Below are 144,179 nucleotides of genomic sequence, written 5' to 3'. Positions count from 1 at the left end.
CAGCAGAAAAAAATAAAATAACAAAACGCGTCTGGAAAAATCCCAAGGGAGTCTGGAGCCAGATTCGTGACGTCACCTGTGGAAGCGCCAGCAGGCTGCGCAGTTTCAGTGCACAGCCTGTGTAGACCAAGCGCTCCCGTTTCTCTCTTTGTCCGGTCTTTTGGAAAACGATGAGTACTAATCCCATCAAGATTGGTGTTGCTACTAGGGATGGCGAAAACTTTAAAAAAAAAATCTTGACCGACCACCGAGCCTCATTAGCCGGTTAAAGTCGGTTAACCTATGAGTTTAAACAGGGATGCAAACAGCGCGCCTTTTTCACGGCTCGTGCAGATCCGATTTTTTTTTGGGGGGGGGGGGACGTTGGAGTGTCTGAATAATTTAGAGTAAATTCTGTATTAAAATTACTACATAAGCAAATGCCGTTACAGTCCATGAAAAAGCCGTGAAAAAGTCGGCATCTGCGCCTTTAGTTTGTGTGGAGAGATATGATCTGTAATAATATGCATTGTTGGCTATAGACCGAAACATGCTTTCAGAATGCACTGGCCAAGGCAGGACTAAACTCCATGTGCCTTCTAATAATAATTAAAAAAAAAAACATAGAATAGTAATTTGTAAGCTAAAAAGCCTGTGTCTACACTTTTTTTCTTTCGCTGAGTGGCAGCTGTGTTCAACTGGGGCGGGACATGACTGAATGGGTGTTTCTGATTTGTCGGCTGTCTATAACTGGGGCGGGAGGGCGGGACATGACTGAATGGGTGTTTCTGATTTGTCAGCTGTCTTTAACTGGGGCGGGACATAACTGAATGGGTGTTTCTGATTTGTCAGCGGTCTTTAACTGGGGCGGGACATAACTGAATGGGTGTTTCTGATTTGTCAGCGGTCTTTAACTGGGGCGGGACATGACTGAATGGGTGTTTCTGATTTGTCAGCTGTCGTCCTTACACCGCATGGCATGCCCCAAGCGTTTACAACACAGAATTCCAAGTCCTCTGCTCCAAAATCGGCAGCTTCAAAACGATTGATTTTTTTTTTTTTTTTTCCACCGACAACCAAAAAAAATTAACCGGTTGACGTTGATTCGGTCAACCACTGGTCAAACGGTCATCGGTTAACATCCCTAGTTGCTACACCCTCCTACGATACATCTGTTAACCATTTTAATAATTACGTTGAAGAAATTTGCAGAAAACCACCAGGTCGTTTTCTCATAAACAAACCAGCGCTGACGTAGGATTCAGAGGGAGGCGTCCCGCACGCGACGTCACGAAAATCAGTGTTTGCCGGGAAATCCAAATGCCAAGTTTTTTCAGAGGCGGACCAATTCGCCTCAAATGGCTTGATTTCAACTGAATGTTTCTGGTATTGTGCAAGGTTAAAAAAAAAAAAAAATTGCACAAAATGCAGAATGTGACAGATATTTGACCAAAGTTTAATATAAAATAGGAGAATTACACTGATCTTACTCCTGAATTTACCCGTGATATGCACTTTAAGGTATTTTAGTTATACAATACCAAAATAAATGAAAGGTAAAATTGTTAGGATAATTTGCTTTTTAAAAAGATAACACAACAAATATTGTTTTGATCATAATACTGGTTGTCATGATGCATGCTGAACACAGTGCAGTTCTTCATACTGTGCTGTTGTTGTTGTTATTATTATTATTATTATTATTATTAATTTTTTCCTGCTTTGCATTTGGTCAGTTTGTGTGTGGAATTTAACAGAATGGGAAAGTTAAGATTTTCTCTGATTTAAAAATTGGTCTTTCTTAATGTCAAAAGCAACACAATTCTCTCATACCCCTTTCAACCAATAGGGAACCGGTTCTTGTAACGGTTCCGTTCAGGATTCTTTGAACCCTGGTGCCAGCTTGCAAACCAGCCCACGTTTTCACCGCTTTTGAGTGGGAATGTTGTAATCAGAGATGCATCATGAATGGAGGATGTTGCACAATTCATGACAGGAGTAAACAGTAGTAGCCCGACAGCAGAGCGCATTGATTGATTACCTGTGAGCTTTTGTTCTGTTATCGTAGGTGTGTGTGTGTGGGGTCCTTTTTGGCTGAAGGTGTCTCTTTTTCCATTGCGTTCTCCATTGCTGCGCGCCGCTTCCTCTCCAAGTTAATGACTCCGTCACAGTTCGTGCTGGAAAAAACCTCTATAGTTTGGTTCCAGCTGGGAACCTACTTTTCAGGTTCCGAACCTATTTATTCTTCGTAGAAATGCTCTGAACGGTTCAAAATCTGGATTGGAACAGAACCCGTTCCCTGTTGGTCGAAAAGGGGTCTCGGTAATGCTAAGTGCCAGAAAGTTGAATTGTGTGTCTGTGCGTGTACAGATGACCTTGCCATGGGGCAGCCTGTCCAGTCTGAGGATGGACTGCCGCTCTCAGAGTGACGACGGACCCATCATGTGGGTTAGACCGGGAGAGCAGATGGTTCCCACAGCCGACATGCCCAAATCTCCGTTTAAGAGGCGCAGGTAGGTCTATACAAGTTTGTAGCTGTGTTTGTAGCTCTTACTCTTAGTACAAGGGTTCTCAATCTCGATTTTTGTAGTTGGTGACTGTAAAATTCCACAGATCCCTTCAGGACAGATTTCTATCAATATTTAATGTATGCAAGAATATTTAAACTGTTTATTAGATCCTTCTATTTGTTTGTTTTTTAAATAAATAATTCCTGAACTTTTCCCGACTATGGTCCTAGTTGTTTGGTGGAGTGTGTGTTGAGGTACTGAAGTTTGGAATAAACCAATTCAATTCAAGTGACCCATCAACCAGGCTAATAACTATCAGGGCCTCCGATTTTCCGTGATCGCGGAAAACTGACGGAAATCGCGGAAATTGGGGTCAGAAACGGAATTAGTGCTCAGAAACGGAATCTATGGAGCCCCTCTGGTGACATGGGTGAAAAAAAATATTCCATGGTCACGAGTTAATAACGCGTGGGAACGAAATCCTATTCCGTGGCCACGACTTGCTTAATGCGTGGGGACGAGATGATTATTGGGTGGCCACGAATTAATAACGCGTGGCCACGAGATGATTCAAGTTCCAGCCTGATGGGATGATGTCCAGTTTTTGAGCGGCCGTCAATTGTGCAATAAATACAGGATTTATCCTGTATGATGAAATCTATAACTTCCCCGAGGTCAGCATATTGTCTACGTTTGAGCCCGTGCTTTTTGAGCAGCCGAATTAAGTGTCTCTTGCTCAGAATTACTCCATGTCTAACTGCAAGTGATTTAAGGATATCATTATAATTCATTCCTAGATTAAAATAAAATGAAATCAGATCAAACTTGTCCATATTTGCGGCTGAAACTACTGATGCCAGAAAGTCAACAGTCTCAGTGATGAAATGACTAACACTTCTCGTGGCCACGCGTTATTAATTCGTGGCCACCTAATAATCATCATCTCATTCCCACACATTAAACAAGTCGTGGCCACGGAATAGGATCTCGTTCCCATGCGTTATTAACGCGTGGCCACGGAATATTTTCAAGCACAAAGGAACTCCTAATGCTGTATTATAACGGTGATCTTGAAGGCAGATTTTGAACAGTCGGATTTCCATTAGTAGTTTGCACCAAGGCTTTTCAGTTTAACATTATATAATAGCAACTGATTATTTTTATGATTTAATGGTTTATGTTCTTAAATAAGAAGTTATGTTCCAAAGAATGATTTTCTATATAAAGAGTTTGAAGACTTGTGCATTATTAAATTAATAATTTACAGGCAAAATGTAAATTAACCTAATAATAGAGTTAACTGTTAAATAACTTGAATCATTTAAAGTATATATTAAACGGACGCTGTCACACACTTTGTTAGACCTGTCGTTGCACTGAAAACATTGTAAGCATAACAACGAATAGAAGTTTGAAAGACATGGATAAAATGATAACTGAGATTGTTTTATTTAAATGTACATGTATAAAGAGTAAGGATAACCATAAAAGTATTAATATACAATATAAAGTTTTAAAGAAAATAGCAGGAGCCAGTCAACAATCAAGTTAACAGCACTAATTAATTACAGTCTTAAACAAATGAAAGAAACACATTTTCAGTGAAGTGAAATTTCGTGTTGATTCTAAGGTGCATTAAGATATTAGACTGTGTACAGAAAGTTTAAAGCTTTATATGAAGTTGTACTACAGCAGGCCAGTAAAGCAGGATTACAGGGATAGCTGCACAAGGACAACAAACATGCAGATGCCTCCCAACACCAGTTACCTGAAACATAACATTTCATGCATTTATTACATGTACTTAAGAATTCTGAATTATGTATTTTATATGTTGAAAATCTAAAAATGCCAATTTAGTTGTCATTTGAGCATATAACACTACGTTCACACTGCAGGCTGAAGTGACTCAAATCCGATTTTTTCACCCATATGTGACCTGTATCCGATCTTTTATTGACAATATGAACGACACAGATCCGATTTTTTTCAAATCCGACCCAGGCCGTTTGGATATGTGGTCCTAATTCCGATTCCTATCCGATCTTTTCATATGCGACTTCAGTCTGAACCGCCAGGTCGCATTCATCCGACTTACACGTCATCAACAAGCCACAAACGTCACTATTCTGCGCTGACGTAGGCGGCGGGTCTCTCAAAAAAAAGTTACAACAACATGGCGCATGACATCAATGCGATTCCGCACCCACACGTTCCTTTGAACGGAGGTTGCAGTCACTACCCCGCAGAACGCCTGAGCCAAAACCCTTGCCCTCTTCCTTCTCAACCTCCTCCTTAACATCAGGCTATTGTGCATGTTCTGGCTCCGTCGCAACAACTGCATCATTTCGTTCATACTGAGGATCACATACAAGTCGCATATATTTGTTAATGTGAACGACCTCACAAAAAAATCGGATTTCACAAAAAAATCGGAATTGAGCATTAAGCCTTGCAGTGTGAACGTAGTGTATCTGAAACAGAATTAGCCATTCTCTGAAACGGAATTTAATGTTTTTTGAAACGGAAAATAGGAGGCTAAACTATGAGAACTTGAAGTATAGACCCCTTTCACTGACGTCACCCAAAACCGGAAGTAAACAGACCCTGCGTCATTTTGGAAGACCAACAAACTCGTGATTAGGGGGAAAATAACGGCAGCGGCATGTGAACCCACGAGAATAAAGTGGAGTGGCAAACGACTTATACAAATCTGAGCTGTTTTATTTATGATTTATTGGCCCAACAGTAGACTTGAAAGAAACCTGTGTGAGACTTGGCAAAAAACTGTGGATATAATGGATAAGTCTGTGCATGATCTGCGGACACTTGGAGGTAAGCAAACGCAAGAAATTCAGATTTAAAACATGCTAAAGTGGCCCCAAGTTGATAACTGTATGAGGAGCAAGCCTCCCAGACTTCTACAATTTATTAATAATAATAATAATTTAGGATGGTTTGGGGCTTGCTCTCCCTCCTATTATATAAATAAAGCATAGTTGTTGTGTAGGCATATATCATAAATACATATGTATAATTTGGATAAATTAACCTAAATTATGGATACCTTAATAGTAACAAAAAGTATTAATTTTTCAACTGAAAAGATATATTATTAAAAGATAAATATCAACAAGATTACCTTGGCCATAACTATGTGTAGGTTATTCTTAACAACAGCTGTAACTTATCACGAACCAAGCCACTAACAACATAATTGTAAGCCTGTAGCCCTTTGTAGGCTTTCAAGTCATCAGCAGTGGAGGCACTGGGTGTAAACAACAAATAGTTTACAATGTCTGGGTAGCAAACAGATGGCAGAATTGGTGTCCGGTCCTCCTTATGTATCTGACACGGAAAAATAATACAAATCGTGCTGCCTACCAGATTACAGTCGTCTGTTTTATTGCATCAGTACTAGTATCACTTACTATACTCATCAGTCATAGATTAGTCCAGTACAACATGACCAGCTTGCTTTTTTTCCATTTGACTGTCGCAAGTTTTTTCAGGCTGGTACAGTCAAAAATTGAAAAAAGTTTTGGCCTACTAAACTAGTCATCGATTCTACTAGTGTATTAATTGGAGTCGACATGAAAACGTTCGGTAAAAACTTTAAACCAGTACAATCTCTTCTTCAAAGTTTCACCAAATGGTTTTATTTATGCAATTTAAAGCTCATAATACTGTATAACTTTGGTCGAGTAAAAACACGGAGCAAAAACATGGCTGAATCCTGAATGACTCATATTTGTTTAAATAGGGGACTACAGGGGGCGTCGTGGCTCAGGTGGTTAAGGCGCCATACCATGAATGCGGGCGACCCGGGTTCGATTCCGGCCCGAGGTCATTTCCCGATCCCTTCCCGTCTCTCTCCCGCTCATTTCCTGTCTCTACACTGTCCTATCCAATAAAGGTGCAAAAAGCCCAAAAAAATATCTTTAAAAAAAAAAAAATAGGGGACTACATAGGCGGCAGAATGTAGTTTCTTTTTCCCTGCCATGGAAGCGCACTTATATACCGAGGAGGAAAGCAATTTGCATTACAGCCGTGAGGCGGCTCGGCTCGGTTTTCCCTTTCGGGCGCTCTCGTTTTCTGTTAGTTTTTTTTTTTAGTTTATTTGGCAGGGACAATGCAGTGCACATAATTACAAACATGACGTGGCAAAGCCATGACAAAACTTGTAGATGTGAATACATAGGAGGTTTGTAGCCAAATGGCTAGTTTGCAACCCCTGTCCCTGATCAGGCTACCTATTATAATAAAATATCACATTAAACAAAAATTATACAGATATATGCTATTTTAAAACATGCTTGCTATAGCATAAAAACCTTATACCAAAAAATAAACAACACAGATAAACAAAAAAGATAAACAACACCACTTGTGTATACAGACAATATATGGTGTGTGTGTGTGTGTGTGTGTGTATATTATCTATTGCCTGTCCTGATGGCTGCATTTTTGGTTTGCCTTAAGAAATTTTTACTTTTTTGTTAAATATTTTAGGCTCAGTCTGTGTTTTTATTTGGTAAAGAAAATAAATAAATAAAAATTATTTACCAGCTTACCGGGTCCATTGACATAAATCTGACAGCTGAGAAGGTCGGGATATAAACGAACTTTTGCGTTAAACTGTGTGCTTGGATTCACATAATTTTTTCTGAGTCTTATCGTATGGGTCAAACCCATCAATCATAGCCAGTTTCTCCACATACCGTGCCCTTTCTGCAGCTGGTAATGTACTCACATAACCAGAATTATCATCCATCGTGTCACTTTACTCTCGCTCGTACTTTGTTTTATATTGTGAGTGCATGTACTTGGTCTTCCAATATGGCACCTAACAAAATCTCGCGGCGTGGTGACGTCATGCGGTAGCCCTCTATATGGAAACCTGACCATTACTACCAGAAGTGCTTGCTGAACATCTCTTTATCATGCTGGAACAGGTTTTGGTCTCCAAGTTCCACTGAAGGGAAATCATAATGCTACAAAGACATTCTATACAACTGTGTGCTTCCAACTTCGATTTGCATAACTTTACTATATATATATATATATATATATATATATATATATATATATATATATATATATATATGTGTGTGTGTGTGTGTGTGTGTGTGTGTATATATATATATATATATATATATATATATATATATATATGAATATGAGTGATTCCACGCTTATGGGTACTGAAATGGGGACATGAACTTATTTTTAAAAATTCACCTAAAACCATTTCTTTTTTTACCATCAGGTCACAAAACATGTAATCTTTAATGAATGATGTGTTAAAAGATAACTTTAATTTTCTGAGATGTAATAAAAACATATTTATATGCCAAAGTCAAGCCTATGAGTTCCAAAATGATGTCTGTTCCATTACTTCTGTTACGATTGTCCATCTCGCGTCTGTTACAAATTAATTACAATCTAGCTATATACCATGTTAATCTTATTGAAAGAATGTGTATGTTTATTCTACTACACATGTTTATTAATTATATTTGCTAAAACATCACCTTCCTATGTTTCAAAAAGTAATTCTACATTGTTAAAATTGAGAATATATATGTCCACAACACTTCTGTTACGTTCTGACTTTGGCATATAAATATGTGTTATTACATCTCAGAAAATTAAAGTTATCTTTTAACATATCATTCATTAAAGATTACATGTTTTGTGACCTGATGGTAAAAAAAGAAATGGTTTTAGGTGAATTTTTAAAAATAAGTTCATGTCCCCATTTCAGTACCCATAAGCGTGGAATCACTCATATATATTAGTGCTGTCAAAGTTAACGCGATCTCAATTTAACGCGATTAAAAAAAATAGTGCCATTAATGCAAATTCTAATTTGGCCCTGCGAGTCACCCGTAGTTCCTGCTGAGGCTTGTCGCGCGCTGCGTTTAACTGTACCAACAGGTTTACCGTCCAAACGAGATCACATGGGATTACCTTTCACAGGGGAGACTGGAAAAATACTTTTCAATACTTTTCCTTCAGTTTCCCAGCTCATCTCCACCGGGGAGGTGTAGAGTTATAAGCAGTGAGAATTAGATAATACAGTGCCACACTATGATGAACGTTTTTGAATGTATGATGAATGTTTTTATTTTTGTTATCTGTTTTTTTCTTCTTTTATGGCAAATACTTCTCTTCAAAAGAAACTAATGAAGAGTAAAATAAAACTTTTTTTTTTTTATTTTCACAGTGATATGCACTTTATTTTTCATCCCTTGGTTTTCTCATCTAATATGGAAGTTATGGATGTCAGTGGCTGTGACAAGACATGTTATGCTCTGCAATAAAAAAAAAAAAATTGGTACAAAGCAAGCCCATTCACTTTTTTATGCTGATAAGAGAATTACAATGGTTTTTCATGTGACAAAAATGTGCGATTAAATTGCGATTAATCGCGAGTTAACTATGACAGTCGTGACATTAATCGCGATTAAATATTTTAATCACTTGACAGCACTAAGATAGATAGATAGATAGATAGATAGATAGATAGATAGATAGATAGATAGATAGATAGATAGATTTTTTTTTTTTTTTAAATCATGGCTTCCCTAGCTAGGCTTCACAGATCCCTGGAGGACCTCAGACCCCATTTAGAGAAACACTGCTCTAGTAAATGTTTGTTATAACTTGGCCCATGAAGGTACGATTTCAGAGCGAGACAGAAGCAATTGCATTTACGTAAGGTCGGATTACTCGACAGGTTTCCTAATTCAACCCCTCTCGTTTTCAAGCCTTTGGTCCGTTCAGCCTTGTGTTACTGCAGGGTTAAACTTCAAAGCAGGGCATTTGTAGATCAGTGGTTAAGGTTAAATTCTGTACAAAGTAAGTGAGGTGAATAAAAAAACCTGTATAGCAGTCAACTGTCTCCATGAACTGTACAGTGTCTTGCAAAAGTATTCATCCCCCTTGGTGTTTGTCCTGTTTTGTCGTGTTACAGGCTGGAATTAAAATTTGATTTCTGGAGGGTTAGTACCGTTTGATTTACACAACGTGCCTCCAACTTTAAAGGTACAAATTGTTTTTATTGTGACACAAACAGTAATTAAGATGAAAAAATAGAAATCTGGAGTGTGCATTGGTATTCACCCCTTAAAGTCAATACTTTGTAGAGCCACCTTTTGCTGCACTTACCAGCTGCAAGTCTCTTGGGGTGTGTCTCTATTAGCTTAGCACATCTAGCCACTGGGATTGTTGCCCATTCCTCAAGGCAAAACTGCTCCAACTCCTTCAAGTTAGATGGGTTGCGTTGGTGTACAGCAATCTTCAAGTTATGCCACAGAGTCTCAATTGGATTGAGGTCTGGGCTTTGATTAGGCCATTCCAAGACATTTAAATGTTTCCCTTTAAACCACTCCAGTGTAGCTTTAGCAGTATGTTTTTAGGGTCATTGTCCTGCTGGAACGTGAACCTTTATCCCAGTCTCAAACCTCTGGCCGAATCAAACAGGTTTTTCTCCAGAACTGCCCTGTATTTAGTGCCATCCATCTTTCCTTCAGTCCTGACCAGCTTTCCTGTCCCTGCAGATGAAAAATATCCCCACAGCATGATGCTGCCACCACCATGCTTCACTGTAGGAATGGTGTTCTCAGGGTTTGTGACACAGATGGTATTTCCCATGATGACCAAAAAGATCAATTTTAGTCTCATTTGACTCTTCTTCCATGTGTTTGGGGAGTCTGCCACATGCTGTTGGGCAAACTCCAAACGTGTTTTCTTAAAGGTCCCATGGCATGGTGGTTTGTTGATGCTTTAAACGGGCTCGTGGAGGTTTCCGGATGTTATATCCGCAGCCTTTCTCGAAATGAACCCTCGGCACGTAGATATAGCCTCCTGGGAGAAAGTCCCATTTCAGCGCTTTTCCCAGTGCGTCGTTTTGCTAATGAGAAGCAGGAGGCGGGGAAGGGTAGAGGGTGGGGGCGGGTCTTATCATTAATATTCAAGACATGTAAACGTGTTACCTCTGATTGGCTAACAGCACTGTGACGCTACCTCCAGTGGGTCAGAACAAGCGGATGTGGGTGTCTTACTATGGCGAGAGAGAAGGAACAAACCGCGAAGGGAAAAATACCGCGCGCTGACGTCATTGAGGTGCGACGCGAGGAAATAAAATAAATTCAACAAATGTTTGGGTTTTTACTGAACAAACAAATAAAATGAACGAGTGACTTAAAAGAATGTGGGTGTCTTTGTAAAAACTGTTTTGATTGGCTATTATAACAGAGCATGCTGCATGCTTTTTGGTTTTGTAGCGCAGAGTACCTGGCTAACTGCAGGAAGCGGTTAGCTGCACAGCTAATGTAGCCATTGCAAGGCTAACGTGGCACCGATTTTAAAACACGGCCAAACGACTTAACAGTTATACACTTACTTGTTCGGTGTTTGTGGCTGATGCGTTAGGGATGCTTGGTACGGACCCAGGCTTCAGTGACAGTTGATGTGCAAAACCTGCCCTGTACTGTCCCAAGTTGTGGAAACATTCATCAGGAAAATGCTTCCGACAAACATACACCGTCTTAGGTAGACTCGACGGCGTATTATTGGAGTAAATAAAATTAAGCCACTGCGTCTTCAGGGGCTCTCCCGTCGGCAGTAAAAACAGACTCCTTTCTGTGTTGTCACATCCATGTACAGCGCAATTTCCATGTTTCGCTCGCTTAGGTGATGCCATGATGTTGTGTCCTCTATGGTCTCCTCACTACAACTGGGCAGGCAATCCATACAGTGGGTGGGAATCCAGAGGGGGAGCGTGGGGATCATCTCCCTTGCTGACGTAGTAAAGGGAAGAGTTTATCAACGCGCCGTTTTGACGCGCCATTCTCAAATGTTGGGCATAGTTTGGTTTACACATTATGAAATTTCTAGCCACTGGGGTGACTTAAGAAGGTCAGAGGAACTCATTTTAACGTTAAAAAACCTCAGAAAGTGAAAATTTCATGTCATGGGACCTTTTAAGCAATGACTCTCTTCTGGCCACTCTTCCATAAAGCCCACTTTGTGGAGTGTACGGCTTAAAGTGATCCTATGGACAGACACTCCCATCTCCGCTGTGGATCTTTGCAGCTCCTTCAGTGTTATCATTGGTGTTTTTGTTGCATCTCTGATTAATGCTGTCCTTGCCTGGTCTGTGAGTTTTGATGGACGGCCTTCTCTTGTCAGGTTTGTAGTGGTGCTATATTCTTTCTGTTCTGCTATAATGGAATTAATGGTGCTTTGTGGGATATTCAAAGTTTGGGACTTTTTTTTTTTTAAATATAACCCAACCCTGATCTATACTACTTCACAACTTTGTCTCTGACCTGTTTGGAGGCTCCTTGGTTCTCATGTTGCTTGCTTAGTAGTGTTGCAGAGTCATGGTCCTTCCAGAACAGGTTGATTTATACAGACATCATGTGACTGGTCATGTGACACTTTGGCTACGTTCACACTGCAGGTTGAAGTGACTCAAATCCGATCTTTTCGCCCATATGTGACCTGTATCCGATCTTTTATTGACAATATGAACGACACAGATCCGATTTTTTCAAATCCGACCCAGGCCGTTTGGATATGTGGTGCTAATTCCGATTCCTATCCGCTCTTTTCATATGCGACTTCAGTCTGAACCGCCAGGTCGCATTCATCCGACTTACACGTCATCAACAAGCCACAAACGTCACTATTCTGCGCTGACGTAGGCGGCGGGTCTCTCAAAAAAGTTACAACAACATGGCGCATAATCACGGGCGCAGATAGAGGGTGGGACGAGTCATTCACCTCGTTCGGTCCCCCCTACTTATAGGGAGGAAAAAACGCCTATGCTGTCTTTCTTTGCATAAGGCAAACCTCACGGAAAAATCAAAAGACTAATTACCATTCGGTTTATTGAGGTGCACAGCAGTGTATACATAGTTGCAACAACTCACATAAAACAAAGACTGATATTCGGTTGGTTGAGCTGCGCAGACTGCACAGGTTGCGAGCTCGAGCTTGGTTGCTATGGTTACTAACAACAAGTTTGACAGGCATATTGGGGTTGGGGTTGGTTTGCTGGCAGCTTTGTCCCCCCCAGTTCAAAAAATGTATCTGCGCCCCTGCGCATGACATCAGTGCGAGGGACGCTTCGGGCTGTGAAGGTTCTGAATCTTCTCAATGGAAGGACGCAGAGGTTAGGGAGCTGATTTCCATTTGGGGGGATACAGCTATTCAAGCTAGATTGGATGGGTCATACCGCAACCGGGCGGTTTTACTTCCGTAAACACTGGCCATGCTCACTGCGTGTGACGTCGTCGTATCCTGCAATGCGCATGCGGAACACTTTTAGGTCGCTTTTCGTTCATACTGAGGATCACATACAAGTCGCATATATTTGTTAATGTGAACGACCTCACAAAAAAAATCGGATTTCACAAAAAAATTGGAATTGAGCATTAAGCTTTGCAGTGTGAACGTAGTGTTTGATTGCACACGGGTGGATCTTCATCTCATCTCATTATCTCTAGCCGCTTTATCCTTCTACAGGGTCGCAGGCAAGCTGGAGCCTATCCCAGCTGACTATGGGCGAAAGGCGGGGTACACCCTGGACAAGTCGCCAGGTCATCACAGGACTGACACATAGACACAGACAACCATTCACACTCACATTCACACCTACGGTCAATTTAGAGTCACCAGTTAACCTAACCTGCATGTCTTTGGACTGTGGGGGAAACCGGAGCACCCGGAGGAAACCCACGCGGACACGGGGAGAACATGCAAACTCCACACAGAAAGGCCCTCGCCGGCCCCGGGGCTCGAACCCAGGACCTTCTTGCTGTGAGGCGACAGCGCTAACCACTACACCACCGTGCCGCCCCAGGTGGATCTTAATCAACTAGTTATGTGACTTATGAAGTGAATTGGTTGGACCAGCTCTTATTTAGGGGTTTCATACGAAAGGGGGTGAATACCTATGCACACTCTAGATTTCTGTTTTTTCAACTTGTTTGCATCACGATAAAAAAAGCCAACGTGCACCTTTAAAGTGGTCGGCATGTTGTGTAAATCAAATGGTGCCAACCCTCCAAAAATCCATTTTAATTCTAGCTTGTAATGCAACAAAACAGGACAAACACCAAGGGGGATGAATACTTTTGCAAGACACTGAACTTTTAGTGATTTTATATAGACTGCATTTCTGTTTATGAGCAGTTTATGTTCTTCCTACAGGTCCATGAATGAGATCAAGAACCTGCACTACCTCCCGAGGACGAGTGAGCCACGTGAGGTTCTGTTTGAGGACCGGACGAAAGCACACGCTGATCATGTGGGCCAGAGTTTTGACTGGCAGAGCACGGCTGCTGTGGGGGTCCTCAAAGCCGTGCAGTTTGGAGAGTGGTGAGTTTGAAAATAAATGTACGAGATATTTAAAAACCTGTTGGTTTCCACCCTGGTGTAGTGGAGAAGTAAAATGTTTGGTTGTCTTGATGTTACAGTAAATGGCAGTCAATTGATGGTGCTATGTGTTAGAATTTGTAAGAAGTTTAAACAATTCAAGAAAAATTAACCAAAATTATCCGCAGAACGTGAAGGAAGAACAGCTTTGACGTCATGTCAAAGATGTCGACACTTACCGGCCACTTTATTACGAACACCCATCCACCTGCTGTTTTATGCCGTTATCTAATCAGCCAATCCATTGCCAGCAGCACAATTCATAAAATCATGCAGATACAAATCAAGAGCTTCAGTTAATGTTCACTTCAAACATCAGAATGGGAAAAATTGTGATCTCAAAGTGTGAGTTTGACTGTGGCGGGGGTGTTGGTTTGAGCCAGATGGACTGGTTTGAGTATTTCAGAAACTGCTGGTCTCCTGGGGTTTTCACACATAACGGTCTCGAGAGTTTACACAGAATGGTGTGAAAAAACAAAAAACATCGAGTGAGTGAGTTCTGTGGGCGGAAGCGAATGCCATGTTGATAAGAGAGGTCAGAGGAAAATGGCCAGATTGGTTTGAGCTGCCAGGAAGGATATAGCAACTCCTATAATCACTCTTTACAACCATGGTGAGCAGAAAAGCACCTCAGCATGCAACAACAGAAGACCACATTGGGTTCCACTCCTGCAGCCAAGAACAGGAATCTTATGGCGTATTCACACCTACGTTGTTTGGTCCGGACCAAACGAACCAAATTTCCCTTGGTCCGGACCTTTTGGGTTGGTCTGAATACAAACCACCGAACTCTGGTCCGGACCAAACAAGCGGACCGAGACCGAGCTGCAAGGTCGGACTCGGTCCGGACCAAAGGAACCCTGGTGCGGATCTTTTGGAGGTGTGAAAGCAGACCGGACCTAATCCGACAGTTTTGCTTTTTTGTACCTCGGGAGCTTCCGTCGTTTGTCGAGCATTATGGGAAACAGAGTCTTGACACTCCACCGCAAAGTGCAAGCACTGTTTCGGTTGTCAAGGGAACCTTACAACAGTCGTTCAGTCATTCAGACCAGTGGTAGGCTAGACTACAGAGTACAAAAAATGAGTAGGGGGCAAACGTGGGCCGAGGAAGAAACGCCTACCCTTGTGGATATATGGGCAGATGTCCACATATCTGAGCTTTTGGAGAGAACACACAAAAATGGCAACGTGTTTGCTGTATTCAGTGAGAAAATGAAGAAGGGGTTCACGCGCTCCCCAGAACAATGTCGGCTAAAAGTGAAGAAACTCCGTCAGACCTACATTAAAATCAGGGACATTCTTTCAAAAAGTGGCGGTACTAGCGACACAAAAAAGAAATTCATCTATTGCGTGAAGAGCCAGAACTGTCACAACATGATGTGCGCTCATCAGCGCTGTCCTCCGTAGCCGCCTTGCCCTTTGTCGTCGTCGTCGATAAATTACTTGTACAACAGCATAGTAATCGCACAATTGTGAAAACAGTAAAAACTGGAAAAAACATATAGCTTTGATGACATTAAAAAGAATAACAGCACGGAAAGCCTCCATGACTACTTTTGAACTTAACGCTTTGTGCGCGTGTCGTCTCTGACCAATAGCTGAACGGCCTCAGGGCGCGTGGCTTTGTTGATAGATTTTGGTCCGAGGAAGAAACGCCTACCCTTGTGGATATATGGGCAGATGTCCACATATCTGAGCTTTTGGAGAGAACACACAAAAATGGCAACGTGTTTGCTGTATTCAGTGAGAAAATGAAGAAGGGGTTCACGCGCTCCCCAGAACAATGTCGGCTAAAAGTGAAGAAACTCCGTCAGACCTACATTAAAATCAGGGACATTCTTTCAAAAAGTGGCGGTACTAGCGACACAAAAAAGAAATTCATCTATTGCGTGAAGAGCCAGAACTGTCACAACATGATGTGCGCTCATCAGCGCTGTCCTCCGTAGCCGCCTTGCCCTTTGTCGTCGTCGTCGATAAATTACTTGTACAACAGCATAGTAATCGCACAATTGTGAAAACAGTAAAAACTGGAAAAAACATATAGCTTTGATGACATTAAAAAGAATAACAGCACGGAAAGCCTCCATGACTACTTTTGAACTTAACGCTTTGTGCGCGTGTCGTCTCTGACCAATAGCTGAACGGCCTCAGGGCGCGTGGCTTTGTTGATAGATTTTGGTCCGCTTACTAAAATGTACAGTGTGAAAGTGAACCGCACCAAAATGAAAAAAAACCCAAAACATTTAGTTCGGACCAAAGCAAGTGAACTATCGAACTATCCTGGTCTGAATACACTCTTAGAATCAAGAACAAGTTCCTGTTAAAGTGGCCGGTGAGTGTGTGTATGGTGTTGCAGAGATGTCTCCTGAAGTTAGCATGCTAACCAGATAGTCCTGAGAAAGGATGCACCATCCATCTCGTAATACCACTTTATACCTCTCGAGGCAATAGCGAGTCACTGGAGCATCCAGTCTCAAATGAGAGGATGAAGTTGCGTACGTGGAAATCACAATGGAGTTAGACCCACTGAGTAGCAGAGCTGGATTTCAGCCGCGAATGCACAAAAAAGTTGCAAAAAGCGCAGCTAAAATGGGAAAGAGCTGTTTTGCAATTTTACTGTACAAATAAATTCAGCAAGAAATCAGGGCTCCTCTTTTTACAGGCAACAGTTCTGCAATTTGCGGAAACACCTGGAATCCAGGCACCAAAGTGTGGATTTGTGGTTACCATTTTGTGTTTTGGATATGCTGGTTTTTGGAGAAGGGCGGGAAATCCAGGAGAAACTGAATTGCAATGCTATTTGGGCAAACTAACGGGACTCTACTGGAAATAAATGTCATTGTTAAACCTGATAAGGGTTGTTTTACAATCAGGGTACAAAGTGTGTGTCACAGGGGTCCAAAATTCAAATTGATTCAAACTGGTTCTTGTACCAGTTTTTAAGTGAAGGACAAGTTAAAGAACAGATTTCAGGTAATTTTTTGACGCGTGTATGGTAGTTTTGTGTAATCTGCTATAAGATAAAGGAGATTAAGTGTAGCTTTAAGCAGGGCTGGGAGAAACAAATGAAGTGATTCTCGGAGAGGACTTTTTTTTTTTTTGACAATTCAGAATCCACTACTTCCATAGTGCTTTTAAATATAAGGCTGTAAGCTTTGTGTTAGTTGTCTCTAATATTTATGTCCCAATATCTTGACCACATTTTAGGATGAAAATAATCATTTTAGATATGTTATTTTATATTGAAAAATTAGCTGTCTCAGAGAGGACATTTTTTTGACATTACTAATTTGATCAAAATAGTCTGAAAACTTACTGGCATTCAACATTAAAACTTAACTATGTTTCCAATGATATGGAACTAAATATTTGTTTTATGGTATAAAGAATGATTTAAGTGCATCCCTTTTGGAGCTACCTGTGGTCAAAAAAGCACTTTTTCTAAATGACACAAGTAATTTTGCTAAATATGTGAACATATTGCCATACATTCACCAAAAATAACGTTATCACCAAATTTTTTTTTGCATTGTAAATAGAGCTATCACAGGGCTACAATACACAACCAGTTTTATTTAGTCAAGCCTTTTGATATTGAAGATAATAAGTGTTAAATGTGATTTTTAGCTTGCGTACCCTGACTGTAAAACAACCCATATAGAAACGTAGCCTGGGAAATCCCATGCTGCTTTGCACAATCGTTCCGATCTGAAAAGACAGCATGGAAACTATGGTCTAAAGGCTCGCCTGAGTTAGGGAGCCAATCAGAGAGTGGGGAGGGGTGGAAAGACGGTGACGCGTACTACTCGACAAACGGAAGCTTGTAGTTTATTTGGGACTATTTACGGATCACATTTAACATGGCGGCGAGCGATACGAACCAAACTTTCGATCAAGCTTTAGACACTGTTCTGAATAGTTTAGAACGAAAGTTTGTTTTAAAAAAAGAACAGCGTTTGGCGTTACAGTCTTTCTTCGTCGCTCTAACTACGTCACCGGGTACAACTGCCATGATTGGCCATGGGCTACGTATACGCCAAATGATAGACATTCGCAACGTCCAATAAACGGCCGTTGACAATCGTAAACCACACCTCCCCTACGAGAAATTCAATAGGTGGATTCCAGACCGTATTTCACTTGTGATATGGTCTGGTGTTAACCAGACTAATAGAAACGGGTTCCGTCCGTCTGTCTGGTCACGTTTTCGTTTCTGGGCCATATCTTTAAAACTACTGAAGATATCTTCATGAAACTTTGTGTACATATCAAGCAACATGTCACCTGGTGCCTTTTGCTATTTTGGATTTTTGAAAAAAAAAAAGTAAAAAAATGTTTACATAAAAATAGATTTTGACTTGATTTCTAAGAGCAATGCTCGTTTCCGGAGCATGTATCCAAAACTATTCATGGTACGGATTTGAAACTTGGTCTACATGTTAACAAGGTGATGTCGATGTGCCTTTTCATACTAAGAAATTTGAGAAATCTAAATTTTTCATGTTTCCATGGAAACAATTTCATACTTGGTCTCTCAGGTTAGTCTTAGGGGTAGGTTTTTTTTTCCGGAGCAGGACTTGAAAACTGAGTGGTGCAGTCTTGAAAGTTGGTAAATGTGTTGATTTAAGTAATGTGCCTTTTGAGACTAAGAAATGTGAGAATTTTTAGCTCACCTGGACCAAAGTTCCAGCGGGTTTATGGCAGCGGCGGCTGGTAGTCTTTCAAACGGGAGGCTGGTCGGCTACAATATTTCCAGATTTTAAAAGAAAGAAAAAAAACATCAATTTTGCCCATACTCTTGCCTCTGATCTGGCTGATTGTTGGCAGGGTCACAAACTGTGAAATAACAGGTTCTTTTGGCCCATTAGCCTACTGTCCAATATACATGATGGTGGTGTTGGGGGGGTATATTTTAACATTTTATATTTTAAAATTGTGGCATGTTGTTTAAAAATTGATCATTATTGAAAGCAGCTCTTTGTCAGGAACCTCAGCAGTAACAGCAGAGTGTTCTGGAATAGGCACAAGCACTGACCTTGGGGAGCCAAACATAGAGCTGGGTGCCACACATTTCATTCAATGACACTTTCCCTATATTTTACTTATTTTGACTGAGAAATGTTTTATTGACAATTTTGATAACCCTTCACTTTTAATCCAGGTCTGTAGTGTGAAATGTTCTCGGCTGTGTTTTTGTTTAAAAATGTTTTCCAAATTGTAGCTGTGTTTAATTCATATCCAGAGAAATATATATTCCAATATAATCTACTCAGCATAAACATTTTAAATAGATTCTATATTTTTGGTCCATCCATGACGTGTTACTAAAGTAGCCTATTTACTGTTGTTGATGTGGGTCACTTGCTGTTAGCCAATTCACTTTCTCGTACCAGGAGAGCTGAAAGGAACGAGTATTATTCCCTACCTTTTTCACCAAGTCAATTTGAGGCGTTGGTCTACCCTGCTCTTTAATTTTAATTTTTTCCTCGAAAGGAAGACTGGCAAATGGCTTCGCCAAAATTAAATCAGCAATGCTTGGCATCCGTGCGCAGCTTTCTTGCTAGCTGACTAGCCCCCTCAAGTTCAGTCACTCAAATAAACAAAATTTCTGGAACTAAGATAGCAAACTTGACAACACTATATTTACACTTTATTTACAATGAAAATATATACAAACTAAAAAAGCTGGTAGAAACCGTATGTAATGAATGAAATCGAAATGTAAGCTGATCTCTTACAATACACCACAGCACTTGCGAATCCGCATGGGACTGAACTGAGATTCACCGCTGCCTGTCTATATTTGAAACGAGCTGTCAATCAAAGAAAATATCCGGCCACTTTCACCAATCACCAGTCTCCTCACGGAAACTGCCATGTCCCTCCCATGTGAGGCTGGGAGTCCGTAGGCGGGCGTTTTCGCAGTATTTGTCCAGTAACCGTCTTGCATTTTGATATTGAAAAGCGCAGAGCTCCCAAATGCCATTGAAGTCCACTGAGGCTGGGCTGCATCGCGCTGTCACGAGGAGGAAAAACCCACGCGCACATTAAAGTTATAAGGGAATCATTTCGCACTGTAGTGGGTTGAGCACATATATTTCTATGATTCTGGATCTGAAATAGCAATGTTATAAGGTCGGCTATAACATAAGCCTAGCGCAATTCATCCTACACGATGTTCGTCATTTTTAGAGGAGGCTGAGCCTCCCTCGTTGTCTTAGAGCAATCACCCGTGCAGGAGACCTACTGGAGCCTGCATGGATCCGAGATTCACCCAGAAAACAGTTAAGTTTGGTGGCGGAAAATCATGGTCTGGGGTTACATCCAGTATGGGGGTGTGCGAGAGATTTGCAGGGTGGAAGGCAATATCAATAGCCTAAAACATCAAGAAGTATTAACTACCTCTTACATTCCCAACCATAAAAGGGGTCAAATTTTGCAGCAGGATGGTGCTCCATCGCATACTTCCATCTCTACATCAAAGTTCCTCAAGGTGAAGATGATCAAGGTGCTCCAGGACTGGCCAGCCCAGTCACCAGACATGAACATCATTGAGCACGTCTGGGGTAGAATGAAAGAGGAAGCACGGAAGACGAAACCAAAGAATCTTGATGAACTCTGGGAGGCATGTAAGACTGCTTTCTTTGCTATTCCTGATGACTTCATCAATAAATTGTATGAATCATTGTCGAACCGCATGGATGCAGTCCTTCAAGCTCATGGAAGTCATACAAGATATTAAATATGGATCTCACAGCACCACGACTTAATTCACTGATGTTATGCAACATATTTTTGTATTTGAAGTAAATTATTTGTTCAGTTTTCACATTACTGTCTGTAGGCGACAAAACTTTTGTCTTGCCAAAATCTGACCTTTCTGTTTCATTAAATGATCAATCTTTCTTCAGTGAAGCAAATTTATTTTAGTATATTAAACATAATTTGGGAGGATTTTAGCTTTCATATGAGCCATTTCTAAAACCAATGGATTAATTAAAAGTCAGGTTATAAGCTGCTGTTTCTACAAAATGGATAAGCGACAAGACTTTTGTCAGGGACTGTATATCTACGGTATCAGTTTTGTCAGCAATTTTATGTGGGAACATGGTAAAGAGTTTTTGCATACAAGTATGTAAGTGCTCTCTGATGACCCTAACATCATACTCGACAGTACACGGGTCAATGCCGTGTAAAATACTGACAGTTTGCTGTGGCAAATACACCACAGGAATTAGTATCGGGTTGGGATTGAACATCTTCAAATTTCAAAACTAGTGACACTGATGACACTGGTCTTGCAAACCGAGCCACACTTGTTAAACATGTTAACCTGAGAGAGTCGCCTCCTCCACTGTCTAACACATCAACATCTCCATCATGACTGTTAAAAGTGGAGACAACTATCCAGTGAGAACCCGTCCCAACAGGATGGCGCTCGTTCCGCCACACGGGATTTCTTTGTGACGTCACGCCGAGGTATATTCCAGGCTTTTAGATCAATTTTGATTGAAAATATCGTGACTATAACACGGGCGATTTCTCAGAGACAACAAGGGAAGCCGAGCTTCCCCTAAAATTCTCTCCCCAAACTGCGGCGTCTACGACGTTGAATTCTCATTAAAACAATAACTTGCATAACATAATATATGCCCAAGATTGTATTTATGTTCATAACTATCCTGTAGCTTATTTGAGTGATGTCTGACGAACTTGCAGTTCGCTACGAGAATCACCTTTGCTGCCAGGCTGTAACCTTTTTCTTATTTCAATGGGCTCTATGGACTGGCAGCAGTGTTGCCAGATTGGGCGGTTTTAAGTGCATTTTGGCGGGTTTTGAACATATTTTGGGATGGAAAACGTCAGCAGTATCTGGCAGCACTGACTGGCAGCCGGGTATCCGCTGCAGTCTACGAGACGGCTCTGAACAGCCAATTTCGTCTAGTTGTTATTGGTTAAAATCAACAAAATCGTCACTTCCAGGGCAGCCGGGCTTCTCTGGGACTAAACGAGACAGTGGGAGGGACAAGAAGCCGGGCTGATAAAGGATTATTGGAGGTAGTGTTTGAAAGACATGAGGAGGGCGGTACTTCGGCAAGGAACACGGAAGTATGATCAGTCCCTAGTGGATGTCGAGAAAGTGCAGTCGTGTGCCAAAGCGCTGTCCGAATTTCTTTTCATATAAACGTTTCTTCTCATTGATGTTTCTGTACATTACTCTGTAAATAAATGTAAATATTACTCGTTGTGCTCCGTTAACTTTCATCCATTCTATCAGTTTGATCATTCGTGAATTCACTCGTTTATTTCATTTGTAGTTCAATCTGGTTGTAGGCTAGCTTGAGCCTTATTGGGATCTGCAGTGCTAGCTGCTAACAGAAATTGGTAAAGTCTCTGGAAAGCACAACCAGCTGGTATGACAGGGTCACAGACCATTTTCTGGAAAAGGAGCGGAGGGCAGAATTTGTGTATAAATAGTGTTCATGTTCATGAATCTGAAGTGTGTATGTTGTTCAGTAATGTTAAGAGAATGGTGGGCTCTGTGTTATAGGTTATACCTGGGTATAATATTCAAGGTTCTGTGTGTTGCATAGCCTACCTGGTTATGAATTTCCAGACTGTGTTGCAGAAGCTGTTCAAGGATGTGTTGCACAGCTGGGTGTTGTGTTAAAGACTCTGTGTTGCATATCAGGGTATGATGTTCAAGGATCTTCGTTGAATAGCCAGTGATTTTTGGATGTTTGATATTTTTGATTAAGGATATGAGGCACTAGCCTGGCAAGCCAGACTATAGAGATCTTGCATGTGATGTCACAGCCGATCCAGATTGTGACAGACGCTATCGTGTCGGTCAAACGCCATATTCCTACTTCTGGTTCTACTTCTGCTTTTACTTCTACCTTTTCTTCTGGAAAACCCTACTATATACAATTCTACTACAACAGCTGCGGCTACAAGCTCTCCCTACCTGTGCACGGTTTTTATGTTTTTGTGTGTATTTTTGCGTGTTGTTCGTCTGTACCGGACTTCAATATCCACTACAACCGTATGGACTTACTGGACATTGGTTTCCAGCAGAAAATTACGGTTTGTAGCGATTTCCATCGCATGCACAACATTCCGGACGAGAAAAAAAAAAACATTCCGGACGAGACGAGATTGCGAGACCAGCGGGGTCTCCGTGGATTGTTATCGGAAGCAAAGCGAAGGAGGCGGCGCCGGGAGCCGAAGCAAAAGCAAGGCTACAGGCAGAGCCGGCTTGTTGACTAAGCTCAGAAAACAGCTACTCAAACCTCCACTGCTAAGCCTCTAACTCTCCAACGCCAGATCCATGTAAACAACACGGACGATTTGGAATTACCTTATTCTATAATCGGCTGGTCAGTGCTATACTCAATACTTAAATGACTTACCCATCCAGTGAGGATCATTTTCTTGCTTACAAGATGCCACATCTGAGTCGCTGACAAATCCTGAATTTCTGTAAAGATAACTGTCCAGAGATTTATAAGCACGCAGTGCTTCACCACTGAACAGCGAGGGAAAGTTGATGAGGTAATGATACACGTCCGAGTATTCCGCTGGCAGTTCAAAATCCGGTCGTGAAAACTCCGTCCGGAAAGCCATAAGGGTCACAAATCTGTAGATCGTTTATTTTAGACATATATCTAGTTATCTGTTCATTAGAAAAATGAGCCGTGTAGTCCGTCGGTTGAAATTGATCCATTCTGTACACGAGTGCAGCAGTATTCAGCGGTGTTTTTGACCGACACGATGGCGGTTGTGTACTTTCCGGTCACGTGACTGCAAGATCTCTATAACATGAAATGTACAAGCAAAAATACTTTCTGCCACTAGGTGGGGTTGTCTAGTTCACTGTGCTAATGGGGCACACCTTTCTATGCTTTGATATCCGGCCTACAGGTTTTACGATGAATGCGTAAAATGGGCTTCCCCTGTTTTAAAAACCAGCAGCCGCCACTGCTATAACGTTAATGCAATGTGACGGGATATAATAATACTGGATAATCAAAGAATACATGACAGTGATGCGTGCGAGTACAAGATGTTAAGTATGAAACCCCTGAATATTTAGAAAACGTAACGTTATTGTAATGTCCCATTCCGGTTCATACTTTCCGTACCGGGTTATGGGAGACACCTGTTTCTGTGGCTGTGTTCTTGCTATAAACTGAGCCAAGCGAGCTAAAAAATAAACTATTGGCTGACGGCACATGTGACAATTATAAGGTAAGTGTTATATTACCGTTCAGCAGTTTAATTGAATTTTGCGTATTCTTGCCCTGCTATTAGTTAGAAGTTATTTTTAAATAACTGATGACTGTAAAGTTAGTGTATAAACCCAACGTTAACGCTATACCCAGTGAGGGATAATTCTGTGAGAGCGGTGGTGTGTTTGGGTGGATGGGGGAGGGACAGTTCATTACTTTTTTTTAAATTTTAAAATGATTGGGTGGAGACCGGGGCGGCACGGTGGCGTAGTGGTTAGCGCTGTCGCCTCACAGCAAGAAGGTCCGGGTTCGAGCCCCGTGGCCGGCGAGGGCCTTTCTGTGTGGAGTTTGCATGTTCTCCCCGTGTCCGCGTGGGTTTCCTCCGGGTGCTCCGGTTTCCCCCACAGTCCAAAGACATGCAGGTTAGGTTGACTGGTGACTCTAAATTGACCGTAGGTGTGAATGTGAGTGTGAATGGTTGTCTGTGTCTATGTGTCAGCCCTGTGATGACCTGGCGACTTGTCCAGGGTGTACCCCGCCTTTCGCCCGTAGTCAGCTGGGATAGGCTCCAGCTTGCCTGTGACCCTGTAGAACAGGATAAAGCGGCTAGAGATAATGAGATGGGTGGAGACCCCAAATTTCTGGCGATATACTGCTCCCTATTATTATTATTATTTTTTTTTTTTTGGAGTGTGGAGTATGAATTCAACAGGTGGCCAAATCTCTAACAAATCACACCTTCAAAAAAAAAAACCCCGAAATATATGCACAATAAATAGGTATAGGCAGATCCTTCATTATTAAGTTGCTTTGCTAATGCTTGCACTATAATCCTTATAACTCGCTAAAGACCCTTATACACAGTCAAACGCTGTGGTTAATCTTCTCACCCCCTGATGTTTCAATGTTTAAATATCTTCTGATTGTTGAAGAATCAGTCAGTAAAACCTGAAATACAAGTTACTCTGTTCATTTGATCCATTTTTACATTGTGTGTGTGTTTTAAACGTGTTAAGGACAGTATTCCGGTCACGGTGGTGCATCTGGTCAGGACTTTTGTGGAAATGTCCAGGAAAAAGTGGCATTACTCAAGCCAGTGGTGGAGACAAAAACATTTTCCACAATAAAGTGAATTCTGCTCTTTTTGATGGTTACTGAGCGGATTATTATTGGATGCCTTTTAATGGGACACTGTTTAAACCATAAAGTGATTATTATACCCCTGCTCCAAAGGAGGTGGGGTATACTGGTTTACCTCTGTCCGTCTGTCCGAAACACCCTATTTCTCAGCAACCACAAATCCTAGCCACTTGGTACCAAACTTCAGCTTGGGGTTCTATACAGTGTATACCATTTTCAGGTCTGTCGCACATCAACTTCCTGTTTACCGACTGAATGTGTTTACAAAACATATACAGTGGTGCTTGAAAGTTTGTGAACCCTTCAGAATTTTCTATATTTCTGCATAGATATGGCCTAAAACAACATCAGATTTTCACACAAGTCCTAAAAGTAGATCAAGAGAACCCAGTTAAACAAATGAGACAAAAATATTATACTTGGTCATTTATTTATTGAGGAAAATGATCCAATATTACATATCCGTGAGTGGCAAAAGTATGTGAGCCTTTGCTTTCAGTATCTGGTGTGACCCCCTTGTGCAGCAATAACTGCAACTAAACGTTTCCGGTAACTGTTGATCAGTCCTGCACACCGGCTTGGAGGAATTTTAGCCCATTCCTCCGTACAGAACAACTTCAACTCTGGGATGTTGGTGGGTTTCCTCACATGAACTGCTTGCTTCAGGTCCTTCCACAATATTTCCATTGGATTAAGGTCCAGACTTTGACTTGGCCATTCCAAACCATTCACTTTATTCTTCTTTAACCATTCTTTGGTAGAACGACTTGTGTGCTTAGGGTCGTTGTCTTGCTGCATGACCCACCTTCTCTTGAGATTCAGTTCATGGACAGATGTCCTGACATTTCCCTTTAGAATTCGCTGGTATAATTCAGAATTCATTGTTCCATCAATGATGGCAAGCCGTCCTGGCCCAGATGCAGCAAAACAGGCCCAAACCATGATACTACCACCACCATGTTTCACAGATGGGATAAGGTTCTTATGCTGGAATGCAGTGTTTTCCTTTCTCCAAACATAACACTTCTCATTTAAACCAAAAAGTTCTATTTTGGTCTCATCTGTCCACAAAACATTTTTCCAATAGCCTTCTGGCTTGTCCACGTGATCTTTAGCAAACTGCAGATGAGCAGCAATGTTTTTTTGGACAGCAGTGGCTTTCTCCTTGCAACCCTGCCATGCACACCATTGCTGTTCAGTGTTCCCCTGATGGTGGACTCATGAACATTAACATTAGCCAGTGTGAAAGAGGCCTTCAGTTGCTTAGAAGTTACCCTGAGGTCCTTGGTGACCTGGCCGACTATTACACGCCTTGCTCTTGGAGTCATCTTTGTTGGTCGACCACTCCTGGAGAGGGTAACAATGGTCTTGAATTTCCTCCATTTGTACACAATCTGTCTGACTGTGGATTGGTGGAGTCCAAACTCTTTAGAGATGGTTTTGTAACCTTTTCCAGCCTGATGAGCATCAACAATGCTTTTTCTGAGGTCCTCAGAAATCTCCTTTGTTCGTGCCATGATACACTTCCACAAACGTGTTGTGAAGATCAGACTTTGATAGATCCCTGTTCTTTAAATAAAACAGGGTGCCCACTCACACCTGATTGTCATCCCACTGATTGAAAACACCTGACTCTAATTTCACCTTCAAATTAACTGCTAATCCTAGAGGTTCACATACTTTTGCCACTCACAGATATGTAATATTGGATCATTTTCCTCAATAAATAAATGACCAAGTATAATATTTTTGTCTCATTTGTTTAACTGGGTTCTCTTTATCTACTTTTAGGACTTGTGTGAAAATATGATGTTGTTTTAGGCCATATCTATGCAGAAATATAGAAAATTCTGAAGGGTTCACAAACTTTCAAGCACCACTGTAGTGTGGATTTACAAAATGTTTGTTACACTTCTCCCAGCATCTACAAATCACACCTGCTTGATATTTGGTACCGAGCTTCAGCTTGGGGTTCTTTACCGTGTATACCATTTTTAGGTCTGTCACACATCGACTTCCTGTTTACCGACCGAATGTATTTATGAAACATATAGGGTGGATTTTGACACTATTTCAAGAAGCAAAACGCTATTTCAAAATGAGTTTACCAGGATGCTGTTTGAAATCCGTGGGGAGAGACACTGCTCTTTACTTACTTGTTTCAGGGTTAATTATTTGTTGAAGTCAACATTTCATAATAAGTGTCCTATTCCTTCAATCGCTTGCATTCTGATACAAGTGAGAGCGGGGGGATACGCAAGTGAGCAGTAGCTCATAGTTGATCTTGTTTTTCTGTCATTTTGACAGGGCTGACATAAATAATTTTTGCTGGACATTGTTGGTTATATGATTACAGTAAACTGAGATTGCTTGAGTGATCTTTTTCTTGCCTGGGGTGTCTGGTGTAAGGTGCTGCCAATGATGCAGGAGTTACCTTTAGCCTAGGTCACAACCGGCCGTACGTGCTCTTACAGCCGGTCTACGTGCAAAAAATGCAAGAAACGCACGGAGGGCGCGCGTGTGACGTGCTGATTTTTGAGCCGCAGACCGGCCGCGGAGGTTCTTTGTCATGTCAAACAAACTCTACGGGCGCTTACGTTTTTTTTCAGGTTGCAAGACAAACTTGTGGCCAACGTGCGTCTTTCTCCACGAACAAAAAAAAAAAAAACGCAGCGATTTGGGAAATGCCAAAAATCGTACGTCCGGTTGTGACCTAGGCTTTAATTAGGGTGCATCAGTTGCCCCCTAAAAATGAAAAGTTCCTCCGATCATGATGCATTGTTGTTTTTATGTTCCTTTTGGTAAGAGAAAACACACTGGGTGAAATATTTTGACAAAATTCAAAAGTTTAATGGTGGCACCAGGAGCTCAAAGTTATGGAAAAAGCTGCTATTTTATGACTTTTATGACAAAAATTGGATCACTTTTCATGAAGCATTATGGCACCTTATAGAGTATACCAAATATCTTAGATACACATTTTTAGTGCATATTCTAAATATATTATCAAGCACAGTTTGAGTTTTAGCTGTTCACTGAATCATTGTTCAACTACTTTTAAACAATACAAATGTATTATGAATCACATTAATGCTTCTCAATCCCTTGCAAAGGTTCTTAACATGATCTCTGGCTCACAAGAAATCAATAAATGAGTCCAACATTGTGATTCAAACCTTACGCCAAAACATAAAATAAGCGTTTTTTGGCAAAAAAAAAATGAACCTCATGGTGCCACCATTAGACTTTTGAATATGGTCAAAAAATTTTACAGGATGTCTTTATTGGTGAAAAGGAACACCCGAACAAAAACGCATCAGATTTTATGAAAGTGAGGGCAACTGATGCACCCTAACCTTTATGTGCTTTATTTTTTACTCGAGCTGCAAATCAAGTCCCTTATTATTCAATATCTGAAAAAACACAATCTTCAAAACTTCCCAAAAAAGCCTCGTGGTTAATTCACTGTGAAGCACTGACCCGAAACGAAGCATCCGTTTCTGTCTTACAGGAGTGACCGGCCGAGGATAACCAAAGATGTTGTGTGTTTTCATGCAGAGGACTTTAACGACGTCGTGCAGAGGCTTCAGCTCGACCTGTATGAACCTCCTGTATCTCAGGTAAAAGCGGTGTTTCTCTTCATCATATATGATCTCACAGTCCAGTAGTTAGTCGGGTAAACGGCTCAAAACATGATCGTCAGTATAGTTAGTTTTTTCTTTTTTTATCAGACATGTAGTTTTTAGGTTTGTTTACCTGACATGTTTCGACGTACGACTGTCGTCTTCCTCAGAGTGTCACCGGATGTTGTTGGTGACGCATCTTTTATCAGCTGATGTTTCTGAAGGCGTGGCCTTCCTGTCTGGTTTGACAGGTCGGTCACGCCTTCTACTGTCTGTTCGTCCCCTGCAAGATGGCACTCCAGGTATGGGAGAGCATGTATGCTCCTTCATCCCGGTTGATGGTCCTTGGGCTTCGCTTACGGATCTCCATGGCCTCCCTGATCCAGCGCTGATGTTTATTATCTTCTGTCCATAAGCGAAGCCCGAGGACCATCAACCGGGATGAGGGAGCATACATGCTCTCCCATACCTCGAGTGCCATCTTGCAGGGGACGAACAGACAGTAGAAGGCGTGACCGACCTGTCAAACCAGACAGGAAGGCCACGCCTTCGGAAACATCAGCTGATAAAAGATGCGTCACCAACAACATCCGGTGACACTCTGAGGAAGACGACAGTCGTACGTCGAAACATGTCAGGTAAACAAACCTAAAAACTACATGTCTGATGATAAAAAAAAGAAAAAACTAACTATATTTAATACATGACATAATGAACGTAATCGAAAGATGATCGTCAGTAGTCTGAGGGTGGCGAGAGAGCTGACCTGATGTTGAGTAAGTAAGAAGGAGACTTGTTTAGGACTTTGCAGTTGGCCTGAGGGCCTCGGAACGGTTTGTGGCTGGGTCATTGTGTCACAATTGCTAGACTTTGTGTGTGTGTCAGTCTGGGAAAACTCATTAGATGTTGCTCTGGCTGAATTCTGGAAACCAACCAAGGTGTCAAAAAAATTGGGTTTTTGGCCAAAACTAAGTTTTTCACCAATATTTTAATAGTACTTTGGTATTTTTATTTTAAAAGACCATAAATAGAGTATATTTAACCAAAATGGCATGGAAATGTTTTTTGTTTAGGCTATGCTGTAAGATGCCTTGGTGTCTATCTGCAAAGATCACTTTAGGTTAGAAGCCAGTTTAACAAACGGAGCAGTAAATGTCAGTGTACCTAAAGATGTCTTGCTAGCGAAGTGTCCTTTCCTCATGATTTGATGGATAGTTACAGATGCTACTATGCTGGAATCTGTTTTATGTCCAGTGTCCTCCACAATTATTAGCACACCTTAAAGTTTGGTTAGAAAAAAAAAAATCCACCTTTTGGTGAAGTCGATTCATCTCGTGCTGAAAAAATTAGAAAAATCCAACCTTTAATTGAAATAAATTTATTCAGAGAAAATAATTTCTTGATGAACGATTTGTTTATTTTCAACAAAAACACGTCACTATTGTTGGCACACCTTGAAATTATAGCAAACACAATGTAACTGAAGCATGTTTCCTATTTAAATTGTACGCTTGAGTTGATTGGAGTGTGTAGGAACTTTCAAGCTGTAATCCATGACTTCCTGATTAACTGGGGAACAAATGAGGTGACACACAGACCAAATTCCGTTAGTCATCCATCAACATGGGAAAGAAAAGAGAGACAAACCAAATGAGGGAGAAGTTTGTCGACCTTCATAAGTCATGGAATGGTTATTTAAAAAAAAAAAAAAAAAGCTACTCACCTGAAAATGTCTATTTCTACTGTTCTGGCAATAATAAATGTGGACACCAACTGGAACGGTTACAAACTTGTCTAGAAGAGGACCGAAGTTTATTTTGCCCCTATGTACAGTGAGGAGGAGGGTAAGAGAGGCAAAAAATCCCCGAGGATCACTGTTGGTGAATTACAAGAAAAAGTCAAATCTTGGGGTTTCCAAGTCTCCAAAACCACCATTGGATGCCACCTCCACGCTGACCGGTTATTTGGAAGGTTTGCCAGAAATGAGCCTTTTCTGTCAATTAACCACAAATGTAAGCGCCTGGAGTTTGGGAAATGCTACTGCAACTTTGACCGGAACAGTGTTCTCTGGTCTGATGGAACAAAAATGGAGCTTTTTGGCCATAAACAGTCAAGGTGGGTTTGTTGTAAAAAGAAGGACGGCTATGATGAAAAGAACCTGATCCCAACTGTAAAATATGGTGGAAGTTTTGTGATGTTTTGGGGCTGTTCTTCCTCCAGAGGCCCTGGAAACCTTGTTCAGGTACATGGCATCATGGACTCCATGAAATCCCAGGGCATTTTAAATCAAAATGTGTCTGCCTCTGCCAGGAAACTAAAACTGGCTGCTTGTTGGATCTTCCAGCAGGACAATGATCTGAAGCATATGGCCAAATCAACACTAAGATGGTTCACTGAGCACAGAATCAGGCTTCTGCCCTGGCCATCTCAGTCCCCTGACCCGAACCCCAGTGAAAACCTGTGAAAAGCTGAAGCGGAGAGAGAGTGCAAGTCAAGTTAATTTCTACAGCGCTTTTAACAATAGACATTGTCGCAAAGCAGGTTATCAGAATTTTAATGACTTGAGCTAATTTTATCCCTAATCTATCCCCAATGAGCAAGCCTGTGGCGACGGTGGCAAGGAAAAACTCCCTCAGACGACATGAGGAAGAAACCTCAAGAGGAACCAGAGTCAAAAGGGAACCCATCCTCATTTGGGTGATAACAGACAACGTGATGTCTGTTTTGAAGTTATAAACTCATTGATGGAAACTTGAGTGAAAACTGTTCATGACAACTGCAGCCCTCAAGTTAGCAAATCAGCTGTCGTCCTCACCCCCAAAAGCATTACTGTAAGTGTCCAGAGCGTCCTCCAAGTGCGACTTTCAACTGTCCATATGGGGCCGTCCTCCACAGGAGCGATGTGATGATGAGATTCCAACCAGACGTAGGGCATCAGGATGGATCAGGCAGGTCCGAGGAACAGAAGAGGTCAGCATCTCGATCTCAGGATCGATATGCAACTCGGGATTGAGTGCACAAGAGAGGGCCGAGGACCCTGGATTAGAGCCCTGCACTCCCGTGGGAGTCCCGCGGGACCCGACGCAAAGCAGTGCGGCACGGGACAAATTTTGAAAGCTCATTGCGGGCGGGAGGGGGAGTGCACAATGCGGGCGGGAGAGGTGATAAGCTGCAGTCCCGCTAACTAAAAACGTGTTTAAAATAAAATTTATAAATTATTAATTTATGTCTATCATATATAATTTGTGCTGGATATTTTATTTGGCATTAATAAAAACATATTTTAAGATGCCTAAATTTGCAGATGTGGTTGTGGCAGCGGGGGCGTGGCCAAGCAGCAGTCTGTGAATGGAGGTCGGGGAAGGTAAGTGGCTAGGTCATTACACCTGATGGTTGTTTGTTTGTTTGTTGCAGGGATGGAGTATAAAGGGAGGGGGAGAGGAGAGAAAAGGGATTCGCTCCCTGACCACAACACGTGTGAGTGAGTGAATGAAAGAAAGCTGAAAAGCTCAATAAAGTGAGTGGTGTGCGTCCCGGGTTTCGGCACCACTGTAGTAATCCCCGATGTGGGTGGAGCACAGAAGCACGGCAGGCGAGAGTTCGTGTTCACACTCACTTTATTGAGCTTTTCAGCTTGCTTTCTTTCACTCGTTCACTCACTCACACACACACACACACACACACACACCCGTGTTGTGGTTGGGGAGCGAATCCCTCTTCGCTCCTCTCCCCCTCCCTTTATACTCCATCCCTGCAACACACACATTGGCATCAAGTGTAATGACCTAGCCACTTACCTTCCCCGACCCCGCCCTCCATTCACAGACTGCTGCTTGGCCACGCCCCTGCTGCCACAGTGGTCTAATCTTGCGTACGTTTCCGATTCCTTTCCGCTGTTCCGTGTTTGAGATCTCCGATCATGGCAGAAGAGCAGAGCTCCTCTAGTGAAGCTCACAATGGGTATCTCTGTAAAGCCTCAGCTGCGCATGCTGCCTGGCAACGCACACCCTCGCTACGTGCGCTAGGTGAAGGATCGCTCAGTGGAGCTCAGCTAAGCGCAGCATGTTTAATTCCCCAAGCCAATGACAAGAACTTTCATGAGAAATAATGCAAACGTCTGCATCATGCGGGATTTGTGGGCGGGAGCGGGACAAAATATGGCAGGCACGGGTGGGAGCAGGACTGAAAATCATAATTCTTTGCGGGAGTGGGACTGCACAATGCGGGCGGGAGCGGGACTGAAAATTCTGTCCCGCGCAGACCTCTACCCTGGATGATCTGGAGAGCGTGTGTACAGAGGAATGGTCTCCGATGCCCTGCTGTGTATCTCCAACCTTATAAAATGTTATAGGAGAGACTCGGGGGCAGTTTTACTAACAAAAGGAGGTTGTACAAAGTATTAAATGCAGGTGTGCTAATAATAGTGGCACGTGTGTTTTTGCTAAAGTATTTCTTGATGAGGGATTTGTTTTTCTCTGAAGTTTATTTCAATTAAAGGTTGGGTTAAATTTTTCTCATTTTTTTTTTTCCAGTGTGAGATGAAGCGACTTTACCAAAAGGTGGAATTTTTTTTCCTAACTTTTTTTTTTTTAACCAATAATTGTGGAGGCCACTGTTGCACAAATTGTATTTTTCCCCCCCTTTTCATAGATATTAGACATGAGGCACAACAGGGTAACAATACTTCTAGTGCAGTTAAATAAGACGACTGCTCTCCTCTGAATTTGTTGAATAATGAGACCGTGGTCCCTCTAACGTGTAATGACCATGGATTCGGCCTTTAAAAGCGTTCAGAAAGTCGCAGCACCACAAACTGCTGCAGTAACTCAACTCATGATTCATATGACGCTACTGGAACACCCATAATGCCTCTGTGCCCTGCAGTGTGTGCAATGGGTGGACGATGCGAAGTTGAACCAGCTGCGGCGTGAGGGAATCCGGTATGCGCGCTTGCAGCTGTGCGACGACGACATCTACTTCATCCCACGCAACGTCATCCACCAGTTTAAGACGGTGTCGGCTGTGTGCAGCCTGGCGTGGCACATCCGCCTCCAGCAGTACCATCCCAAAAAAGAGGAGGAGGAAGAGGAAGTTCACAAACCCAGTTCGCCCGTGAAGGAAAAGCCTGTTAACCGGACGTCGGCCACGTTGCACCCGCCTCAAGCGGACACTTCGCGCCCAGAGAGCGCACCTTCACTTGACGCGACTCCTCAAGCTCCCACAGTTCCTCAGGCTTCCCTCCACCCAGCAGCTCCAGGTGACTCTCTCAGCAACAGCAGCAGAAGCCTTCACTGATTTCTCTCAGTGACCTGCAGGTGACTGCAGTCACTTTCACCTGTTAATCAGTTTAACAAACTTGACTGACATTCCAGGAAAGGATTTGGACTGACAAAAACAAGACTGAGATATAAAATAATATATTTTCTTTTTAAAAGAAAATCTAAAATGTTCAAGAAACAACCCCTGTAAGTACTTTTTTTTTTTTTTTTTTTTCACTCAGCCAAAGTATTTAATTTAATTTTTTTTTTCTGATTGTTCAGTATAGTTTTTTATATTCGTTTATATCTGAAATAGAGCTTCTTTCAAAAGGAAATCATTATTGTCTACCAAACTGTGCATCACGTGGATCAGTTAATTGGTTTTTGCAACAACAACAAAAAAGGTCCCAACAGCAATCATGTCGCACGTTCATTTCTGTGGTTGTTTGTTTCAAATTTCCGTGTATTTTATCCCAGCAGGAGAATCCGGTATCAGAGATTTTCCTTATCACAGAGCAGGATCGATTCCGACTTCGTGTTATGCTGTCTGGCATGGAAAGTAAATCTGTGTCCAAACGAGTAATAAAATACCAACTGTTCCCAAAGAGAAAGCTGTTCAAAGCTGGATCTTGAGATGTTTAATTGACTAATTTCCTCGCAATGTCGTCTCTCTCTCTGGACTTTTCTTTGATATGATGAATTTCTCAGGGTCCCTTTTTCATTTGAGGCTTTTTGTTTGTTTGTTTTTTTTGGAATTGGACATTATGGGTAAATTTGTTACAGTGCCACAACTGGATCAGGAATACATGTGTACTGCACAAGTTGTTCACTAAAGCTTCCTCTGAATTTACTTTCAGATACAGATCATAAGCTGAAATACATGTGAAGGAAAGAAAAGATGAGTTTGTTTTTCCTCAAAGTTTCGTACAGTTGACTGATTTATTTAACTTTATTTCACTTGGATTGTACTGATCAAACATCTCTCATCGTAAACCATTGAATCACGGGTGGCGGATCGATAGCCTGGGACAAACGGATTGATTTTAAAAAAAAAAATTTTATTTTGAGTTGGACAAAAATTTAAAAAGGCTGTAAATAATCCCTACACCTCTAAGTTTTTCTTCGGTATGTACAGTGGCTATAAAAAGTGTACACACCTTGTTAAAATGAGGTGGTTTGGTTTTTTTACATCAGGAAAAACCTGAGACCACAATAAATAATTTCAAAACTTTTCCCACCTGTGACCTATAACCTGTACAATTCAATTGAAAAACAAACAAATCTGTTAAGGGGGAAAAACATGAACAAAAAAAAAACGTACAGTAAGCTGGTTGTGTAAGTATGCACACCCTTAAAGTGCTGATGACACGTTTTTGACATCTTTGGCGATGTTTTATAACATAAAAAGTAATTCCCGATGATCCATATATTAATTCACGAAGGCGCCTATTTTACAAGTTATGATGATAAACGCGGCTATTTGGGCAAATTTGACGGGGCTGCAGCACCCAGGAGACGAAGGAGGAGGAGGAGCTATATGACGTCAGCGAAAGAACCTTCCTCCTAACTTACCAGTTTGTTGTTGATGCGGCAGGTGTTCAGTTTGTCATTATTAGTATTATTATTATACATCATTAGATATATATGCCTTCGCGTTGTGTTGCCGGCTTTTGCTCCAAAACCTACAAGGATGGGGTAAGTTTATTCAAGTTTCCCAGAGATCCCGAGCTGCATGCGAAGTGGGTGAAGCAAGTCAGGCGCACTCATGACAAGTGGGAGCCCTCACCAACATCCGTCCTGTGCTCTGAACACTTTGATTTGGATTGTTTTGACACCCTTCCCAGCTTAAAAGAATCTCTTGGGTGTTCAGTTCAGCACAAACGTGTGTTACTACCATCAGCAGTGCCTACACAGTGTTGCCAGATTGGGAGATTTCCTGCCCAGTTGAGCGGTTTCAAGTGCATTTTGGTGGGTTTTGAACATATTTTGGGCTGGAAAACTTCAGCAGTATCTGGCAACAGATACTGCTGAAGTTTTCCAGCCCAAAATATGTTCAAAACCCACCAAAATGCACTTGAAACCGCCCAACTGGGCGGGATTCGTCCCAATCTGGCAACACTGCCTGTATTCCGGAAGGGGTCTACTCGTAGCTATGCCAGATCCAAAGACAGTCTTCCTGTCAGAACGTGTTGTGAAACGACATAAGATAAAGGTACGTAGAGCTAAAGATTCTACATGATGATCATAAATGTAATCATAAAGTCGGCGTGATATCAGTCATGTATTTGCTTGTGAAAGCTTGCGGCTTTCATGTAACTGCCGCCTAGCAACGAGAGGCAAAGGGTAAAGAGGGTAGGCTATCATAGATTCTATTCGGAAGAGATCAGCACAATTCTAGACTCCCAGAAGAGGAAGAGCTAGCACTAGAGAGTTCACCGGCGTTTTCATGCGCCATTTCCCTTGAGTAGAACCAGAGTAGAACAGCCAGTGAACCGCAGCGTGTTCTCCCGCTGACGTCACAACATGGCCGCGAGCCACGGACCCAGTTTTCTTGCGCCGTGCAATTAAAAGTTGGATATTTGCGTAACAACAGCTTCTTTTCACGTAATTATAACAGAAATCTAACATGTTTGCCATGTTGTATAGTTTATTTAAGAAATTGCATAGAGTCATGTTCGTGTCATCAGCCCTTTAAACTAATACTTTGTTGAAGCACCTTTTGATTTAATTACAGCGTTCAGTCTTTTTGGGTCGGAGTCTATCAGCCTGCCACAGCTAGATTTGCCCACTCTTCCTTGCAAAAGTGTTCCAGATCTGTCAGATTGCGAGGGCATCTCTCGTGCACAGCCCTCTTCAGGTCACCCCACAGATTTTCAATTGGATTTAGGTCTGGCTCTGGCTGGGCTGTTCCAAAACTTTTAATTTTCTTCTGGTGAAGCCATTCTTTTGTTGATTTCGATGTATGCTTGGGGTCATTGTCGTGCTGAAAGATGAAATTCCTCTTCAGCTTTCTAGCAGACACCTGAAGGTTTTGGGCCAAAATTGACTGGGATTTAGAACTGTTGATAATTCCCTCCACCTTGACTAAAGCCCCTGTTCCAGCTGAAGACAAACAACCTCAAAACATGATGCTGCCACCACCATGCTTCACCGTGGGTATGGTGTTCTTTTGGTGATGCGCAGTGGTGTTTTTGCGCCAAACATACCTTTTGGAATTGTGGCCAAAAAGTTCAACCTTGGTTTCATCAGACCAGAACACATTTTCCCACATGCTTCTGGGAGGAGTTGATGTGCGTGTGTGTGTATATATTAATTTTTTTTTGCAAAATTTAGCCAGGCCTGGATGTTTTTCTTTGTAAGAAAAGGTTTCTATCTTGCGACCCTACCGCATAGTCCAGACGTATGGAGAATACGGGAGATTGTCACATGTAGTACACAACCAGCACTTGCCAGAAATTCCTGCAGCTCCTTCAGTGTTGCTGTCGGCCTCTCGGCAGCCTCCCTGACCAGTTTTCGTCTTGTCTTTTTTCATCAATTTTGGAGGGATGTCCAGTTCTCGGTAATGTCACTGTTGTCCCATATTTTCTCCACTTCTTGATGACGGTCTTCACTGTGCTCCATGGTATATCTAATGCCGTGGAAATGTTTCTGTACCCTTCTCCTGACTGATACCTTTCAACAGTGATGCTTTGTAAGCTCTCTGTGAACCCTGGCTTTTGCTGGAGGATGCAACTGAGTAAATGTCTGAACTTTATTTGGGGTTAATCAGTCATTTTAATTGATGGCTGGTGTGAATCCAAAAAGACTGAATGCTGTAATTAAATCAAAAGCTGCTTCAACAAAGTATTTTGTTTAAGGGTGTGCGCACACTTCTGCAACCAGCTTATTGTTTTTTGTTTTTTGTTTTTTTTTCCTCCGAACAGATTTGTGTTTCAATTGAATTGTACAGGTTATAGGTCACCTTTTAAAGGTGGGAAAAGTTTTGAAATTATTTATCGTGATCTCATTTTTTTACATCAGAAAAACCGATCATTTTAACGGGCTGTGTACACTTTTTATATCCACTGTAGGTTTCGTTAAAGCTGAGTGTGCTTCACAGTGGTACACCAGTATGCATCCGTACTACGCACATCACCCGAGACGTGATCTGGCTTTGGGGAGAACGTTTTTTATGGATGGCGGATGATCTTTTTGGAATCGGGAGCATTGTTAGACACTGACGCCAAATCATAGACACTAACCAGACTTAATATCTTTGTATTTTTAAAAAATATGTATATGATGAAAGGAGAAAGCTCAAACTCTGGCCAGCGACTTGATGACTTTTCTCTCTCTTCCCTTCTTCTGTATAAGAGGAGATTAACCTCAGGCTTCCACATAATATGGTACAATTGTGATTCTGTATGTGATGACATTTGATGATCTGATATGATTCGATTTATCCGCCTCTGACAATATGTGAACAACTTTGAGGTAATTCCCGAGCGATGATGTAGAGAAGGGCTATTTTAAATATTAGATTTACAGACAAATGACTTTGCGAGCAAATTATATGATTTACACATCAGTTTAAATTTTTTTTTTTTTTTGACACGCACTAGTTGTCCGTTTTCAAATGGATTTGTATTCAATTTATGATAGTCACCTTTTTAAAGTTGTGCATTGATCCAAATCGTCGGACTGTTCCATCCATAGCACTTATCAACGCACTTAACTAGCATTATTCATTGCATTTAGTTTAGCGATCACTTTTTTTATTTTATTTTATTTTATTTTATTTTTTGGGCAACCAGAACCCAGGACTGGGCAGCACACCAGGCTGGATAAGTGCGTGTTTTTTCCACACCTGCATACTACTGGATCCTCATTATTGTCAGAATTGGACTGGTTCTAGAGCAACAGCTCAAATTATATGAACTTTTTGAAACCGAGCTTCCTCACTGGCTGGTACGTTTGCCTTTTTAATCACGGGCCAGTTTCCTATTTCTCAGAAATGTTGGATTTCATGTTGGCGCTTTCTTTTCCCCCTCCCCAAATCATTTATTTGACATTTTACCTCTTTGGAAACTATTCTGGGTTTCTACAAAATGTCATATGATCAGGTGAAATTCATGAAGGAAATGCGTCTTTTTAAAGACCAAACATTTTGCTACGGTATGTACTGTTTTTTAAATCACAACTGCTTCTGTTCTAAATCCCCCAGTTTCCTTAAGTGTTTTATCTTATTTATGTACGTTAACGGGAGATACAGGGGGATTTATGTTTCTTCTGTGAATCTGAAAGCTAGGACTGAACTTTTTTTTTTACACAATATGTAGCTTTTGAGAGCTAATAGCCGGTGCTGTTTTTCCATTGGTGTGTTCCACTTGTCGTTTGCCTCCAAGCAGGTCTTTTTTTCACCCCCACACTGACTTTTATGACTGTACAGTAAGCCTTTTATTTTATTTTATTTTTTACTGTTTTAGGTTTAAAATAAAAATAACCAGTGGCGTGCACAGATAGACATGAGGTGGTGCTCAAGTACCTGCCCCTCTGCCCTCTGTCCAAAAAAGTGCCCTTTTTAATTTTTTTTTTTTTTTTTTACAGTTTACTGAGGCCAATGTCGACATGATCTTTTAGAAAAGCCGCGGCATTAAAAGCGTGTGTGAAAATAATGTCTCGATGTGTGCCCCCTCCGCGCACACACCGGACCTCTGTCTCTCTTGCTCTGTCACGTGAACAAGCGTGCAGTGCATTCAATGTGAGGTTGCAGCAGCATAGCGTCCTGGAAGCCACGGCCTTGTCGTAGCGCAGACAACACATCGGGCAGTCAGTCAGCTCTTCCCCTGCCCCACCAGCCAGGTAACACATGAATCGCGTGAAAATGTATTGTTTGCCCTCTAAGCCCAAGCTGTAATTATTTTGTCGTGAAGTAGCCCGTCGCATACAGAAACAACTGCACATAAGTATTATATTTTTTGCTAGACCATTTTCAGATTTAGGAAAACACAAATTTCTTTTTCTATTTTGTTCAACTAGAGATTCCTGGCAAAGTCAAAAAGCCTTGATGTAATAAATTAACATTAAGTGGTTGTTTTACACCTTTAAAAACTAAAACGGGTCAGTGGCGACCCGAACACAAGAGGAGGGTTAAATCTCAGACTTTTATAATAAGGTGTTCCACATGCACAAAAAGTGCCGTTTTTCCCCCCAGAGCACTCGCCCCCCAAAATGTCTGTGCACGCCACTGAAAATAACCATGTGTCATATGTTGACATTCAGATTGGAATGTAATTTATTTTTACACCAGCAAGACAAATTGTTAAAGCTCGCTGCATTGGTCAATACGAATTACACATTTTGTACGTTGATATAAATTTCTAACCTATTCTCGTAGTCTAGAAAATCAAAATGTAGGTTTTCCAAAAAAAAATAAAAAAAAATCATTCCTACACATGGTGTAAAATCTGTGCTTACAAATGCTAGCAAGTTCCATATGCAATATGCTAAGCAGGATATTTCGGAGTCCTGAACTGAATGGAGCGCAGGGGTAGTGACTGGTTTTAGTTTGCACAGTAATGTGCTTTTTGAGCATTGTGAGATGGTAGAACTGCTGATTTGGTTTAAACGCATGTCTTTCTCTGATGCAGTCAGTAATCGCCTCCTAGGTCCAAATGAGTGCCTTTTTAGATATCTAACACTCGCTGTGTTCTTACTCGGAGGCAGACCTGCACAGAGTCGAGTCTAGCAATAATTTATCTACTCGTGGTTGAGCTAGACTTAGTAAATGAGTACCAAGAGCAACTTATTTAATCGAAAAAACAACCAAGGCCATTTTGTACATTATTACAAAAAGGTTGCAGGTGAGAAATGTTTGGCTGTTTAAAATGTTTTTAGGTCTTTCTGGACTCTTGGTCTCGCATGAATTCAGCCGACGAGGCGAGTTTAATGGTGACTTTTTTAAAATTTTTATAAATGTTGCATTTTCTGGAAATAACTTCAAACCTGGCAATTTTAGCAGCTTGCATTTTTTCAGTGCACCCTTCCCCTGCAAATGAATTACATCACATGCACACAATGTGTTACTTCTGACTACTGGCAGCTAGCTCATTATATATAAAAAATATTTTGTCACTGTTGATCAAGGTGGTTGTTATTGTTATTATTTTTTAATCATTCTTTGCACTATAGGAAACTGCTACGGAATCCAAGCATGCTTTGTGTGAATTACATTTAGCATCGTTAATTGCTGTTGTTAATGTTTTTTGTTTTTTTTTATAAAGGTCTGTTTTTTTTCCATATTTGTTAAAGGACATAATGTAAATAATCAACGATGTTTTAATAGAACTGTTCTGTGTATATTCTTAATCCTGTGTATAAAGACATACAAATGGAATGCATAGACTTTTTTTCTGTATTTTTTTAAATAAATCATTTTATGAGTGCACCAAAGTTGTTGCTGTGGGTTTGTTTATTTTAAACATTGTAGACATCATAGTGGAGGGTTTAGCAGTCTGGCTGAAAACCAACCAACGGTCACTGAACACCCTGGACAAGTCGCCAGGTCATCACAGGGCTGACACGTAGACACAGACAACCATTCACATTCACACCTACGGTCAATTTGGAGTCACCAGTTAACCTAACCTGCATGTCTTTGGAAACCGGAGCATCCGGAGGAAACCCACGCGGACACGGGGAGAACATGCAAACTGCGCACAGAAAGGCCCTCGTCGGCCACGGGGCTCGAACCCGGACCTTCTTGCCGTGAGGTGACAGCGCTAACCACTACACCACCGTGCCGCCCTAATATATACTCATTACATGTAAATTAAATGTTTAAAATCTCAAAATATTCCCTTTTGAGTTTCAGTAAAACAGTATAAATACCATGTATATCTTGGTCCAGTTCAGTACATGTAACCATAATCATGGGGAAGACTGCTGACTTGACACTTGTCCAGAAGACAATCATCGACACCCTTTACAGAAGGTCATTGCTGAAAAAGCTGGCTGGAAGAGGTGCACAAGCAACAGGGATGACCACAGCCTTGAGCGGATTGTCAAAAAAAGTCGATTCAAGAACTCTGGAAAGTTTCACAAGGAGTTTCACAACTCGCGTTCCTAAGATCAAGCCACTCCTGAACTAGAGACAACATCAGAAGCATCTTCCCTGGGCTAAAGAGAGAAAGAATTGGACTGTTGCTCAGTGGTCCAAAGTCATCTTTTCAGGTGAAAGTAAATTTCCTATTTCATTTGGAAATCAAGGTCTTTGAGTCTGGAGGAAGAGTGGAGAGGCACAGAATCCAAAGGGTTTGAAGTCCAGTATGAAGTTTCCGCAATCTGTGATTTGGGGTGCCGTGCCATCTGCTGGTGTTGGTCCACTGTGTTTTTATCAAGTCCAAAGTCAACGCAGCTGTCTAACAAGATTTTTATAGCACTTCGTGCTTCCATCTGCTGATCAGCTTTATGGAAATGCCGATTTCCTTTTCCATCAGGACTTGGCATTTGCCCACAGTGCCAAAACTACTACCACATGGTTTGCTGACCATATTACTGTGCTTGGCTGGCCAGCCACCTTGCCTGACCTGAACCCCATAGAGAATCTCTGGGGTATTGTCAAGAGGAAGATGAGAAACACCCGACCCAAAAATACAGACGAGCTGAAGTCTGCTATCAAAGCAACCTGGGCTTCAATAACACCTCAGCAGTGCCACAGGCTGATTATCTCCATGCCATGCCACATTGATGCAATAATTCATGGTAAAGGAGCCCCAACCAAGTATTGTGTATAAATGAACGTACTTTTCAGAAGTTGGACACTTCTGTATATTGTAAATCCTTTAAGATCCTGGATTTCTGATTGTCATGAGCTATAAGCCATAATCATAAAAATAAAGATTTTTTTTTTATTTAACACTGGACAGAGACTCTCCAGTGTTTAAATAAACATTTAAAAAATTCACTATCAAGCATTCATGTGATGTGAAAACATTTATTCATCATTGCATCAAGCAAATCTGTTTTATATCTACAGCTTGTACAATATTATTGCACAAATCTAACAGAGACCAAAATGTGCTCAAAACCTTCATCCGTTATCTGTAGCCGCTTATCCTGTGCAGGGTTCTGGGCAAGCTGGAGCCTATCCCAGCTGACTATGGACGAGAGGCCAGATCCTCGCAGGGCTGACACATGGAGACAAACAACCATTCACACCTACAGTCAATTTAGCCTAACCTGCATGTCTCTCGACTGTGGGGGAAACCCACGGAGACAACATGCAAACTCCACACGGAAAGGCACCCGTTGGCTGCTGGGCTTGAACCCAGAACCTTCTTGCTGTGAGGCAACGGTGCTAACCACTACACCACCATGCTGCCTCAAAACCTTTATCTGAAATTTAAAACTCACTGAAGTCCAATTGCCTTGGTTAGGGATGCACTGATACTGGTATGGTGGTCCGATTCCCTGCTCATTTACTTAGATGTATGCAACATCTGATACTATATGTAATGGTCTTACTGAAATACAGTGATCTGGTTGTATTTCACATCAAGGCACTAAAGGCAACCCAGACTGCAAACTGTGCTTGTTGAAAATATAAAGATGAGGGACTACTGCATTTTTCTACAATACAATTAACATGATTAAACATCTTATGGCATTTAAACAGCATGTTTAACAGAGCGCGAGGGCGCAGAGCAGCGTATATATATACACACACACAGAGCTATTGGTGAATGTGGAGCAGAATGTAAACCAACTATTACTCATTTTTAAAGACCACACTCTGCTATGTGGACTCAGGTCAGCATCTGTACACACTCTGTTAAAAATACTATTGAAAATGAGGGGTTTGTTTACTAGCAGCACAGAACAGCAACCAACATAAACAGAGCTAAAAAAAAAAATGCTTCATGCTAAGTATATTTGCATGAAGCAAATATACTTAGCATGAAGCATTCAGTACTGAAGAGGACCAAAATATATATTTTAAAAAACAAATAGTCTGATGCTTCTTTAATCTTGATCAATAAAAAAGTTTGTACTGTAATTATCGGGCAAAGCTGACTTGGCAAAGTACTTCAACGTGATCAAGAATGACTAAATACTTTCCAGTGAAGATGTGTGGATTTGCCTGTATAAGAGAAGACGATGCTAATGTGCAATCACACCGTTATTGATCTACATACATTCACATGGAATAATTCCAGGCACATCTCATCTGGATATGGTTCTTAAAACAGTAGCATACTACTTAAAGGACAGACAAATTATTAAATTATTCATACCGTTCCACGTCTAATTTTCATATACATATCAAAACGAGAGCTCTATTATTTACATACAGAATGAATCAAATAAAGTGTATGCTTATAAAGACATCAGCTGGAAGTTTGTCTTTCCAGTGCGTACCAGTCTGGTTTTGCCCTACGGGCTAGTAGTCACTGAGAGAGTCCATACTGCTATCACTCTATCACATATTGAAAAGTTATAGTGCAAAACAGTAGCACACGTTCCAAAGCAATGCAGCAGTCCTTTCGTTGATTGTCTAATAGAAGAGGGTCAATCAGTAGTAAAGCTAAAAATCTTTCATTAATTTAACTTTTTTGACAAAGCAGTACCATCTAGTAGATATTTTTTTAAAAAGAGAGTGAGACAGAAAAAACTTATGATACAACTGCAATACGAAAATGCAGAAGAGTACAGATGACTGAATGGGTAACAAAGAGGGAATAAAAACCCAATACTCTATACAGCGTTACTCTGGTATGGAGCTGCTAAGGTAATGGTGGTTATTCTTTAAATAAGGTGTGGCAATGAATTCATATATTGAGGTTATAAGTTAAGATTCTCAATATTTATTTCATTTCCACAAAGTACTCGTGGCAACCATGGACCGTGGAACACATTTTGAATTGGTTGGGCCCTTCAGCCCCCCAGCCAACACGCAGACACACACAAATATCACCACTCTCTCCTTTGCCCCAAAATAATAATATTTTTCGGTGTTTCGTTATTCAGTAAAAGCTAAATAGTTAAGCTGACTAAATAGACTAACCAAAGAATGACGTGGTGGTTTAACGTTATGTTAAACGTCCAATCTCAGCTCAAGTGGGCAAGACACACTGTCCACATGGAAGACACGCGAATCCCAAGACTTCTCCTTTTGGTGAATTGAAGGAGGGTCAGAGAAACGGGGGCGGACAAAGGAAAAGATATACAGACATTTTAAAAGCAAGTTTGAAATCTTGTACCATAAATCCAGACACATAGGAGGCTTCAGCTGGAAACAGAAGTCAAGTCCCTTCCACACCAGGATCTGGTCTTTCCAGGCAGTCTCCTATCCCAGTTCTTTGAGGCACATGGGTGCGGTGCCAATCTCCGTTTCCATAGCCCTCGGCCTCTTGCCTATACAGCTAGGGTTACGGTGGGGGGCTAGTCCTCTGGTAACCGCGAGAGTTTGACTTCCCTACTTGCATCTGTACTGCAGTGTGCCTTGCTAGATGGCAGTAGGTATCATTTTTATGATGGTCTTTGGTATGACCCGATCACGAGTAGAACTCACGATCTCCTGGTTGAGACACGGACACGCTAACCACTAGGCCAGCTCACGGTATTGGAAACAGAAGTACATGGTGTAAACTCTGTGCTAAGGGACTGTCTGCCTTCAAGGAAAACCGCATCCAACAGAAGAAGGATAAACGTCAGCACCGAAAGGATCTCATCCAGTCACAACCTACTGGAACCATGGTGGTACAATGGAAGTGCGGTGACTGCAGGAGTATTTGGCTGTCTCACATTGGTCTGGTCAGTCACCGAAAAACACATAAGTAGCCAGTCACTTTTCCAGTGATGAGATCTGCCTTCAGAGACAGCTCAATCCACCACCACCAGCCAAGCAGAATTCACTGCTTTCTGATAGGCTATGTGGGGGCACACAGGGAGGCAGTGTATGATATGGAGCTGCACATGGATTCGAATTTTTGACATGTTTGATGTTCAAAAGAAAGTCGGGCTCGGGCACTACCGGTCCTGCGGTCCATGGTGGCAACTACTGAGGCACTGAGAATCTTCAAGTCTAAAATTTCACTTTTAAAAGATACACTAAAATACTACAACTTGCTTGAGAGACATTCCAAAGAGCAAAGTATTTCAGTTCATGGAAGCCTTTCGTTTAGCTTTCAGTACTATTTATAGTAGAAAATGTCAAACTTTACCACAATTTCACCTGAACCCAAAAAGGCCACTATATAATAAATACAGTGATTTTGAGACATTATTTTCTTTCAGCAAGCGCCTGAGTTATTGACACTTGTAGCGACTGAGCTCCATTCATTAAGGACTCTTCTTCCTTCATTTGTCTTCTTGGATATCAGTCTTTTTTTTTTATCAAATGGGAACCTGATGTGGGCAGGCAGTTCCTCCATCACTACACACTCTGACCGTGAGGCACTTCCTGTACTGTCTAAATTACACCCATGTTTCTGGGTGGTTCCTCGGTCCTTTGGGCTTCCCAAAACGTGTTCCAAAACCTGCAGAAACAGAAGGAAGGTTGGCATACTTTTATAGTAACATTCATCAGTTGCTTTAATAAATAAATAGTCATTTCTGAGGACCCAAGAGTAACCAATTTATGACCAGCTGACCAGAAACAGGAGCAAATAGTTATCGGAAGAACAAGAGATGTCAGGAACACATAAACAGAGGTTTATCATTGCTCTTTGACTTTTAAATGCAACTCAAAGTTTTATTTGTTTAGTACTTTTAACAGCTCTCTAAAGAGCAAACCAGTGGCAACAATGTTGAGCAAAACTTCCTGAGATGACATGAGGAAGAAACCTTGAGAAGAACCTGACCTCAAAAAGGAATTGCTTCTCAACAACACCAATAGAGAGATTACAAATCATTACACTTCCACAATTATACACCAGTCTTGGGTGCAGCTCTACAGTATCCAGGTGAGTTTAAACACTGAAGTAAGGGTGAGACTTGAGTATGAGCATAAACTGTTTTTGGGAGGTGTAATCTTCAGGCTGTCCACGTGGGACCATCCACAGCAGGTAAGCCTTTGAAGAGGTTAAGACAACCAAGTGCCAAGGAAATGACAGCTAAAACCACATAGACTACGTATCTGAAACTGAACTTTCAAAACAATTTAAAAAATGGCAGTTGAAAAATACACTTAATGGCCAAAAGTATGTGGACACCTGACCTTCACACCTAATATGGTTCTTCCCCAAACTGTTGACACAAAGTTGGAAGCACACAATTGTATAGAATGTCTTTGTATTCTGTAGCATTACTATTTCATTTCATGCAAATTAACAGGCATGAACCTGTTCCAGCATGACAGTGCCCTTGTGCACAAAATGAGGTCCTTGAAGGTATGGTTAGCTAAGTTTAGAGTGGAAGAACTCGAGTGTCCTGCATAAAGTCCTGACCTCAACCCCACTGAGCCCCTTTGAGATGAACTAGAACACCGACTACCCCACGTCAGTTGGGTTGAGGTGACGGCTTTATGCAGGACACTCAAGTTCTTCCACTCCAAGCTTAGCTAACCATGCCTTCAAGGACCTCACTTTGTGCACAAGGGCATTGTCATGCTGGAACACATTCAGGCCCGATAGTTTGTATGAAAGGAGTCAGTGAATGTGAGGTCCTTGAAGGCATGGTTAGCTAAGTTTGGAGTGGAAGAACTCGAGCGTCCTGCATAAAGCCCTGACCTCAATTCCACTGATTACCTTTGAGATGAACTGGAACACCGAGTACACCCCAGGACTCCTCACTCGACATCAGTGCCTGATTTCACTAATGCTCTTATGGCTAATTGGACACAAATCCCCACAGCCATGCCCCAAGATCTAGTGGAAAGCCTTCCCAGAAGAGTGGAGTTTAATATAACAGGAAAGTGGGACTATGGCCGAATCCCATTTCACCCCTTGGACCAACCCCTTGGCCCTTCCCCTCCATTTTGCGCGTTCACGTGAAGGGGTAGGGGTATCCCAATCCCAGTTAACGCGGAGGGGTAGGGGAAGGGGTAGGGCTTCTGTACCCCTCCAAACGGAGATTTTCCTGGAGCTGACTCCGAACGAAGGGGTTTGAGTGATTTCCCACAATGCCATGCGGATTTCAGCGAGATTTCATGCGGATTTCAGAAAGATGGCGGTTCCCGCGGCGAAAGATTGTCATAAATGTATTTTCTCCATTATTTACGTGTTTTAAGTTGTTATCCAGAGGAAACACGCCGCTTGATTCGCTTTCGAGCTGAGAATGAGCAGCGATTTCTGAAATCCAAGCTGCTGCTAAAAAGCTTTGGGAGTGAGTATTGTTTTTGGTTGCTTGACTGCGTACGTTTTGTTCTGTTATTCTCGCTTTTATTGTTTACATGAGTGTTCTGACACCTCATTCTGTCGGATGTGGTGCACGAAGCGCCAAAGATATCCCATTCAGTGGTGTTAGTTAACAAATCACACCCTGCCAGCAGAGATTTCTGGTTCTGCCTCTGGCTCTGACTGTAGCGGCTGGTCGCAGCCAATGACGCATTTGGTCGCGTTTTGCTAACGTAAACGCTGACGGAGGTACGCGATGACGTATGCGATCGTTGAAGGGCTATCCCAATACGTAGGGGTTGAATTTCAAGCCCTATCCCTTGTAGCTCAGTTTCAAGGGGAAGGGGGAGGGGGAGGGGTAGAAATTAGAATTGGGATTGGGCCTTTATCTGGAATGGGATGTTCAAAAAGCACAAATGGGTTTGATGGTCAGGTGTCTACAAACTTTTGGTCATGTAGTGTAGAGTCTAGTCCTCAAATCCAGACAAATGACAGACCTCTGTAGTTTTAATTAATGGCTTTGCATGCTTTAATGCTTAACTCTGAACCATCAAGTACCAAAGTGAGTCCCACAGACCTTAAAGTTATATAAATGGTTAGTGGTGTTTGGTAAGGTTCTGTACAAGCTGTGGGTAGTGACCAAAAGAATCAAATCAGGTTTCTCTCAGGGTTGCGGGGTTTACTCTCCATGACAGGATAAGGAGCTTGGCAATTCGGAAGACCTTACAAGGATGCCCCATTGAGATTCCACTAGAGAAGTATCAGATACATTCCACTAGATGGCGATCTCGAGCCAGATCTAGGACCCACTGGAGAGATTGTTTTTTTTTTTCAATGACAGGGAAGGGTCCTTAATGGCTGCATTTCAAGAATGCCATGTCATCAAGTCCTGCCAAAAAAACTGCCAATGTCTAGGATTCTTCAAATTTTATTAAGGAGCGAGTCCTTTTGTTCAGAGAATTTTCAAGGACGTATGTGTGTATCCTCAGTGTTCTTAAAGCACTCACAGTCCTATATACACACAAGGTGGAACCTTTTCAATGACACACACCTGTCTAGCCTCTGAAGGATCCAACTTGGAAGGACCTGTCCTACCAAGGAAGCATCCTTGACATCAAGAAACACCCTATATCTCTCACTTAGCTTGGGAACATCTGGGAATCCCCAGGAAGAGCTGGAATCTGTGGCTCAGGATAGAGACGTCTGGGTTGACGACCTCCAGTATGTTGCCACCGTGACTCAGACCAGGAAGCGGTAGGAAAATGAGGTGCCTGGGTAACTTTTGGCTCAAAACTGAAATGTTGCCTTTGTGTTGGTTGTCTCTGGGCCATTTTTGGATCAGATTCCCAATACCGTTAAAAAAACCAAAACAAAATAGAAATATAGCTAATTATAACTGAACAACTTTTGACCCACAAATACTTTTAATTCCCAAGACTGGCCCTCAGCTAAACCATATTTGGGTTGAACATTTGGATCAGAGAGCAAACGTCTCACCTCTCTGCTCAACTATATGCTTGTATTGTAACTTTTCAATTCAACGTGAATCAAACCATCTGCCAAAAATACCTATAATGCACGTTCTGGAATACATTCCAAGTCAACCTCCAAAATTCTGGGTTTTTAATGCGAAAGATCATTATATCACAAACATTCCAGTAGTGGAAGAGGTACATTTTTTCAGCACAAGTACATTGATTTTGGCAGTACAGACACAAGGAAAAAGTTCTTACTAAATAGGAATCCTGCAGTACCGCCATGGTTTGAAGGAACAGGAGCAGACACAGGAGCCTCTTTTGCTGCAAACAATAATGATTTTTTAAAATTAATTAATATACAAACATTATAGAATATTAGACCTGTAGATAAAATGCTCTTCGAAATACACATCAAAGTCGACCTTTTTAATAGTAGAATAGAAAGTTAATGATTTATTCTCACAATACTCACTTTTCTGTTTTCCTTTCCACAACTTCAAACTCTGTAAAGAACAGAGAATCATCACCATGCATGGTTTTGCTAATCTACAGCTTTTCATACACTAAAAAAATACATTTCTCAAACACACAACAAATAAAGGCTGCAACGAGAACCTTGGTCCTGGATTTTTTGGTTAGTGATGTCCTCTCAGGCTGCTCCACTGCAGGGTGTCTGCGGTCCACTGATGTCTGGTCTTCTGCTCTAGACAATACTTCAGGAAAAACAAGAAAACCAGAAAAGTATGGAGCTTTTAGAGGATCCAGGGAGAAAATATAACAGATTTTAGATTGAGAATTGAGGCTGGGATCAGTTACCAGGCTCTGCTGTCGCCCCACCATCTGGATCAGGCTGAGGAACCACAGATAAACGCTCTGCAGAAGGGAACAAAACACATACTTTAATGACGCAGGCACTAATAAAGAGGCAGAAAACATATAATCTTTTCTAATGTTAAGACAAGGTTATGTCTCAGGGAACCTCAACCACCCCAGCCCTATGATTGAGTTAATCCTCGACAGCTCCTTCTCTTTGACTGGAATCTGTCTCAGCTGTAAGTTATGTTAGATATATGTAATGTTGCTAGATGTAAATGTAACGAGTCTAAACGCAGCGTTGTTGGATTCTTGGTTCTGATTGGTCTGAAGTTGTTGATTAAATTTCCGACCATAGTTCCAGCTGTAAGTATCATCATAATACGCTCATTCTAATATGTTCTTGTTTCTATGGTAACAACTTACACGTGGACTGTATGGAGGACACTCCACATAAACGGATTTTTTTTTAAAAATCAACACTGATATGATGAAGTTTGAATTTGTGGAAGAAATCTCCAGCATCAGTGCTTTGGAACAGTCACAGATAAAGCTGTTCCTTTAAGTTTATTGACACGAGAACTTCTTCAGGACAGAGGGCTTTGCACTTTGCCTTTTTTTTTGGGGGGGGGGGGGGGGGGGTTTAACATGACAAGCTATATATTTGTGTTTTATTAATTTCAACAGAGAAGAAAACAGAGAGGCTGGTCAGGGAAATAATTGTTTTTATTCTATCCACATTCACTGGATATGAGCAATCGCATGTTCTGATTCTCTACTACTAGGATATCAGCTCATATACTATGAGTAGACAAAAACAAAATGGTGGAGTGTGTTGCTGAAGCAACCGAGGACAAAATAAAAACTCTACTCAAAAATAAAACCCTAAAAAGTACAAAAAAGGCAACCAAATTTGGAATGATGTATTTGATCGTAAGAACGTATCTTTTTTTTCAAGAATTATTATTATAGCATTTTTCACAAATTGCTACTGTCATTTCACCAGTTTGTTTACATTCTAAGCAGAAATGATTTTATTGGATGTTTTGTATAAAAATTTTATTTTTTGAGTTTGCAAAAAATATAAATAAAAATGCCCTGTCTCTCAAAATCAAGTGAATGTGGATAGAATAAAACAATTATTCCACTCAATCTTGTCATACATGGATTATAGCCGACTAGGTGCTATGCGCCTCGTCGGCTATCAGCTCATGTACGACTCGATTTTGTGGAATAACTGTTAAACAGATACTATAACATCAGTGATAACAGGAACTAACACAGTTTGTATGTGGGAATCATATTAAATCAATATGATTGGGGGAGGCGGCACGGTGGTGTAGTGGTTAGCGCTGTCGCCTCACAGCAAGAAGGTCCGGGTTCGATCCCCGTGGCCGGCGAGGGCCTTTCTGTGCAGAGTTTGCATGTTCTCCCCGTGTCTGCGTGGGTTTCCTCCGGGTGCTCCGGTTTCCCCCACAGTCCAAAGACATGCAGGTTAGGTTAACTGGTGACTCTAAATTGACCGTAGGTGTGAATGTGAGTGTGAATGGTTGTCTGTGTCTATGTGTCAGCCCTGTGATGACCTGGCGACTTGTCCAGGGTGTACCCCGCCTTTCGCCCGTAGTCAGCTGGGATAGGCTCTAGCTTGCCTGCGACCCTGTAGAACAGGATAAAGCGGCTAGAGGTAATGAGATGAGATGAGATGACTGGGGGATGATGAACAGACAATAAATGATGATGGACCGTTGGTCCAAAAGCTCAAATTAAAACGTTATACATTTATTTGGAAGACACGTTTTATTGATTTAGGAGCTAACTTGTTTGATGGATGTTCCACAACATTAAATGTGACTATAAATGGATAAATAGTATGATGTGTTACTCTTTAATAAATAAATTATGGTAGTTATTGCCAAATCTCTGGGATATTAGACAAATAAAACACTTTAGAACAAGCTGTTATAAGAAAATAATCAACTTCAAGATGGTAACAGTAACTCCACACCACCTCATCACTGATCATTTTTCCTAACAGCGCACTCTGTCATATTTTCTTTCTCATATCGCGATTCTGATCATGAAAACCGAGTATGTATATGAGTATTATGAAACCACATTACACATGTGAAGATCTCATCTCATCTCATCATCTCTAGCCGCTTTATCCTGTTCTACAGGGTCGCAGGCAAGCTGGAACCTATCCCAGCTGACTACGGGGTACACCCTGGACAAGTCGCCAGGTCATCACAGGGCTGACCGACAACCATTCACATTCACACCTACGGTCAATTTAGAGTCACCAGTTAACCTAACCTGCATGTCTTTGGACTGTGGGGGAAACCGGAGCACCCGGAGGAAACCCACGCGGACACGGGGAGAACATGCAAACTCCACACAGAAAGGCCCTCGCCAGCCACGGGGCTCGAACCCAGGACCTTCTTGCTGTGAGGCCACAGCACTAACCACTACACCACCGTGCCGCCCACATGAAGATATGACTCAATAATAGTGACTCGTATATCATCTTTATTTGAAGTAAATCTTGTGTTGTTTTGGCAGTTGTTTTACACTTAATATATTTTCTTTCTTATAAAGAATAAAAGTGGTGTCGCAATCAAAGTTTAAAGATTTTAGAGAGACTTGTTTGAATACATTCAGTCGTTTCGGTCATGAGGCATGTGCTGTTTGACTAATTTCATATTAAGGGAAATTGTGACTCAGTGGAAATGCCTACCTTGTTTTGAACTTTTCACTTTAACACTCTGTTGGAAAACAGAAGCACACGTGTATATATATACACACACACACAGAAAACATGAAGTAACAGACATGTGAATCATTCAGCACATTTAGAACAAGCTTGTTTTCTTCAAACTCCATTCACGGCTGTGTAGTTGGACATTCCATGAGCCAGTAATGCCAGTGGTTATAGCTTAGTGCTTCACTTCCCAAAAACAAGGAAGGGTTTATAGTAAAAGATCATACGAGAGAGAGAGAGAGAGAGAGAGAGAGAGTATTCAAAAAGAAGCTTTACTTGATGCTGCCGCAATGTTTTTTGACTTTTTGGATCAAAATATTGCATAGTATACCATATTATTTTAATTCTTGCCACCATCATTAGCAACTTTTAGGAAGTAAGTAGTCTTAAAGTTGCAGAGTGTGGAACATTTCTTTAGATTCAACATCTCTGTATCTGCTATTTTCTCCACACAGTTGAATGTCATGGTAAAAATCCCTACAAGACACATGAATCACCTTGCTTCTGGTTATCACCTCTAGAGATGTCCTGGGTTGGGAGTTTCCTGCCCACTCAGATGACAGTCCCAGTCTCTGACTTTGCTGGACTGTATCAGACTGAGAGGGGGCGCTGTTGCTCTGAGCTGTAATAAAGGGAAGATTCAGTCCATTAGGATCCTGCGAAAGCTTTTAAAATCCAAAAGTTGATCAGAATTACACCTCAGATATGTCTACTTCTGCTTAGTCATGTCTCTAATCTCTTTGGGTACAAGCAGTTGTGTGGCCATACTATACTAAATGTTATAAATAAATAACTTAAAACATTCATAAAATCCATCCACAGCACTGAGAAAACAATGTTGTTTTCTCAGTGCTGTGGATGGATTTTATGAATGTTTCCATGAGCCATCCATTAAAGGTTCTGAAAAATGTTCATTTTCATTCCACCAGACTTACTCAACCCTGTTACCTGAACAAATTCACCCCTTGGAAATATTTGGTCAAATGTTCAACAGGAAGTTGCATCATTCACATTTCTCGAGTATCATGAGAAGAAGAAAAATCTTCTACTTTTTTCTTTATTTTCAATCATATTAATGAGGTCACTTGTAAAGTACATCCCTGTTAATAATTATTTTATTATTATTAATTAAAAAGTAAATAAATCATTAGAATATTAACATTTTGTGTGTATTCAATGCTAAAGTCTCAACCATGTTTCCCATTTCAGAGCAGGTACTGTTAGCAAAGATACCTTGTAAAAAAAGAAGAAAAAGAAAATAGAACAAAGGCAGGCGGCACGGTGGTGTAGTGGTTAGCGCTGTCGCCTCACAGCAAGAAGGTCCGGGTTCGGGCCCCGTGGCCGGCGAAGGCCTTTCTGTGTGGAGTTTGCATGTTCTCCCCGTGTCCGCGTGGGTTTCCTCCGGGTGCTCCGGTTTCCCCCACAGTCCAAAGACATGCAGGTTAGGTTAACTGGTGACTCTAAATTGACCGTAGGTGTGAATGTGAGTGTGAATGGTTGTCTGTGTCTATGTGTCAGCCCTGTGATGACCTGGCGACTTGTCCAGGGTGTACCCTGCCTTTCGCCCGTAGTCAGCTGGGATAGGCTCCAGCTTGCCTGCGACCCTGTAGAACAGGATAAAGCGGCTAGAGATAATGAGATGAGATGAGATGAGATGAGAACAAAGGCAACATGGTTGTCTGACATAGGTTTATGTATTTTTTTAATGGTTCAACGTGTATATTCTTAGATTCAGTGTTGAAAAATGATTAAAGTTGTAATACTGCTAAACATGAAATCGCTCCTATGACCTCATCATACCTTCTCCTGTGACTACGATGTAAGATTCTGGGGTTCTTATAGGGAGTGGAGGAATGAGAGAAGCCCGTTTCTCTGAAGATGAAAATGCAAAGAAGAACAAGAGGTTGAAGAAGAAACATGGTTGCTGCATATGTGAAACATCTTTCAATTTTAAATACTGAAATGTGGATTGTGATGGAGGCAAATAAAAACACACTGTACCATTCATTAGAAAAGAATCAGGTGTGCGTTCAGGGAGAGGAGGAGTGAGACTCTTTGAAGGTTCTGGAGCCAAAAATGAACAAGACATAAATCAGTAGTTATTAAGAATCAATTCCATTTTATTTGTTTGTGTGTTTTTATCCAAAGACATTGTCACAAAGTCAATTCTGGATGTATACAGTATTTAGATGCCTAGGGACCTCAAAGGGAACCCACCATTTTCTGCATGACAGTGGATAGTAGGACTAGAAATCATTATTTTGTACGGGTGTAAAGAGAAAATGTGGTACTAAATGTTTTTGAAAGGATACTTTTTTATTGACTACATTACATTCCTGGGTGGTGGCGCGGTGGTGTAGTGGTTAGCGCTGTCGCCTTACAGCAAGAAGGTCTGGGTTCGAGCCCCGTGGCCGGCGAGGGCCTTTCTGTGCGGAGTTTGCATGTTCTCCCCGTGTCTGCGTGGGTTTCCTCCGGGTGCTCCGGTTTCCCCCACAGTCCAAAGACATGCAGGTTAGGTTAACTGGTGACTCTAAATTGAGCGTAGGTGTGAATGTGAATGGTTGTCTGTGTCTATGTGTCAGCCCTGTGATGACCTGGCGACTTGTCCAGGGTGTACCCCGCCTTTCACCCGTAGTCAGCTGGGATAGGCTCCAGCTTGCCTGCGACCCTGTAGGACAGGATAAAGCGGCTAGAGATAATGAGATGAGATGAGACATTCCTGGGTTTGCAAACTCCTAAAAAGCTTAAAACCACAAAAGCGAAAAATTCCTGAATTTCATCAAAAGACACATGTGAAGAATGTTGCTCATGCTTCAGTAGTTCTTGCATTTCTGTGCTTTGCAATTTCCCTTGGCCAAAATCTGACAGGTGAAGAAGGTAGAAAGAAAACTTACCACCTTCCCCCAACCCCCAACATCTAGGGATGTATATTTTACCTTGTGAAGGTACGTGAAGTGGAGCAAAAGACTGGATGTTAACTGGAACTGGATGGAAACAGCTTTGGTTAGGATTCTATGAATTCTTGTTACAAAATAAAGCACACTTCCAAATGAATGCATTCTTGTTGTATGTTTTGTAATAAGATAAGATGGACTCACCATTAAGTGACAGTCTAGCTCTTAAACTCTGTAAGGAGTAGAACGTAGATAAACGTGAATCTACTGTGTAAGACATTTACATGTAAGCATTTGTCTGGAACTGACTCACAAAACTAACAACTGACAAACCATAAATGAAAGAAAGTAGTTGTAGCCTACAGAGCTAGCAACAAACGTAGTCCGACATGCTAAAAACATTAGTCATCACTTGGATTAATACAATCTTACATGTTAAAAGAAGACTAACTTGCCCAGAAATAGACCTACACATATTTGTGAGCTGAGTAACATGATAATTTGCACCACACATAGACATACAGACTCGTGACAAATTGATATGGTGTCGGACAACCATAAGCCACCAGAACAGATTCGGTGCACCACTATTGGAGCAATGAATGCCATTCTTCTAAGATATTCCCTCAACTGATGTGTTGATGATGGTGGTGGAGAGTGCTATCTAACATGTCAGTCCAACATCAGAAAAACCTTGTATTGATTTGCAGTGACACTTCCTTCTAAGTGGACCACTGAACCCAAACAATGCTCAATAAATGCCACCCACGGCATTACAGTGCCATTGGGTTTTCCTATAATTTGTCACTGGTCTGCACACAAACATATACTCTCACAGTTGGACTGTATTTTATATGAATCCATGTTATTCTGCGTTACATAAATCCTACTGACCTTGCTCCTGGACCAGGATCTCTTAAAGTCTGGTGCATCTGGATTTGAATTCCCAGACCATTCAGAGGATTTCCCGACCCTGAGCACAGTTTCCTGGGGCTTTTCTTGTACTGCATTCCGTAATAAATCTATTAGGAAATACACAGTCCATCAGGTACCTTCAGCATATACATTTGGTTTACATTTCAGATCTGAATGCATGATTCCCACTTCTTTTGGAACAGCAGTTACACAATCAGCCAATTATGAAGTAGCAGCACAATGCATAAGATCATGTAGATACAGGTCAAGAGCTACAAACATCAAACATTAAATAACAGAATGGGGAGAAAATGCGATCTCAGTGTCTTTGACAATGGTATGGTTGTTGGTACTAAACAGGCTGGTCTGGTTGGCACTAAACCCTTGATCTCCTGGGATTTTTATGCACGACAGTCTCTAGAATTTACACAAAATAGTGTGGAAAAAAATTCTCTCAGTGACAATTTTGTCAGTGGAAACACTTTGTTGATGAGTGAGATCAGAGGCTAGACTGGTTCAAGATGACAGGAATGCTCCTATAACTCAAATAAACATTCTTTATAACCATGGTGAGCAGAAAAGCATCACATGTTGATTCTAGGTGGATGGGCTACAAAAGGAGAAGACCACAGTCAAGTTTCACTACTGTCAGTCACTACTACAGTGGGCACAAGATCACTGGAACTGAACAGTTTGAAGATAGAATAAATTCACCCAGTCTTGACATGTATTTGCATTATTTTCTCCATTGCACTGCTGTCACCTGATTGGCTGCTTAAATAATTGCATGACTGACCAGATGTGCAGCTGTTCCTCATAAAGTGAATGCATGCACTACATTCAGATGTGTGATGAGGAAAAAAAGGACAGACTTTATTGTCGTGGTACATTCAATACATGATATGAGCTGCTTCTCTACCTTCATCATTAGCCATTACAAAGGATTCTGGAGTTCTTTCTGGCAAAGGAGGTATCGGAGAAGGAGGGTTTCCTGTTAAGAAATAGCTTACTTACTAATTTAACCAGATCCACAAGGAAAAGTCTTGATTTAGTCCCAGTAATAACAGCTTTATAATTACTTTCAGTCTCTTACCTGCGGTGATTGTTTCAGAATCAGTATGAGGTTCGATGACCAACATCAAGCTCTGATCGATGCCTCTATCACCCATATTGCCCATATCACTCTTATCACCTACATCGCCCGTATCTGTGGCTAAAAGACACATTGCAGGTTTTAAGCATAAGCGGTCATGTTTGTCCACCCAACCAAAGGACCATAGAAAGCTACAGAGAGATGAATAAGTCTAGAGAACCAGAGGCACGAACAAATCTCAGAGAGATTTGCTATGTGCTCTGAGAATGGAGAAGGCACAGAAATGTAAAGTAAAATTTAACCCTGAATGACATGCATTTTAATCTTTATAATTAAAGTGACCTTCAATGGGATGTTTCACAATCAGGGTTAACTTTTCGGGTCCACAATAGTCCAAAAGTCGAACCTCAGATTTTTGTGTTTCTCTGCTACCAAAAAGGATCTTTTGAGATGGGAATTAAATACGTAGAATTTCAGAGCTACAGGTTATATACTGGGCATGTTACTTGTGGTGAGAAGATGACGTACAGTGTATTTCTAAAACTGACCCACTTTCTTATAGTCCTCAAGAGTAAGGAATACAAAGTGAAAAACTGTTGAAATCTATGTGATTTTAAGTGCAAACTTTCAAGTCCTATGCAGTGATGCTTGTACATGGTGGTAACTGTAATAACAACTGAAGTGGTGACGATCTTTGTGGTTTTCCAGAGAGGACACTTTCTGGTGGACAAAGGATACTGTTGAAGTCACTTAGTTTACAAAATAATAATAATAATAATAGGTGGCACGGTGGTGTAGTGGTTAGCGCTGTCACCTCACAGCAAGAAGGTCCGGGTTCGAGCCCCGTGGCCGGCGAGGGCCTTTCTGTGCAGAGTTTGCATGTTGTCCGGTGGGTTTCCTCCGGGTGCTCCGGTTTCCCCCCACAGTCCAAAGACATGCAGGTTAGGTTAACTGGTGACTCTAAATTGACCGTAGGTGTGAATGTGAGTGTGAATGGTTGTCTGTGTCTATGTGTCAGCCCTGTGATGACCTGGCAACTTGTCCAGGGTGTACCCTGCCTTTTGCCCGTAGTCAGCTGGGATAGGCTCCAGCTTGCCTGCGACTCTGTAGAACAGGATAAAGCGGCTAGAGATAATGAGATGAGATGAGATAATAATAATTTCAACCACATGTGAAGCTCTGCTGCGAATGTATCTCACACCTGTTTCAATTCCTGTTTTTTACTGCGCAACAGCAGAGTATTCTGCTTCAAAAGAGACAAATATTTTCTTTAAAAAATAATTTACAGCCTCATCATATGGTGAGTGTTTTCCAGAGAGGACATTTTTGATGGACAAAGGACACTGCTGAAGGCACTTAGTTTACAAAAAAATGTAACTTCCACTTAAATATCTTTCTATTGTGAATGAGCGTATATGTCCCAATGTAAAACCTAGTTAGTGCTAAAAAATGCAATTCTGAATCGAACCAGTAAAATCGAAGTGGAATAATTAAAGTAGAATGAAATGAAATGACCACAAGGTCAAAACTAAGCCTACATTTGGCTCTTACAAACATGTTTATAAAAACTTAAGAGAAGTTAATGCTGTAGGTAGGGCTGGAGTGTCCCTGTAAAATAAGGTACAAGAAACTCCAGCATATATATTATACACACCAATTAGCCATAAAATTAAAAAGATTAAAGTGCCTCATCATGTTGTTCCATTATGTTGTTCCAATGGCACCTGTCAAGGGGTGGGATATATTAGGCAGTAAGACAGCACTCAAAGTTGATGTGTTGGGAGCAGGAAAAATGGGCAAGTGTAAGGATCAGAGCAATTTTGACAAGGGCCAAATTGTGATAGCTAGATGACTGGGTCTGAGCATCTCTAAAATGGCAAATCTTGTGGGGTGTTCCCAGTATGCAGTGGCTAAAACAGAAAGGTGTCAGCATTAACTTTTTCAGCAGTTTGTGCTGCAGTAGCTCTTTTGTGGGACTGGACCATATGGGCTAGCTGTATGGTCAGATGAGACAAAGATTGAGTTGTTTAGCCACAGTGACCACCATGTACAGAGGGACACTGTACCAGCTGGTGGTGATGGTAGGACCATCATGCTCTGGGGCTGTTTTGCTGCCAGTGGAACTGGTTCATTGCACAAAGTGGATGGAATAATGAAGAAGGAGGACTACCTCAGAATTCTTCACCATAAACCATCAGAAACTTGAACATGACTTGGGACTTACAACAGGACAATGAACCCAAACACGCATCAGAGCTGGTTGTGGAGGATAAAGCAGGCTAACATTAAGCTTAAAACAAGTCCTGACTTCAGCCCTATTGAAAATATATGGACCGTGCTTATAAGTCGAGTCCATGCCAAGAAAAAAAAATTAATTAAACTCTACCAATTCTACCATGAAGAGTTGTGAAATATCCAACCAGAATTCTGCCAGAAGCTTGTTCATGGTAAGCAAAAATGTTTGGTCAAGGTGAATTTTGCGAAGAGACATTTTACCCAAATATTAGGTGTGCTGTATGTATATTTTTGACCCTGTGTTGATTTCAGAAAACCCAAAGAAAATTAAAACTCATCTCATCTCATCTCATTATCTCTAGCCGCTTTATCCTGTTCTACAGGACCGCAGGCAAGCTGGAGCCTATCCCAGCTGGCTACGGGCGAAAGGCGGGGTACACCCTGGACAAGTCGCCAGGTCATCACAGGCCTGACACATAGACACAGACAACCATTCACACTCACATTCACACCTACGGTCAATTTAGAGTCACCAGTTAACCTAACCTGCATGTCTTTGGACTGCGGGGGAAACCGGAGCACCCGGAGGAAACCCACGCGGACACGGGGAGAACATCCAAACTCCACACAGAAAGGCCCTCGCCGGCCACGGGGCTTGAACTCGGACCTTCTTGCTGTGAGGCGACAGCGCTAACCACTACACCACCGTGCTGCCTGTGTGTGTGTGTGTGTGTGTGTGTGTGTGTGTGTGTGTGTGTGTGTGTTTAAATTAAATTTTCCTTGTATTTTTACAACACACATATACTGGACCTAGTTGCAGGAGTGAGTTAGTGTTATTCAAAAAGGCAACCATGATTGTGGAACAGCCCTAATAACATCCATGTTTCTTTGTAATCAAATTCTGATCTGACATTTTTTTGTTTAAATTTTATTTCATCAACACGTTGGTCTATTTTCACTTCAGTTAACAAATTTTCTACATTACCCACAATGCCTTTCAACTGCCTGTTGGTAGTAGTGGCAGTGGAATTAGCCTTTACACTCTCTTAAAGAGAGTGCTGCAGCAGCACTTTAGTCTTTTAGTCCAGCTCTCTCAACTATTCATCTGTACAATCTGTTCATACAGATTTATGTCCCAGCACCAACCAACAAATTAACACATTACAAATACTTCAATATAAACAAATTTAAAGTGTTTCATGGTCCTTTAAACCTGAAGTGAAATTGAAGTGAAATTTAAATCTGAAGTGAAAATGAAGTGAAATTGAACCAATTAACTGATGGCACCTTAAAAATGACTTTGTGGAAAATTAAGTTCATGTAGTTTAGTAGGAGGTTAACACCAAACAAAATATTACCTTAGACATTAAAATTCATTTTAATAAAGACATAAATATGTACTGTACCATTCAACAGAGATGAATCAGTTGTGCATTGAAGAAGAGTAGGAGCGAGAATTTGTGGAGGTTGTGGAATCACTAATATAAAAAATAGTAAAATAAGTAAATTCTTTTAGATTAGATTTAAATTATTTAAAATTATTGTACATTTGGGTGGTAAAAGCCTGGGGGTGCAAGCTTGCTTATATTTACAGTGTAGACACTAAGTAAGTTAGTTATAATTCTTTAAAATGTGAATTGATAATGAAGGTCGTAAGTCTTGAATATAACGCGACCTTGTCACTCAGGGAGGATGGACTGATTTGATTTTCAAGAAAATTAAATAAAATTAAATGCCAAAGAGGCATGGCCAGGCAGATGTTTTATAAGTAAATGTTTTAGAGGTATTACCTCTAGCCATTGAGTTTTTAGAACACTCTTATTTTACAAGACTTTAATCTTGGTAGAATTATGTCTTGCATATAGAACAACAATGTTGGTCATAGTGAGACAAAAATTAAAGAGAAAATTCAATACTGCAGCTAACCTTCGTCAGCCATAATGTAGGATTCTGGTGTTCTCTCCGGTAGAGGAGGAGGACTGTCCTCATCAGATATGGGTGTAGTCACATCTGGCCATAAACATACAAATGAAAGGGTAGTATTGTTTGATTTTTAGAATTCTAGGCACTTATTTTTCCAGTTTATAAACCTGCCTCTGCTAAACTTTTGAGATATTCATAAACAAGGTATAATAAAACAAGTACGAAAATGAAATAATTGAAAAATCCTTTGTAGCCATGGAAACACATTAGTATTCTCACCTGTCCATACGTCCTGCAGTGGCCATTCAATACTCTGAGTTTCAAGAGCCAACATGGGTTCAGTGAAACAAGGGTTCTTCTTGTTGAGGGGTACTGCTTTTCTACATTCTATAGACCCAGGGGACATGGGAGAATCTGGGCCAAAATATGGATCCTCCACTGTAAGACAAATGGAGGGAGCCTGGTTAGGGGGACCATCATTGTTTATTTCTGCCTGATGTATCTGATGTGGGCTGGACTCCTGTACTGGTGTTGGTCTGATGGGATTATTGGATTTCAGAACGTCAGTGTGTTGGGTTTGGGTTGTTGTAGCACTTTCAGGTATTTGGAGCTTCTGAGGTCGAGGAGGTTTTGGTATCTGGGACTTTAGATGTCCATGATCTGTTTGCTGAATTGGTGGAAGTTCAAGTATCTGAGATTTTTGGCATCCAATATCTGTTTGCTGAAGCAGAGGAGGTTCAGTTATCTGTGATTTCTGGTATCCAAGAACCATTTCCTGAAGCAGAGGAAGTTCAAGTGTCTGGGACTTTTGGCATCCAGGATCTGTTTTCTGAAGTCGAGGAGGTTTAGGTATCTGGGCCTTTGGGTTTCCAAGATCTGTTGGCTGCACCGGAGGAGGTTCGAGTATCTGGGACTTTCGGTTTCCAAGATCTGTTGGCTGCAGTGGAGAAGGTTCGAGTAACTGGGACTTTTGGTTTCCAAGATCTGTTGGTTGCACTAGAGGAGGTTCGAGTATCTGGGACTTTCGGTATCCAAGATTTGTTGGCTGCAGTGGAGGAGGTTCGAACATCTGGGATTTTCTGTATCCAAAATCTGTTGGCTGCAGTGGAGGAGGGTCAAGCATCTGGGACTTTTGGTATCCACAATCTGTTGGCTGCAGTGGAGGAGGCTCACATATCTGGGATTTCTGGTGTCCAAAATCTGTTTCCTGAAGTAAAGGAGGTTTAGCTATCTGGGACTTTTGATATCCAAGATCTGTCTTCTGCAGTTGACTTGCTGTGGCAGTAGCCCTTGGGGAAATTTTAGACTTGGCCCAGTTCTTCATGTCATTTATCATGTCTGCTGGTGTACGTGGTGCACTGGAAGTTTGGAAATGAGGTGCCATTGGCTGCAAGATTGCACTTGATGAAACATGGTTGGAAAATTCTCTAGGAGCTTCCTTTTCAGGACACCTGTGATGACAATAGAATAATTGACCAAATTACAATGTTCTCAATAGAACCTGCATTTCTTTATCTCAGATCTGTATAAGTTGTGAATTCACAATACCTGAGGTTATAGGATGGATGCAGTCTATTCTTTTCGACATGCTCATCCTCAGACTCAAAGTCTGAAACCTCACTGTCAGTGTCTACAGGGATGGGTGGAGGTGCAGCTACGACCTGATTTATGTTAAAAGACAAATGCTCATCATTAGATAACAGTTTGACTGTTGAACAATTTGCATTGCTTGAGTTTCTGAAATCTCAGCAAAAGTAATTTAAAAACATTGTAATTTCATGTCATATGTTAAGTATTCCAAAGCCAGCAAAATTATATAAAAGAAACAGCACCAGTAAGACACAGATATGGGCTATAACACAAACCATAATTAAATAGTATCATATAATGTTGTCATGGCATAGGTTACTAGTTTTCAAATTTGTCTATTTTTACACACTCCTTTTCAAAATAATTGTGCACTATATGGTCAAAGGTTTTTAGACACCTGACCATCACACCCATATGTAAACCTTCCCCCAAACTATTGCTACAAAGTTGGAAGTAATCAATTTTGTACAGAATGCTGTTTGCTGTAGCATTACAATTTTCTTTTATTGGAACTAAGAGGCCTAAACCTGTTCCAGCATAACAATACCCCTGTGCACAAAGTGAGGCCCATGAAGACATGGTTTGCCATGGCTGGAGTGGAAGAACTCGAGTGTCCTGCACAGAGCCCTGACCTCTGTTATGACCCCAGGTCTCACTGCCCAACATCACTGCCTGACCTCACTAATGCTCTTGTGGCTGAATGAAAACACAGCCACACCCCAAAATCTAGTGGAAAGCCATTCCAAAAGAATGGAGTGTTTATAACAAAAAAAGGGGACTAAATCTGGAATGTAGTGTTCAACAAGCACATATGGGTGTAATGCTCAGGTATCCATAAACTTTTGGCCACTTAGTATATATGGTTTGGATTATGAAACCACATCAATTGTCATGGTAATGGAGGAGATTGCTAGGTAGCTAACTATTGGTGTTTTTAAAAAGTAGAACTTTGTAGAACTTTTCTAATGCACTATAACTTCAATATTTAAAAATTAAAGAATGATATGTCTTTTTTTCTTTAAAATTCAATTAGTGCTATAATGAGCAGAGATAAATATTACCTCAGTATTAGACGCTAAATACTGTATGGAGTATTATTTAATCTCATCTCATCTCATCTCATTATCTCTAGCCGCTTTATCCTTCTACAGGGTCGCAGGCAAGCTGGAGCCCATCCCAGCTGACTACGGGCGAAAGGCGGGGTACACCCTGGACAAGTCGCCAGGTCATCGCAGGATTATTTAATCTGTTAATTGTAATTATATTTGATGCTGTTCTTCATTCACCCCAAACAACACAATGCATTTGTGATCTCACCTCATTTTTCTTTGAGTTTGATGCCATCATCTGCAGATGCTTCTCAAACAGGAATTTAATTGATCTGTACACCAGTTCATACTGCTCCTATAGGTAAAACAAAACAAGGGAAACAACTGAGGAACCAGCTTTGTTGCTTCAAACATCAGGGTTATGGTGGATGTGGAGTTACTGGGAACACAGGTACAATCTACATGGACACAGGGAGAACACACAAGCTTCTACACAGCCAGTAACCCAAGCTCAGGATTGAACTAGGGACCCTGGAACTGTGAAGCAACAATGCTACCCACTGTAATATCATGTGGCTGGTTACCAGCTTGTTTGTTTGTTTGTTTGTTTGTTTGAGTCAGACAGAACAAAATGTGTCTTTACCTTAGTCTGGACTATGGAAGGCCTCTGTGTTCTCATGTCTCGAACCAGGTCATAGATGCTGAAGTCCTCAGGTATCATCTAAAATTGGTGGAAACTGACAGGTAAATATCTAGAAGATTCATGTAAGTTGTTTAGGTCAATAGGCACAACATAAATATTTGTTCCTCTGCATCTTTGCTGTACATTAATAACCCAAGTAGTGTGAAATAATGTGCTCTTACTTGTTTTTTCAATAGGTTCCAAGTGTAGTCAATGACACACAATGCCCCTGTCCTTCCACAGCCAGCACTGCAAAGCCCCATAAACACCAAATTAGATTAAGGACACCATCAAAACACACTATATGGCCTAAAGTTTGTAGACACCTGACCATCACACCCATATGTGCTTTATGAACATCCCATTCCAGATTTAGTCCCACAGCCTCCACTCTTCTGGGAAGGCTTTCCACAAGAACTTGGAGCACAACTGTGGGAATTTTGACATTCAGCCACAAGAGCATTAGTGAGGTCAGGCACTGCTGTCAGGTGAGGAGGCCTGGGGTGCAGTTGGCATCCCAGTTCATCCCAAAGGTGCTCAGTGGTGTTGAGGTCAAGGCTTTTTTGTAAGCTGAAAGTCTTCTTCCACTCCAACCTTGGCAAACCATATTTTCATGGACCTCATGTTGTGCAAAGTGGTATTGTCATGCTGGAACATGTTTTGGGCCTTGAAGTTCCAGTAAAGAGATACTGTAATGCTACAGTATACAAAGACAAATACAGTTGCATGCTTCCAACAGTTTGGGGAAGGCCCATATATGGGTGTGATGGTCAGGTGTCTACAAACTTTTAACAATATAGGGTACATGAAGACACACTGCACCTTGCTCATGAGTCAGCAAAAGAGTGAAATTATCACCAGTTATCACTTGAAAGTGTAGTTTTCCTATTAGCCACAGAGCAACACCCAGGGGGCATGTCTTAAATATGACATTTGCATTTTATCAAGCCATTTTAAAAACTTAGCATAATTTTAACAACACTGGAAATAATGTAAATTTCATATATAACATAAACAAAGCCTCTAAGTCCTCCATGTTCTGTCCCTTAACTTGATTTTGAAGTAACTGCAAGCTGTATAAAGGAAAGCTGTAAAGACTGTTTGAAACTCGGTTCTTTTCTGCAACAAACCATTCTGTCAACTGTGACTGAAGCTGCGTCTGTCTATTTTTGGTAAGATGCTCCTGTGCTGTTTGTGGTTGTGTGTGTAGCGCTCCATTTTACCATGCTAATATATCATGCCTATATCAGCTGACAAGCCTGGTGTGAATTTTAAAAGAAATGAATCTTTCCTAGATGCTGCAGATTGGATGATGAGGAACAGAAATGACAATCTTTTTCATGTGTCACATTGTCAAAACTGAAACAAACACTTACTCAGGCTGAACAGATGAGATGACGGCTTTAAAATGTTTAAATGAGTCAAGAAATCAGAAATAAAGCCAGTAGAACAGAACTGACTGAATTATCAACAATTATTTCCCCACTGATGTTAATGTAACACTAGATAAAGCTGGTCTAGTAGGTTAAACTTAAACGGGCTTGTGGGCAAAAAAAGAAAGCACGAAGAATCAGGAATACTTCATTACTCCACTTTATTGAACTCAATCTCCTGAACGCCCCCTTTTATAGAGCCATCTCCCCTCTACATATCCTTCCGCCCTTAACTATAGTTCCCTCACATCACTTCACACAAATCATTCTTAATCAATCTGATCTAACACTTAACATTAATAAGCAACCTCCTCTTACATTCGTCCTCCTCATTAAAAGGAATGTCCCCATTCCAGAACTAACAGATAACATCTCTGGTAGTGAGTACAGAAATAAACAGACAGTACATGAAATATCACCTCAGGTCCAAGTCGAACAGCATGTGAAAAAAAATGATCAAATAACCACCTTATCCAGGGTCAACATGTAGCATATGAACATGGTAAGTCTGTTTTTTTTAACATGTATCATAAAAGCACACCGTATTTTTTTATTTTATTTTATTTATTATTAGTAGTAGTATAATTTTTTTTTTTAATATAACTACCACCCTACAGTCCCCAGCAGGGTAGATGGGAGTTGTGTTCACAGCAAGAGACGCTGTGGCCTACGAACAATCCGTCCTGACCGAGTAGTGCATGTCGCGTCCAACTGTGTTCCACCTGGCCCTATCACACCCGGATCAGTCCCTTGGGCCTGTTGCGGTGGGACTGGCAAAACGCGGCCTAATGGCCTTCGCATCAGAGGAACAGCAGGGCACGTAGAAGGTGTGACCTGACTTGTGTCAGGTTCAAGGTTCAAGGGAAGTGAACCGGATAGAGCTGTGTACCTGGGGAGAGGAGTGTGATTTCCCAGTGCAGTTGATGCCTCCCAGGTGCTCCTATACGGTTTCAGATGATCATAATGAATCACTTTGGGTTCCCTGTGTGGACGGTCCAACAGTTTGTAAATGAGTCCCTTATCATTTGAGGACACCACTTGGTAGGGTCCAGTCCAATTTGGAGAAAATTTTTGTCTTTGGGTGGTCGGATCATCTATCCACACCAGATCCCCATTCTGATACGGTTTAAACCGCACCTGTTTATTGTAGTAATACTCACGCTTGAGTCTCTGTTCTTCACAATTAGAGCGAACAACCTGAAACACTGTATCAAGCCGTGTCACCAGTTCTGAGCTGTAGTTTTGTGGGCTCTCTGATACTCCTGGTAAAGAAAAATACACATCAGCAGGCAGTCGAGGCTCTCTACCATGAGCAAGAAAGTACAGTGAGTACCCTGTGCTAGAGTGCTGAGTGGCATTGAAGGAAAGAACCACTGCTGGCAAATAATAGTCCCATTCGCCCCCTTTGTCATGAATGAGTTTTGCCAACTGTTCTTTTAAGGTTCTGTTAAACCGTTCCACCATCCTATTTCCACGGGGGGTGGTAGGGTGTGGTCCTTTTCTTTTTTATGTTAAGTCTCTGACAAATAGTCTGTATAATGTCTGATTCAAATTGACGTCCCTGATCTGAAAACAGTTCCTCAGGAACTCCATGTTCAGGAATGTCTCTCACAAAACAGTTTGGCTACAGTCGATGCTTTTTGATCCAACACAGCAAAAGCATTCACATACTTAATAAAATGATCTTGCACTAACAGTACATATCTATTACCCTGTGACGTGAGAGGCAGTTCTGTGATGTCTGTGCACACAAACTGAAATGGTCTGTCTGCCTGAATAGATTGTGCTCTGTGTGGTGGCATGGGCTTCCTGTATGCTTCACAAGTTGGACACAAGTTACAGAAATTATCGATGTCAGACCTCATGTTTGTCCAATAGCACATTGTCAAGGCTTTCTTAAATGTGCGATCAGCACCATAATGACCAGAACAGGGGTTTCCATGAAGCATGTGCATAGTCTCTCTAACAAGGCCATTGGGAATTACAGTAAGACTTGATAGACCACTGACTGTCCTGATACATTGTGAGCCTTCCTATACAGCAAGTTATTGTGTAGCACAAGCTTTGGGAACTGCCACCAAAGTTTTCTTTGTATTCTCCCTTTTACATGTCTAAGATAGGGCCGTTTGTTTTCCTGCACCCATGAATACACTTCAGCAAGAATCGGATCTGAAAATTGTGCAGATAAAATGTCAGTGTCCTGATTGGCAAATGAGTGGCGTACAAAGTCCATACCTGAGTTTTTGACCTGAAGCATAGTCTCGGTTCTTTCCACTGCACAAACTTGTGGTGGCACCAGTGTACTTTGCAGCTCTGTAACTGCAGGAGCTTTGTGGTCTCCCAGGGATAGCTGAACATCCTGTGACAGGGGAGTTGTTTGCGCATTCTGTGCTACGCACTTCCTGGTTCCTGAGTTGTTTGCGCCAAGTCCTTTTTTCCCGCGAGTGCTGGCATTAATTACTAATCTTTTAAACTTTTTTCTACAAATAATTTTCCAGTATCCTCTTCATTTTTATTGTACTGTCGCTTTCCTTTTTGTACTTTTCACTTTCGCTTTCCTTTTTCCTCTCTCTTTTTTCGGAAGAACACAGAGACCAGAAGCTTTCTTTTTCTCTCCTCCTGTGTAAAGACCACAAGCGGAGGCCATCTACATCGGATCTGCTTTAATATCAACAGATCTTCGATTAAGGTACGTAAATCTTTTCATCATGGCACACCTTCAGCCTGTTCAGTGTGCTGAGTGCAGGATGTTTAGTCATTCTTCCTCAGTTGCTAGCGATAGCTTTATTAGTGATAAGTGCAGATTAGTTAGCTCTCTGACGGAGAAGATTACAGTGCTAGAAGCGCGTGTCCAGGCTTTAGAGAAGGTTAATGAGTGTGAGAACAGTGCAGTTTCTGTAGGGGAAAGTCTGGATGCCCTAGGTGGAGTTAGCAATCCCCCAACTCCGGCATTAGAGCCCTTACAGTGAGGCGAATGGGTGACGACTCGGCGGCATAAGCGTAGAGCCAAAGCTACCTCTGAGGCTCGCCCACAGGAGCACCACTCCTCTCCGCGTCACGTGGCGAACAGGTTTGCTTTCCTTAGTGACGCACCCACTGAGAAACCTGAAAGAGCTCTGGTTATAGGGGACTCTATCATATGGCATGTGAAATTAGCTCAGCCTTTAGGGGCACCAGCAGCTTTAGTCAGGTGTATACCGGGAGACAGGGTACCGGACATAGCAGGTAATCTTAGGGTCCTAGGCAAGCACAGGTTCTCAAAGATAGTTATCCATGCAGAAGCTAATGATATACACCTTCGTCAATCTGAGGTTACTAAGAGTAACTTTGTAGAGGTGTTTAAATTAGCGAAGGCGATGTCCGATGCTGTAGTATGCTCTGGCCCCATCCCAATGCGGCGTGGCGATGTAGCTTACAGCAGGTTATGGTCGCTGAACTGCTGGCTGTCCAGGTGGTGCTCTGAAAACAGTGTGGGCTTTATAGATAATTGGGCTAATTTTGAGGGCACTGCTGGCCTGTTAGGGCGGGACGGTATCCATCCCACTCGGGAAGGTGCTGCTCTCATTTCCTGCAGCATAGGTCATAGTCTCAGGACAGGCCTAGTTAATTTCTGACAATCCAGAGCCAAGGCCAGGGAGCAGACGAACAGGCTAAACCAACTGTCTGCTAGCTGCACAGAGTCGTCACTCAGGGTCCACCACATTGAGACTGTGTCTGTTCCCCGGGCTAAACAAAAAGGTAGAAATTTTCAGAGAGTTTGCTCCAGTAACCTAATCAATATAAAATTAGATCATACTGACTGTACAGCTGCTGCCAGCACCTTTGATCTAAAGGTGGGGCTATTAAATATTAGATCTCTTACATCTAAAGCACTAATGGTTAATTAACTCATTACTGATCAGGAGTTTAATGTACTTTGTTTAACTGAAACATGGATTAAGCCAAATTAATATATAGCATTAAATGAAGTGAGTCCTCCTGGATACAGTTATATACACCAGCCTCGTCAAACTGACAGAGGAGGAGGCGTTGCGGTTATTTACAATGATTATCTAGGTCAGGGGTGGGTAAACTTTTTGGCTCAGGGGCCACATTGACTTTTGAAATTTTCCAGGCGGGCCGGGCCAACACCAAATTCATACATCTCGAACATAAACTGGAAAAGCTTTAGTGTTATTGTAAGGCCTTCACTGACAGAGACCCAAATGCAGATCAGATTGACATTTATTTTAGTTCTCGGTCAACAAAGGCAGAGCAGAAAAATGCTTGCAGTTCAATAGATTGGCACATAAAAAAATATATACACATAAAAACAAACACCAGCACTACAGCAGCCACCCACGACAACCAAAATTACTAAGAGTTATACTTTTTATATTATTATGTCTGTAAACATGTGACTACCATCTTATTACAGCTCCAACATAGTTTTAAAAAAAGAAAGTGTTAATACTCACATTCACTCAGCAACCGCTCAGCTGTATTCGTCCGTGCTTGCACTGACTGGTTGTTAGCATAATTAGCATGCTTGGAGGAAAAGTGCCATTTGATGTTATATTCCTTTAAAACTGCAATGGTTTCTTTGCAAATAAGGCATACAGCCTTTGATTGGACTTCAGCAAAAAATATTTAGTTGTCCATTCTTTATTGAACACCCTGCACTCACTGTCCACTTTTCTTTTTTTAGGACCACTCACTGTAAAGTTTTATCCTGTGTTCTCGAGATCATCAGTGGCACGGGCGCCAGAATGACTTCCATGGCACGCGCTGCACCACTCTGCAAATGTAATCTCGCGTGAATACGACTGACTGGAAAGACGGATCTCTAGAACACCTGTCTACGTGATAACACTGATGCTTATAGTTTATAGATCTGCTCAATCGTGTTTATATGATTGTCTTCCGCGGGCCGGATTAAAAACGCCAACGGGCCGGATGTGGCCCGCGGGCTGTAGTTTGCCCACCTCTGATCTAGGTGTAACACAAAAACCTGGTTATAAATTTAATACATTTGAAGTTCTTCATACTCATATAATGTATGTAGCCTCGAAAAATAAGTCTGCCCAGTTAATTCCATTGCTTATTATTTACAGGCCCCTGGGGCCATATTCTGAGTTTCTTTCTGAATTTGCAGATTTTATCTCAGATCTGGTTATTTCCTTAGACAAAGCTTTAGTTGTCGGAGATTTTAATATTCACTTCGATAACCCAGAAGAGGGCGGCACGGTGGTGTAGTGGTTAGCGTTGTCGCCTCACAGCAAGAAGGTCCTGGGTTCGAGCCCCGGGGCCGGCGAGGGCCTTTCTGTGTGGAGTTTGCATGTTCTCCCCGTGTCCGTGTGGGTTTCCTCCGGGTGCTCCGGTTTCCCCCACAGTCCAAAGACATGCAGGTTAGGTTAACTGGTGACTCTAAATTGACCGTAGGTGTGAATGTGAGTGTGAATGGTTGTCTGTGTCTATGTGTCAGCCCTGTGATGACCTGGCGACTTGTCCAGGGTGTACCCCGCCTTTCGCCCGTAGTCAGCTGGGATAGGCTCCAGCTTGCCTGCGACCCTGTAGAACAGGGCTATTCAATTAGTTTTCCTTCTGGGCCACATTTTGAATCCAAGAGCTTGAGCTGGGCCACAAGTTCTCCGAGGTCACTAACAAGTGGCACAGCCGATTATCTATCTATTTATTATTATTATTATTATTATTATTATTATGTCAAAATAAATAATGTCTAGCCTGCCCTATATTCTATTATGTCTATTATATTTCAATCCAACATTGAAGAGGCCTAATCAAAATTCACTTGAACAACACTCTTTATTGTGCCCTTTATTTAAAACAAACAAAAAATTCAACATTTATCAACATTTCTCACTGTTCATTAGGCTACTGAACAGAACATTAGCCCACTGCTGCCTTCAGTGTGAGAAGTGGCATTTTTTGTTTTGCACAAGATCTGTGATGTTTGGTGCATAAGATGTCAACCCAATCCGAAGGCACTGGTGAAGTTTGTTGTCAGTTAGGGAGCACCGATAACTGTTCTTAATTGCGTTCACATGTGAAAAGCTCGATTCGCAAGTGTATGTTGATCCAAACATACTGAGCACGAAAATTGCCACTTTCTTGGTGTTGGGGAATTGGTGTGAGTTCAAATCACTCCAGAACTTTGCTGGCCCATCGTTGCGAAGCACCCCAGCCATGGTAGCAGATGACTGCATGTCAACAAGTTCAAGAATGAATTTACCCTCGTCGATGGAAGGGACCGCTTGCTTTGCTCTGGCAGATAAGTCTCCTTCTTTTGCAGCAGTGAATGGGTCTCTGGCAAAGGCCATAACCTCCGTGGGCAGAGCAAGTCCATCCAGTCGAGCAGCAAAATTTTCGTTCAGCTTTGCAATGAAATCCCTCATCACGTCTGTGATTTGTGTCGGGGATGCGATGTATTCGCGGAGCGTCGGGAAATGCAACATTCTGCCTGTAAGGTCAGTGGCGAAAAGATCCAATTTGACGGGGAATGCCCTCATCTGTTCCACAAGATCAATGACCATTTTATCTCTGCCTTGTAATGCCAAATTTAGGTCATTCAGATGCTTGAATATGTCGTTTAGAAAGCACACAGCAGACATGAATGCATCATCACGCATGCGATTCAAGTGGATATGTGCTTTCCTGTGCTTGTTGTTGCGCAGAAATACCGCTATCTCCTCTCGGAGATGACAGAAGCGATCCAGTGCTCGGCCTTTGGACAGCCATCGGACATCGTTGTGCAAAAGGAGATCGTAATGGTCTGCATTCATTTCTGCCAACAGCTGACGGAACAAGCGATGTTGGAGGCTTGACGTGGATCGAATAAAGTTAATTATAGCCATCACATCATCCATCACTTCTTTCAGCTCCCCGCTTAGCTTTGAACACAGCACTGCCTGGTGCACAATGCAGTGCACATATTTCAAGTCAGGTGAGATAGCAGACCAACGCGCTACCAACCCACTTTTTTTGCCTGTCATGGATGGAGCCCCATCAGTCACAAGCATGCACACACGTTTCATGTCCAGACCGTTGTCCCTGAAGAAAGATGAAATTTTGTCAAAAATCACCTCGCCCGTTGTGTGTTCTTCTAACGGCAGTAAGCCGAGCAGCTCCTCTCGAAAGATTGTGCCATCATAAAAGCGCACATATATGCACAATTGTGCTGTATCACTTTGATCTGTTGACTCGTCTACAGCTACAGACATCACGTCAGCTTTTTTCAGATCATTTAGCAGCGAGTCAAATGCTTGGGTAGCAAGTATTTCTACTCTACGACTGTTAGAGGTGTCTGACAAGGGGACGTTTTTGAGAGCTGACACCACATTTGTTTTTATTTTTTCGTCACTTATGACCTCCTCCACCATGGCCAACGCACATTCTTTCACTGTTTCGGAGACGGTGAATGGCATTTTCTTTTTAGCCAAAATCCAAGCTACCCTCAGAGATGCTGATGTAGCTCTTTCTTGAGAGGTGCAAGCTCTTACCATGGTTGTCGTGCTCCGAGAGTAAGACGCGATCAGGCTCTGTACTTTAGCAGCCCTCTCTGCAGATCCCTCCGGGAAGTTCACGCGGAATGTTGGGTGTTTTTCCAGGTGGTGTCTCCGAATATTGTAATCTTTTAGCACAGAAATGCATTCGTTGCATATCAAACACATTGGTTTGGCGTTGGCAGTCGGCAAAATAAACAAATATTTCTCAGTCCATGCTGGGTTGAATCGACGATTCTCGTCCTCAATTTTTCGCTTACATGTAGAGAGAGACATGTTTGTTTCTTTCTTTTTTTAAACAGTGCCTAGCTTAAAATACAGCACGTCTTTGTATGCAGCATGTTGCTAGGGACTCATATGTTGCTAGTGTCGCTAGTTCCGCTCTTCCACACATACCACTCTTCCGCTTTTCCGCGCACTTGATAGAGTATGCATAGGCTATTTGTTGTTTCCATTTGAACATACTGAGTTAACAGTAGCTGGGAAATAACAAACGTGCAAAATAATTATTACAATATTATCTATTTATTTTTATCAGGTAATGAAAATGCATGTACTAAGTTTTGGAGACTCGTGGTATTGGCCTATACGGAATTAGTGACGCATCACGTCAGCCGCGTCCGGGCCGCATCTGGGTCGCGTGTGGGCCGCATGTGGCCCGCGGGCCGCCATTTGAATAGGCCTGCTGTAGAAGGATAAAGCGGCTAGAGATGATGAGATGAGATGAGATGAAAGACTCAGGATTACCACTATTCTTGACACAAAAGGGATTAAAACTAAAGAAATGGTTAAAAATCTTGGTGTTTTCATTGACAGCGAGCTAAACTTTGACAGTCACATGAAAGCAATCACTAAAACGGCATTTTATCACCTAAAAAACATTTCCAAACTAAGAGGACTTATGTCAAAACATGATCTGGAAAAACTAATACATGCCTTCATCTCTAGTAGGGTTGATTACTGCAATGGCCTTTTCACAGGCCTGCCAAAAAAGACCATCAAACGACTTCAGCTGGTTCAAAATGCAGCGGCGAGGGTTCTCACACGAACAAAAAGAACAGAGCACATTACTCCAATTCTAAGGTCCCTTCACTGGCTTCCAGTAAGCTACAGAATTGACTTTAAAGTATTGCTGCTGGTATACAAATCTCTAAATGGTACAGGGCCCAATTACCTCTCTGATATGTTGCAGCGGCCTAACCCAATCAGATCTACCAGATCGCAACAGAAAAATTTACTATTAAAACCAGTTGTTAAAACAAAGTGTGGTGAAGCAGCTTTTAGCTACTATGCAGTACATCTATGGAACCAACTGCCAGAGGACATTAAAAATGCTCCTGCTGTTGGCAGCTTCAAATCTAGGTTAAAGACCAAGCTGTTTTCAGATGCTTTCTGTTAAATAATTAATATTTTTACATTTTTTTTATAATCTTTACTTTCTCTGTATGTTTTAAATTTACTTTAATTTTATTCTATTTTATTCCGCTGGTTTCTTTTTCTTTTTCTCCTTTTTTCTTTTTGGCATTTTATTATTTTAGTTTGACTATTGTTTAATTCTTATTATTTTCTTTTAATTCTTTTAATTCTTTTAATTAATTGTTTTAGAATAAAAAGAAAATTATTTTATGTAATTTTATTTCTCTATTGTTTACTGTTTTTGTTTTTGCTTCTGTAAAGCACATTGAACTGCCATTGTGTATGAAATGTGCTATATAAATAAACTTGCCTTGCCTATTATTTGTAAACACTGTATTAGTTTCCACTGTTATGCTGATGACATACAGTTGTATGTTTCTGCAAAACCTGATGAGAGACACCAGCTTTATAGAATTGAGGAATGTGTTAAGGACATTAGACACTGGATGCTTATTAATTTCCTTCTGCTTAACTCTGACAAGACTGAAGTACAGTGGGGCAAAAAAGTACTTAGTCAGCCACCAATTGTGCAAGTTCTCCCACTTAAAAAGATGAGAGAGGCCTGTAATTTTCATCATAGGTACACTTCAACTATGAGAGACAGAATAGGGGGGAAGAATCCAGGAAATCACATTGTAGGATTTTTAATGAATTAATTGGTAAATTCCTTGGTAAAATAAGTATTTGGTCACCTACAAACAAGCAAGATTTCTGGCTCTCACAGACCTGTAACTTCTTCTTTAAGAGGCTCCTCTGTCCTCCACTCGTTACTTGTATTAATGGCACCTGTTTGAACTCGTTATCAGTATAAAAGACACCTGTCCACAACCTCAAACAGTCACACTCCAAACTCCACTATGGCCAAGACCAAAGAGCTGTCAAAGGACACCAGAAACAAAATTGTAGACCTGCACCAGGCTGGGAAGACTGAATCTGCAATAGGTAAGCAGCTTGGTGTGAAGAAATCAACTGTGGGAGCAATTATTAGAAAATGGAAGACATACAAGACCACTGATAATCTCCCTCGATCTGGGGCTCCACGCAAGATCTCACCCCGTGGGGTCAAAATGATCACAAGAACGGTGAGCAAAAATCCCAGAACCACACGGGGGGACCTAGTGAATGACCTGCAGAGAGCTGGGACCAAAGTAACAAAGGCTACCATCAGTAACACACTACGTCGCCAGGGACTCAAATCCTGCAGTGCCAGACGTGTCCCCCTGCTTAAGCCAGTACATGTCCAGGGCCGTCTGAAGTTTGCTAGAGAGCATTTGGATTATCCAGAAGAAGATTGGGAGAATGTCATATGGTCAGATGAAACCAAAATAGAACTTTTTGGTAAAAACTCAACTTGTCGTGTTTGGAGGAGAAAGAATGCTGAGTTGCATCCAAAGAACACCATACCTACTGTGAAGCATGGGGGTGGAAACATCATGCTTTGGGGCTGTTTTTCTGCAAAGGGACCAGGACGACTGATCCGTGTAAAGGAAAAAATGAATGGGGCCATGTATCGTGAGATTTTGAGTGAAAACCTCCTTCCATCAGCAAGGGCATTGAAGATGAAACATGGCTGGGTCTTTCAGCATGACAATGATCCCAAACACACTGCCCGGGCAACGAAGGAGTTGCTTCGTAAGAAGCATTTCAAAGTCCTGGAGTGGCCTAGCCAGTCTCCAGATCTCAACCCCATAGAAAATCTTTGGAGGGAGTTGAAAGTCCGTGTTGCCCAGCGACAGCCCCAAAACATCACTGCTCTAGAGGAGATCTGCATGGAGGAATGGGCCAAAATACCAGCAACAGTGTGTGAAAACCTTGTGAAGACTTACAGAAAACGTTTGACCTCTGTCATTGCCAACAAAGGGTATATAACTAAGTATTGAGATGAACTTTTGTTATTGACCAAATACTTATTTTCCACCATAATTTGCAAATAAATTCTTTAAAAATCAGACAATGTGATTTTCTGGATTTTTTTTCTCATTTTGTCTCTCATAGTTGAGGTATACCTATGATGAAAATTACAGGCCTCTCTCATCTTTTTAAGTGGGAGAACTTGCACAATTGGTGACTGACTAAATACTTTTTTGCCCCACTGTACTTGTACTAGGACCACATACAGCTAGAAGTAAGTTTTCTGATTACACAGTGACTCTGGATGGCCTTTCTGTTTCTTCACGTGCAGCAGTAAAAGACCTCGGGGTGATTATTGACCCCAGTCTTTCATTCGAAACTCACATTGATAACATTACCCGGATAGCTTTCATTCATCTCAGAAATATTGCTAAGATAAGAAATTTAATGTCACTACATGATGCGGAAAAACTAGTTCATGCTTTCGTTACCTCCAGGTTGGATTATTGTAATGTCTTACTGTCTGGAAGTTCCAATAAGTGCATAAACAAGCTCCAATTAGTTCAAAATGCAGCAGCAAGAGTCCTTACTAGAACTAGAAAATATGACCACATCACGCCTGTCTTATCCACACTGCATTGGCTCCCAATCAAACTTTGTATTAATTATAAAATACTACTATTGACCTTTAAAGCACTAAATGGTCTCGCACCACAGTACCTGAGTGAACTTCTGGTCCTCTATGACCCGCCACGCCTACTTAGATCAAAAGGTGCAGGCTATTTGCTGGTACCTCGTATAGTGAAGGCTACATCAGGGGGCAGAGCCTTTTCTTACAAAGCTCCACAGTTATGGAACAGCCTTCCAAGTAATGTTCGGGAATCAGACACAGTCTCAGTGTTTAAGTCTAGGCTGAAAACATATCTGTTTAGTCAAGCCTTTTGTTAATGGTGTTTATGAGGTAAAGGTGTAGATATGGAGGGTCCTCAGACATAGAGTGTTTTGGTAAACTGGGATGTATGGATGCTGTCAGTTCCCACTCGCTTGCTCACTCGAGTTTGCTGACGGTGTAGTGGCTGGCTGCTTTATGTCCCGGGGCTCCCTCATGCCTGTGTTACCTTCTGGCTCTCCCCTTTTAGTTATGCTGTCATAGTTAGTTGCCGGAGTCCCTGCTTGTACTCAGTGCAATATGTATACTGTTCCTACTTATTCAGGTGACATTGGGCATACCTAACAACCTGTGTTTTCTTTCCCTCTCTCTCTCTCTCCCCCCCCAATCTGTCCCTCTGAGTTACATGGAGTCAACAGGAAATCTTTTGGTGGAGAGGGTGGAGACCTCGACTGGCTATCGTAGCCTGCAGGGAATCGGCCATCAGACATTCTGTCGCATGTCCCAGACCCGGTGAAATGTAACTGAATTGTCTTGGCCAGCCCTAAGGGTCCCATCTGCATCTCATCATTGCTGAGGAGTGTGCTCCCATCACCCAATCAAGCATCCAGCCAGAGCAGGTCATGATATTTTTTATACCATATAAACATGCTGTTGTTGTGTATTATGCCTGATGTCAAGACTCTCGTCTCTGCGAGCCTACCACACAGACTTAATACTTGTGTCATTTTTAGGGCATACCTAACAACCTGTGTTTTCTCTCCCCATCTCTCTCCCCCTCCCCCCCAATCTGTCCCTCTGAGTTACATGTTGGTCCTGGGATCGAGATGCTGACCTCTTCTGCTCCTCGGACCTGCCTGATCCATCCTGGTGCCCTGTGTCTGGTTGGAGTCTCATCGCATCACTCCTGTGGAGGATGGCCTCATGAGGACAGTTGAAAGTCACACTTGGAAGATGCTCTGGACTCTTACAGTAATGCTTTTATGGCTGAGGACTACAGTTGACTTGATAACTTTAGGACTGCAGTTGTCGTGAACAGTTTTGCACTCAAGTTTCCATCAATGAAGAGTTACAACAACAACGAAACTGTCTTCATGTTAAAACTGTTATTGTTATAGTCATGCTGTCTGTTGTTGCCCAAATGAGGATGGGTTCCATTTTGAGTCTGGTTCCTCCCGAGGTTTCTTCCTCATGTCGTCTGAGGGAGTTTTTCCTTGCCACCGTTGCTGCAGGCTTGCTCATTGGGGATAGATTAGGGATAAAATTAGCTCATGTTTTAAGTCGTTCAAATTCTGTAAAGCTGCTTTGTGACAATGTTTATTGTTAAAAGCGCTATACAAATAAACTTGACTTGATTTGAGTCACAGATGTCTGTTGCGGGGACGAGATTTGTAACATAGCATCGGCGTTGGTGTGTTTCTTTCCCTCTTTGTGCACCACTGTCCACTGATATGGATCCAACTCCAATGCTTAACAGCCTCTGCGGCCCATCGGGTCCTGTGTCACATCAGCCTTCCGCAAACTAAGAAGTGGGCGATGGTCAGTGATAATTGTGAATGGATTACAGCTCAAGTAATGTCTGAAATGCCTCACAGACCAAACAGTGGCCCACAGTTCCTTGTCATAGGTGGACCACTTTCTCTCTGTGTGTGTCAAAACATGGCTAGCATATGCTACAACTCTTTCCAGTCCATTTTGGATCTGTGAAAGCACTGTCCCCATGGCATAGTTCGATGCATCTGTACTCAGGATAAATGGCTGATCAAAATTGGGGAAAGCCATTATAGGAGGGGATGTGAGTGCATCTTTGAGAATCTGAAATGCAGTGGCACATTCGACTGTCCATTCAAACGGGACATGTTTTTGTGTAAGTCTGTGCAGGGGCTGAGTAATGAAAGCATGCTTGTAAACAAAACGTCTGTAATAAGAACAAAGTCCTAGAAAAGCATGCACTGCAGTGACAATGTGGGACAGGCCAGTCATGTATACGTTGACTGTTTGTTGGATCCAGTATTAGACCATCACGTGACACTATGTGTCCCATGTATTTGACTGCAGACTTACAAAACTCACATTTCTTTGGATTCAATTTCAGACCCACTTGCCTGAACCGAGTGAGAATGTCTGTAAGGTTCCTAAGATGATCAAAGTTCTTTCCCATACAAATAACATCGTCCAAATAAATGACAAATGTTGTCCAATGAAGTCCTCTTAGTACAAGTTCCATAAGTCTCTGAAAGGTTGGGGGTGAGTTCTTTAGACCCATTGGCATTACCTTGAATTGATAAAGTCCATCGCCTGTGGTGAATGCTGTTTTTGGTCTGTCCGCAGCATCCATCTCAATTTGCCAATATCCAGATTACATGTCCATAGTAGAAAAAAAATGAGAACCAGACAGTGCATCCAAACTGTCATCAACTCTCGGTAGAGGATGTGCATCGGTGATGGTAACTGAATTTAACTTCCTAAAATCAATGCAAAACCTGTAAGAGCCATCCTTCTTTTTGACCATAACCATTGGGCTATCCCAGGGACTAGTACTGTCTTCAATCACATCCTGAGCTTTCAGCTCCTCCACCTACCGTCGAATTTCAGCTTTCACAGCAGGAGAAGTGCGATAGGCTCTTTGTGAAATTGGAATGTCACTATTAGTGTTAATTTTGTGTGTGACTAAATTGGTCCTGCCAAAATCATGTGAGTGTTGACTGAACACATCAGCAAACGAGTTCAGAATGTCTTTTAGTTGTGTTTGTTGTGCTGGTGTCAGTTCAGGGTTTGTAACATCAGGGAGAGCAAGTGGCTTGGATTTAGTGGGTGTCAGGTTACTGACACTGTCTGTAGAGGCTTCCATAATAGTGAATTCGTGTTTAGCGCAGTCTGATGTGGCATAAAAATGACCTATCCGTGTGCCTCCATACAAAACAACATCCTCTTTAGAGGGATTGGCCACTTTAACATAGATGGAGTCTTGTTCAGCTTGTGTTATAGTCCAGGCAAAACCTATTGCAGAGTCATCAGTGTAATGTGGCTCAAATACACTTGCATAACCATGTGGGACAAGTCCTTTAAGAGGTGCATTGACATTAGCCCTGATAACCACCTCAGAAAATGCAGGAGCTGTGATTATGGCCGACACTGTCACATCTGTGAGGCTAGGGACATACTGTTGTGGGCTCACTAATGGCACCACATTCCCTTCTATGGTAAGAGTCATGTCTCTCATATCAACGACAATGCCGTTAGCGACCAAAAAGTCCCAGCCAAAAATAATTGGCTTTGTACAATTTCTGACCATGGGCTGGTGAGCAATGCTCAAATTGACAGAGATGGAACCTATAGAGTCCAGCGGGTCACCTGTGACACCTGTGAAAGGTATAAACTGTTTAACAATTGGCTTTTTTTACAACAAAACTGTGGCCTTTCTAAAGTCTTCACTAACAACAGAGATGTCGGCCCCCGTGTCAACAAAAGCATGTACAACAGTGTCTTCAGTTACAACAAAAACATATCTTTGTGCCACATTGATTTCTGAATAAATTTCTCTAGTGTAGTCTGTAGATGGGGTTATATTATCTATATGGGCCCTGGTAGAGTCTGTAGCTGACAATTGGCCCTCATTGTCAACTACATTTAGTTTACCTTGTTTGACTGTGCAGGAGATGGAGAGTAGAAACGTACATGTCCTGGCGAGTGATGGTAGTTAGGGTCCTCAATGCGCTCAGGAGAACGACCACGGTGAGTGTAGTCCCTGGGTGATGGGCTGTAGCCACGAGCATAGCGCTCATGTGATCCAGAGCAAGGGCGAACATCCTGTCTGTCCTGCCGATCCCTCTGATGTTGCAAAGTCCTGTAGGAACTATGACGAGCTGTAGTGTGTTCGTAGGATGAATCTCTGTTCCTCTCCGGAGTGCGGTAATGTCTGTTTTCTCGTCCCCTGTCGGGAGTAGGGCTCCGCTGAGTATATTGCTGGTCTGGAGAGCGTCACCATATACCCTGCTCCTCTCGACGTTGTTGGCATATTTCCAACTGTAACTGTTCAACTTTATCTGAAAGTCTCTCAATCATCTTTTGCATCATTCTGAACTCATCCGAGGTGGCAGAGTTAACCCCAAGAGAGACTTGGGGCGCAGGCAGCTGAACAGGTGTCATGGGTGACACAGGCAGTGAAGCCGACGCAGAGGGGAAACCCTGCTGGGTGTGTGGGTTAGAAATAATGTGACCAGACATCCCGGTTTGACGGGGACAGTCCCGATTTTGAGTTGCGTGTCCCCAGTCCCAACAAAGGTCCATCGGGACGCTGAAATGTCCCAGTTTACACCAAACACTAACAAACCATCCCAGTTACAGCGATCATATATAGCCAACGAGATGTCAATAAAGCTTCTAGCAATTCAGCATCAATGTGCGTGTGTAAGCAGTAAACCTTACAATGTATCTATTTGTACAATGTTGCAATATAGAGGCCGCGTTATAACATTTTTTTTCGCTAGCGGCTGTCAACTACTACGCGACAATGCCGAACGGATGAGCGCTGGGCGGAGATGTTTGCGCTCAAGAGTAGGGAGACTCCTTACAGCAATGTCAGCCAGCTTTGCCAGGTACCTACCTGGCACCAATGCTCCAGTTGAGCGAATATTTTCACTCATGAGCAACACTTGGACTGACAAGAGGAATCGCATGACCGTGCCTACTCTCAAAGCCTTGCTCATTACCCGGGCCAATTTCGACGATACTTACTCGCAGTTTCACAGCAGGCTCTCAGGCAATAAAGTGCTACTGGAGCAAATTCACTCATCTTGTAAATATATGCAATAAAATGACATCTTCTTTAGGGTGGGTGGGTTGGGTGGCTGTGTTTCTGAAACATTTTTTGTTGTCTTTCATCTGTTTCATCTGTCTTTAATCTGTATCGCAGATTGTCTTGACTTGTTTGATGCTGTTGTCAACTCAGGGTTCACGTTTTCAAAATAGTTAATAGCCAACACTGGTTAAGATTAAACAGAGACATTTTGGGTAAAGGTTCGGACGTGACATCGATTAGGCTCATGTGCTCATTCCTGTTACAATGCATAGCCTATTTAAAAAAAAAAAGTTCATTGCATAAAATGTTGATGCTAATATGCAAGCAATGCATTTTCTTGGCGTTTTCACAAAGGTGAAATAAATCAGTTGAAATTTAGGCTATTGGCCTATTCCCTATCATCACATCTGTTGTCTGATTTTCTTACTTTAACTGAATTGTGATAGAAGTACATGTACTGTAGATAACAGGAAAATACTTGATTATTCTCTGAAATGTTGATAAAAGTGAGCTTCTACAAAATGATAAAAGCACCTGTCTGAGCCATGGTTTGAGCCTGTGCATATTTACATCAAAACGCGTGTGCGTGCACGAGTATCACGGTCACGTGCAAAGTGTCCCGGTTTTAGACTCAGGAAATCTGGTCAACCTAGTTAGAAACCATCTTACAGTACTAGCATGATGAGCTGTCTCAATCTGCAGGGCAAATTGAAGAGCAGATTCCAGTGTCTTTACGCCTTGCTCGTGACAGCGCAACTGCAAATACGGCTCAATCCCGGTAATGAAGCGTCGGAACTTTTCTCCCTCCTTGGCATTCTGTTCATATGTAGGAAAAGCTTCCTCTACAAGGCGGCAAACACAGGGAGGGCTTCACCCGGGAGGCGAGTGCGAGTGTTCACATAACTTTGAAATGCCGACAAAAAAAAACAGTCTGCCCAAAAACAGACTTGAGTTTGTCTTTCACTATTTTGTAGTCCAATTTCGTTTCATCCGCCAAGCTATCCCAATAACTGAAAGCAGCACCACCCAAGCAAGTGGGTAGGAGCTTAGCCAAACTGTCCTCCTCGAGGTTGGGATTTGCTTCCACGGTCACTTCAAAATACCTACACCATTTTGAAAAGTCCTCTTTTCCATCTCCCATAAAAACGTGAGGTAAATTTCCTCTTGAGTATAGTGGCAACACCCGGTTTGTGCCAGAATGAAAAGGTAATTCATTCCATAATTACTATCCATATTTACCGCAGTAAGCAGAAGTCCACTCCGGAGATAGCTAATCCACTAGGCGTCAGGTAGCCAAACTCGCTAATGCTAGCTAAACAAAGCTTCTGCTAACTTAAAAAAAAAAACAACAACCACAAAAAGATAGTTCTCCGGTGTATCTCCAAAAGAAAACTTCCACAACCACTGCCACCAGTGTAACACTAGATAAAGCTGGTCTAGTAGGTAAACTTAAACGGGCTTGTGGGCAAGAAAAGAAAGAACGGAGAATCAGGAATACTTCATTACTCCACTTTATTGAACTCAATCTCCTGAACGCCCCCTTTTATAGAGCCATCTCCCCTCTACATATCCTTCCGCCCTTAACTATAGTTCCCTCACATCACTTCACACAAATCATTCTTAATCAATCTGATCTAACACTTAACATTAATAACCAACCTCCTCTCACATTAACATGAACAGAGTTGAGTGAAGAGAAGACGATGAGGCTTGTGCATGCACCCAATGTAGTTACTCTTAAAATAAATTGTCAGTGATACTCACATAGGTTTTCATGCTAACCAGAAACTAGGACTGAGAATTATGCAAGAAACATCTTTCTTTCAGTTCACTCGAACAGCTTTATAAGACAAAGATCACACAGCAGATGCCATGTCAACATGTCTGGCTTTATATTAAAGAACCTACACCTCAACAACACAAGGCAAACATATTGCACTATTCTGTTGATTGTTGTATAAGTATCAAAGCAATGCATCCCGAGTTAGACTTAAGCTTCTTCTGCACCCACTGCAAACTCTAGGTCTACTGACAGATCTGTGTGTTTAATTGGCCAACAACCTGCATGCATTTCCTGTGTAACTACAACGCACAACCATAAAAGGGCAAACTCAGGGTCTGCTTCTTGAAAGGGTAACCTCAAAGAGGATGTGTTTTTTATTTTTAATTCTACTTTTCGCTGACACTCAGTGACAGTTTACCTGCAGTGGATACAGATGGGCGCATCGTCCTGCTCCTGGAACATACGCATATCCTGCAGCATCTCCAGAATGGGGGGGATGGAGTCTGGTACACCGTGATCAGGCCAGTTCATATAATGCAGCTGCTTCAGTGTGCGAGACGACTGGGGGGGAAATATTGTTGCAAATGTTTATGCTCATTATGCTCTCTCGAGCACTGAATGCAAAAAACTGAAGGAAAAAAAAAACCCTGTGTCTGAGCATGTTTTTTGATATGATGCATCTTTATGATGACTCACATTATTAAAAGTCACCTTCAGGATCCTTATCAAATAGTCTCCCTTGTTCTCTTCCGATTCCTGCACAAGATTGAACAGAAAATTTTAGCAATTCTTAAAGTTTTGACCTCCGAACACTATACTCTGCATGGTACATTTAAGCCTGCAGCTGCACTTCCTAGTAGACAAAATGTAGAAGTTCCCTGTTCTTTATCTTTTAGCAGAACTTCAGATTCATTATCTATTCACTGCAAGTGCAAAGTACTAAACATGACAGGACTCCTTTATGACTGCTGAACGATAGACACAAAGCGGTTCCTCTGTGCTGTTATTATGACTTTTAGTTTTAGTTTAATTTTAGGAACTGGCTTCAAAATCATTACAACCAGAGTTTCATCTCTGGGTTTTTGAGGAACTTCAAAGTAGACAGCTGTATCGACAACATAAGAGCTGTGAGTTTTACTGCTTTTCATAACGTTAGGACAGGAAATGTGGTGTGACTGAGACAGGAAGTTACACTTACACAGTATATCGTAAAAGGTCCACTTTCAAACACATTCACCATAGTTTCAGGCCAGTAGCGCTCACACTTTTTCTAAAAAACAGTACTCATATTCAGACTTAATAGATGTTTACCATTTGTGTACAACCATAGATATTTACAAGTGTGTTACATTAAAGAAAAAAAAGATTAATTTAGTATTTAATAAATAATGTAGGTAAATTTTAAAAGAGTATGTTACAGCAAGCTTACCCTTCCCATTTCAAATTCCCTGCAAGCCATCACAATGACCTGAGGAGAAAAGAGAGAGAGAATTAGTTCTCAGGTTTTAAATGGCACCGATGATGTAAAATTGTCACTTATAAAGGAAGTAATGGACTGTGTCCTCAAACCATTTACTTATATATGTAATAAATCCTTTCAAACAGGTATTTTTCCTGATATGATGAAAATGGCTAAGGTGGTCCCAATCTATAAAAATGGTGATAAACATATTGTATCAAATTACAGACCTGTGTCTTTGCTACCTCAGTTTTCAAAAATACTCAAAAAATTGTTTGTAAATAGACTGGATGATTTTATGAAGAAATATGAGCTACTGAGTGACCATCAGTATGGGTTTAGGAGCAACCGAGCAACATCCTTAGCAGTGATGGAATTTGTAGAAAATATAGTTACAGCTATAGATAAGAAACAATACGCTGTAGGTGTTTTTGTTGATTTACGTAAATCGTTTGACGCAATTAATCATTCCTTACTTTTGCAGAAATTGGAACATTATGGCATATGAGGTGTTACACTAAATTGGATAGGAAGTTATTTAAATAATAGGTTTCAGTATGTAAAAATTAATAATACTGTGTCACATCTTAGAAAAGTAACTTGTGGTGTTCCACAAGGTTCAGTATTGGGACCTAAGTTATTTATACTTTATTTGAATGATATTTGTACAGTATTTAATAAATTGAAATGTATTACATTTGCGGATGATACAAATTTATTTTGTTTAGGACCAGATATTAAAGAATTGTTGACAACAGTAGAAAAGGACTTGATCAGGTTAAAAGAATGGTTTGATATCAATGAATTTTCATTTCATCAATAAAATTTCATTAAATGAAAATAAAACAAAATTTATGGTGTTTGGTGGGGTTAGGGCAAATTGTGAAATTCAATTAATCCTAAATGGAGTCGAAATTGAAAGAGTATATGAAACTAAATGCTTGGGAGTAATTTTAGATCATAAATTCAGTTGGAAGCCACATATAGAATATATAAAACAGAAATTATCTAAAACTATTGGTATTATTTACAAAACAAGCCATTTTTTGAACAAGAAATGTCTGCGTATATTGTATTTCTCACTTATAATGCCATATATGTCATATTGTGTTGAGGTTTGGGGAAATACATCTCATCTCATTATCTCTAGCCGCTTTATCCTGTTCTACAGGGTCGCAGGCAAGCTGGAGCCTATCCCAGCTGACTACGGGCGAAAGGCGGGGTACACCCTGGACAAGTCGTCAGGCCATCACAGGGCTGACACATAGACACAGACAACCATTCACACTCACATTCACACCTACGGTCAATTTAGAGTCACCAGTTAACCTAACCTGCATGTCTTTGGACTGTGGGGGAAACCGGAGCACCCGGAGGAAACCCACGCGGACACGGGGAGAACATGCAAACTCCGCACAGAAAGGCCCTCGCCAGCCACGGGGCTCGAACCCGGACCTTCTTGTTGTGAGGCGACAGTGCTAACCACTACACCACCGTGCCACCCCGGGGAAATACATACAGTATAGAACATATATAGACCCTATAATTAAACTCCAGAAAAGAGTTATCAGAATAATAAATAAAGCTTCCTATCATGAAACCACTAATAAACTATTTATAGAGTACTGTACCTTAAAATTTTTAGATATTGTATACTTAAAAACATTAGAAATACTATTTCGAGTAAAGAATAAAAGTCTTCCCACCTGTATTCAAAATTTTTTTTAAATTAAGAGAAAAAAATTATAATTTAAGAGGGTTGGGTGTCTGAAAGAGGTAATGTGAGAACTAATGTTAAATATAGATGTGTTTCATTTTTGGGAGTTATATTGTGGAATGGACTTAGTGATGATTTGAAATTGTGTAGATTGCTGTTGAGTTTTTAAAAAACATTGAAAGGTAAAATAATTAAGGATTACAATGTAAAATGATTGACGTGAAATGATTAAGAAGAATAATTTAGAGTAATTTTTATGTTTTTTTTCTTGTATTACTGATATTCTGGGTTATTTTATGGATTGTACAGGATAGGCAAAAATAAGCCTTGGCTTCAGCCTATTCCTTTTTCGGTTACAGAGTTTGTTAATTTTTTTTTGTGAGAAAATGTTTAGTGCAAGCATGTATAATAATTCTTTATCAGCTGAGTGCACAAAATTTAAGTTTTGTACTGTAGATTGTAACCAAAATAGACCATTCATTCATTCATTCATTCATTCAAAATAGTATCACCATGCACATTTAAAACAGTTAAGTGCTCACCTGCACATTGTATTCCCAAAGCATCCTCCAGAAGTCCACGACTGTGTTTGTCAGTGGGCCTTGAGTGGCAATATACTCCAATGGCCCCCAAATTCCCTATGATAAGTTTGAAAAAGATGCAAAGCAGATAAATGATTCATACCTGATACAGATAATGGGATATTGAGTCTTATTCTGCATTACATTTCACCTACTCATTTGTCTTTATAACGCAAAGTATGAAACTAAAACTGACCTTTCTACATTTTTAGTTCATCTCCCTGGTCATGGTGTGAAAGACTCTTCAGTTAAACTCAAATCAGTTCAATTCAATTGTATGTGTACAGTACATAACAATAGCCATTTTTACAAATCAAATTTACAGAAATCTTTGATATGTTGCTCTAGTATCAATTATTTTTGTTTTTATGTAAGTTCGAAGACATGGCTTTTGTCCATATCTAAACATGATTTTCAATGACATGCACAAATGGCAACTGTTTACCTTAGAAATATGCCACATTCAGTAAGCAAAATGTGGTGTTGGTTGTTGGTGGCACTTAAAATTCAAAAAGAGCACATGAAAAGCAAGAGAAATACAGCTCACATACCCGGATGAAATTGGCATTGATGTAGTCCGTGTCATTTTTGGAAATGTTCAGTGAGAGCTTCACTCTGCTGTGGTCAACTGTGGGGAAACACAGTCACTGAACTCTCTTCAGCATGGTCAGGAGTGTAGATAGTGGTTATGAACTCACAATCAGAAACAGTGATTCAAACTGAGCATCTACATCTGTAATAGTAGCAAAAGATAGTGTTTTACTCACATGGAACAATGTCCTTATATCTGTTCTTCTTCACATTCTCCTGCCTCTCAGCTGCCTTGGTGGAGAAGGTCTTCTCTGTGCGGTATTTGGTGGACTGCCTTTTCAATTTCTGATTGAGGAAAAATAAAAACAATGTACATGTTTTATTTAACTTTAAATATTTTACTTACGCTACGTTCACACTGCAAGGCTTAATGCTCAATTCCGATTTTTTGTGAAATCCGATTTTTTTGTGAGGTCGTTCACATTAACAAATATATGCGACTTGTATGTGATCCTCAGTATGAACGAAAAGCAACCTAAAAGTGTTCCGCATGCGCATTGCAGGATACGACGACGTCACACGCAGTGAGCATGGCCAGTGTTTACGGAAGTAAAACCGCCCGGTTGCGGTATGACCCATCCAATCTAGCTTGAATAGCTGCATCCCCCAAATGGAAATCAGCTCCCTAACCTCTGCGTCCTTCCATTGAGAAGATTCAGAACCTTCACAGCCCGAAGCGTCCCTCGCATTGATGTCATGCGCAGGGGCGCAGATACGTTTTTTGAACTGGGGGGGACAAAAAACTGGGGGGGACAAAGCTGCCAGCAAACCAACCCCAACCCCGATATGCCTGTCAAACTTGTTGTGGGTTACCATAGCAACCAAGCTCGAGCTCGCAACCTGTGCAGTCTGCACAGCTCAACCAACCGAATATCAGTCTTTGTTTTGTTTTATGTGAGTTGTTGCAACTATGTATGTACTGCTGTGCACCTCAATAAACCGAATGGTAATTAGTCTTTTGATTTTTCCGTGAGGTTTGCCTTATGCAAAGAAAGACAGCATAGACGTTTTTTCCTCCCTATAAGTGGGGGGGACCGAATGAAGTGAATTTAAATCTGGGTGGGACGAATCCCACCCATCCCCCCCTCTATCTGCGCCCGTGATTATGCGCCATGTTGTTGTAACTTTTTTTGAGAGACCCGCCGCCTACTTCAGCGCAGAATAGTGACGTTTGTGGCTTGTTGATGACGTGTAAGTCGGATGAATGCGACCTGGCGGTTCAGACTGAAGTCGCATATGAAAAGAGCGGATAGGAATCGGAATTAGGACCACATATCCAAATGGCCTGGGTCGGATTTGAAAAAATCAGATCTGTGTCATTCATATTGTCAATAAAAGATCGGATACAGGTCACATATGGGCGAAAAGATCGGATTTGAGTCACTTCAGCCTGCAGTGTGAACGTAGCCTTAGTTGTTTTACATAGGGGTGGCATGGTGGTGTAGTGGTTAGCACTGTCGCCTCACAGCAAGTAGGGTCCACAGGGACCCCGACCTAGCAGTAGTGCTGGAAGAAGAAGAAGAAGAAGAAGAAGAAGAAGAAGAAGAAGAAGAAGAAATGTTTCAACTAGCTCAGTTACACTGACCAAAACTAACATACATGGTTAACTTATCTTAGTTATGTTTTACATAACTAGCTTAGCTATCAGTAACATCACTTGGTTATGTTTTATGCAGCATAGTAATGTTTTACTTGGTTGTTTTACATAGCTTAGTCAAGTTTTAGGTAGTTATATTCTTTGTAGCTTAATTATCTTTTACATAGCTTAGCCATGTTTTACCTAACTTAGTCATGTTTTACTTCACTTAGTTATGTTTCATGTAGCTTAGTTATGTTTTGCATAGCTTTTATGTGTTACATTGCTAAGTAAAGTTTTACTTAACTTTCTTATGATTTACCTAACAGTAATGTTTTACTTAGCTTAGTAAAGTTTCACTTGGTTATCACTTAGTTATCTTTTATGATGCCTAGTTATGGTTTATTTTGCTAAGGTTTTATTTAGATTAGTTATGGTTTGTTAGATACAAGTTACTGAGCTTAGTTATGTTTTAATGTTTTACTTTGTAAAATAAAGCTTTAGTTAGCTATGTTTTACTTAGCTTAGTTACATTGCTCAAAAATAACTTCCATGGTTTTGTTAGCTTAATTGGTTTTTCTTAGCTTAGTTATGTTTTATGAAGTTTAGCTATGTTTTATGCAGCTTACTTGTTTTACAAGCTTAGTTATATTTTACTCAGGTTAGTTACACTGATTAAAAAAGCAACATACATGTTTTACTTAGTTTAGTTATATTTTATTAGCTTAATTATATATTAATTAAATTACTAATGGTTACATATCTTAGTTATTTTTTTACTGAGTGGTGTTTTACTCAACTTAGTTATGCTTTACTTAACTTAGTTATGTTTTTCCCTTGCTGAGTTATATTAATCAAAATCAATATGCGTGTTTTGTTTCGCTTGCGTATGTTTTATGTAGCTTAGTTAATATGCATGTTTTACTTACCTTTATTAGTTATGTTATGTATAACTTATTTACGCTGACTTAGGATAGTCATGTTAGCTTTGTGTTGCTTAACAGTATGCACGTTTTACTTATCTTAGTTATGTTTGCTGAATATGCATGTTTTATTTAGTTATGTTTTGTTTAACAATGCACATGGTTTACTGAGCTTAGTTGTTTTACTTAACTTAGTTATGTTTTACTTAGCTTAGCACCCTTAACTACCCCTCCCCTTCCCCGTACAAAACTCTTTGTGTAAATTATATGCTGCTGCTGTAAATTGCTTTGGAGGAAAAAGAAGAGTTTGTCAGATGCATGATGTAAATGTGCTTAATAAGAGAGCAACAAGAAATCACTCATCTGTGAAGTGGTAAGAACCAATTTTCTGAAAAACTAAATATTAAATGTTATTTTCATAGTTTTCTTCCACCTTTAAATATCTGTTTCACAATCTGCACTGCCAGTGTTTCACATCTGAGGTTTGAAAGTCATGTATGTGAGACTGTGTGTGCTTTGCATGTCTAAGTGCAACTGTTTCCCCTTAGTTTGTTTGTCCCACAAGAGAAAGGCCATCACAATTAGATAATTTTCCAACCACAGCTCACTTCTAAAGCAGTGCGCTAGAGAATACACCCCAAGTGTGTCTTTACCAGCAATACAAAGCTCATTTACCGGCTAAGCACCCACCATTAAACATTTACAAAATGACTGCATGCTAAAGTTCTTCTGGTTCAAAAATATGTTCTTAATTAGAGACTCAGACCTGAGTTTAAAAAGTTTTATTTTTTTCTATGTCAAAGGCAGCAATGGTTATAGATCTGCATGTTCTCATTGCAGAATAACTTGGCGTTTTCTTAAAACAGGTTTAGTAAGATCCAGTTTGGCAGAATTGTTATGTCATGGTTAAGGGAAGTAAATTCCTTTTTGCAGCACATCACTGCATTTAAATCAGAAGCCAGTGTTCTATGTAGACAGCATTTTGGGCAGCATTTGCATACTCTCAAGAAACATTTTCCCTACTGTCCCAATCAGAAGGTCCTGCCAACTAGGCCTACTGAAATGCCTAGTTTTAGCCAGACTTGAAAGCAAGGTAACAAGTGTACTCCTCAGCCAAAGACAATCCCATAATTCTTTTTTGTTGGATGACATAAATAATGCTTTGCTAGTAGTCCGAGAATGTGTTTAGGATGCTCTAATACATCATATAATTGTAGAAATAATGAAAAATGCTGGAAGTAGCACCTTGGGAATGAAAGTGAATTAAAAATGATTACTGCTTTTAACCCATTTGTAATATTTGATCCAGACAGCGAGCCAGACAGAGATCCAGGCCAAAGGACATCCTCTTAGTTCACACTAGATGGATCTACTCATTTGACTCATTGGAGTCAGAATGTCTGTATTTACCTGCCCTGCCAAAAAAAAAAAAGTTGCGCACTTGAATATTTGATTGGATCACCTTTAGCTTTGATTACAGCATGCTTTCGCTGTGGCGTTGTTTTGATAAACTTATGCAATGTCACAATATTTATTTCAGTCCAGAGTTTCATTAATTTTTCACTGAGATCTTGTGTTGAGGATGGGAGAGTCAAGTCGAACCACTGCATAAAGTCTTCTCCAGCACATCCCAAAGATTCTCAATGAGGTTTAGGTCGGAACTCTGTGGTGGCCAATTAATGTGTGAAAATGATTCCTCATGTTCCCTGAACCACTCTTTCACAGTCTGAGCCCTAATTTTATTCCCGTGCCATCAGGGAAGAAAAATCCATTGGTGTGATAACCTGGTCATTCAGTACATTCAGCTCATCAGCCAACTTCATTTTATTGCCCCATAATGTTGCTGAGCCTCGACCTGACCAACTGAAGCAACCCCAGATCATAACACTGCCTCCAGAGGCTTGTACAGTGGCCACTAGGCATGATGGATGCATCGCTTCACGTGCTTCCCTTCTTACCCTGACACACCCATCACTCAGGAATACGGTAAATCTGGACTCATCAGACCACATGACCTCTTTCCACTGCTCCAGAGTTCAATCTTTAAGCTCCCTAGAAAACTGAAGCCTTCTCTCCTGATTAGTCTCACTAACAAGTGGTTTTCTTATGGCCACACAGCTGTTTAGTATTAATTCTGTGAGTCCCTATTACACTGTGAACATGAAAATTATCTTAATTTCACTATTAAACATAGCTGTGAGTTCTACGATACATTTTTTTCCACAAAGTTGATGGTTCTCCACTATCCTTCCAGGTTTTAATAATGCACTGGACAGTTCTTAACCCAATTCCAGTCATTTCAGTAATCTCCTTAATTGTTTTCTTTGCTTGATGCAGGCCAATAATTTGACCCTTCTGAAACACAGTAACATCTTTTCCATGAGCACAGGATACATCTTCCAGCATGGCTGGTTAAGAAATGAGAAGCTACTCACTGCATCAGTTTGGGTTAAAAGAATTGATGCCTGCTGAAACACATTAATTACTGCAGTAATTATCTAATCAAAGGCTCTTAGTTATTTGCTTATTTAAATCCAAATGGCATTTTTTTTTTTTTTGCCAGGGAGTGTATTTACCCAAAGTGACTTACAGATTAACCAGAGAATAACCCAAACTAAATAGGCACTAGCACAGAACCACTACTGCCAACATTCTCATTCTCATCTCATTATCTCTAGCCGCTTTATCCTGTTCTACAGGGTCGCAGGCAAGCTGGAGCCTATCCCAGCTGACTACGGGCGAAAGGCGGGGTACACCCTGGACAAGTCGCCAGGTCATCACAGGGCTGACACATAGACACAGACAACCATTCACACTCACATTCACACCTACAGTCAATTTAGAGTCACCAGTTAACCTAACCTGCATGTCTTTGGACTGTGGGGGAAACCGGAGCACCCGGAGGAAACCCACGCGGACACGGGGAGAACATGCAAACTCCGCACAGAAAGGCCCTCACCGGCCACGGAGCTCGAACCCGGACCTTCTTGCTGTGAGGCAACAGCGCTAACCACTACACCACCGTGCCACCCACTACTGCCAACAAAGCAGTTTTTATTTAACAGGAAGTAATTTGTGATTTTAGTTTCAGAAAAGTGACAGAAGCATGGCAGATGTTTAGGAGCATTGTTGAGATGAGGTGAAAGTGGGCTGAGTGCACTCTTTCATGTATGGGCAGAATGTCTGTTAACATGAATAGTGCTGTGCAAAAGTCGTAAACAGCCTAAATTTTGTCCTAGAGGTCTATTTTCTTCATTAGCATGTCAGTATAAAGGAGTCTCATTTGTTTTGAAATGGTTACAGTAACATATTGAGTAATTGACAAAATTTCTCAGATTAAAACATAATCAAGGCTGTCTAGATGCAGAACACAAAGTTCTCCAAATGTCTTCAAATATCTCCAAATGTCTTCAACTGGTTCTCTTACCAGTTGATTTAGATTTTATGAAGCTCCACAACTGTATGTAGGACAGCTGATGTAATTAATGATAGTCATAGTAGAAGTGATAGCTAACATTATATTTACAGATTAAAGTGAGGACCGAGACCTAGGATTTTCATTTTTTTTTTGTTTCATTTAAAGCTGAAAATAAATGGAAACTTCTGAAATTTTGAAAAATGTAAAAGAAAGAAAGGTACAAGAGGTCAGGTTTAGTTAGGTGTTCCATAAAATTGTACATACCAGCTCAAGTGTACACAGGGACTGGGACATTCTGGAATTCATGTAAATACAGCCAGATCCATAAATATTTGGACATCGACAAAGTTCTTTTAGCTGCCTACTACAGTTTATTGGAGTTAACATTAAATAATGATCACCTCAAAATGCAGTATTTCAGCTTTAATTTAAAGCAATTTAATTCCACATTGAGTGAACGGTGTAGAAATTACATCACTTTTTATATGTGCCACCCCCAATTCTTTTAAGGGACCTAAAGTAATTTGAGGAGCTAACAATCAAAAACTACATTTTCATTTTTAATATTTGATTGCAAATCCTTTCTAACTGAAGTCTGGAACTCAGACATCACCAGTCACTGAGTTTCTTCCCTGGTGATGTTCTGCCAGGCCTCTACTGCAGCTGTCATCAGTTCCTGCTTGGAGTTGTGGTGTTTTGCCTTCAGTTTTGCCCTCAGCATATGAAATACATGCTCAATTGGATTAAAGTTAGGTGACTGACTTTGCAATTTGAGAATGCTCCACTTCTTTGACTTAAAAAAAAAAAAAAAGCCCTGGGTTGCTTTCAAACTATGCTTTGGTTCCATCTGCACCATGAAGGACTGTCCAGTGGGTTTTGAAGCATTTGGCTGAATCCAGTGGCGGCTGCTGGTTTTTAAAACAGGGGAAGCCCATTTTACGCATTCATCGTAAAACCTGTAGGCCGGATATCAAAGCATAGAAAACTGTGCCCCATTAGCATAGTGAACTAGACAACCCTACCTAGTGGCAGAAAGTATTTTTGCTTGTACATTTCATGTTATAGTCTGGCTTGCCAGGCTAGTGCCTCATATCCTTAATCAAAAATATCAAACATCCAAAAATCACTGGCTATTCAACGAAGAGCCTTGAACATCATACCCTGATATGCAACACAGAGTCTTTAACACAACACCCAGCTGTGCAACACATCCTTGAACATCTTCTGCAACACAGTCTGGAAATTCATAACCAGGTAGGCTATGCAACACACAGAACCTTGAATATTATACCCAGGTATAACCTATAACACAGAGCCCACCATTCTCTTAACATTACTGAACAATATACACACTTCAGATTCATGAACATGAACACTATTTATACACAAATTCTGCCCTCCGCTCCTTTTCCAGAAAATGGTCTGTGACCCTGTCATACTAGCTGGTTGTGCTTTCCAGAGACTTCACCAATTTCTGTTAGCAGCTAGCACTGCAGATCCCAATAAGGCTCAAGCTAGCCTACAACCAGATTGAACTACAAATGAAATAAACGAGTGAATTCACGAATGATCAAACTGATAGAATGGATGAAAGTTAACAGAGCACAATGAGTAATATTTACATTTATTTACAGAGTAATGTACAGAGACATCAATGAGAAGAACCGTTTATATGAAAAGAAATTCAGACAGCACTTTGGCACACGACTACACTTTCTCGACATCCGCTAGGGACTGACTGATCATACTTCTGTGTTCCTCGCCGAAGTACTGCCCTCCTCATGTCTTTCAAACACTACCTCCAATAATCCTTTATCAGCCCGGCTTCTTGTCCCTCCCACTGTCTCGTTTAGTCCCAGAGAAGCCCGGCTTCCCTGGAAGTGACGATTTTGTTGATTTTAACCAATAACAACTAGCCGAAATTGGCTGTTCAGAGCCGTCTCGTAGACTGTAACGGATACCCGGCTGCCAGTCAGTGTTGCCAGATACTGCTGACGTTTTCCATCCCAAAATATATTCAAAACCCGCCAAAATGCACTTAAAACCGCCCAATCTGGCAACGCTGCTGCCAGTCCATAGAGCCCATTGAAATAAGAAAGGTTACAGCCTGGCAGCAAAGGTGATTCTCGTAGCAAACTGCAAGTTCATCAGACATCACTCAAATAAGCTACAGGATAGTTATGAACATAAATACAATCTTGGGCATATATTATGTTATGCAAGTTATTGTTTTAATGAGAATTCAATGTCGTAGACGCCGCAGTTTGGGGAGAGAATTTTAGGGGAAGCTCGGCTTCCCTTGTTGCCTCTGAGAAATCGCCCCTGGCTGAATCTGAGTAGATAATATAGCCCTATACACTTCAGAATTCATCCTGCTGCTTTTGTCAACAGTCATATCAATAAATATAAGGGAACCAATTCCATTAGCAGCCATACAGTTATGGCCAGTCATTACCAGTCATTTACATCTAGTGGTAAATCCTCTGTAGTTACTTTGGTGAAGTCTTCTCTTGATTGACTTTTGCACTCGTTGTACGTCGCTCTGGATAAGAGCGTCTGCTAAACGCCATGTAATGTAATGATTGCTGGCCTTGACACAGATATGCCTACCTCCTGGAGGGTGTTCTTTATCTGGCCAACTGCTGTGAAAAGGTTTTTTTCCCCCCATCCACCACAGTTAGTTTCTGGGGTATTCTGGACCTTTTGGTGTTCTTGAGCTCACTAGTGTGTTCTTTCTTTTTAAGAACATACCAAATTGTTGATTTGGCACACCAAATGTTTTTGCTGTCTCTCTGATCAGTTGTTTTGAATTTTCAACCTTAATGATGTTCACTTGCAGTGACAGTCTTTGGACTTCATGTTGAGAGTTAACAACAACCTATTCCAAATGATTTACTTTAAATCAACTCTAGATCTTTTATCTGCTTACTGGTGTTAGTGAAATAATGAATAACACACATCTGGCAATGTAACAACTATGCAGCCAAATAACCAATTACATTTGGTTCCTTAAAAAAGTGGGTAGGGTGGGGGGTGGGACATGCACATATAAAAAGTGCTGTAATTCTTACATCATTAAACCAATTTGAATGTATTAAAGCTAAAAGTCTGCACTTTGAGATCATATTCATTATTTAACTTCAACACCAAAATGATGTGGTAGATAATTATATAACAATAACTTTAGCAATGTCCAAAAATTTGCTTAATTTGTTGCTGATAATATAATTCGTAGTTAAAAATATTATTAATTTGAAAATAATTTAATAAAGGGAATTGTTATTAGTGGACTCCAATATACATCTTTAAAGGGCTATGCATAAAGGCATCTTATTGCACTCATATAGGCTCTGAAGAATCTCCATTTATACTAACAAACTGATAAAAGATAATCAGATATTATCTAAACAGACAAAACTTTTATGTCCATTAAAATATGGTTAATAGTGCAAATGCTGAATTCAGGTCCAACAACACTAAAATAGAAAGATAAATGAAACAAGCAGCAAGTCATTGACCACACTAGCCACCACTAATTCAGGTCTAGGATGCTTCCTGAAAAGAGACAGAAGTGTATAATTATGGTTATTTCTTCTTGGAAAACATCAGTGCTGTTTATAGAATGAATCAAACAAACAAACAAACAAACAAACAAACAAACAAACAAACAAACAAAAAGTCGTGAAGAGTATGATACTTGCAAAATTCACAAAGAAATGGAAGTTATGGCCGATTAGGTGTTTTTACAAGATTTGACTTTGGTGACCTTGACCTTTGACCTTGGCCCACCAAAAACTATGTGTGACCCTACTGAGTTGTCCTGTGCAGTTTGGTGAAGATTGGTCAAGAAATGATGACGATAGAGCACCAACAAACAAACGGACAGATCAACATACATCTCCGATTTTCGCAAATAACAAACAAACAAACAAACAAACAAACAAACAAACAAACAAACAATAAATAAATATGCCTATAAAAAATAAATGAATAAATAATAAATGGCTATGTAATAAATCTTGAAATAAATGAAACAAATATAAAAATATAAAAACAAATGTAAATGTAAGTATAACGGGTGAATATAGTTAAACAAACAAACAAACAAATAGGCTTTTCTTTCAAAATGATATTTTTAAAGAACGTCATTTATTTATTTCAGAAAACTTTTATTTCTTACTGCCGCATTTATTTCATAGCTCTTTTTATTTCACTGGGTTATATTCATATGAATGGGGTGAAGTTATCTCACAGGTTCATTTGAATATACATATTATACATAATACATTTACATATTCTGTATATTGTGTATATTCTGCAAAGCACTTAATCATCACATTGTTATTATTTTTTATTCTATTTATTACATTTTATTTTACTCCCTTTCTTTTTTACTACTTTTACTACTTTTTTATAAACTGTCTTCACGATCTATGGAGCACTGCAATAAGCATTTCATTGCATGTCGTACTCTGTATGATTGTGGAGGTGACAAATAAATTTGAATTTGAATATAACAGGTGGAAATAATTAGAGCTAGGTAATAAATGTGGCATTAGGAAATAGAAGTCCCCTGGAATAAATAAAAGTGGTCCCCTGAAAAACATCATTTTGAAATAAAAACGTATTTATTTATTTGTTTGTTTGCTTGTATTACTCATTTACACATATATTGTTTATGTATTTAGTCTCGTGTATTTCATAATTTATTTTATAGCCATATTTGTTGATTTCATAAGCCTTTATTTATTTACAACTGAGAAGTAACAGGAGTGCTACCCGTATACCTCAGACCACTAGTGCTCATGGAAGGGAAGAATAATCAAAGATAGTGGAAGAATTATTACCATAAAAAATGGCATAAAAAGTCCAAGTCCAGGTGAACTTCATGGTTTTTACAAGTGCATTTGAAGATACATTCAAAGTTCTTGCAATTTTTTGGACTGACTGACCTTCATGTCTTAAAGTAATGATGAACTGTCATTTCTGTTTACTTAGTTGAGTGGTTCTTGACATAACATGGTTGTCAAATAGGGCTATTTACCCACCCACCCACCCATCATGGAGGCATGGAGAGAGATGGAGGCATTTCCAGCTGAGTTCGTGTGAGAGGCAGGGTACACTCTGGGCAGATCACCCATCTATTGCAGGTCTAACACATCCATGGTCAATTTAGAGTAGCCAGTCAACCTACTCTGCATGTCTTTCAACTGTGGGAGGAAACCAGAGCACCTGGAGGAAACCCATGCAGGCACGGAGAGAACATGCAAACTCCACACAGAAAGGCCCCAAATAGCCACAATGTTTGAACCCAGAACCTTCTTGCTGTGAGGCACCACTGTGCTGCCCAGGGATGAACCCCTTCTTCCAAAAAAATATTCCCTCAGTTGGTGGTTGTAGCATATAATGTATATAGTTTTTTCATTCTTATTAAACCATTCAGTGAGGCCTCAAGCCCTGTGGATGAGGGAGAGGTCTTCCTGGAATAGACTACACCCATCTGAATGAGGTAAAGGTGATCAGTCAAAAGAACTTCTGAGGGAACAAGCAGACCCAAGCCATGCAACAAAAATACCCCCACATCATAAAAGAATCACCAGTATTTCCTTTCATTTGTCCTCTGTCTGTATGTTGGTATTTTGTAATAAACAGCACAGTTTTACTGGTTTAAATGGTTCTTGGTCAGTGGCAAATCCATTGCAGAACAAAAAGGTTAAGAAGGATGTGTGTATATCAGTGTCAAATAGAAAGGAAAGAAAGAAAATACATTTATGTATTTACCCTAATAATGGTTTCCTGCAGTCTACCATAAATGTACAGTATCTACAGTACAGTGGTATTTTAGGAAAGACAACTTAATTCCTGTTATCACTTACACTATAACAGTTCTAAAATCATTGTCTCATCAGCCTCTCTTTTTAATTTAATAAGAAAAAAATCTTGATCTTGAAGATCGTGGCACAAAAAAAAAAAGTGACAAAGCACTGGAGACTCCTTCCATAATTGTTTAATAAACACTTTCTTACTGACAGCCTTATCAACAACCACATACATGATTATAAATTTTTTGTTTATAACAATTTTTAAAAATCCGTTTATTATTTGACTAGGTTAGGTGAAGCTTCCACATTACAAGTCCCCGTGTATATACTATAGCCGTTACTATGTTAACGTATTCAAACACGTCATGGTAAAATAGGGTAATTACAGCCAGACTTTCGGAGCTGATGTTAAAGAAAATGAATCAACGCCTTCTGATCAATCAGATTTGGTTATTCATATTGCTCTGGTATCAACAAATATTTTGAACTAAAAAAAATATATCAATGTTTGGATGCTTTGATCATCTGAGAATAATCTAGAACAGAGTGTATACTGGTTAACACACAATAGATTTGTGTGTAATGGTGGAAGGAGAAGATAATCTTCTAAGTTCTCTTTTTGAGACATTTCCCTCTCCCAGAAGAGGAAGTGTATAATAAGAGTGTGAATCCACACAGTTAGTCATCAGCTGGCTAGTTTAACTGAATTCTGAATATTTTTCTCTTTTGGCCAGTTATTTGAGGCTGACACAATACTATTACAACTTTCTGTTTACACACACACACACACACACACACACACACTTATATCCTGGAATCAGATCTGACCTGTTGGTTAAGATTATTAAAACAATATTGTTGTCCTGACTTCTAGACAAACACAGTCATTGTCTGAGAAGTTCAAGGTTTTAAGACAAATCACTGACACTACTGTATACAACCTGCCTTTTTAAGGAAGCCCTAGCTGCATTACACTTTCACAGCAGAAGCCACTTCACAATCAGCCATACTATCAGACATTGAAATGAACTCACCAAGAACTCAACAGCATAGGCACCATCTTCATGAGCCGATGTGGCCTCTTTGATGGCAAACTGGTCCAGGAAGCTCCTCAGGAGCTGAGCTTGGAGTTCCATGGTGTGGCAAGTCCCCCAGCAGTGCCCTCTGTCATGTCATATGGCTTTGAAGGCTCCAATGGCTTGTACACTCTGTCTCTGTCTTGCTCTTCAACTTCTCACCCTCTTCGCTGTATTCTTCTCTCACTCTCTCTTTCTTTCTCATTCACTCACCTTGTCTGTCATCGCTCCCTTCAGCTGAGAAGTTGCCTAAGTTTTGAGGAACCTGAGTGCAGAAGCACTAGATGGGCTGTCGTCACGGAAGCTTGTCAACAGGTTTCTGTGGTCAGAATAAAAATACCACCACTGTTCTCAACTCTGCCTGTCTCTTGCTAAGTTGTTCTCTTCTCACACTTTGCCTCTCTCACTAGTCTTTTTTTCTTCTCTCTCTCTCTCTCTCTCATTCTGTCCAAAAGACACTCTGTGTTACTGGGTCCTAGAGCCGCCCCAGCACAGGAAGCATGCAGTGGGTGTGATTTTGTTTTTGTGTCTAAGACAGTGTGTGTAATAGAGAGAAGGAATCTTACACGGCTATGGCACTCAGCAGGCAGCTGAAGTGGCATGGCCTGTTGGACAACACTCAAGGTGCTCTGTGTGACATTCAGGGTGTAACTGAAGTAGGAATATGTCTATGTGTGACAGATGGCTGCAATAGATGTCATTGTTTTCCGAGCTACCATACATTTAAAATACGAACATATGAGTGCCTTTTCAAATGGTTGGTTAATATATTAGGGCACACAAGAAAACCAATTTCAGATTTATCTAATAGGAGTCTGACTGACTAGGCCTCAAGTTTTTTGTTTTTTTTTAAAGCTAGCAAAATCCCTTATTTTTGGCCCCATCTAGGGGGTATTTTTGGAATTACATCATAGATGGAGAATTTAGTTCAATGGTTGAGCATATCATTTTGCTGGAAATGCTTGTTGGTAATTTAAAAAAATTAAGACATATCTTTTCAAAAATCAGTGTACTTGTTTTCTTCACTGTTTACTCTTTTTTAGATATATACTGGGGGTGGCATGGTGATGTAGTGCAGGGTTTCTGCAGGCTTGAACAAGTTCAATTTAAGACTTTTTAAGACCTTTTTAAGACCATAACAGGTTAAATTTAAGACTTATGCCGCACAAAAAAAATTAAGAAAATTGGGAGAGCCTGAATTATTTTCAAAATAACAAAATTTATTATCATTCACCAATGAACTCATTACATCCCTAGGGTGCATTCTTGCATTAATGAGGAACTAAGTTGCAGTGGAGCCAAAGACATCCTGCAAATCACTTGAGGATGAGGCATTCGATTCTGTACGGTTTGCGTGTTGTAACGTTACAGTTTGCACGGAGTTAGCTGATACACCGTCTCGAGATGTGCTTGGACCTGACACCGGTGAACAAAATTGAGTGATGGCATGTAAATGTTGCAGACTTTTAGAGTAGAGTGGGGTAATATGCCCCCGGCCTGTTTTACCCAAAATAACCACCAGATGGCGCAAAGTTACATTTCTATTGTTGCTATGGACTGGCTTGACAACGGGGATATACAAATATCCACTGTGGATCGCATATCAGCAACGCAGCGGAGAGAAATCAAATTTCATGGTAAGTGATATAATTTTCAGATATCAGTAAAACTGTATTTAGATAGCTGCTATTTTGTCAGATATCACAGCTGTGTATGTGGTATGAGTAGACAAGTCAGTATGTTAAAAAAATACATTAGGTATAAAAAGTTGAATCACATTTTGAAAGTAAGACCCTTTTTTGTAAAAGTGTAGTCTGTGGGGTAAAACGCCCCCTTAATGGCGGGGTAAATGGTCCCCAGGGGGCATCGTTTCCTTTTATCATAATTACTGTATTTCATACATTTCTGAATAGCAGATACATAGTTTTTAATAACATCTCGCTTACCTGGTTGAGTAAAGCAAGTAATTTGAACTTAATATTAAAAATAATTGAAATAAAAAAATTGAAATTAAAATGCGAAATATAATAAAATAATGCATCTATTCATTAATTCAGGGATATTTTCTTGTTTCTTTCACATTATAGGCTTAAGTAAACACTTTTGCTATCCAAACAGCTTTTTTTAAGTGAGGGGGCCTATTGCCCCACCTCAGGGGGCCTTTTACCCCACTGGGGGGGTAAAAGGCCCCCTTGGCACAATGTTTGTTTTTGTTAAAAAAAAAAAAATTAAGTATTAACTTTAGGCAAACTTTAGGTGGCATTATTGTTCATGTCACTGTTGTCAAAAACTATGATTAAAACTAAACACATGGTTCATTTCAACTTGGAGAAAAACTGAATTTTCCTTAAGGGGGGCTTTTTCCCCCCACTCTACTCTATGGGCAGCCTGGTGCTTCTCTGCTTTCGTGTGCGATTCCAGTGCCTTTACACCCAGGGTGCTGAGTTTGAGTGTTCTTTTGCACAATGTGCAGTACGCCTCAAACGGATTGTTTGGTACACGTTTTAACCAGTCTACGAAATCACTGCGTTCCAGCCAGCAGTCGTTAAACTTGCATTTGCCCATTTTGCTACAAACCGTGACAATAGGGCTGTGCGATATGGGAAAAAATGAATATCCCGATACATTTTCTCCATTTCACGATATATATCTCGATATATTTAAATCTCCTCTAAAGGACCCCATGAAATCTAACTTTTACTACTCTTTACTGTTTTCACTACAATCCCTGCAGATTAAATAACATTCTTGGTTAACTTTACAGGTGGTTTTCAACAACACATTTTAAATGTTCATGTTGGTGATTAATCACAATTGAATTGAAATAAGACTATTTTTATTCAACAAAGATGTGGCACAAACTGCAAAAACAATCTTGAAAATTGCAACAAAGGGGCAATACAATACAGAGCTGCTCAGAGCTCAAATCAATAAAGCGCAAGCTCAACACTGAGAAAGACATTTAGCCTAAATAAGAAAAGTGCTCTTTCATTAAATTATTTAAAAAAATAGATCTCCAAGCTATTAACCTGACTACTGAGAACCACTGGAACATTCACAATAGAGAGAGAGATTGAGGGAGAGAAGAGAGAGATCTGCAAAACATAATTTTTCTCTTTGCACACTTTTGAACTGAATGTTTTCCGGCTCTGCCTCTCAGATGTGTATAATTCCGGTATTGCCTTCTCTGTAAAATGTCTGCGACCAGGCAACTCATGTTTGGGATCGAGTGTGTTTAGTAATTTTTGGAAGCCTGGTTTTTCCACTATACTAACTGGGATCATGTCTTTGGCAATGAAGTTAGTGATTGCATCCGTTATAGCTCTCCATCTCTGACTCGTTTTCTCATATGGGGTGGCTTTGGAGAATGAGGCCGCTATGGTCATTTGTTTAGCTTGTGTGTGTGTGTGTGTGTGTGTGGGTGGGGGTGGGGGTTTAGCTCGTGGGCAAGTAGTTCGGAGTTTAAGAGACTCTGCATACTGTACCGGGTGAGTTTTCAGGTGATGGAACATATTTGTCATGCTGCTGCCTTTCGTGATGACAGGGGTTTTTTGCACACTTTACAAACTGGCATTTGCTGTTCCACATCCTCCTCGGGATATCCAAAAAATGACAGATGACTGACCCCTTACTAGTTCTTTTAGGAACCAATTCGTCCACTTCCATTTTTAATTTGTCGCTGAAATTGCCAGAGCTTACACGGTAGCCTACACAACACCAGCAATTGCACGAACTGAGTCAGCGCTGTAAACCGGAACCAGGAAATCTTCCCGCCAGCAGTGTTGCCAGATACTGCTGATGTTTTCCAGCCCAAAATATGTTCAAAACCCGCCAAAACGCACTTAAAACCGCCCAATCTGGCAACACAACCGAAACTAGAAAATCTTCCCGGAAGTTCCTTTCAGCACCTAGATGCCAACCAATCCCGGGTGACATCTGGGTGCTGAAAGGAACTTCCAGGAAGATTTTCTACGTGCAGAATAATTCTACACGTAACCTAGGTCTTAAAATACCCAAATGAGATTTTAGACCAACAGTGCAAAATATCTCTGCATTTTAGACTTTTTTAGACCTAAAATTGAAAATGTGTAATTTTAGACTTTTTTAGACTCCGCGGACACCCTGTGTAGTGGTTAGCGCTGTCGCCTCACAGCAAGAAGGTCCAGGTTCGAGCCCCGTGGCCGGTGAGGGCCTTTCTGTGCGGAGTTTACATGTTCTCCCCGTGTCCGTGTGGGTTTCCTCTGGGTGCTCCGGTTTCCCCCACAGTCCAAAGACATGCAGGTTAGGGTAACTGGTGACTCTAAATTGACTGTGAGTGTGAATGGTTGTCTGTGTCTATGTGTCAGCCCTGTGATGACCTGGTGACTTGTCCAGGGTATACCCCGCCTTTCGCCTGAAATCAGCTGGGATTGGCTCCAGCTTGCCTGCGACCCTGTAGAACAGGATAAAGCGGCTAGAGATAATGAGATGATATTTCAGTTCCAGGTGATAACACTACAAAATGTGAAAAAGTTCAAAGGGGTGAATACATGGATTGGACTCGTTTGTCCAGCACATCCCACAGATGCTCAAATGGATTGAGATCTGGGGAATTTGGAGGCCTTGAACTCTTTTTCATGTTCCTTAAACCATTCCTAAACAATTTTTGCAGTGCAGCAGAGCACATTATACTGCTGAAAGAGGCCACTGCCATTAGGGAATACCGTTACCATGAAGGGGTGTAGAAGAAGAGGTGTACTCTGCAACAATGGTTAGGTAGCTGGTATGTGTCAAAGTAACATCCACATGAATGCCAGGAGCCAAGGTTTCTCAGCAGAACACTGCCCAGAGCATCGCACTGTACCAATGAGACTGGCAGACCTGGCTGATATCTGCAACTGGGGCTTCAGGAGCCTCTCAGTCCTCTCTGATGGAGGCATGGTGCAGCTTAGGAGGTTGTTTCTCATGGCAAAGCTGACTTCTGTCTTCTCTTCAGGTGCTTTTCCCTGCCAAAAGAACATATAATCCTTCTCTCTGAGGGTGCCAGAGGTAGATAGCCCCATCTCCTGAAGTGCAACTCCTGAAATGTCCAACTGGTGCCTACAGAGTTTGCTGATGATAGCTGTCTTTGGGTGTCATCAGTTTCTTGGAGGTCCTCTGAAAGATCAGGTGCCATGATCTGCACATTCCATGTGCCCAGCTTGAGTGGTAGTTATCCACTGAGGTCTGAAGAATTCTCCCGCTGTTGGGAGCAACCACTGGTGCCTACACACTATACCAATTGAGCCGTGGCTTTCCACTAGTGACAGCTGCTCCCTGTGTTGTTGTTATTGCGGTGACACAAAGCTGGAGTGGCTTCTCCAGAGTGCTGGCCAAGAAAATGTTTATAGGAGATAGGTTGTTGTGCCCAAACAATGGATCCCCCCTCTCTCATCATCTCTGATAGAATCCGAGGGAAAGGCAATGCCAATACCTTTGGTACCAGAGATGATGCAGTAGCTGCCAGAATGGGTTGAGTGCAACTTCAGACCATCTGCAGGACTACAACTCCATATGTATCTGCTTTAGAATACACATCTCCTAGAGGGATGTCTGGCCAAGGTTAAAGCAAAACAAACCCCCCAAAATAAACTCCTTTATACTGAGAGGTAATATCCATACAAAACATGTTCAATTATTCATTTGTTCATATTTGTACCTGTATACTGTGTACATATTTTTACTTTAAAATAAAATGCCCATGTGCATTGCCATCTTACTCTCCCTGAGGTTCAAATATCGCACTCTGAGTGCAAATTACGTGAGAGAATCCAAGACTGTGACATCACTGACACGCCACATGACTTTCCAAGGCTGAGGTCTAGTGGATACGTTGTTTCCACTAGATTTAGTAGGGCGGCACGGTGGTGTAGTGGTTAGCACTGTCGCCTCACAGCAAGAAGGTTCTGGGTTCGAGCCTAGCGGCCAATGGGGGCCTTTCTGTGTGCAGTTTGCATGTTCTCCCTGTTTCCTCCGGGTGCTCCGGTTTCCCCCACAGTTTAAAGACAGGGTTCTCAAGTCTCATGCACTGAGCGTGACAGTCACGCTTTTCGGTCTTTTGTCATGCACTCCCGCCACACATTGTATTTCTCACGCTGAAAAAAAATTATAATATAAATTTCTCTGGCGCGCCGCTATCGCTATGGAGCAAACAAGCGGGTCTCCCATGAGTCGAGCCTGCCACTTACCAGCCAATCAAAAAAAGGAAAAGGGCGGGGCTACATAATAGCCAATCAGAAGCACTATTGTATCTGGGTCGATAACGCAACAACCAATGAAAAAAGCATTGTTATCCCAGGAATTGTTCACGTGATTCTGTTACAACCATCTTCTGAAAGTTTTGTTCAGTGGACACCATGAGGATGAGCTCCGAGCAGCACAGAGACCAGAGGAAGTCATATCCTGTTTTAATGTTACAACAAATTCACAACTTGTTTGACACAAGAAATGACAACTTGCCTGCTGTGAGAGAATGTTGCCCAGATAATTCTGTCGAGCAGCTCCACTTGTTCACAGGCAATAACAGACGCTGGTCAGTAATAATAACAGCGACACTAACGTGTGTTTAAAGCAGCATGTGAATACCAGTAAGAGTGAAGAATTTTTTTTTTATTTGTCAGCAGTTATGAAAGACCCGTTTGTGAAAGATTAAGTTTTTATTGCTCATAATATAGAAACTGCGTGACTCCAGGGGAAGATATAGGGAAGAGGAAAGTCCAACTATTACAGATTACAGGACCCAACATCCTTTGATGTTGAGGAGTTTTGGGGAGGCGGCACGGTGGTGTAGTGGTTAGCACTGTCGCCTCACAGCAAGAAGGTCCTGGGTTTGAGCCCCGGGGCCGGCGAGGGCCTTTCTGTGTGGAGTTTGCATGTTGTGTCCGCGTGGGTTTCCTCCGGGTGCTCTGGTTTCCCCCACAGTCCAAAGACATGCAGGTTAGGTTAACTGGTGACTCTAAATTGACCGTAGGTGTGAATGGTTGTCTATGTGTCAGCCCTGTGATGACCTGGTGACTTGTCCAGGGTGTACCCCGCCTTTCGCCCATAGTCAGCTGGGATAGGCTCCAGCTTGCCTGCGACCCTGTAGAAGGATAAAGTGGCTAGAGATAATGAGATGAGTTTTGGGGAAGAAAAAAAAAGAACAAAGTAAGAAATTTTTTGCACACAACATGACTTGCTCATTATGAAGATAAAAGGAAAACATTTAAGTAATAGAGGCCCTTGGTTCTTTTTTCAAAGGTGACTGGCTTGAACCAATTTGGGAGGTTATCAAAGATCGTAACCTTGGTTTTGGTGCTTCCTCATTCAAATGCTGATGCCGAGAGGGTATTTTCAATGGTCAGTCTGAACAAAACCTCAACCCGAAACAGCTCATCTCTGGACGGGACATTGGCCTCTATCATGACCGTGAAAATGGCTGGACTTGAGCCGAACTGTTTTAAGTGGGAGCCAACAACACAAATGATGAAGGACTCCAAAAAGGCAACAAACACTTAGAATAAACAACACCAGTCATAATCTCTCTCTCTGCTCTCACACACACACATGCACTTACTCAATACACGGAAATTGAATAAAGACTTTGTGTTTGGTTGAATTGTCAGTGCCATGTGTTATCCTTTCTTCTGCAAGTCTCATCTCATTATCTCTAGCCGCTTTATCCTGTTCTACAGGGTCGCAGGCAAGCTGGAGCCTATCCCAGCTGACTACAGGCAAAAGGCGGGGTACACCCTGGACAAGTCACCAGGTCATCACAGGGCTGACACATAGACACAGACAACCATTCACACCTACGGTCAATATATGGCCCTTTTCCACTACCCTTTTTCAGCTCACTTCAGCTCGCTTCAGCTCACTTCAGCCCGACACGGCTCGCGTTTCGACTACCAAAAACCAGCACGACTCAGCTCGTTTCAGCCCTGCTTAGCCCCTAAAACTCGCACCGTTTTGGAGTGGGGCTGAAGCGAGCCAAACCGTGCCGACTGAGGTTGGGGGCGTGAGCAGACACTCCCCTGTGCACTGATTGGTGAGGAGGCGTGTCCTCACATGCCCACACACGCCCCGCGAGCACGCTGGGATCTGTAAACACCGCAAACCCGGAAGGAGAATAATTACGAATTACGAGAATTTCTGAAGCCTTATGCGCCTCGCCTCATCTATACGCTCTTGCCAGTATCTGTTGGCGTTGTCGGTGACAACAAGCCACAGCACCAAGACCAGCAACACTAACGACTCCATGTCCTCCATGTTTATTGTTTACTATCCGGGTCGTGAGACTACCGCTGAAAAGCTCACTGAATCAGTGACATACAGAGCATCGTGCACGAGTTCGCGGAGCGCAAGGCTCGTCGTATGCCCTTCAAATAATGCGCGCAGTAGGCTATTGATGTTTTATTATGAGCCATGTACAGTATGTCGCCTAATGTTTTTTTGTTTCTGAGTTACATGTTCGTTTGAAGGACTTAATGTACAAAATAACATAGTTGCACCCCGTAGTGTTGAAATTGGTAAACACAGTGCATTCAGTGAGGTTTGCACCGCCCTCCTTTTATTTCTGACTCTTCCTGTCACCACTCTGAGCGCTCATTCGTATGCCCTTCAAATAATGTGCGCAGTATAGGCTATTGATGTTTTATTATGAGCCATGTACAGTATCCTAATGTTTTTTGTTTCTGAGTTACATGTTCGTTTGAAGGACTAGATGTACTAAATAACATAGTTGCACCCGGTAGTGTTGAAATTGGTAAACACCGCAGTTGCGGACATTTTGTAGCCTAAAATGATGTTATGATAAGCTTTAATAAAGGGCCCGGTCATTTGCCCCGCCCCCGGCCCGGCTCTGACTTGTTCCGCCACTGTCACTGATGTCACTGTTTGCGCTGCTTAACGACATCACGTGACGTCCACCCACTTTCGCTAACTCCACCCAATGTGTCCACCCACTTCCAGCCAGCACGGTTCAGCACGGTTGTAGTCGAAATGCAACTCCAACAGCCCCGCTCAGCTCGACTCAGCTCGACTCGGCACGGCACGGCTCAGCCGCGTTTGTAGTGGAAAAGCGGCATTAGAGTCACCAGTTAACCTAACCTGCATGTCTCTGGACTGTGGGGGAAACCGGAGCACCCGGAGGAAACCCACGCGGACAACATGCAAACCCCGCACAGAAAGGCCCTCACCAGCCACGGGGCTCGAACCCGGACCTTCTTGCTGTGAGGCGACAGCGCTAACCACTACACCACCATGCCGCCCGCCTTCTGCAAGTCAGAGCAGTTATTAATAACAACACCACTAATAATAATATTATTAATGAAAGACCCCTGCGACCCGTCCAACCATCCCCCCCCACTGGGGGGGCCGGTCACTCCTGCTTGCATTCAAAACTTGAGAGCCCTGTTAAAGACATGTAGTTAGGTTAACATAGGACAGCCTTGGGCTGAAGTACCCAAGAGTGGCGGCGCATACGTATGCAGCGGCTTTGCTCTCCTGTGATGAACTTCGTTGTACATTTGTGCAGTGACAAAGGCATTCTTCTTCTCTTCTAAATTGTAGTAAACAACCCTGAAGATGCTCGTGTAAAAATAAGACCGATCATTGAAGCAATGAACACACACACACACAAAGTAAACAGTGAGCAGACACATACCCAGCCTTTGAGAAGCTGTTTTGTTGCCTATAAATGCTCTCTTGCTGGCTCCTCACAGTGTGTGTGTGTGTGTGTGTGTTTAAATTAAAATTTCCTTGTATTTTTATGACAAGTTTTTGTTTGGTTTTATTCACTGAGAAAAACAATCTTTGTAGACAGCAAGAATCGTGTTGCTGTGACAACAGGATTGTTTACTAGTATCTATGCTAGTGCTGCATATGTGTGATCTAGCCAAGTGAGATTTAAACTTCATAAAAGTGAAGTCTATTCATTTGTGGATTTTGTTGCCAGTAAAAATCACATGGTTATAGAAAATGTCTGATTAGATTTTTAGAATCAGAAGCCTTTGTCACATATACATTACAGCACAATGAAGTTCTTTCTCTGTATTCAACCCATCTGAAGCAGTGAACACACACACAGAGTGCAGTAGCACCTGGTAGATTAAAAAAAGAATTAGAAGCTTTTATTTGATGGTTCTATATTACTAATGTAAGTGAAGTACTAGTGATCCGGTTGTCATGGGTGGATATCTGGTTTCAGTGCAAATGGCTGCACCCAGGTAAGCCTATTTTTAGCAATATCATATTGTTATAAGGTTTTTTTAATATAAATCTGCAGGGCAGCACACATCAGGGCACTTGTGATTGGCAAACAACGTTTCTTTTTTGGGTTTTGTCTGGCTTTAAAGAGCTCCCTCTGCATGACCTGCGTGTGTCACGGAACAGACAGGAGAGGAGATCAAATGCGCTCAAACCACAGTTTATTAATAATAGGGGAAAGGGGAGTTGGGAGAATGTGTGTGGGTGAAATCCAGAGGCAGGGATGGCTGGTGGTGACGTCTGAGGTCTCCCATCCAAGTACAGACCAGGCCCGACCCTGCTTAGCTTCTGAGACCTGACGGGATCTGGTGTAGTCAGAGATCTGTGGCTGCAGGCTAGCAGCAGGGCTGAGCGAGCTGGAGAACAGGCGAAGGTACAAGAGGGGCAGGCAAGAGGCAGTGTCAACAGGACAGAAGGCAGATCAGGTTACCAGGGCTGGAGAGCAGACAGAGTCAAATGGAACAGCACAATATCAGGAGTCAGAGTAGTAGGAACACAGAGCAGGTTATCAGGCTGAGAGTTGCAGACGATCTGACACTGAGGCTAGGGAGAACTGCAGCTTAAATACACCCAGGGGGAAGCAGGTGATCGGCAACAGCCAATGACAGTCACTGAAAGTTAATAAGAGGAAGTGAGTGCGGGCGTGGCCGGTAATGCTGAGTGGAGATGTTACCTGAAGAGAGAAGCCCACAGGTAGGACCATGACAGAACCCCCCCCCTCAAGGGACGGCCCCAGAAGTCCCTAGCCACAGATCACCAAAGACGGGCGGGAGGAGGGGGAATACCAGTGGAGGGTTAGAACTCCTCAGACCGGTCAGTGTCCATAGCCTCCGCACCCTCTTCACCGTCAGAAGAATTGTCATCCCAGGACCCCCACCCAAGATTCGGTTTGGTGTCAGGCTCAGCCGTTAGAGCAGGGGCAGGGTCTGGGAGTAGATCCGCACGGTGAGGACCCCTACGTCGGCCCCGTCGGGTGGAGTAGACCGGACCACCGTCGAGGAGATGAGGAGGAGGAGGAGGAGGTGCAGCTGGGACCACCGGGCTCTCGTGTACTGGCTTGATCTTAGAGACGTGGAAGGTGGGGTGCACTCTCATGAACTTGGGCAGTCAGAGTCAGACAGCAGACTGGCTGATTATCCTCTAGACAGGGAATGGTCCGACGAACCGAGGTGCTAGCTTACGAGACTCCACCTGGAGGGGCAGGTCCTTGGAGGGGGCAGAGCTGGCAGGTGGAGTACGGGGGGTTAGAGTGGCGGCCCGTAAGCAGGTCCGGTGGCAGTCCTTGCCCCATTCTCTTATTGTGCCAGTGGCCCAGTCGAGGTGAGGACTGTGTTGGCGGAGCCATGGATAGCCCAGGATGAGAGGTTGGTCGGGGGAACGGAGCAGGTGAAACTGGATGGTTTCGTGGTGGTTGCCTGACAGAGTCATCGGGACAGGGGCAGTGAGGCGGGCGACAGTGCCAAGAAGATGGCCATCCAGTGCCCTGGCTGGAACGGGAGAGGATAAGTGAAGGCTTTGCAGACCCAACTGGCGCGCAAGCTCGGTGTCCATGATGTTAGCCTCGGCGCCAGAGTCGACCAGGGCGGTCAGGGTGTGGGTGGAATCCAACAGACGAAGACAAACTTGGAGCATAGGTTTCTGGCTGGTGGAGGACTGGATGATCATTGAGCACAGCCGGACCCCTCCCATATCCAGTGAGCTCATTGCTTTTACTGGGCAAGAGGCAGCACGGTGACCGTCACCCCCACAGTACAGGCACAGATTGAAGGTGATCCGACGCTGGCGCTCTGCTGGGCTGAGGGAAGCACGGCCGATCTCCATGGGCTCTGCCTGGTCCAGAAGGCACGGCGGAGAAGCAGCAGGAGACGTAGAAGGGGTTGGGTTACTCCGTGCGCTGGTGACTGACTGAGTCTGGCGGGCCCTCTCTCATCGATGGGTCTGGACCCGGCGGTCAATGCGGACGGCCAGGGCAATGGCCTCGTCGAGTGTCGATGGTTGCTCGTGCGAGACCAATTCGTCCTTAATGTAGTCAGCCAGGCTGTGCAGAAAGGTGTCCACCAGCGCCTGCGTGCCCCACTTGCTGAGCCGGGCCAAGGTCCGGAAATCGATCGAGTAGTCAGCCACTGTTTGTCTGCCTTGGCGAATACTCATCAGTCCTCCGGATGCCTCTACTGACAATGAGCCCAGGTCGAAGACCTTAGTCATTTCCACTGAAAACAAGGTGAAGGAGGCACATGCCGGTGTCCGGCGTTCATACTCAGCAGTCCCCCACAGGCGGGCACGGCCAGTCAGACGAGTGATGACAAAGGCCACCTTCGCTGCCTCCGATGCGAAGGTTCTGGGCTGCAGGTCGAACAGCAACTGGTCAGGAAGGCACGGACTTGGGAGGGGTCACCGTCAAAACACTCTGGACTGCCAACCTTGGGTTCCAGGGCCTCCAGTGTAGCAGGAGCATCTCCCAGAGCTGGCACGTCAGCGGCAGGTATGACAGGGGCTGATGCAACGAGGGACTGCAGTGGTTGGGTGGTGAGCAGCTGGAGTGCTTGGTCCAGTCGTTGTTGCAGCTGCTGGAGACCAAGCTGGATCAGGGCTGCAATGTCGGCAGACATCATCTTCAACATGCTGCAGCCGGTCTAGGGCAGAGGGTTCAGGCGCTGACTCCATGTTGTGGTCAGATCATTCTGTCATGGAACAGACAGGAGAGGAGATCAAATGCGCTCAAACCACAGTTTATTAATAATAGGGGAGTTGGGAGAATGTGTGTGAAATCCAGAGGCAGGGATGGCTGGTGGTGACATCTGAGGTCTCCCATCCAAGTACAGACCAGGCCTGACCCTGCTTAGCTTCTGAGACCTGACGGGATCTGGTGTAGTCAGAGAGTTGTGGCTGCAGGCTAGTAGCAGGGCTGAGCAAGCTGGAGAACAGGCGAAGGTACAAGAGGGGCAGGCAAGAGGCAGAGTTAACAGGACAGAAGGCAGATCAGGTTACCGGGGCTGGAGAGCAGACAGAGTCAAACGGAACAGCACAATATCAGGAGTCAGAGTAGTAGGAACACAGAGCAGGTTATCAGGCTGAGAGTTGCAGACAATCTGACACTGAGGCTAGGGAGAACTGCAGCTTAAATACACCCAGGGGGAAGCAGGTGATCGGCAACAGCCAATGACAGTCACTGAAAGTTAATAAGAGGAAGTGAGTGTGGGCGTGGCCGGTAATGCTGAGTGGAGATGTTACCTGAAGAGAGAAGCCCACAGGTAGGACCATGACAGTGTAAGGTCATTGGGAAGGAAGTGTCAGTCTCTTATCCAGTTTATATAATTTTGTATTTACACACACCAAGACCAACAATTCACTCATGACCAATATCATTGTATAATGTTTACTAAGCTGTAATGGCTGCTTTACTCATTTATTATTTACAAGTATGTTTACTTATTTTAATATTATTAGATCTTGTCAATTTTTACTGATTCTTCTTGCTATTGTGCTAGTGTCTCTGCTGCTATAACATTACACATTTCCCTGCAGTGGAATTAATAAAGGATTATCTTTTCTTTTATATATATATATATATATATATATATATATATATATATATATATATGAATGAGAGAGCGAGATGCACACAAAATATTTCTGATTTTGTAGTGTATTGTTCTTTTTCTCTGGCAATAAAACAAACAAAGGTCATCTGCAATAGACTGTACAAAATGCATGACCACAGAAAACGAAAGGTTGTTTTGCTCTGCTGGCTTAGAGTGAAAAGGGCCAACTGAAACCAAAGGTGAGCCTGCATTACATCCTGTTTCTGAGGACTACATACATACAATGCATTTACACAATGAGGGTCCTACACCTAGTGCTTATATTTCAGGGTAAGTGATTTGTTTGCTTAAAATTATAACAAAGGGATGCGAGAAGGCATTTTACATTGGGGATATTGGAATTTTAAGCTGCACGCATGTGACATGCTATATTATTATTATTATTATGTTAAGAGGTGCAGTTAAAAGAAACCTAAAAGTTGGGGTTCCCATGTCCTTGTTAAAGCAAAGACTATTTTAAAGATTTTATATTTTTATACTTTGCCATCCAGTATTTTATTCATCTTTACCAATATATGGCATTTTATATAGGAAATAGCAGCTAGCTCTCGTTTGTTAGTATTTTCTATCATTTCAAACTGCAACTATCAATACTTTGTTTCCCTTTATAAGTAAAACCTTTCTTTTTTACTGACTATTCATACACGCATTTTCCCCCCAGTTCATGCCCAGCTGCAGTGTGATAAAACCACCATCCATACCACAATTGGGAGGGAGATTAATGTTTTCTGCAGTTACAGTGAAAATCGATTTTTATTTAGTAAGAAGTACTGGTGCCTTGGGGAGTCCAGAAATACTTGCGAGGTATTGATGGATACAGACGGATTCACAACAGCACGGCTAAAGGGAAAAGCAAGGATATATGAAACAAAGTCCAGAATCTTACACATATTCATGAGAGGACTTCACCTGGAGGACTCTGGAATCTACTGGGCTGGGATTGACAAAATATATGCCGATATCATGTTCAGGATAAAAGTTGTGGTAAAAGAAGGTAAGGGTTTACCTATATGTAATATATAGCATAACCATTTATAGGTGAGGTAAAAACAGTTGTTAAGGAGGTTAGCTGATTTTCAGTGATTAATGAGGTTGATTTTTTGCCACACTTTAGCAGCAAACTCACTGTAAGAAAATACACCATATCTACTCAATAAAATTAAGGCAATAGATTACAAGCAATATTATTAATTAAATATAACTATGCTTGGTTCTGAGTTTATATAAATTAAGGGCCACATGGTGGTGTAGTGGTTAGCACTGTTGCCTCACAGCAAGAAGGTCCTGGGTTTGAGCCCAGTGGCCGACAAGGGCCTTTCTGTGTGGAGCTTGCATGTTCTCCCAGTGTCTGCATGGGTTTCCTCCAGGTGCTCTGGTTTCCCCCCACAGTCCAAAGACATGCAGGTTAGGCTAAATGGTGGCTCTAAATTGGCCATAGGTGTGAATGGTTGTTTGTCCATGTGTCAGCCCTGCAATGACCTGGTGACTTGTCCAGGGTGTACCCCACCTCTCGCCCATAGTCAGCTGGGATAGGCTCCAGCTTACCTGTGACCCTGTACAGGATAAGCGGCTACAGATAATGGATGGATAAAGTAAATGAGACTTTTTATAGTTATCCATTTAATGAGGAGATTTTAAATAAAGGGAATGAATTAAAATAAATTGAGTTGACAAACAAAGCTCTATATTTGTAAAAATAGTACAAATAAAAATTGATTAGAACTTATTCAATGCAGTCAATAAAATCTAAATATCCTTCTTTCTTTGGGATAAAAAACAAGCATGAATGAACTCTTCACTTCATTTTAAAATGTTGCCAACATGATCTAAAAGTCATGTGCAGCTCAAACAGTACAGCTACAAGTACAGTTTTAAGAAACGGGCCAAAATTCTAGCCATCTGAATACTGTAAACACAAAGTGTCAAAAAAAAACCTCCTTAAAAAGGTCAAAATGCTCAGTGTTAGAATGAAAAATAAAATACAATTATATAATAACATTAAGCAATGAGACATTAATACATATTACTCCATTAAAGCCAAAACATGGGCTCAAAATAGAAGCTTAAATGTCACAGACAGGTATAATTACACACTTCCTGTGTAAACTTGTGCATGGAAACAATCAAACAAGAAAACCTGAAATTTTTAAACTGATTCAATACAACTGGAACTGTGCATTATTATCATTGTCTCATGTCAAGCAGAAAATTTGCTCTTTAGGAATTGGTCCTCACACTTCAACATTTAAGCTATCTGGGATAACAAATTTGCTGAGATGGACAAAGGACTGAAAACCAGAGGTTTAAGCTGTGATACATGAAAGGTGGGGTGAACACGTCACATGGTGAGTGGTAATGCCAATCTAACGGAACATGAGTTGATTACCTTCTTGATGAGGAAGGGTCCAAGGAACCTGGGTGCCAGCTTGCGAGAGACAGCCCTAAGTGGCATGTGGAGAGCATAACTCGTTGACCCACTCAGTAGGTGGGTGCCTTGGAGCAACGTTTGTTAGCCTGCTTCTTGGATGCGAGTGCGGAGCAAATGAGTCTTCTCTGGGCCAATGCCCATGTTCTCCTGCAGTGGTGTATAAAGGCCTGGGCTGATGGTATGGTGACCTCCTCCTCCTGGCTGGGGAACAGTGGTGGTTGGTACCCTAGTGAGCACTGGAACGGAGAGAGACCTGTGGCAGAGGAAGGGAGAGTGTTACGTGCATATTCGATCCAAGGTAGGTACTTGCTCCAAGAACTGGCATCCCTGGACACCATGCACCTGAGTGCAACCTCCAAAGCCTGGTTCGCCCATTCTGCCTGGCCGTTGGTCTGTGGGTGGAAGCCTGAGGAGAGACTACAGGTGGCCCCAATGAGTTTGCAGAAGGCTCTCCAGAACTGTGCAGTGAACTGAGGACCCTGGTCAGAAACTATGTCAGTAGGCAGACCATGTAGGCGGAAAATAGTGGATGAGTAGTTCTGCTGTCTCTTTGGCTGAGGGGAGCTTCAGCAGAGGAATGACGTGGATAGTCTTAGAAAAACAGTCAGTGACAGTGAGGATGCATGTATTGCCACCTGAGTTGGGGAGTCCTGTGATGAAGTCCAGGGCAATGTGAGACCAGGGTCGATGCGGAGTAGGAAGGGGTCTTAGTAAGCCGGCAGGGGGTCGATTGGCTGTCTTGTTCTGAGAGCACGTGTTGCAGGCTGCCACAAACTCCTGGATGTCCTCCTTGATGGATGGCCACCAAAAGCGCTGCTGGACAAGTGCCAGGGTTTGGGCGGCTCCCAGATGACAGGCCAGCTTGGAACCATGACCCCACTGCAGCACCTGAGTTCGCACATAACAGGGAACAAACAGATGGTTACAAGGAATATTGTTGGGGTTACCTTCACCAGGGTCCTGCTCCAGGGCCTTCTGCATGAGCGTCTCAACTTCTAGAATAGTGGCTCCCACCAGGCAGCGTGGAGGAAGGATAGTCTCGGGTGGCTTGGACTCCTCTTGATGGGAAGAGAATATCCTGGACAGGGCATCGGGTTTGCCGTTCTTGGAGCCTGGGCATTAGGAGAGCGTGAAGTTGAATCGGGAGAAGAAGAGGGACCAACGGGCTTGAAGAGAGTTGAGACATTTGGCAGACTTGAGGTACTCCAGGTTTTTATGGTCAGTCCAGACTAGGAATGGGAGGTCAGACCCCTCGAGCCAGTGCCTCCACTCCTCCAAGGCTAGTTTCACGGCCAGTAGTTCTCGGTCGCCGATGTCGTAGTTTCGTTCAGCTGAGGCTAGCCGGTGGGAGAAGGAGCATGGGTGGACCTTGTTGTCATTGTCCCTCTGGGATAGGATGGCTCTGATCCCTGACTCGGAGGTGTCAACCTCGATGATAAACTGCTTGGTAGAATCGGGTATGGTGAGAATGGGTGGTGGGGTAAACCTGTGCTTGAGACTGGAAAAGGCTTTCTCTGCTTCCTCCCCCCACTTGAACTTGGTCTTGGTCAAGGTCAGGGCTGAGGAGAGGTCTGGCCACTGTGCTGAAGTTGTGGATGAAACACCTGTAAAAGTTGGCAAACCCCAGGAAGCGCTTGAGCTCTCATCTCGAAGATGGGGGTGGGCCAGTCAGCGACTGCCTCCAGCTTGAGGGGGTCAATCTGGATCTTGGCTGGTGAAATGATGAACCCCAGGAACAAGACAGAGCCTTGGTGGAACTCGCTCTTCTCTGCCTTAATAAACAGCTTATTCTCCAGCAGGCATTGAAGAACCTGCCGAACGTGACCCCAATGTTCCTCCAGGGAGCAAGAGAAAATCAAGATATCATCCAGGTAAACAAAGACATTAAGAAAGTCCAAGACATCATTAACCAACGCCTGGAATACCACGGGCGCGTTAGTCAGGCCGAAAGGGACTATGAGGTACTCATAGTGGCCTGTGGTGGTGTTGAAGGCCGTCTTGCACTCATCCCCTTCCCTGATCCCAACTAGGTGATAGGTGTTGTGCAAGTCCAATTTAGTGAACACCTTAGCTCCCTGGAGTAGTTTGAAGGCTGTAGTCATGAGTGGTAGTGGGTAGCGGTTCTTGACTGTGATGGCGTTGAGACCTCGATAGTCAATGCAGGGGCAGAGCAACTTGTCTCTTCTCCATGAAGAAGAATCCCACCCCTGCTGGGGAGGAGGAAGAGCGGATGATCCCAGCTGCCAGAGACTCCGTGAGGTATTTCTCCATGGCTTGTCTTTTGGTGGGGGAAAGAGAGTAGAGACGTCCCTTGGGTGGCACCATCCCTGGCAAGATTGTTTGGGTAGTTTCTGTGGAGATGAACAGTGACACCAGAGAACATGTCTGATATGGAGGGAATTTTGACTTCATCCATCAACTTTTGAAGAAAAGCCAAGGTAAATATAGCTTGAAATGAAAATATTTTTATTGTATGTAATTTCCAAACATGCCGTAATGTCAACTGAGTTTGTAAATAAGTTGTTTTTTTAACGCACATAGATGTATTTTGTGTGCACAAAATGCTAGATACCACTTCTTAGCTAATATAAGATGTTAGCATAGATTTTTCCTCAAAAAACTGTAGGATTGTAATTTCCACCACCGTAATTTCCACCACATTGCATTCTTGGGTGGAAATTACAATGGTGTGGTGGAAATTACATTTATGCATGCAGGCGAAATTCTTAGATCCCCATACACTGCCTTTGCTCTCTCACACACTCATCTCATGCTCTCCCCACACATTCAGCCTATGCACACACTTCACACACTCAGTCTACTCTCCCCCATCACATCCTGTCCATGCTCTCCCACATCCACATCACTGAATGCTCTCACACCACAGACACGCATAGACCCCAACTACCTCATGCCCCTTCACATTACCCCACTCATAGCTCACTTCTCACTGACACACACAAAGTTCATGGTGCCCATCGCATCCAGTATAGTCCATGTTGTCCCACACACTCCATCTCCCTTTCACAGAGAGCCCATGTCCAGGCCAACCACCACAGCAGTGTACCCTCACTCACACACACACACACACACACACACACACACACACACAACGGCATAAGGAAATTAAGATGGCAGTAAAGAAAGAATGGCAAGGAATCTGCAAAATTTGGCCTTGAATTACATTTACACACACACACACACACACACACACACACACACACACACACTCCTTGCTTAGCTCAGAAAACTGAGTAATCAGAATGTTTCAATATCTCATCCAAATGTCTTCAGGTTTACTTGATTGCAAGTTCACATGATGGCTGTGTTGTGACGTTTTCTTTCTTTATTGTGAATACTGTTCCCAGCCCAATGACTTGTGTTCTCATCGTGACCACTCCAGCCGCCACCTTATTTTGTTTGTTTGTTTTTAGTGTTCCTGATTAACCATTCACATGCCAACAATGGTCATGCTCTCTTGGCCAACAATGGTCATGCTCTCAGGACAAACCTCCCTCTCTCTCTGTGTTCAGAATACTTTTCATGATACTGTCAAGACTACTGTTTGTGAACGGTTTCAAAATACTGTTCATGTTGTGTTAGAGCCAAATTATAGAAAGTAATTTTGATGAATAATTTTGAATTTAAATAAGTCAGAATAATATTTAGTAATGTCTAGACCAGATATAATTTAAATGTGGAGATTTAGAACCGTATTATTAATGCTGAATTTTGATTGGTTAATAGGATTCTATGGGATACATGTGATTTAGAATAAGAGGCGTGCCGTTCAGTAGACGTGCGCGCAGTAATGAAGGCACATAGCTTTTTTGACCGTGTCCGTCCCGTGCCTTATGAGAAGATGAATATTTGACTATAGTGATATGGCTGTTTTTATTTTTACCCTTTTGTGTTTGTACTAAGAAGATACTTTTGTGTTACCAAGATGTTCAAGAATTAAAGAAAACAAAAAGAAACTCAACTGGTCCGTGAGTACACTGAAGTAACATGGGTAATGAAAATGCATTGGATATGGATATGAGTCAGAAACCTTAGGCTGCCCACACGAAGAAGTGGTTGAATTAATGAACACCATTACTGAAATTTTGCCACTACAATAAGTCAAAAAGCTGTCTAAGCTTGCTGTGGAAGTAAGAAGATTTCTAACTATGGGAGCGTTTGCAAAGTGAAGTTTAACGAAGCTAGCTTGGATGACTAAGCTGAATTGGAGCTAACAAAGAAGCTAAGTGACTTGCAATGTACTGAGCTAAGCTAATTAAGCTAATTGGATGCTACGTTTGCTAGCTGTGGAATGCTAAATGAAGGTGCTTACTACTCGTTCTGAATGTGAAGTTCATTTTGAATAAGATTGCAGTCTTTTGTGCTGTACCAAAACTGAAGACAGTTGGGCTCAACTGAAACAAGGCCGTGTAGTGGATTAGCTGAGTGAACCTGTGTGGATAATGGCGGATGAAAACCAAGACGTTCCGAGAGATGTGCGTCGTGACGACCGACAGAGGGCGTTGACAGCTAAAGGACTGGAGGAAAGGTTACACCGTTTGATAACAGCCAGAAGAGGTAAAGTAGGACAAATGACAGCAAAATCAAACGAAATAAAGAAGCTCTTGCAAGGTGAAAACGTTCCAGCTCTGAAAGATGTTAAAAAAGAACTGAAAGTTTACAACAGGCTGTATGAAGAGTTTATTGAATGCAATCAGGCAGTGTTGCTGTATCTTATTAATGAAGAGGAAAGGGAGGCTGATCAACAGCTCTGGTTTCAGCCAAAGTCAGAACAGTGCTTACAGTTTATGACTAAAATAAAGAATTGGATTGAAGCACAAGAAGCTGACCAAGAAATAACACCAATGGACAGTGTTTCTCATGTTTCAAGAAAATCAAGAGTGTCAACTACATCTTCTGCACGAGTTAAAGAAGAAGCCAACAGAGCAGCTCTCATGGCACAAGCAGCTGCTTTAAAAGAAAAACAAATGTTAGAGATGAAAGAAGCTGAAATTAAAGCTGCAAAAGAAAGATTGGAAATTGAAACTGCTCTTGCAGTATCTACTGCCAAAGAAAAAGTATATGAAGAATCTGAAGGGCGACTGTCTCATGTGAGTGAGACCAAAGCAGTACCAACGCAGCTTATTGATTTCAATACTGAAGATGGATATGGCTCGTCTCGTCTCGTCTTCTTCCGCTTTATCCGGGACCGGGTCGCGGAGGCAGCAGTCTAAGCAGGGAAGCCCAAACTTCCCTTTCCCCAGACACCTCGGCCAGCTCCTCGGGAAGAACACCGAGGCGTTCCCAGGCCAGCCGAGAGACATAGTCCCTCCAGCGTGTCCTGGGTCTTCCCCGGGGCCTCCTCCCGGGGGGACATGCCTGGAACACCTCCCCAGGGAGGCGTCCAGGAGGCATCCGAAAAAGATGCCCGAGCCACCTCAGCTGATTCCTCTCGATGTGGAGCAGCAGCGGCTCTACTCCGAGCTCCTCCCGAGTGACTGTGCTTCTCACCCTATCTCTAAGGGAGCGCCCAGCCACCCTGCGAAGGAAACTCATTTCGGCCGCTTGTATCCGCGATCTTGTCCTTTCGGTCATTACCCAAAGCTCATGACCATAGGTGAGAGTCGGAACGTAGATCGACCGGTAAATTGAGAGCTTCGCCTTTTGGCTCAGCTCCTTCTTCACCACAACGGACCGGTAAAGCGACCGCATCACTGCGGAGGCTGCACCGATCCGCCTGTCGATCTCACGCTCCATCCTTCCCTCACTCGTGAACAAGATCCCGAGATACTTAAACTCCTCCACTTGAGGCAGAACTTCTCCACCAACCTGGAGAGGGCAAGCCACCCTTTTCCGGTCGAGAACCATGGCCTCGGACTTGGAGGTGCTGATTCTCATCCCAGCCGCTTCACACTCGACTGCAAACCGCCCCAGTGCATGCTGAAGGTCCTGGTTTGAAGAAGCCAACAGGACAACATCATCCGCAAAAAGCAGAGATGAAATCCTGTGGTTCCCAAACAGGATTCCTTCTGGCCCCTGGCTGCGCCTAGAAATTCTGTCCATAAAAATTATGAACAGAACCGGTGACAAAGGGCAGCCCTGCCGGAGTCCAACATGCACTGGGAACAGGTCTGACTTACTGCCGGCAATGCGAACCAGACTCCTGCTCCGTTCGTACAGGGACCGGACAGCCCTTAGCAAAGAGCCCCGAACCCCATACTCCCGAAGCACCCCCCACAGAATACTACGGGGGACACGGTCGAATGCCTTCTCCAGATCCACAAAGCACATGTGGACTGGTTGGGCAAACTCCCATGAACCCTCGAGCACCCTATGAAGGGTATAGAGCTGGTCCAGTGTTCCGCGACCAGGACGAAAACCGCATTGTTCCTCCTGGATCCGAGGTTCGACTATTGGTCGAATTCTCCTCTCCAGTACCCTGGAGTAAACCTTCCCTGGGAGGCTGAGAAGTGTGATTCCCCTATAATTGGGGCACACTCTCCGGTCCCCTTTCTTAAAAAGAGGGACCACCACCCCAGTCTGCCACTCCAGAGGCACTGTCCCTGACCGCCACGCGATGTTGCAGAGGCGTGTCAACCAAGACAGCCCCACAACATCCAGAGACTTGAGATACTCAGGGCGGATCTCATCCACCCCCGGTGCCTTGCCACCGAGGAGCTTGCAAACCACCTCAGTGACTTCGGCTTGGGTAATGGACGAGTCCACCTCTGAGTCATCAGCCTCAGTCTCCTCAGTGGAAGACATGACGGTGGGATTGAGGAGATCCTCAAAGTATTCCTTCCACCGCCCGACAATGTCCCCAGTCGAGGTCTACAGTGCGGGTGGGGAGCTGTTAACAGTGTTGGCAGAGTACTGCTTCCCCCTCCTGAGGCGCCGGACGGTTTGCCAGAATTTCTTCGAGGCCGACCGGTAGTCCTTCTCCATGGCCTCCCCGAACTCCTCCCAGTTCCGAGTTTTTGCCTCCGCAACTGTCCGAGCTGCAGCACGCCTGGCCTGCCGATACCCGTCAGCTGCCTCGGGAGTCCTGGAGGTTAACATGGCCTGATAGGACTCCTTCTTCAGCTTGACGGCATCCCTTACTTCTGGTGTCCACCACCGGGTTCGGGGATTGCCGCCACGACAGGCACCGGAGACCTTGCGGCCACAGCTCTGAACAGCTGCATCCACAATGGAGGTAGAGAACATGGTCCACTCAGACTCAATGTCCCCCGCCTCCCTCGGAAGCTGGGAAAAGCTCTCCCGGAGGTGGGAGTTAAAGACCTCCCCAACAGAGTGCTCGGCCAGACGTTCCCAGCAGACCCTCACCATACGTTTGGGCCTGCCAGGTCTGTCCAGCTTCCTCCTCCGCCAGCGGATCCAACTCACCACCAGGTGGTGATCAGTTGACAGCTCAGCCCCTCTCTTCACCCGAGTGTCCAAGACATAGGGCCGGAGATCAGATGAAACGACTACAAAGTCTATCATTGACCTCCGACCTAAGGTGTCCTGGTGCCACGTGCACTTATGGACACCCCTATGCTCGAACATGGTGTTCGTTATGGACAAACCGTGACTAGCACAGAAGTCCAATAACAAAACACCACTCGGGTTCAGATCGGGGAGGCCGTTCCTCCCAACCACGCCCCTCCAGGTGTCACTGTCATCTCCCACGTGAGCATTGAAGTCCCCCAGTAACACAATGGAGTCCCCAGTCTGAGCACTCCTCAGTACCTCTCCCAGGGACTCCAAGAAGGCCGGATACTCTATACTGCTATTTGGGCCATAGGCACAAACAACAGCAAGAGCCCTCTCCCCAATCCGAAGGCGCAGCGAGGCGACCCTCTCGTTCACTGGGGTAAACTCCAACACATGGCGGCTGAGCTGGGGAGCTATAAGCAAGCCCACACCAGCCCGCCGCCGCTCACCACGGGCGACTCCAGAGAAGTGGAGAGTCCAGCCCCTCTCGAGGAGCTGGGTTCCAGAGCCCAAGCTGTGCGTGGAGGTGAGCCCGACTATCTCTAGCCGGTACCTCTCAACCTCCCGCACAAGCTCAGGCTCTTTCCCCCCCAGCGAAGTGACATTCCATGTCCCAACAGCCAGCCGCTGTGTCCGGGGATCAGGTCGTCGAGGCCCCCGCCTTCGACTGCCACCCAATCCACATTGCACCAGTCCCCTACTGCTACCTCTGTGGGTGGTGAACCCACAGGAGGTCGGGCCCACGTCAGCTCTTCGGGCTGAGCCCGGCCGGGCCCCATGGGCAAAGGCCCGGCCACCAAGCGCTCGCATACGAGCCCCAACCCCGGGCCTGGCTCCAGGGTGGGGCCCCGGCTGCGTCATCCCGGGCGACGTCACGGTCCTCGGATTTTTCTCCATAGGGGTTTTGGTGAACTGCTCTTAGTCTGGCCTGTCACCTAGGACCTGTCTGCCTTGGGAAACCCTGACAGGGGCATAATGCCCCCGACAACATAGCTCCTAGGATCATTCAAGCACACAAACCCCTCCACCACAATAAGGTGGCAGTTCAAGGAGGGGATGGATATGGCGATATGCAAAATATTTCAGTCACATCAACATTCACTGACAGTGTAAAGCCATTCACTGAAAGACCTACAGACCAGATGTCTGCTGGGTACCTAGGAGCATCAGCTGGCGCCACACCGAAGCAACCTAGAGCGCCACAGCCGCTACCTAGAGCTACACTGCAGCCGCCTATGCAATCCAGAGGTACTTCACACCAAGACATTGCAACCAGTGAGATGTATCGTATGATGCAAAAACAGACAGACATTGCAGAGATGCTTGCTAAGAACCAACAGCTGTTCCGGTTACCTCAAAGAGACGTGCCAGTGTTCCAGGGAGACCCGCTGGAGTACAGGTCGTTCATGAGAGCCTTCCTTCATGCTATTGACTCCAGAGCAGACAGCGATGCTGACAAACTGTATTTCTTGGATCAGTATACTAGAGGTGAACCTCGCGACCTAGTGAGGAGCTGTCAGCATATGCCTGAACATCGCGGCTACGCCAAGGCTTTGAAGCTGCTTCAAGAAAAATATGGAAATGAGCTGAAGGTGGCTACAGCGCTAATTGAGAAGGTAACCAAGTGGCCTCAGATTAAGGCTGAGGACGGGAAAGCGTTGAGTGCATTCTCCATGTTCCTGGTAAGCTGTTGTAATGCCATGGAAGATCTTGATTATATGGAAGAGATGGATAATCCCACTACTATGAGGGCCATCATTTCGAAGTTGCCGTTTAAGATACGTGAAAGATGGAGAGTTCATGCATATGACATCCAAGAGCAGCGCAAGAAAAGAGCAAGATTCACAGAGTTGGTGAGCTTTGTGGAACGTCAGGCAAAGATTGTGTCCGACCCACTTTTCGGAGATATTGACGTCACAGCCACAGATAAGGTCACAAAGAAACCACAGCAAGGAAATAAACCAAAGAAAGAAGGAAAGCAAGGAAGTAGCTTTGCTACTAAAGTTGACCAAGTTGGAGGAAGTGAAAGTGACACAAAGTCGAAGTCAGATGTGTCACTCAGCAGTGCCTTTACGAAGCCCTGCCTGTTTTGTGAAAAGAATCACACATTGCAAGAGTGTCGTAAGATTAAAGAAAAGGCTCATAGTGACAGAATGGATTTCTTAAAGAAGAATGGACTTTGCTTCAGTTGTCTAGTGAAGGGTCATCTAAGTAAGGAATGTAAGAAGATGATGACATGCGAGGTTTGCACTCTGAAGCATCCAAGTCTGCTGCATTTCTCTAAGGAGAAAGATGTAAAGGAGAAGCCAGTTGGAACTGGGGTCAACAAAGTCAGTGCTGCCAGTGAACCAGCAGAGGTGTCAGAAGAGAAAGAGACTAGTGCCTGTACTGGGGCTGGAGACAGTTGTGTGCTTGCCATCGTTCCTGTGCGAGTGAAAATCAGCAAGAGTGACAAGACTGTTGAGGTCTATGCATTCATGGATCCCGGCAGCTCTGCGTCATTTTGTACGGAAGCTCTGGCAAGGCAGCTGAATGTGCAAGGCAGACACACTGAGCTCATGTTGAGTACCATCAATTCCAAAGGCAAGGTAGAAAGCTACGTTCTCACAGACTTGGAGGTCAGCAGCCTTGAAGACAATAACTTCATCGCATTGTCAAAGGTCTACACACAGAAGAGCATTCCTGTGTCTAGAGAGAACATCCCGCTTCAGAGAGAGATTGACAAGTGGCCATACCTCAGTGAGGTGAGACTGCCTCAGATCAATGCTGGAGTGGAACTTCTAATTGGAACCAAAGAATACATCATCTTGGAGCCATGGAAAGTAATCCCAAGTAAGGATGACGGACCATATGCTGTGAAAACTGCACTTGGATGGATCCTGAACGGGCCACTTAGAGAGATAGACACCGCAGCTGATGATCGTGCACAATCACATGCTGCTGTGAACAGGATAGCCGTCGACAGTGTGGAGCATTTGCTTATACAACAGTATAATCACGACTTTCCTGAACGCCACTGTGACGAAAGATCTGAAATGTCTCTAGAGGACCACAAATTCATGGAGTCTGTGTTCAGCTCTGCCCGTCTTATGGATGGACATTACTGCATCAGTCTGCCAACAAAGAAGTTGTGCGTCCAGATGCCGAACAACCGCAGTTCAGTGCTACAGCATGCGCTGAACCTCAAGAGCAAGTTGATAAAGAATCCTGAGTTCCATGTAGAATATACAGCCTTTATGAATGACATGTTGAGCAAGGGATATGCTGTCGAGGTTCCTAAGGCACAACTGAACCACCATGATGGGAAACTGTGGTATATTCCCCACCACGGGGTATATCACCCACAGAAGAAGAAGCTCCGCGTCGTCTTTGACTGTGCGGCCAGCTACCAGGGAGTCTCACTAAATAGTGAGCTGCTTCAGGGACCGGATTTAACGAACTCGCTGATTGGAGTGCTTCTCCGCTTCAGGCAAGAACCTATTGCCATGATTGCAGACATCGAGGCCATGTACCATCAAGTCCGCATTCCTGAAGATGATACCGACCTGCAGCGCTTTCTGTGGTGGCCAGCAGGAGACCTGAATCAAGACATCATCGAGTACAGGATGACAGTCCACATTTTCGGTGCGACTTCTTCTCCTAGTTGCGCGAACTATGCACTTCGAAGAACAGCTGAGGAGAACCGCAGTAAGTCATCACCAGAAGCTGTGAACTCAATCCTGAAGAACTTCTATGTCGACGACTCTTTGACATCTGTTGCCAATGAAGATCAAGCAGTCAAGCTGTACAAAGACCTCACAGCATTGTGCGCTAGTGGAGGGTTTCATTTGACGAAGTGGACAAGCAACAGCCATGCTTTGCTCTCCTCTATCCCTGACCATGAAAGAGCGAAAGACATTAGAGACCTGGACTTGACTCATGATGCACTACCGATGGAAAGAGCCTTGGGTGTTCTATGGAGCACTGAGTCTGACGCCTTCAAGTTCAGGATCAATGTCAAAGATAAACCCATGACAAGACGAGGAATTCTCTCAATCACAAGTTCCATCTATGACCCGCTTGGGTTCCTCGCTCCGGCCATTCTTCCAGCTAAGTTGATATTACAGCAGCTGTGCAAGGAGGAACTTGCTTGGGATGAGAAGATTCCAGAACAGCTAGGTCGAAAATGGAACAATTGGCTGAAAGAACTATGCCAGCTGTCAGCTGTGACCATACCAAGATGCGTGAGACCAGCGGACTTCGGGCCTGTCACAACAGCACAGCTCCACCATTTTTCTGATGGAAGTGAAAGCGGGTACGGAACTGTCTCTTACCTACGGTTGACTGGTGAAGATGGATGTGTTCAATGTGCCTTTGTGAAGGGCACATCCCGCGTGACTCCAATAAAGCAGACCACTATCCCGCGCATTGAGCTGACAGCAGCTATGGTTGCTGTGAAGACAGACAAGATGCTGAGAAGCGAACTCCAGATGGATCTTCTCGATTCATTGTTTTGGACTGACAGCACAACTGTGCTAAGGTACATTGAGAACGAGAAGCTTCGCTTCAAAACATTTGTTGCTAATCGCATCGCTGTTATTAGAGAGCTAACCATGCCTCAACAATGGAGATATGTTGCTACATCAACTAATCCCGCTGATTGTGCATCCCGAGGGCTTGCACCAACCAAGTTCATGAAGAACTCAAGCTGGTTTCAGGGTCCAGTTTTTCTGAAAGAACCAGAACAATACTGGCCTAAAAGACCTGATAAAACAGAAAGTGATGAAGATGACGATGAGGTGAGACACACCGCCACAGTTCATCTCACAAACGCAGCTGAAGATGTTCATGCTATGAACAAACTGATCAACCACTACTCAAGCTGGTACTGTTTGAAGAGAGCTGTGGCTTGGGTTCTCAAGCTCAAAGACCTGCTTCTGCAACGCTGTAGAAAAAAGAAAGAACAGACAAACACAGACAATTCAAACAGACAAGATAAGACACCAATGACAACAAGCACAATACTTACTTTAGAAGATCTGATTCGAGCAGAAACAGAGATCATCAAGTTTGGTCAGAACCAATGTTTCCAAGAAGAGATCTCCATGCTGATGAAAGGCAACAGCGTGAAGAAGACCAGTTACTTGCGGAAACTAGATCCAGAACTTCATGAAGGTGTGCTGAGAGTCGGAGGTCGTCTCTCTGCTGCTGCTATGCCAGAGCACACAAAGCATCCAGCAATCCTCCCGAAGGACCTACACATCACCACATTGATCTTGCGAGACACTCACGAAAGAATTGGACACTGCGGAAGACTTTACATGCTCTCCCAGTTACGCCAAAAATACTGGATCCCCTCAGCCAACTCAGTAGTGAGGAAGTTTCTGTCAAGGTGTGTGATCTGCAGAAAAGTTAAAGGCAAACCCTTGGAGCAGAAGATGGCAGATTTGCCAGAAGACAGACTTCTGCCTGACAACCCCCCCTTTCACTAATGTAGGGGTCGACTACTTTGGGCCTTTTGATGTGAGACAAGGCCGCAGTACAGTAAAAAGATATGGTGTGCTGTTCACCTGTCTCACAACGAGAGCAGTGCACATAGAAATTGCGCACACATTGGACACTGATTCTTGTCTGAATGCCATCAGACGTTTTGTGTGTAGGAGAGGACAGGTGTCAATCATGCGCTCAGATAATGGCACAAACCTAGTGGCCGCTGAGCGTGAGCTGCGTACAGCAATTCAAAAGTGGAACCAGTTCAAAATATCAGATTCCCTGATGCAAGACGGAATACAGTGGGTGTTCAATCCACCCTCAGGTTCTCACTTCGGGGGAATTTGGGAAAGACAGATTAGATCTGTGAGAAAGGTTCTCAGGTCTGTGCTCAAGCAACAGACAGTCAGTGACAAATGCTTGCTGACACTGATGTGCGAAGTGGAGTCAGTACTGAACAATAGACCACTGACTACAACGACGGACGATCCAACAGATCCTGAGCCGTTAACCCCTAACCACTTGCTACTGATGAAGAAGCAGCCGATTCTTCCCCCTGGATTGTTCCAGAAGGAAGACTCATACTCCCGCCGTCGATGGAAGCAAGTACAATATCTTGCTGACTTGTTTTGGAAGCGGTGGGTGCGTGAGTATCTACCCATGCTCCAGGAGCGTCAGAAATGGACCCGCATCAAGAACAACTTGACTGCCGGGGACATCGTCATGATCGTTGATGACACTGCACCACGAAGCTCGTGGGTACTGGGAAGAGTTCTTCAGGTGATTCCAGACGCCAAAGGACTTGTACGGCGTGTGGTCATCAAGACAAAGACCAACACCTTAGAAAGGCCTGTTGACAAACTCTGCCTTATTTGCGAAATGGACACGTGAGCAAAAAAAAAGGGAAGAAATGTGAATATTGTAGCTTTCAGAATGTTATCTCCGAAAGTGATGCGAGTTTAACTGATGGGTAATGCTTAATGTTTGGATTGTTTGGCTCTATAGTCAGTATTGAGTAATTGTCAGCCTTCATGTCTTACAATTAGGGGCTGGAAATGTTAGAGCCAAATTATAGAAAGTAATTTTGATGAATAATTTTGAATTTAAATAAGTCAGAATAATATTTAGTAATGTCTAGACCAGATATAATTTAAATGTGGAGATTTAGAACCGTATTATTAATGCTGAATTTTGATTGGTTAATAGGATTCTATGGGATACATGTGATTTAGAATAAGAGGCGTGCCGTTCAGTAGACGTGCGCGCAGTAATGAAGGCACATAGCTTTTTTGACCGTGTCCGTCCCGTGCCTTATGAGAAGATGAATATTTGACTATAGTGATATGGCTGTTTTTATTTTTACCCTTTTGTGTTTGTACTAAGAAGATACTTTTGTGTTACCAAGACGTTCAAGAATTAAAGAAAACAAAAAGAAACTCAACTGGTCCGTGAGTACACTGAAGTAACATGGGTAATGAAAATGCATTGGATATGGATATGAGTCAGAAACCTTAGGCTGCCCACACGAAGAAGTGGTTGAATTAATGAACACCATTACTGAAATTTTGCCACTACATGTTGTATGCAATATATGATATGAAATGTATATGAAGTTGTCTTTTTAAAAAGAAAGGTTCAAACATACTAAATGAATTTGTTGAATGGAATTGGGTGCTTCATAAAGTTTTAAAATAAAAGTTGTTTTTCTGTGGGGTCCATTTATTGTAATTTCCACAACAACCAGTAATTTCCACTACGCCTAGTAATTTCCACCACCCCATTTCTTTTTAAACAAATAGTTACAAAACTCTAATCACTCATTAAAAACATCTGCATAATTTATGAGGTAATGTTCCACTTCAAGTAAAAACACAAGTAGTTACTCCTTGAAGTGTATCTAACCATTCCAATGTTATATCTCAGGTTGTGGTGGACGTAAGATTCGTGTTTGGTCCTCATCACAATTAATTTTCCTAATCCATAAATTCATGGGAATTACAATATAGGCATAAACTGCTAAAACTATATATGAAATTGGTCTTCCAGTGAAAAGAAATGATGTGTATCATATTATTTTAAAATAAATGACAAATATTTACATGTGATGGAAATTACATTTGTGCAAGGGGAGTCGGGAAATCTGTTAAAAATCACCAACTTGTCTTAGAATATCAGTGTGTTCTCTTATGAACCATCAAACTAGACTAGTTGTGTTTACCTATCCCAGTGTGACAATTTATATTTTCACACTTTTTTCCCCTTCAAGTTCACAAGGCCAATAGTGCCCATAGTTAAAGAATCACCCTTAAATGGGGGTTGTGCTGCATCAACCAGAGTAACCCAAGAATAACGGGAATGTGAGGGTTGTTCATGATGTGAAGTTGTATAATTTTGGAGTGATTGCCTGAAATCCTTAGGGTGAGCGGGGTGGTGAGGTGAGTGATGGGTGGTCAAGCCAGTGCCATTGAGTGTCAGGATGGTGAGAGGGACCTCGAGGGCGAGTAATGGGATTCCGAGATCCTTGGCGGTGGCGGAGCAAATCAGGTTCCTGTCCACCCCCGAGTCGACGAGCGCCTGAAGATGGTGATGCCAGTTGTTGAGAGTGATGACGGGGAGCAACGGTCGGTCGGCAGGGGACTGGTTCCAAGCATTGCCCACCAGGGCCCCTCAGTTCACTGGTGGGCTCGTCCTTTTAGTGGGCAGGCTCGGCAGATGTGTCCCTGCTGACCACAATAGAAACAAGCCCGTGTGCCGTCGGCTCAGCCATTCCTCCGCTGATACCCTTACCTGATCTACCTGCATGGGTTTGATGGACGAGGCGGGTGGTGGAGAGGGGTTGTTGCTGCGGCTCCTCTCTCTCCTCCATTGTTGGACCCGCACATCAATATGATTGGCAAGGTCCATCAGGCTGGAGAGGTCTGACGGCAGTTCCCGCGAGACGAGTTCATCCTTGATGACGTCAGATAAGCCATGTAGGAACGCGTCGACCAGGGCACTCTCGTTCCAACTGCATGATGCTGCCAACATCCGGAACTTGATGGCATGATCCGAGGTAGATCGGGAGCCCTGCCACAGCTCCATGAGCTCGCTTGCCGCCTCCCGGCCAGACAGAAAGCAGTTGAATGATCATCTCACTTCCTCAGAAAATTCCTTAAAGCTGGAACATCAGGGTGTGTCAGTGTCCCAGACCGCCATCCCCCATTCCCTGGCCTTGCCGGTGAGGAGCGTGATGGTATAGGCTACCCGGGAGCATTCGGTGGAGAAAGCTAGAGGTTGAAGCTCCAAGATCAGCGAATACTGACAAAAAAAAAAAAAAAGATCTGCAGGTACCTGGTTCTCCACTGTAGGGCTGAGGCGAAGGGAGTCTTGGTTCATGGAGAGCAGCGGTGGCAGGAGGTGAAGAAAGAGACGGCTGGGCAGGGGTAGACATGGCTTGGGAGTGCTGGAGTTGTGTGGCTAGGAGGTTGAGTGAGTCGGACAGGGTGGCCAGGTTCTGAGTGATCTGCCCGAGTTCCTGTTGGTGGGTCCCGAGGAGGGCTCCTTGCTGCTGCATAGCCGTTCTCAGATGGTTCTGCTGGATCCATGTTGGCCAGAACGTACTGTTAGGGGTGGCGAGATATGGTGAGTTAGGATCCAATAGCAGAACACAAACCAGAAAATCCAATGAATAAAAAATGATTAAAGTCCAAAAAGAGTCAACGAACAAAAATAGCAAAATAATCCAGACAACAACAAGGTAGACAAAGACAAAGTGCTAATATGAAAAACCATGAAAAATAGTTCTGACAAAAACTGGAGACAAAAAATCTCATCCTATCTCCTCTAGCCGCTTTATCCTTCTACAGGGTCGCAGGCAAGCTGGAGCCTATCCCAGCTGACTACGGGCGAAAGGCAGGGTACACCCTGGACAAGTCGCCAGGTCATCACAGGGCTGACACATAGACACAGACAACCATTCACACTCACATTCACACCTACGGTCAATTTAGAGTCACCAGTTAACCTAACCTGCATGTCTTTGGACTGTGGGGGAAACCGGAGCACCCGGAGGAAACCAACGCGGACACAGGGAGAACATGCAAACTCTGCACAGAAAGGCCCTCACCGGCCACAGGGCTCGAACCCGGACCTTCTTGCTGTGAGGTGACAGTGCTAACCACTACACCACCGTGCCGCCCGAGACAAAAAATGTAGTGCAAAAAACATGAAAAACTGACAAAACATGAGTGCAAAAAACTGTGGCTAAGACTAGGCAAAACAGAGAGCAAAAATCCAGGAAGCACAAAATAGCACAGAGACAACATGAGAAACAGACAAGATGTTCTGGCAAAGTCTCCTTCTGAGAACGGCCTATTTATACACAGCAGAGCAGCCCAGGAAGTGAATGCTGGCAAGATGGAAGTCCTGTCCCGGATCCGGATTGCACTGAACTGGGAGGTAGTAAATCTCCAGAGTGGAAGTCTGGGGCGGATCATGACAGAAGCAACTGACTGGATTTACTGACTAGCTTGTAGAACCTGTAGAATAAATGCCTGGTAGAATGTTACAAAACAAAACACAACTGAACTGAAAAAGAGCCATTGTCATTTTCATTTTCTTTGTTTTTGAAATTGTAATACTCCTCCCCACCCCCACAAAGCAGCGTGGTAATGTGCTGACCTAGCTCTGACAGTGTGTACACACAGGTATGTGTATGTTAATCAGGATGACAGTGGAATAGCTGTAAATGCAGCTTGCTCAGAAAATAAAAATGACAATCCAACCTGCTTAAAACCCAGGTCCACACCTCGAGCTTAATAACTGCCCAACAGCAACACTGCTTTAAGAAAGACAAAAAAAAAAAAAGCAAGACAGTCATCTGACATCAAAGCAAAAAATTCCAGCAATTTATTGTGACTGACTAGTACAATACTGTCCATCTCACAGGTCTCGTGTGTGTGTGTGTTCATGCACATATGAGTCTGCCTGTGGAATCACGGTGGTTTAACATTAAGCTAGCTAGTCAGTGAAGCTCCACCTGACATGCAAACAAACTCTTTTCAAACTCAAACTCATATTGGGTAGCTAAAGTTACTAGAAAATGTTACCATGGACAAGGCGATGGCAACTTGGTGGGCAAATCCATAGAAAATCATTTGACTAACCAGACTGCATAGCTATTGCAACGTTATTGCTAGCTCTAAAAGCACAGACTTCACTACAAGCTTTCTCTTGGAATAAAAAGTTTGCATACCTCAATATGCTCCCGCAGGTCCGACGGGAAGTTTTTGTAGGCTGTGATTTGCTTTCTTTTAGGCAAACAAAGCAAACATTTAAAACGAAATGACTCTTTATCGGGTGGCACAGTGGTGTAGTGGTTAGCGCTGTCGCCTCACAGCAAGAAGGTCTGGGTTCGAGCCCCGTGGCCGACGAGGGCCTTTCTGTGCGGAGTTTGCATGTTCTCCCTGTGTTCACATGGGTTTCCCCCACAGTCCAAAGACATGCAGGTTAGGTTAACTGGTGACTGTGAATAGTTGTCTGTGTGTCAGCCCTGTGATGACCTGGCGACTTGTCCAGGGTGTACCCTGCCTTTTGCCCGTGGTCAGCTGGGATGGGCTCCAGCTTGCCTGCGACCCTGTAGAACAGGATAAAGCGGCTAGAGATAATGAGATGAATGAATGAATGACTCTTTATTCCTTTCAGAAAACTGAAATGTGAGTGCATGCATTCCCCAGAAAAACTGCCTGCTTCCATTCTGCCATCAACTGATCATATTAAATAATCCTGTGGAGAAATCACTGAACTTGATTTTATACATTCTATGGACATGACGTGACCCTAGTGATTACTGATAGGCTGTCTCAGTGTCACTTGTGAAAAAACCAGTTGCATTTTAGAGAAGAAAAAAATCCACTTTTAAAGCTGCTTCATAGTAACGAGTAACGACCTTGACAGAAATGTAGTGAAGTGAAAAGTACAATATTTGTCTTTCAAATGTAGTGAAGTTAAAGTCATAAGTTGCTTTACTCAAGTAAAGTACAGATACTCAAAAAGTGTACTTAAGTACAGGACTCAAGTAAATGTACTTTGTTACTGTCCACCTCTGCAAATTTGGTGCATTTGTTAAACCATGAACATTTAAGCAAACCAAAGTTGAGTTGTGTGTAGTCTGTTAAAAGCCATAAGATATTATCAATCTTAGTTCTCAAGTTCAACTACTTAATTAAAAGAAACAAACATAAAAAAGCCTTCATACTCAATCTTTGAACAGACCACAATAGAAGTTTCACTGACATTTGCAGGATAGAGTCACGAGCGGAACTAACTTACAAACTTCACACTTTTGAAAAGTGCACTTCTCCAGCTCTGTGGGGGAACACTGAACATTATGTAGCACTGACAATGTAGGCCTACTTAAAAGTGTGCCTGCGATCACAGTCTCATTTCAAGCCAGAAGTTTGGTCTTGAGGGTCTGAACCTTGTTTGACAACTTTGAAGCATCTAGTTCTGAGAAAAGTTTTTGGAATACCTCAAAGGTATACTTCAGCTGCCTGGGATAATTGAGATTCAGTGCATAGGTCAAGTCAAGGAGGACAGAGTAAGCCCTGGCAATACTTTCAAGCTCTGTGATGACTTCCATGCCCTCAATAATAATTCCAGTGTCCTTTGGGGTGTCAGTTGTTGAAGCTCCAGCCTTTGCGATCACAGTAACTGCCACTATGAGCTGTTCAAGTTCCTCCAAGTTCTCAGTGTCCTGCATAGTATAAACTGTCAAAAAATATATTGTAGGCATATCACATCACCAGATGATACATTTTTAACAAAGGGCCTGTGTTGCTGCAACCAGAGTATTAACTAAAACTAACTAAACTAAAACCAAAAGGTTTGAGCATATCACTCCTGTTTTGGCTTCTCTTCACTGGCTCCCAGTAAAATAAATAATTTATTTTAAAATATGTTATTTATTTTTAAATCTATGAATGGCTGAGCTCCTCCCTATGTTGCTGACATGCTGAGCGAGTACACACTGGATAGATTCCTTAGATCATCAAGCAAAGGTCTTTTGGCTGCTCCTGTTCATTCAGGGTCACCACAGTGAATCTGTTCCACATATTTGGCATAGGTTTTTACACCGGATGCCCTTCCTGACGCAACCCTCCCCAATCTATCCAGGCTTGGGACCAGCACTAAGTATGCACTGTCTTGTACAACCCCAGTGTCTGGGTATTTACCTAATCTGCATGTCTTTGAACTGTGGAGGAAACTGAAGCACCCAGAGGAAACCCACGCAGACATGGGGAGAACATAGAATATGAAATGAAAAATATGAAATATTTTAATATGAAAAACCATGAAAAACCTAAAAACCTAAAAGCTAATATGAAAAACCATGAAAAATAGTTCTGACAAAAACTGGAGACAAAAAATCTCATCTCATCTCATTATCTCTAGCCGCTTTATCCTGTTCTACAGGGTCGCAGGCAAGCTGGAGCCTATCCCAGCTGACTACGGGCAAAAGGCGGGGTACACCCTGGACAAGTCACCAGGTCATCACAGGGCTGACACATAGACACAGACAACCATTCACACTCACATTCACACCTACGGTCAATTTAGAGTCGCCAGTTAACCTAACCTGCATGTCTTTGGACTGTGGGGGAAACCGGAGCACCCGGAGGAAACCCACGCGGACATGGGGAGAACATGCATACTCCGCACAGAAAGGCCCTCGCCGGCCACGGGGCTCGAACCCGGACCTTCTTGCTGTGAGGTGACAGCGCTAACCACTACACCACCGTGCCGCCCACATTCAAAACATGTAATCTTATAATAGTTTGTCATGTCGTTAGGTTGCAATTGACCAGAAACTATCTATTGCAGTAAAAAGGCACAATGCCACCCAGCTTAGCTAAATCAAACCTCTATAGCAACAAACAAACAAGTGTGCGCACACACAAACAATTATGGATTGTTATTGGACAGCAATGTACCTCATCAAACAAAAGCCATTATAAACTTTAAACAAAAAGACTCTAAATTTATTCTCTGAAATATAAAGCCCTCGCCTTTTAGAAGTGGTGTCATGAGGATATATTTTGTAGCAAATTCTTTGAAAAATTCACCTCACTAAAATCTATTCTCTGATCCAATTTAATTTTCTGATCACTGGACTGAAAACCTAAATATTTATTCATAGCTTTTGATTAATTTGACAGCCCCATTTCATCCAAAGCCCTGCTCAGGTTAGCCCTTACATAAGTCCAGGCCTGGTTCTTACCAAGTATGCTGTTCCTGATGTTTATCAACTATTAGTCATTGACATTGAGGGATTCTGACACAATGAAAAACAAAGACACACTTTACTTGTAGCTGTTCTTAAGTGATAAAGGAACAGCTCTTCTCCACTTCAATGCAATGTAACTAATATAGCTACTGTAGCCAATGCATTTAATTGATCCATTATCTGTACTGCTTATCTGTCATGGTGAGATGGACAACAGCTGGCTTTGAGCAGGGTACACCCTAGGCAGGCCACTAATCTATCTCAAGGCTAACACAGAGACAAACAACCATTCACACTCATACCTATGGACGATTTAAAGTGTCCAATTGATTTAATCCACACGTCTTTGGATTGTCAGAGGAAACCAGAGCATCCAGCAGAAACCCACACAGGCCCAGGGAGAACATACAAACTCTGCAAAGAAAGACCCCAATCAGCTGGAAGGTTCGAACCCAGAACCTTCTTGCTAGTTCTAACAATGCTAACCACTGCACCATGATGCCACCCTGATGCACTTCATTTAAAATCAAAATGATCTGTGATGCCCTGATTGATTGATACTAAGTAGGTTCCTCATTTCAATATCAGTATTGGTACTGATGAGCACCAAAAACATGTACCTGGTCTCAAAAAATTATATATTGACACACCCCTAGTTTTGAAATCTAACTTTTTAATACTGATTTGAATTTTAGAAGTTGTGAGTAGGCCTCACGTTTGGTTAGATGGCTCACCTGTGGTGACGTGCCAGGGACAGGCAGTTCTCCTGCATTGCCGGACTGACAGAGGCACCAATGTGAAATACAGCTGGTCCAGAGAGGCTCAAAATCAAGATGTTCCTTTACAAAGTTCTGCTGATCTTCTCTTCCACTGTGCCTCTCTCACTGAGGATGCTCAGTACATCTGTTCAGCTCAGAACACTGTGAGCAGAGAACAGAGTAAACCCATTTCCCTTCAGCTTCTCCAGTCTGGACAGGAGAACTGCATTTATTCACTCTCATCTGATGGTCAGTTCTGTACATTACTACTTACAAGCTACTGGGTGTAAACAGCATAATGGTTGTAACTTCACATTGATCGTTTTTGTTTGAATGAGTCCTAATATAACTTACTCTTGCCAAAACTCATGTTCTAGTATATTTTTATGAAGTACTATTCTGGAAATCTACCATCATGTCCCCCATTTCAGAGCTTGAAAGTTATGACTGCAGGACAACGACAGCATCACCAGTGATAAGCACCAGCACTTCTGTGGAAGTTTCAAGCTCAGAGTTTGTCACGCAGACCAGTTCATCTGGAAATCAGTCACTTTGTACAACTCAAACTCAGAATGAATGGAATGAAAACTGCTCTCTCAGGTTTGAAAATGATTATTCATTCAGTTGCTTTGTTATGCAGCAAACATGAAACCTAAAACTAACTGTTTTTGTGTGGCAAACGTGAAATCATTTTAGAAAATTCTCTTGCATGCTTACGTTTTCAGGTCATGGTCAGGAGTGCCGCTCTGGTATGACATTGTTCGCTGGCTTCTCTTCGTTGCTATGATTACCACCTTTGGATTGTTGCGCTCAGGCACGCAGACCAGCAGAGTGCTGTTCAAACACCACAATCAAATTTGATGATGGAAAGCATTTCACAAATGTAGTTTAACCTACTTCCTTTTTCATAGGCCTTCTTTTATTTTCTTTTTTATCAATGTCTGGTTTACCTCTCTACTGCTGTATGGTAACATATTTGTTTTTGAGCATTTAAAGAAAACATTTTCATCTTTGAAAAGACATTTGATTGGCTTTTTTGTAGACACAGTATTTAAACTTCCCACAGTCCTCCTCTTTCATGTCATTTTTAGCTACCACTGCAAATGTCTGTTATTCATCTGTATATTCAAAAAAAGAGGGGCTTAGTGGTTAGGACTTTGGATCTCTGATTGGATGGTTGAGTTCAAATACCAGGAATGCCAAGCTGCTTCTTTTGGGCTCTTGGGTAAGGCCCTTAACTTTCATCTGCTCTGCTCAACCGTAAGTCTCATCTCATTATCTCTAGCCGCTTTATCCTGTTCTACAGGGTCGCAGGCAAGCTGGAGCCTATCCCAGCTGACTATGGGCGAAAGGCGGGGTACACCCTGGACAAGTCGCCAGGTCATCACAGGGCTGACACACAGACACAGACAACCATTCACACTCACATTCACACCTACGGTCAATTTAGAGTCACCAGTTAACCTAACCTGTATGTCTTTGGACTGTGGGGGAAACCGGAGCACCCGGAGGAAACCCACGCGGACACGGGGAGAACATGCAAACTCCACACAGAAAGGCCCTCACCGGCCACGGGGCTCAAACCCGGACCTTCTTGCTGTGAGGCGACAGCGCTAACCACTACACCACCGTGCCGCCCCAACTGTAAGTCATTTTGGATAAAAGTGCCAGCCAAATGAGTAAATGTTAAACTAATTAAAGCTTTGCCATAGTTTAAATATTGTTTTTGTAAAATATAAATGTTGCTATACAGCAACACTGTACCCAATCCTCCAATGTAGCAACTAAAGTCCACAGAAAAAATATTTCACTGGTATGAATGTGATATGACTTCCACTGCTTTTGTAAGTTTTATAAAGAAAAAATGCATTATTCTAATTTTATTTGATGTAGTGAGCCTAATGATGTCCTTTGTTCAGTATAGGAACAAGGAAATATTCTACATACAGGAAATAAAGAGAGTGGCACTGTTTATTTCTATAGATAGTATAACCCAATTTTCAAAAAAGTTGGGACGCTGTGTAAAATATAAATAAAAACAGAATGCGAAGATCTGTGAATCACAGAAACCCTATATTTAATTGAAAATAATATAAAGACAAATGTTGGAATTGAGAAATATTATTGTTTTTTTGAAAACTATGTTTTTGAAGGGGTGGCACGGTGGTGTAGTGGTTAGCGCTGTTGCCTCACAGCAAGAAGGTCCGGGTTCGAGCCCCGTGGCCGGCGAGGGCCTTTCTGTGTGGAGTTTGCATGTTCTCCCCGTGTCCGTGTGGGTTTCCTCCGGGTGCTCCGGTTTCCCCCACAGTCCAAAGACATGCAGGTTAGGTTAACTGGTGACTCTAAATTGACCGTAGGTGTGAATGTGAGTGTGAATGGTTGTCTGTGTCTATGTGTCAGCCCTGTGATGACCTGGCGACTTGTCCAGGGTGTACCCCGCCTTTCGCCCGTAGTCAGCTGGGATAGGTTCCAGCTTGCCTGCGACCCTGTAAAACAGGATAAAGCGGCCACAGATAATGAGATGAGATGTTTTTGAAGGGTGGCACGGTAGTGTAGTGGTTAGCACTGTCGCCTCACAGCAAGAAGGTTCTGGGTTTGAGCCCAGCAGCTGTCAAGGGTCTTTCTGTGTGGAGTTTGCATGTTCTCCCCATGTCTGCATGGGTTTCCTCCGGGTGCTCTGGTTTCCCCCACAGTCCAAAGACATGCAGGTTAGGCTAATTGGTGGCTCTAAATTGACTGTAGGTATGAATGGGTGTATGCGTCAGCCCTGCGATGACCTGGTGACTTGTCCAGGGTGTACCCTGCCTCTCACCCATAGTCAGCTGGGATAGGCTCCAGCTTGCCTGTGACCCTGCACAGGATAAGTGGCTACAGATAATGGATGGATGGATGGATATGTTTTTGAATTTATTGCCAGCAACATGTTTCAAAACAAGTTAGGACAGGGGTAACAAAAGACTGGAAAAGTTGTGTAGTGTTAAAACAAACAAACAACAAAACCCTTTGATCGGTTAACTCATAACAGGCTAGTAACCCAGAGAGGCTGATTCTCTCAGAAGTAATGATGGGGAGGGGTTCACTGCTCTGCAAATAGTGCAACAATTTAATAATAACGTTCCTCAATGTAAAATTGCAAAGAATTTA

General features: G+C 42.4%; 2 protein-coding genes across 5 annotated transcripts in view; one reads left to right on the top strand and one right to left on the bottom strand.

Annotated features, from left to right (window-relative positions):
• The window catches only part of LOC132896553 (lysine-specific demethylase 9), a 139,448-nt gene extending 105,111 nt beyond the window's left edge, over positions 1-34,337 (top strand). The window contains exons 4-7 of the mRNA XM_060937470.1: positions 2,350-2,492; positions 13,716-13,883; positions 28,824-28,932; positions 33,820-34,337. Coding sequence (XP_060793453.1) covers positions 2,350-2,492; positions 13,716-13,883; positions 28,824-28,932; positions 33,820-34,230 — 831 coding nt within the window. The 3' untranslated portion in view covers positions 34,231-34,337. The remainder of the gene's footprint in view (positions 1-2,349; positions 2,493-13,715; positions 13,884-28,823; positions 28,933-33,819) is intronic.
• Positions 34,338-41,625: 7,288 nt separating this feature from the next.
• On the bottom strand, positions 41,626-103,235 carry ptpn22 (protein tyrosine phosphatase non-receptor type 22). 4 transcript variants are annotated; one of them, XM_060937466.1, is made up of 29 exons: positions 102,735-103,235; positions 90,138-90,246; positions 89,922-89,998; positions 89,332-89,427; positions 87,043-87,081; positions 86,812-86,883; positions 86,310-86,369; positions 86,032-86,174; positions 66,121-66,187; positions 65,900-65,977; positions 65,525-65,611; positions 64,166-64,278; positions 62,897-64,068; positions 62,621-62,704; positions 62,101-62,172; positions 58,460-58,579; positions 58,286-58,357; positions 57,346-57,473; positions 56,656-56,683; positions 56,494-56,541; positions 55,559-55,621; positions 55,358-55,429; positions 54,055-54,179; positions 53,534-53,561; positions 50,803-50,859; positions 50,602-50,699; positions 50,459-50,489; positions 50,242-50,307; positions 41,626-46,711 (listed from the first exon to the last, which is right to left on the bottom strand). In XM_060937466.1, the coding sequence occupies exons 1-29, from the start codon at positions 102,834-102,836 to the stop codon at positions 46,650-46,652; spliced, it is 3,369 nt and encodes a 1,122-aa protein (XP_060793449.1). In that variant the 5' UTR covers positions 102,837-103,235; the 3' UTR covers positions 41,626-46,649. The 4 variants fall into 4 exon arrangements, with proteins under 4 accessions (XP_060793449.1, XP_060793450.1, XP_060793452.1 ...); XM_060937467.1 differs by having other exon boundaries at positions 54,073-54,179; XM_060937469.1 differs by lacking the exon at positions 55,358-55,429.
• Between the last annotated feature and the right edge of the window lie 40,944 nt (positions 103,236-144,179).

Source organism: Neoarius graeffei, chromosome 13 (assembly GCF_027579695.1).
Source record: "Neoarius graeffei isolate fNeoGra1 chromosome 13, fNeoGra1.pri, whole genome shotgun sequence".
Taxonomy (NCBI): domain Eukaryota; kingdom Metazoa; phylum Chordata; class Actinopteri; order Siluriformes; family Ariidae; genus Neoarius; species Neoarius graeffei.
This window is presented reverse-complemented; position numbering and strand designations above follow the sequence as displayed.

Bases quoted from the DNA above. Each gene is read 5' to 3' on its own strand.
- ptpn22 (XM_060937466.1), bottom strand. From the start codon at position 102,836: ATGGAACTCCAAGCTCAGCTCCTGAGGAGCTTCCTGGACCAGTTTGCC. The intron at 58,580-62,100 runs GTACAGTACATA...TGTGTCTTTTAG, and splicing joins TGATTCATCTCTGTTGAATG to CCACAGATACGGGCGATGTA. The intron at 50,308-50,458 runs GTGAGTATTGTG...TATTGTTTGCAG, and splicing joins GTGGAAAGGAAAACAGAAAA to CAAAAGAGGCTCCTGTGTCT.